The following is a 144,179-nucleotide window of genomic DNA, read 5'->3' as shown; positions in this document are numbered from 1 at the left end:
ATTAAGAAAATGGTAATTGGAACACACATGTCAATAATGACCATAAATATTAATGGATTAAATGTCCCAATCAAACGTCACAAACGAGCTGAATGGATACAAAAACAAGACCCTTCTATATGCTGCCTACAATAAAACCACTTCAGACCAAGGGACACATATAGACTCAAAGTAAAAGGATGGAAAAAGTTATTCCATGCATATGGAAGTCAAAACAAAGCTGAAGTAGCAATACTCATATCAGTCAAAATAGAATTTAAAGTAAAGACTATTACAAGAGACAAGGAAGGGCACTACATAATGATCAAAGGATCCAACCAAGAAGAACATATCACAATGGCAAATATCTATGCCCCAAACATAGGAGCACCTCAATACAAAAGGCAAATGCTAACAACCATAAAAGGGGAAATCGACTGTAACACAATAATCGTGGGAGACTTGAACATCCCACTTACATCAAAGGACAGATCATCCAAACAGAAAATAAATAAAGACACACAAGCCTTAAATGACACATTAGATCATCTCGAATCAATTGATATTTCTAAGACTTTCCATGCAAAAACTACAGAATACATTTTCTTCTCATGTGCACACGGGACATTTTCCAGGATAGATCACATCTTGGGTCACAAATAAAACCTCGGGAAATTCAAGAAAATTGAAATCATATTAAGCATCTTCTCAGACCACAGTGCCATGAAACTAGATATCAATTACAGGGAAAAAAAACTGTAAAAAACACAAACACATGGAGACTAAACAATTCACTATTAAAAAACCAAGAAATCATTAAAGAAATCAAAGAGGAAATCAAAAAATATCTAAAACTAAACAACAATGAAAACTCAACAACCCAAAACATGTGGGACACAGCAAAAGCAGTTCTAAGAGGGAAGTTTATAGCAATACAGTCCTACCTCAAGAAACAAGAAATAGTTCGAACAAGCAACATAACCTCTCACCTAAAATAATTAGAGAAAGAAGAAGAAAGAAACCCCAAAGTGAGCGGGGGGGGGGGGGAATCATAAAGATCAGAGTAGAAATAAAAGGAAAGGAAAGGAAGGATGCCATAGCAAAAATTAATAAAACTAAAAGCTGGTTCTTTGAGAAGATTAACAAAATTGATAAACCATTAGCCAGACTCATCAAGAAAAAAAGGGAGAAGATGCAAATCAACAGAATTAGAAATGAAAAAGGAGAAGTAACAATGGACACCACAGAAATACAAAAGATCATGAGTGACTACTACAAGCAACTATATGCCAATAAATTGGATAACCTGGAAGAAATGGATACCTTCTTAGAAAAATACAATCTTCCAAGACTGAACCAGGAAGAAACAGAAACTATGAACAGACCAATCACAACTATGGAAATTGAGGCAGTGATTAAAAACATCCCAACCAACAAAGCCCAGGGCCAGATGGATTCACAGGCAAATTCTATCAAACATTTTGAGAAGAGTTAACACCTATCCCTGTCAAACTATTTCAAAATATAGCAGAAGGAGCAACACTCCCAAACTCATTCTACGAGGCCACCATCAGCCTGATACCAAAACCAGGCAAAGATGTGACAAAAAAAAGAAAATTACAGACCAAAATCACTGATGAATATAGATGCAAAAATCCTCAACAAAATATTAGCTCACGGAGTCCAACAGCACATTACATAAATCATACAACATGACCAAGTGTGCTTTATTCCTGGGATGCAAGAATTCTTCAGTATATACAGATCAATCAATGTGATCCATCATATCAACAAATTAAAGGATAAAAACCACAAGATCATCTCAAGAGATGCAGAAAAAGCATTTGACAAAATTCAACATCCATTCATGATACAAGCTCTCCAGAAAATGGGCATAGAAGGAAATTACGTCAACATAATAAGAGCCATATATGAGAAACCAAATGCCAACATCATTCTAAATGGGGAAAAACTGAAAGAATTCCCTCTTAGAACAAGAACAAGACAAGGGTGTCTACTCTCCCCATTATTATTCAACATAATTTTGGAAGTTTTAGCCACAGAAATCAGAGAAAAAAAGAAATAAAAGGAATCCAAATTGGAAAAGAAAAAGTACAATTGTCACTCTTTGCAGATGACATGATATTATACATAGAAAACCCTAAAGACTCTACTAGAAAACCACTACACTAATTGATGAATTTAGTAAAATAGGCGAATACAAAACTAATGCACAGAAATCTCTTGCATTCCTATACACTAACAACGAAAGAGCAAAAAGAGAAATTAAGGAACCTCTCCCATTTACCGTTGCAACAAAAAGAATAAAATACCTAGGAATAAACCTGCCTAAGGAGGCAAAAGATCTGTATGCAGAAAACTTTAAGACACTGATGAAAGAAATCAAAGATGACGCAAACAGATGGAGGGACATACCATGTTCCTGGATTGGAAGAATCAACATCGTGAAAATGACTGTACTACCCAAAACAATTTACAGATTCAATGCAATCCCTAACAAATTACCAATGGCATTTTACACAGAACTAGAGCAAGAAATCTTACGATTTGTATGAAAATGCAGAAACCCCGAATAGCCAAAGCAATCTTGAGAAAGAAAGATGGAGTTGGTGGAATTAGGCTTCCTGACTTCAAACTATACTACAGGGCCACAGTGCTCAAGACAGTATGGTACTGGTGCAAAAAGAGAAAGGAAGATCAATGGAATAGAATAGAGAACTCAGAGGTAAGCCCAAACACATATGGGCACCTTATCTTTGACAAAGGAGGCAAAAATATACAATAGAAAAAAGACAGCCTCTTCAAAAAGTGCTGTTGGGAAAATTGGACAGCTGCATGTTAAGAATGAAATTAGAACACTTTCTACACAAAAATACACAAAAGTAAAATCAAAATGGATTAAAGATCTCAAGGTAAGGCCAGACACTATAAAACTCTTCGAGGAAAACATAGGAAGAACACTCTATGACATCCCTCAAAGCAAGATCCTTTTTGACCCACCTCCTAGAATCATGGAAATAAAATAAAGAATAAACACATGGGACCTCATGAAACTTAAAATCTTTTGCACAGTGAAAAAAACCATAAACAAGACAGCAAGGCAACCCTCAGGATAGGAAAAAATACTTGCCAATGAAACAATGGACAAAGGATTAACCTCCAAAATATACAAGCAGCACATGAAGCTTAATACCAAAAAAGCAAATAACCCAATCCACAAATGAGTGGAAGACCTAAATAGACATTTCTACAAGAAGACATACTGATGACCAACAAACACATGAAAAGATGTTCAACATCTCTAATCATTAGAGAAATGCAAGTCACAGCCACAATGAGGTATCTCCTCACAGCAAGCAGAATGGCCATCATCACCAAATCTGGAAACAACAAATGTTGGAGAGGGTGTGGAGAAAAGGGAACTCTCCTGCACTGTTGGTGGGAATGTAAGTTGGTACAGCCACTATGGAAAACGATTTGGAGGTTCTTTAAAAAACTACAAATAGAACTACCATATGATCCAGTAATTCCACTGCTGGGCATATGCCCAGAGAAAACCATAATCCAAAAACAAACATGTACCATAATGTTCATTGCAGCACTATTTACAATAGCCAGGACATGGAAGCAACCGAAATGCCTATCAACAAATGAATGGATAAAGAAGATGTGGCATATATACACAATGGAATATTACTCAGCTATAAAAAGGGATGAGATGGAGCTATATGTCATGAGGTGTATAGACCTAGAGTCTGTCACACAGAGTAAAGTAAGTCAGAAAGAGAAAGACAAATATTGTATGCTAACTCACATATACGGAATCTAAAAATGGTACTGATGAACTCAGTGACAAGACAAGAACAAGGACGCAGATGCAGAGAGTGGACTGGAGATCTTGAGGTATGGGGGGCAGGGGGTGAAGCCAAAGCTGAGAAAAAGTGAGAGAGTAGCCTAGACATATATATACTACTAACTGTAAATAGCCAGTGGGAAGTTGCTGTATAGCAAAGGGAGTTCATTTCAATGATTGATGATGCCTTAGAGCACTGGGATGGGGAGGGTGGGGGGGAGTTGAGGGAGAGAGGGAATACGGGGATATGTGTATAAATACAGATGATTGACCTTTGTGTTCCTCAAGAAATGGTACAAAAGTGTAAAGCAATCATATTCCTATAAAAAAAAGAAATCAATTACTGAAAACATACTATAAAAACACAAACACATGGAGGCTAAACAGTATGCTACTGAATAACCAAGAGAGCACTGAAGAAATCAAAGAGGAAATAAAAAAAAATACCTAGAGACAAATGATAATGAAAACACAATGATCCAAAAGCTATGGTATGCAGCAAAGGCAGTTCTTAGAGGGAAATTTATAGCAATGCAATCCTACCTAAAGAAACAAGAAAAATCCCAGATAAACAATCTAACCTTACACCTAAAGAAAGTAGAAAAAGAAGAGCAAACAAAACCCAAAGTTAGTCGACAAACTGGGACACTTGTGGAGACATGGATGGAATTAGAGACTGTCATACCAAGTGAAAAGAGTCAGAAAGAGAAAACAAATATTGTATATTAACAAATATATGTGGACCATAGAAAAATGGTACAAATTAACCAGTTTGTAAGGCAGAAATAGAGACACAGATGTAGAGAACAAACATATGGACACCAAGTGGGGAAAGAGGGAAGTGTTGGGGAGGAATGAATTGGGAGATTGGGATACCAAACTGTACACTGTAAAGATATGCAGTTTATTGTCTCTTAACTGTATCTCAATAAAAGTTCTTAAAAAAAACTCTCCAGAAAATGGGCATAGAAGGAAATTACCTCAACATAATAAAAGCCAAATGTGAGAAACCAAAAGCCAACATCATTCTAAATCATGAAAAACTGAAAGAATTCCCTCTAAGAACAGGAACAAGACAAGGGTGTCCTCTCTCACCATTATTATTCAACAGAATTTTGGAAGTTTTAGCCACAGCAATCAGAGAGCAAAATGAAATAAAAGGAATCGAAATTGGAAAAGAAGAAGTAAAATTGTCAGTCTTTGCAGATGACATATTATACATAGAAAACCCTAAAGACTCTACCAGAAAAATGTTAGGGCTATTCGGTGCATTCAGTAAAGTAGCAGGATACAAAATTATTGTGCGAAAATCTCTTGCATTCCAATAAACTAACAACGAAAAAGCAGAAAGAGAAATTAAGGAAAGTCTCCCATTTTCCACTGCAACAAAAAGTATAAAATAGGAATAAACCTGCCTAAGGAGGCAAAAGACTTGTATGCAGAAAACTATAAGACACTGATGAAAGAAATCAAATATGATAGAAACAGATGGAGAGACACACCATCTTCTTAGATCAGAAGAATGAACATTGTGAAAATGACTATACTACCCAAAGCAATTTACAGATTCAATGCAATCCCTATCAAATTACCAACAGCATTTTTCACAGAACTAGAACAATAAATTTTATGAAAAAAATTTTATGGAAACGCAAAAGACCCCAAATAGCCAAATCAATCTTGAGAAAGAAAGATGGAGCTGGTGGAATTAGGCTTCCTGACTTCAAACTATACTACAATGCCACAGTGATCAAGACAGTATGGTACTGGCACAAAAATAGAAAGGAAGATCAGTGGAACAGGATAGAGAGCACAGAGATGAACCCAAGCACATATGGGCACCTTATCTTTGACAAACGAGGCAAGAATACACAATGGAAAAAAGACAGCCTCTTAAATAAGTGGTGCTGGGAAAATTGGACAGCAACATGTAAAAGAATGAAATTAGAACACTTCCTAACACCATACAGAAAAATAAACTTGAAATGTGTTAATGACCTACATGTAAGGCTAGACACTATAAAACTCCTCGAGGAAAACATAGGCAGAACACTCTATGACATACATCAAAGCAAGATCCTTTTTGACCCACCTCCTAGAATCATGGAAATAAAATCAAGAATAAACACATGGGACCTCATGAAACTTAAAGTCTTTTGCACAGCGAAAGAAACCATAAACAAGACAGGAAGACAACCCTCATAATGGGACAAAATACCTGCCAATGAAGAAATGGACAAAGGTTTAACCTCCAAAATATACAAGCAGCTCATGCAGCTTAATACCACAAAAGCAAATAACCCAATCCACAAATGGGCAGAAGACCTAACCAGACATTTCTCCAAAGAAGACATACACATGGCAAATAAACACATACAATGATGCTCAACATCACCAATCATTAGAGAAATGCAAGTCAATGCCGCAATGAGGTATAACCTCATACCCATCAGAATGGCCATCATCAAAAAATCTAGAAACATTAAATGTTGGAGATGGTGTGGAGAAAAGGAACCTCTCCTGCACTGTTGGTGGGAATGTAAGTTGGTACAGCCACTATGGAAAACAGTTTGGAGATTCCTTAAAAAACTAAAAATGGAACTACCATATGATCCAGTAATCCCTTTCCTGGGCATATAGCCAGAGAAAACCATAATCCCAAAAGAAACATGTCCCATAATGTTTATTGCAGCACTATTTACAATAGCCAGGACATGGAAGCAACCTAAATGCCCATCAACAGATGAATGGATAAAGAAGGTTGGCATATATATACAATGGCATACTACTCAGCCATAAAAGGAATGAAATGGAGCTTTATGTAATGAGGTGGATAGACCTAGAGTCTGTCATACAGAATGAAGTAAACCAGAAAGAGAAAAACAAATACTGTATGCTAACTCATATATGTAGAATGTTAAATAAATAAATATATAAATAATGGTACTGATGAATCCAGTGACAGGGCAAGAATAAGGATGCAGATGCAGAGAATGGACTCAAGGACACAGGGTTGGGGGGGCAGGGCAAATGGGAAGCTGGGACGAAGTGAGAGAGTAGCATAGAAATATATACACTACCAAATGTAAGATAGATAGCTAGTTGGAAGTTGCTGTATATCAAAGGGAGATCAACTCGATGATGGGTGATTCCGTAGAGGGCCAGGACAGGGAGTGTGGTAGGGAGTCACAGGAGGGAGGGAATAAGGGGTTATATGTATAAATACAGCTGATTCACTTTTGTGTACCTCAAAAGCTGGTACAAGAGTGTAAAGCAATTATATTCCAATAAAGAACTTAAAACAAAAATGCAGGATGAATATTCTTTTCAATTACACATGGAACATACTGCAGAATAGATCATGCAATAGGTTGCAAAACAAGCCTCACCAAATTTAAGAGGACAAATATGTCAAACATTTTTTCAGACCACAATAATATGAACCTAGAAATCAACTGTAGAAAGAAACATGGGAAAAGAACAAACACATGGAGACTAAAAAACATGCTATTAAAAAGCCAACAGATCAACAGTGAAATCAAAGAGGAAACCAGAAAATAACTCCAGTCAAATGAAAATGAAAACACAAATTTCCAAAACCTCTGGGATGCAGCAAAAGCAATTCCAAGGGGGAAATTCATAGCAATACCAGCTTTCTGCATGAAACAAGAAAATCTCAAATAAACAACCTAACCTACTGCCTAAAAGAATTTTAAAAAAATAACAAAACTAAAAATTAGTAAAAGGAGAGTAATAATAAAGATCAAAGACAAAATAAAGTAGAAATTTAAAAAGTAGGAAAGTTCAAAGAAACCAAGAGCTGGTTTTTTGAAAAGATAAACAAAATTGATAAATCTTTAGCCAGGCTCATCAAGAAAAGAGAGAGAGAATCCAAATAAATAAAATAAGAAACAAAAGAGCAGAAATAATGTCTCATACCACAGAGATACAAAAAATAATGAGAGAAAAAAGATGGCGGCGAAGTAGAGGGACATGGAATGCATCCCTCGCCACAGAGGCATTGGGAATACACCAAAGGATGCAATAATTCCCACAGAGAACCAGCTGAAAACCAGCAGACGGCCTCGGACACCAGAAAGGACCGCAAGGAGCCCGACATGACCGGTAGGAAGGCATCTACGACGGCTCAAAGAGGGTGAGGCGGCGGAGTTGTGGCAGACGGGAGGGAGTGAGAAACATACGGAGGGTCTGCACCACAGCTCAGCGTTCCTGGACTGAGACATCGATCCACAGCTGAACAGAGGGTCTGGGAGCAGGAGCGTGGGAACTGGAGAGCCGGTTCAGGGTGAGAAACATTGTTGCCAGTAAGGTGACAGACCGAGAGATCAGGAGGAAAGAGGTCCACGGCGAGGAGTGCCTACCTGAGAGCTGCCCGGCCATGATGGCGGCTTGAGGCTGCAGGCTCCCGCGCAGGGGGGAGGAGCCACGGCATAGCCTCTCTCCCTTTTGGAGCCTCTGCAACAAGCAATGGAGAGACGTCCCATTGGCCACCTAAGGTGCTCAGGGATAACAAGCACCCTCAGGCACTTGGGCGGGGCTAGATTAAAACCCCTTGCAACGCCAGCAGCAGGGAGGCTGCAGAGAAAAAACAACAACAACAACAAAAACAAAAAAACCCAAGACAGGCCCAACTCTAAGACTTTCTGTTTACGCCTGAGCCACCAGCATGCCTCTGCAACAGGCACCTCCAAGCCCGACTGAAACAACAGTGCGCCACTGCTCACTCAATCCCAGGGGAAGGAGCCACTATTGTACCGTCTCCCTCCCCACACACCGACGCTTACAGACGAACAATAAAGGAAGCTCTGCTGGTCACAGAATAATACAAAAAAACCCATGGCGAGGACAATGACACTTACAACTGAGACTCGAAACAGAAATATTAGTATCAATCCTATTGAACTGGTCCATTCTGGGATAAGTTCTGGATTTTTTTTTTCTCCCCCTTTTTTTTTCTTTATTAAATACGATCTTAGCCCTAAGGGATCTACAAGTTTTATAACATAATTTTTAATGATATTTTTTATTCTTTTTTTTTTGCCTTTTTACATACTTCTATATCTAGCTAAGTTTTCCATAATACGGACAATATATCTCTCATAATTTCCTTTCATCCCTATCTTTTACAAATTTCTATTTCTTTCCTTTTATTTGCATATTTCCAACCACACTGCGCTTTTCTGTTCCCCTTTCTTCCAACCATTTTAAGTTTATTTTAACTTAACATACTTATAAGCAACCCTATCGATCTGCTCAGACTCCTTGCTCTATTCTCCAGATGACACACCACCTTGGTATTTAATATTAAGTTTTTCTCTTTCTCTTAGTTCTTAGTACAGTTGTCTAATTACATTCTGAGAATCTCCATTCTCTCTGGTGGTACTCTGGCTCTTTTCTATATTTGATCCTAGCTTACAAAATCTCCCAGGATTAATGTTTGTATGTGTAAGGTGTTATTTGTTTGTTAGTTTGCTTTTGCTTTTGTCTCTGATTTGTTCTGTTTCAGTTGTCAATTTCTACTGGCTTTCTCTCTGAATATCTGATAGCACACTGGGATGCTGTCAGGTATTTCTAGAGCCTTATGTCCTAATGGATTCAGTAATGTTGTCTCTTACACATGTATGTGTTTCCTAGACTTAATATTTGTTTAATCCAATACCTGGACATTAGGCTGAGACTTGGAGAGTCTTCTATAAAAACCTCTATCGCCAGGACAAGCAACCCCAAAACTGTGCACAACCATGAGGAAACAAAGAAACACCATGCAGGCAAAGGAGCAGGAAAAAAACCCACAAGACCAAATAAATGAGGAGGAAATAGGAAAAATGCCTGAAAAAGAATTTAGAGTCATGATAGTAAAAATGATACAAAATCTCGATAACAAAATAGAGAAAGTACAAGAAACAGTTCATAAGAACTCAGAAAAACAAACAGCAATGGATAACAAAATAACTGAAATTAAAAATACTCTAGATGCTATAACCAGCAGAATGACTGAGGCAGAAGAACGAATAAGTGAGTTGGAAGATAGAATGGGGGAGATAGCTGCCACAGAGCAGGAAAAAGAAAAAAGAATAAAAAGAATAGAAGACAGTCTCAGAGACCTCAGTGATAACATTAAGCATACCAACATTCGAATTATAGGCATCTCAGAAGAAGAAGAAAAAAAGAAAGGGTCTGAGAAAATACTTGAAGAGGTTATAGTGGAAAACTTCCCCAACATGGGAAAGGAAATAATTAACCAAATCCAAGAAGGACAGAGAGTCCCATAAAGAATAAACCCAAAGAGAAATACACCAAGGCACATATTAATCAAACTAATGACAATTAAACACAAAGAAAAAATATTAAAAGCAGCAAGAGAAAAGCAACAAATAACATATAAGGGAAAACCCATCAGGATAACAGCTGACCTTTCTACAGAAACTCTGCAGGCCAGAAGGGAATGGAAGGATATACTGAAAGTGCTGAAAGAGAGAAACCTACAGCCAAGAATACTCTACCCAGCAAGAATCTCATTCAGATTTGAGGGAGAAATCCAAAGCTTTCCAGACAAGCAAAAGTGAAGAGAATTCAGCACCACCAAACCAGCCTTACAACAAGTGCTAAAGGAACTTCTCTAAGGAGGAAACACAAGAAAAGGAAAACAACTACAAATACAAACCCAAAACAATTAAGAAAATGGTAACTGGAACACACATGTCAATAATCACTTTAAATGGAAATGGATTAAAAACTCCAACCAAAAGGCACAGAGTGGCTGAATGCATACAAAAACAAGACCCTTCTATATGCTGCCTACAAGAAACCCACTTCAGACCAAGGGATACATATAGGCTGAAAGGAAAGGGATGGAAAAAGATATTCCATGCAAATGGAAGTCAAAAGAAAGCTGGAGGAGCAATACTCATATCAGACAAATTAGACGTTAAAGTAAAGATTATTAAGAGAGACAGGAAGGACACTACATAATGATCAAGGGATCCATCCAAGAAGAACATATCACAATGGTATATATCTATGCCCCCAATATAGGAGCATCTCAATACATAAGGCAAATGCTAACAGCCTTAAAAGGGGAAATCGACAGTAACACGATAATAGTGGGAGACTTGAACACCCCACTTATATCAAAGGACAGATCATCCAAACAGAAAATAAGTAAAGACACACAAGCTTTAAATGACACATTAGACCATCTCGACTTAATTGATATTTATAGGACATTCCATCCAAAAACGACAGAATACACTTTCTTCTCAAGTGCACATAGAACATTTTCCAGGATAGATCACATCTTGGGTCACAAATCAAACCTCGGCAAATTCAAGAAAATTTAAATCATATCAAGCATCTTCTCAGACCACAATGCCATGAGACTAGATATCAATTACAGGAAAAAAACTGCAAAAAATACAAACACATGGAGGCTAAACAATTCATTCTTAAACAACCAAGAAATCACTAAAGAAATCAAAGAGGAAATCAAAAAATATATAGAAACAAACAACAATGAAAACACAACAAACCAAAACCTATGGGATGCAGCAAAAGCAGTTCTAAGAGGGAAGTTTATAGCAATACAGTCCTACCTTAAGAAACAAGAAAATTATCGAATAAACAACCTAACCTTATACCTCAAACAACTAGAGAAAGAAGAACAAAGAAACCCCAAAGTGAGCAGAAGGAAAGAAATCATAAAGATCAGAGCAGAAATAAAGGAAAAAGAAAGGAAGGAAGCCAGAGCAAAAATTAATAAAACTAAAAGCTGGTTCTTTGAGAAGATTAACAAAATTGATAAACCATTAGCCAGACTCATCAAGAAAAAAAGGGAGAAGATGCAAATCAACAGAATTAGAAATGAAAAAGGAGGAGTCACAACGGACACCTCAGAAATACAAAACATCATGAGAGACTACTACAAGCAACTATATGCCAATCAATTGGATAACCTGGAAGAAATGGATACCTTCTTAGAAAAATACAATCTTCCAAGACTGAACCACGAAGAAATAGAAACCATGAACAGAACAATCACATGTACGGAAGTTGAGGCAGTGATTAAAAATCTCCCAACACACAAAAGCCCAGGACCAGATGGGTTCACGGGTGAATTCTATCAAACATTTAGAGAAGAGCTAACATCTATCCTTCTCAAACTCTTCCAAAATATAGCAGAAGGCGGAATACACCCAAACTCATTCTACGAGGCTACCATCACCCTGATACCAAAACCAGGCAAAGATGTCACAAAAAAAGAAAATTACAGACAATATCACTGATGAATATAGATGCAAAAATCCTCAACAAAATACTAGCTAACAGACTCCAACAGCACATTAAAAAAATCATACACCATGATCAAGTGGGGTTTTATCCCTGGGATGCAAGGATTCTTCAATATACGCAAATCAATCAACGTGATACATCATATCAACAACTTGAAGGATAAAAACCATATGATCATCTCAATAGATGCAGAAAAAGCTTTTGACAAAGTTCAACATCCATTTATGATAAAAGCTCTCCAGAAAATGGGCACAGAAGGAAATTACCTCAACATAATAAAAGCCATATATGAGAAACCAAAAGCCAACATCGTTCTCAATGGGGAAAAACTGGAAGAATTCCCTCTAAGAACAGCAACAAGACAAGGGTGTCCACTCTCACCACTATTATTCAACATAGTTTTGGAAGTGTTAGCCACAGCAATCAGAGAAGAAAAAGAAATCAAAGGAATCCAAATTGGAAAAGAAGAAGTAAAATTGTCACTCTTTGCAGATGACATGATATTATATATAGAAAACCCTAAAGACTCTACCAGAAAACTGCTAGCACTAATTGATGAGTTTCGTAAAGTAGCAGGATACAAAATTAATGCACAGAAATCTCTTGCATTCCTATACACTAACAACGGAAGAGCAGAAAGAGACATTAAGGAAACTCTCCCATTCACCATTGCAACAAAAAGAATAAAATACCTAGGAATAAACCTGCCTAAGGAGGCAAAAGATCTGTATGCAGAAAACTTTAAGACATTGATGAAAGAAATCAAAGACGACACCAACAGATGAAGGGACCTACCATGTTCCTGGATTAGAAGAATCACATCGTGAAAATGACTGTACTACCCAAAGGAATTTACAGATTCAATGCAATCCCGATCAAATTACCAATGGCATTTTTCACAGAACTAGAGCAAGAAACCTTACGATTTGTATGGAAATGCAAAAGACCCCGAATAGCCAAATCAATCTTGAGAAGGAAAAATGGAGTTGGTGGAATCAGGCTTCCTGACTTCAAACTATACTACAAGGCCATAGTGATCAAGACAGTATGGTACTGGCACAAAAATAGAAAGGAAGATCAATGGAATAGAATAGACAACTCATGAGTAAGCCCAAACACATATGGACACCTTATCTTTGACAAAGGAGGCACAAATATACAATGGAAAAAAGACAGCCTCCTCAATAAGTGGTGCTGGGAAAATTGGACAGCAACATGTAAAAGAATGAAGTTAGAACACTTCCTAACACCATACACAAAAATAAACTCAAAATGGATTAAAGACCTACATGTAAGGCCAGACACTATAAAACTCCTAGAGGAAATCATAGGCAGAACACTCTATGACATCCATCAAAGCAACATCCTTTTGGACCCACCTCCTAGAATCATGGAAATAAAATCAAGAATAAACAAATGGGACCTCATGAAACGTAAAAGCTTTTGCACAGCAAAAGAAACCATAAACAAGACTAAAAGGCAACCCTCAGAAGGGGAAAAAATAATTGCCTATGAAACAATGGACAAAGGATTAACCTCCAAAATATACAAGCAGCTCATGCAGCTTAACACCAAAAAAAAGCAAATAACCCAATCCACAAATGGGCAGAAGACCTAAATAGACATTTCTCCAAAGAAGACATACAGATGGCCAACAAACACATGAAAAGATGGTCAACCTCACTCATCATCAGAGAAATGCAAGTCAAAGCCACAATGAGGTATCACCTCACACCGATCAGAACGGCCATCATCACAAAATCTGGAAACGACAAATATTGGAGAAGGTGTGGAGCAAAGGGAACTCTCTTGCACTGTTGGTGGGACTGTAAGTTGGTACAGCCACTATGGAAAACATTTTGGAGGTTTCTTAAAAAACTACAAATAGAACTACCATATGATCCAGTAATCCCACTCCTGGGCATATACCCAAAGAAAACCATAATCCCAAAGGAAACTTGTACCATAATGTTTATTGCAGCACTATTTACAATAGGCAGGACATGGAAGCAACTGAAATGCCCATCAAGAAATGAATGGATAAAGACGATGTGGCATATATATACAATGGAATATTACTCAGGTATAAAAAGGAATGAGATGGAGCTATATGTCATGAGGTGGATAGACCTAGAGTCTGTCATACGGAGTAAAGTAAGGCAGAAAGAAAAAGACAAATATTGTATGCTAACTCACATATACGGAATCTAAAAATGGTACTGATGAGCTCAGTGACAAGAACTAGAAAGCAGATACAGAGAATGGACTGGAGAACTCGAGGTTTGGAAGGGGGCGGGGGGTGATGGGGAAGCTGAAACGAAGCGAGAGAGTAGCACAGACATATATATACTACCAACTGTAAAATAGATAGCCAGTGGGAAGTTGTTGTATAACAAAGGGAGTCCAACTTGAGGATGGAAGCTGCCTTAGAGGACTGGGGCGGGAAGGGTGGGGGGGACTGGAGGGGGGGGGGAGTCAAGGAAGGGAGGGAATACGGGGATATGTGTATAAAAACAGTTGATTGAACTTGGTGTACCCCCCAAAAAATAAATAAATAATAAAATTAAAAAATAATAATAATAATAGGAGAACACTATTAACAAATATATGGCAACAAATTGGACACATAGAAGAAATGAATAAATTTCTAGAACCATACAACCTGCCACATCTCAGTCAAGAAGAAACAATTTGAACAGACTGATCACTAGAAGTGAAATTGAATTTGTAAAAAGAAACAAAAACAAAAAACAAAACAAAACTCACAGCAAACAAATTTCCAGGACCGGACAGCTTCACATGAGAATTCTAGCAAACATATAAAGAACTAATACCTATCCTTCTCAAACTATTCTAAAAAAAATGAAGAAGAGAGAACATTCCTAAATTCATTCTACAAGGCCAACATTACCCTGATACAAAACCCAGAAAAAGATACTACAAAAAAAGAAAATTAACGGTCAATATATTTGATGACTATAGGTGAAAAAATCCTCAACAAAATATTAGCAAACTGAATCCAAAAGTATATAAAAAGGATCATACACCATGATCAAGTGGGGTTTATCCCTGGAATGCAAGGATTCTTCAATATACACAAATCAAGCAATGTGATACAACACATTAATAAAAGGAAGAATAAAAATCACATGATCATCTCAATTGATGTGGAAAATGTATTTGACAGAATTCAGTATCTGTTCATGATAAAAGCACTCATCAAAGTGTGTATAGAGGGAATATATGTCAATGTAATAAAGGGCATTCAATACAAACCCACAGTTAATATAACACTTAATGGTAAAAGCTGAAAGCATTATCACTAAATTCAGGAACAAACAAGGATGCCCACTCTCACCACTTCTATTTAAGATATTATTGGAAGTCCTAGCTATTGCAATTAGACAGGAAAAAAGAAATAAAATACATCCAAATTGGAAGAAAGGAAGTAAAACTGTCACTATTTGCAGATGACATGATACTTCATATAGAGAACCCTAAACTCTCTGTGCAAAAACTATTAGAACTAATAAATGAATTAATCAAATTTTCAGGATTCATGATTAATATGCAGAAATCTGTTGGTTTCTATACACTAATAATCAGAAATATCAGAAAGAGAAAGTAAAAAAAAAGGAATACTGTTTAAAATCACATAAAAAATACCCAAGAGTAAACTTAACCAAGGAGTTGAAAGACCTACACTCTGAAAACTATAAAATATTCATGAATGAAATTGGAGATGATGAAAGGAATGGAAAGATATCCAGTGCTCTTGGATTGGAAGATTAATATTGTTTAAATGGCTATACTCCTCAAAGCAATCTACTGATTTAATGCAATCCCTATCAAAATACATGATATTTTTCACAGAACTAGGACAAATTATCCTAAATTTATATGGAACCACAAAAGATCCCAAAGTCATAAAAAAGAATGAAATATTGCCATTTGCAGCAACATGGATGGACCTAGAGAATTTTATGCTTAGTCAAATAGGTCAGAGAAAGAAAAGTACTGTATGCTACCACTTATATACAATTCTAAAAAATAATACAAGTAAACCTATATTCAGAACAGAGATAGACTCACAGATATAGAAAACAAACTTGTGGTTATCTACAGGGAGAGGGATAAGTTAGGAGTATGAGATTAATAGATACAAACTACTATATATAAAATAGGTAAGCAACAAGGATATACTGTATAGCATAGGTAATTATCCCATTATCTTATAATAACCTCTAATGGAATATAATCTGCAAAAATACTAAATCACTATACTGTACACCTGAAACTAACATAATACTGTAAATCAACTATACTTCAATTAAAAAGAAAAGAAACCCAGTAACAGAACTCAGGTCTTCTGACACCTGGCTCAATTATCAAATATGGCTAAATGATACTATCACCAGAGAAATACTCAAATAATGGGTAAAGATACACCAATTTGTTCTTACCTTCTCAGAGCCAGTGTCTTGCACAGGATTGCTTACAACTGCTCCAGGGCCATTCAGTTGAATGATGTTAGATTCTTCTTGTTGCACCCTCCAACACTCTAGATCAACACCAACCCAGAGCTACCCCTACTGGAAGGGATAAGTCCTCAGTGGGAAATGATCTGAATGTCACTGCCAAACAGGTCTCTGAGTCAGCCAAGCTTCAAGAGGTTTGAACACAGCTCAGCAAATATGCTGGGTGATATGCATAAGGGTAATGCTTACATGCGGTCTACTTCTGGGATTCTAGTCCTTTCAAGTAGGAACCCCCCCCCACTTCATTTAGAAAGTAAATCTTGACTTCTAATATTGCCATCAACAGATATATATGGACTATCAACTATGTAAGGGGCCTGCATAGGTATAAGACACAACTCCTATCTCTAACTTGTTTATTGTTATTGCTATTACTATCATTGCCATCTAGTTGTATAGCACCTCATAGCTTATAAAGCACTTTTATGTTTGTCATTCTTTTTGAGCCTTATAGCATTGCCTGCAAGGTTCAAATTATTATTCTAATATTACAGATAAGAAAACTAAGTCTCAAGTAATAAAGTGATTTATTCCAGGTCACACAGCTAATAAGTGACAGAGCCAAGACTCAAATCCTGGTATGCCTGACTTCAAAACTTTTGCCCTTTCCAGCACACCAGGCTATCAGCAGGCAAACTCCACTGACTTTGTAATTTTGTTCAACAAATATTTGTTGTGTGAGTCAGTGAGTGAGTGAGTGAATGAATGAGTGAATAATGAGAGGAAGTAGCTTGTGTACTAGGGCAAATTCAGGTTGGCCCCCACAGTGGTGTATGTGTATATGCATGTGGGGTAAGTCCTTGGACATATGGAATTGGTAGAGGGCAGTGGGGAGAAGGAAACTGCCATCACTGAGCACCCTACAAGCCAGAAACTGTGGCAGGGACATCTATAGATTCTGTTTTACTCAGCCTTCACAATGATCCTATGAATCAGTTGTTATCCAGCATCTCATTCCTCAGATGGTGAAACTGAGGTCCAGAGAGGTTATGCAACTTGCCCAAGGTGGTATAACAGAAATTTGAACATGGATCTGTTCAACTCCAAAGCTGATTCTCTTTCCACTATAATAGTCTGCCTTGGGATTAGAAGCTGAGAGGAAAGAGCTGGTAGGAGTGTTTATACAGAAAGATGGAAGGGCAGAGACTGAGCACTAAAAAACAAACTGAAGTCCTTCAGGCCCTGAGCAATATGGAAGTAAAACAGCTACTAAACATAATGGGAATGGGATCCTTGGATCTCATTGCCATCAGGGTCAGGATTGTAAGAGGAGCTGAATGACAACGGGCTTCCCAAATGGGATCCTGATGTCATCCTCCTTCCTAGGGATATTTTTAACCCAAGTGTCTGTTTGGGACCTTGAGAAGCAGAGCTGCAATGTGGGAGCCACTTATATCCCTGAGGTGAGAGTGGCTGCTGAGGTGATGGCAGGACCTGTGCCAAACTCAATGGTACATTTTCCCACCCATTTCTTATAAGTAAGCCCAGAGCAGTCCCCAAGGTAGCTATTAACCCTGACTTTGCCAGGCCCTCCCCTGAGGGACTGTTATTTGCTGTTAACAGTCAGGAGCATGGTGGGGCTGAGGCACTCTGATGCACTTGGCAGTAGAGTGGTAGCAGCTGCTAAAAAGCCTCTGAATTGCTGGGGAGTTGAGCTCATTTCCTAAGAGGGCGAGAGGAGGGAAACAGCTGTGACCAGATGCCCTGCCTCAGACCCCTTGGCCTGATCTCCCAGGAGATTGTGCAAGAGTGCCTTATTCTCAGGCAGCGGACTTAGAAAATATGGCAGGCATCTGCTGCTGCCTTGATGACTTGATTTGTGCCCACCACCTGCAGTCTTCTTAAAGGGGAAGGAAGTGGCTGGTAATTCCAGTACAGGTGAGCTTGAATGGAACCAAGGCTTGGAATTCTAATGTTTAAGACTTTGCTCTACAACTGGAGTAAAATCACATTCTGACATGTTTGAAAGTCAGGAGGTTGAAGCCCTCAGTCATAACTCTGTCATGAACTGACTTATGACCTGGAGCAGGTCCCTTCCCCTATCTGAGCCTACTTCCCCATTCATAAAACAAGAGGACTGAGCAACCTCTAAGGACCCTCCTAGCTTTGACAGTGGAGCATTATCTCCCTTCAGAATTCTTTACTCTTTCCATTTACCACCTCCCTGACTTCTGGGGATTTCTGAGGGAAATGATGCTACAAAAGACCCAAGCCTGCAATTTCTTTGGCTCCTACCTTCCTGGAATTCTGGCAAGGAGTTGTAGGGTTGGAAATAAGCTCCAAGTCAAAGCATTCCACATGTCCTCCACACATGGAATAAGGAGAATAAAAGAGAAGTGTCAGGTCCAGAGCAGCTACAGAGACTTTGGGGTTGAGGGAAACTTTGGGTCATGGAGAAGTGGGATCAAGGTTCCCAGAGCTTGTAGACACTATAGAAAACTTTGTAAAGGAATGTTTTGAGGTCTTGTGTTTCCTTAGCATTTGTGCAAATTATGTTGCTGTAAAAAGGACTGGGGGTGGGGCCTGTTAGGGGACTGTTAGGGTATGATCTAAAGCCAGTTGGTAAGAGAGCATGGATTCTCCCAGTTATAGTAGAAGATGAAGCTTTACTTGTGAGCAACAAAAGTCTGGCAGGCAGGGCCAGTGAGCTGAGTTAGAAAGGATATACTCTGAAGCTATGGGATGTAACTTAGATATTGGTTGGGGGAAATCTCTGGGTTTTGAGTGAGGTAAATGAAGCTGCCTTGAGCCTTAAGGGACTTTTTATGGTCAGTGGTCAGTGAAGGAGGGAAGGACCTAGGACAAACAGAGAGTAAGTTTAAGCAAGATGTAAGAGACATGGGGCTAGAATGACCCTATGGGAGGTGGGAACAATGGGACTGGTCCATTTGAGGCCAAGAGGAGGATATATATAAGAGCACTGTAAAAAGAGTGAAGAGAAGGAATTAAGAGTTTATGGGACCTGGAAAGTACTGGCTACAGAGGGCCTGGGGTAAAAATGAGGCTTTGGGAAGATAGGATATTTGAGTACATTGAGATTAAAGGCCCTCAAATAAGGATATTTGCATTTTATTGATAAAAGAAGAGCATGAAGAGGAAAAGTCTATACCTAGGCATTGCTAACAGTGAAATTTCAAGTGCCAATAAGGAAGAGTACTAGGGAAATGGGAAGGGTTGTGGGGGAAGTAGGATATATGTCAACATAGTCTGTCTATACATGAGGACTGCCAGGCATGTCCTGCCTCATAAACAAGGGCATAAAATGCATACCTGTGCAAAGCTTCCTGGGTCTCCTCCAGCCCACTTGACCCAGCTCCATGGGGATGCTCTGTGAGATGGGCAGAGAGTGGCATTTTTCCAGAAGGATTTTGATTGGTGGATTCCTTGGTGATGGTTCAGCTGGGGGAGAGAAAGCCTGCAAAGAAAACTAATAAGGATCATTTACTCATTGATGGGGGGGGGGGGAGTGGGCCAACCCTTGGCTTAAACAGCAGAACCTCCAATTTGAACTATCATCTGGTCCAGCCCCAAAATTCAGACAGGGTTACCATGTATCATCAATAAATGCAAGCAAAGATCCAACTACCAAGAGCCTAAAAGACATCAGGGAGTGGAGAAAAGGAAAATAAAGCAACTGATTTAAAAAAAAATAGTATCTATTTGTTTATACTTTCTTGGGCATTTGCTTATGTGTTTAGTAAGTATTGCTTGTGTGTTTAGTGAGTATTGGGATGGAGAAAGTGAGGATTCTGCATCTCCTATAGACTTTAACCTTTACTCAATGTGAGACCTAGGGCAAGTTAATTCATCTCTCTGAGTCTCAGTTTCCCCATCTGCATAAGAGGGATCATGATAACACCTACCTTGCAGAGTTACTAGAATCAATGAATGAGATAATGCACATAAAGCACATTACAAAGTACTTTAATACAAAGACTGTGTATGTGTGAAAAAACAAGAATGAGAGAGAGAGACTGATTGAGAGAGAGAGAGAAACATCCTCTTGTCAGAAGTACATCTTAGCTAAGGCCAAGTCTAAGTCCTCTCCTTTGGTATTAACATAACCAGTTGTTTTCATCCCTAATACTTTTTTTCTTTTCCAAAATCCTGATCTTCAAGTGGAAAAGAGGGACGTAACTAACATCTGTGAAGTATCTGTGAAGTAACATCTATTATATATCAGCTACCCTGCTGAGTATATTTATGCACGCTACCTCATTCAGTCTTCACAACTACTTTGTATGGTAGATAGTAGCCCATTTTATAGTAAGGAAACCAAAGGTCAGAAAGAATAAATGAGTTACCCAGGGTCACAACTAGTAAATTGTAGGTCTATCTAACTATAGACCAGAAAAGATAAAAAATATTTCCTGGGCCTACATTCTTCAAGTTCCTCCTCAATACTCCTAAGTCACAATGAACAGAGAGTACAGGTTTCTTCCACCTATATCATTCATCCCTAAGAGGATTGGATGTGGGGGGAAGTTAACAATTTGGATGACACAATTCTGAAAAACTAATAAACAAAACTTCAATTAAATAGATGTCAGAGATCAGAAGGGGGAGCTTGTAGGACCTGTGATGATAGCAGAGCCCAACAGGAAGAAAAGTCCTTTCCTAGCAGGGACTAAGCCAATGAAAAGCCATGTACTGTTTGTTTACTATAGCCCTCACAACTTCCTTTCCATCTCTATGAAAATGTTCTCCTTTCCTTGCTGTGCAGGGACTTGTACTTGGCTTGCCATTTTTATAAACCCCAAATTGCAATTCTTTGCTGATCCAGAATAAACCCATCTTTGATGGAGAAATATCCGGCAATATTTTTATTTCAGGACAACATTTCAATGGCCTAAACAGGGACCCGAGAAGACCCCCAATAGCAATGGGTTGGTAGGCAAACATGTGTGGTACCCACAACTAAGCCCATTGTCATTCACCACTTTCTCCCCAACCCTGGGAGAAAGTATGTCTTTCTCCTGGATCTGACCTATTTGTGCTTGAAGCTCTCCAGGCTTTATTTGGAATCTATTTTAAGATTTCATCTTTCCAGTTAAGACTTGGCTCTGTATGCAAGTATTTGTTTAGCAATTTGATCTGTTTTAAGATCAGACTGTTTCAACAGAAACTTGCTAAAAATACTTTAAGCCCAATTCCTCCAGAAATAAGGAGCTGTTTCTCCAAAACTGTGACTTTTTTTTTTAACCTTCAGCCTATTACTTTGGAATAGGAACTATTTTCTGGAAACTGGATGAAAACGCCTTTGGCCAGGCTCCTCTGGGACCAAGCTGTTTCCATAGTATTTGCTGGTATTCAAGCTTGCAAGCTGTTTGAACTGAGCTGTTGGTGATGTAAGCCATTTGAACTGTTTGAAAATTGTCCTTTACTCTAGAGAAAAACCTCTAATAAATGGGATCCTAAGTATTTAGAGGGCACCCCCCATTACAGAGACTCCAGCAATTTTATATTTTAAAACTGCAGTCCTTCCTCATGTGCATTTCTAACTAAATGGACCAACCTGACCAAAGGCAATTTAGAATACCAATGGCCATTATGGGAAGCTTTTGAAATCCCCAAACTTAATTTCCTTAAAACCAAATTGGACTACAATAGCCCCAAACTTTCCAGAACTGAGTAGAATGCTTATTTTGGTTGGTATTTTTAGGCTTACTAACATTATCAGAAATCTATAATTGCCTCTGCAGAAAATAATAATTTAAGATTAACTGAGGCAAAGAAATGATTAAAGAAAGATAAAATTGCTCCCAAAGCCTCAGGTTCTTCTTCCTTGACTTCTGATGCCATCTTGTCTCTGTCTCTACCTCAACTCCTCATGGCCAGACTCCATATCTGGCAACATCTTCCTCCTTCCTTCTGCAGAGTCCACACTTCCTCTATACCTTCAGTTCCTCCATAGTAATTCCCTCATAAAATTTCTTTTTTTCTCTGAAACTCTTCCCACATCCTTTTCCTCTGAACTTGTCAGAACCTGTCCCTTTAAGATTAAGCCTTCTGAGGATCCAGAAGCTAGAACTTTAATTCCTTATATTGCCTGGATTAAAGGTGAACTGCAATCCATAGTCATTTTCCCAAAATAACTGAAGAGCCTCACAGACTTGCTGAGGAATTTAATACACTCATTCAAACTTATCAACCTGGTTTTCCTAATTTCCATCAACTAGTTTATATGCTTGTCAGTGAAAGCCAGCCTGGAATTTGATGAAAACCACTAACTGGGAATATCCTGAAAGGTCTCTACACTTACAACTGGGAGACAAGCCCACTAACTTATATGATCAGGCTTGAATAATCACTAAGTAATCTCACTGGGCAATTCCTAGGGCTTTTCCAAAGCCTATTGATTAGAACACAGTTCAGGCTTGCACACAAACATCTGACGAACTTGTTCATGAGACTGTTTTTAAAGAAAATTCTGGTCTTCCTTCAGATGTTGAATTCACCAGGTAGTTTTTAACACCTTTTTAATGCACTGAACTGGGACCTTTCCCTTCTAGTAAAAAGGACCAGAATGGAATGGGAAGCTATGTCCACTCCAGATTTAGTTAATCTGGTAAACCAGCTCTCTCATCCTCTAGATGAGCCACCTCCAAGGAAGGCTGCCAAAATTCTTAATCATCAACACCAGCAAATGAAGAGTCCTAAATGAAACCTAAACCCTCCTAAACCTCTTCTTCTTAGTTCCTCCACCTCTACCCATTTATTAGGCTGAGAGTTCTTAGAGAAGCTTCAAGGTGGGATTTCTTTCTCCCAAAAGGGTGAAATGATTCTAGAATTTGACAATAGTCATAAAGTAACCAACAAGGTGAATTAAATGACACTTTGACATCTTTTGTTTGTTCCATTTTTTACTGTACTAGAACTGATTCTGGAAACACTGATTATTTGTCCCTCTTGAATCAGCCACTATATTCCTTATGTGCAAAATTTCCAACTGATAGGCAAAATTTGCAGCACATCTCCCATCAAGATTAAAATAGATGCCTCAAAATCTCTTCCCAGAGTTAATCAATAACCTATAAATAAAGAAGTCCTTGATGGCATAACACCCATAATGGAACATTATAAGGCTCAAGGCCTCATTATCCTTTGTACTAGCTCCTGTAACACTCCCATTTTACTGATGAGAAAAACCTAGGGCTAAGTGTGGAAGTTTGTCCAGCAATAAACAACACTTTTATTCCCTGACACCCTGGGGTTCCTAATCCTCATTGGTTACTAACACCCATTCCCACTGGAAGCTAATTCTTTTTTTTTTTTTTCCAAACACCAAATGTATCCAGATGGGTCATTCCCCAGTTCTTTTTTTTTTTTTTTTAAGAACTTTTATTGAGATACAGTTAACAGACAATGAACAGCATACATTTAGAGTGTACAATTTGGTATCCCAATCTCCCAATTTATTCCCCCCCAACCCTCCCCACTTTCCCCTCTTGCTGTCCATATGTTTGTTCTCTACATCTGTGTCTCTATTTCTGCCTTGCATTTCCTCTTTCATAGTTGTTAGCATTTGCCTTGTGTATTGAGGTGCTCCTATATTGGGTGCATATATACTTATAATTGTTATCTCCTCTTCTTGGATGGATCCCTTGATCTTTACATAATGTCCTTTCTCGTCTCTTGTAACATTTTTTATTTTAAAGTCTATTTTATCTCATGTGAGTATTGCTACTCCAGCTTTCTTTTGATTTCCATTTGCATGGAATATCTTTTTCCATCCCCTCACTTTCAGTCTCCACGTGTCCCTAGGTCTGAAGTGGGTCTCTTGTATACAGCATATATATGGATCTTGTTTTTGTATCCATTCAGCCAGTCTGTGTCTTTTGGTTGGTGCATTTAGTCCATTTACATTCAAGGTAATTATCGAGATGTATGTTCCTATTACCATTTTCTTAATTGTTTTGTTTTTGTTTTTGTAGGTCCTTTTTTTCTCTTAAGTTTCCCGTTTAGAGAAGTTCCTTTAGCATTTGTTGTAGGGCTGGTTTAGTGGTGCTTAGTTAGCTTAGCTGTTGCTTGTCTGTAAAGCTTTTGATTTCTCCCTCGAATCTGAATGAGATGCTTGCTGGGTAGAGTATTCTTGGTTGTAGGTTCTTCCCTTTCATCACTTTAAATATATCGTGCCACTCCCTTCTGGCTTGCAGAGTTTCTGCTGAGAAATCAGCTGTTAACCTTCTGGGAGTTCCCTTGTATGTTGCCATTTTTCCCTTGTTGCTTTTAATAACTTTTCTCTGTCTTTAATTTTTGTCAATTTGACTACTATGTATCTTGGCATGTTTCTCCTTGGATTTATCCTGCCTGGGACTCTCTGTGCTTCCTGGACTTGGTTGGCTATTTCCTTTCCCATGTTAGAGAAATTTTGCATTATAATCTCTTCCAGTATTTTCTCAGGTCCTTTTTCACTCTCTGCTCCTTCTAGGACCCCTATAATGCAAATATTTGTGTGTTTAACGCTGTCCCAGAGGTCTCTTCGGCTGTCTTCAGTTTTTTTCTTTCTTTTTTCTTTTCCACATCAGTGATTTTCACCATTCTGTCTTCCAGGTCACTTATTTGTCCTTCTGCCTCAGTTAACCTGCTATTGGTTCCTTCTAGTGTATTCTTCATTTCAGTTATTGTGTTGCATATCTCTGTTTGTTTCCTCTGTAATTCTTCTAGGTCTTTGTTAAACTTTTCTTGCAACTTTTTGATCTTTGCATCCAGTCTTTTTTCAAAGTCCTGGATCATCTTCACCATCACTATTCTGAATTCTTTTTCTGGAAGAGTGCCTATCTCCTCTTCATATAGTTGTTTTTCTGGGGTTTTATTTTGTCCCTTCATTTGGTACAAAGTCCTTTGCCCTTTCATTTTCTTTATCTTTCTGTGGCTGTGGTTTTCAGTTGTACAGAATGAAATACTGCTGATATTGCTTGCTACTGCTGTCTTCCCTCTTGTGGAAGAAGCTATCTAGGAGGCTAGTGGTGCTTCCTGATGGAAGAGCTGATGGTGGGTAGGGCTGGGTTGGCAGAGCTCAGTAAAACTTTAATCTGCTAGTCTGCCAATGGGTGGGGCTGTGTTCCCTCCTTGTTGGTTGTTTGGCCTGAGGCTACCCAGCACTGGGGCTTACAGGCTCTTTTGTGGGGCTAGTGGCAGACTCTGAGAGGGTTCACGCCAATGAACACTTCCCAGAACCCCTGCTGCCAGTGTCCCTGTCCCCGCTTCTGCAGGCAACCCTCCAACACCAGCAGGTAGGTCTGATTCAGTATCCTATGGGGTCACTGCTCCTTCCCCCTGAGTCCTGGTGAGCACACATTTTTTTGTGTGCCCTCCAGGAGCAGAGTCTCTGTTTCCCCCAGTCCTGTGGAGGTCTTGCAATCAAATCCTGCTGTCTTTCAAAGTCTGATTCTCTGGGGATTCCTCATCCTGTTGCTGGACCCCCAGGTTGGGAAGCCTGATGTGGGGCTCAGAACCCTCACTTTTGTGGGTGGACTTCTGTGGTATAACTGTTCTCCAGCTTGTGAGTCACCCACCCAGCATTTATTGGAGTTGATTTTAATGTAATTGCGCCCCTCCTACTGTCTCATTGCAGCTTCTTCTTTGTCTCTGGATGTGGGGTGTCTTTTTTGGTGAGTTCCAATGTCTTTCTGTCAATGATTGTTCAGCAGTTAGTTGTAACTCCAGTGCTCTTGCAAGAGGGAGTGAGGGCACATCTTCCTACTCTGCCACCTTGAACCATCCCTGGGCAGTAACTTTGACAAGTAGTGCTCTTTGGCCAATTTTATAACAGTTTCACTGTGCTTACCACCCTCAATCCTCTGGTTTAGTCAAAAGCACCAATAGCATTAGTAAGACTCACTTGGCAAAATATCTAGAGGCCTTCCTAATATAGTGGCCAAAAGGGTTGCCCTTGGTCTTTCTAAATCTCAAATCCACCACTTTTGGAGCTCATAAACTCTCACCCTTTGAGATAATCACAGGACACCAATGCACTTGGTTCCTACATCTTTTGAACTACAAGTGATAAACGGAAAGATACTCCAACATCGCAAAGGCCTAATTTATTCCATTAAAAATAACCATGTTCTGGCAGCACAATCTTTTCACAGTGTGCCCTTAGAAGATGAAGACATTAAGCATCACATCTTACAACCTGGAGATTGTCTATTGGAAAAGCCACCGCCAGAAGAACTCTCTTTAATCTCACTGGAGAGGCTCCTATCAGATATAACCCTCATGCCATCCTTGTGCCACCAAACTCCAAGGTATGGACTCTTGGATTCACATGACACACCTAAAGAAAGCCACAAACCCTGACTAGACCTTTTGACCTGAAAGTAAAGAATTCCTGGAATCGAAGCAGACGGCATCTGATGAGACAGCTTTCCCAAGATGTTCAGACCGGATTGTTGGAATTTTGTTGCCAAACCTTTGATAATAACATAAGGCTTCAGATGATCTCCAATGTCTGTGATCTTCATAATATATGAACTCTAGATAAACAGTGCCTGAGAGTCTTCCCTCCTACTTCTTGTTACTGGAATGTGACCATGATAGGTTTCCAGTCTGTGTACTTTCTCTCCAACGGAGAGACACTATACCCAGGAAAGGTACTTCCTGACATTGAGGGACGAAACGCCACTGACACTAGAAAACCCAATTTTTGATTAGTGATGCTTTCAGAGAAAGATTTTTATTAGAAGGGAAAAATGTAAAAAAATAAGTTAGTAAAGAGAAACCTCAGTTGAATAGAGTTGGGAGACCAGAAAGCGTAGCTCTCATGCCCTGTATTGATAGTGAAATTGAGCAAGCCCCTATAGGGCCCTAACCCTCTGTGTCCCTGCTTATTTTTTCTTTCAGTTTTTTTTTGGCCATGCAGCATGACATGTGAGATGTGGGATCTTAGTTCCCTGATCAGGGGTTGAACCCTGCAGCGGAAGTGCAGAGTCTTAACCACTGGACTGCCAGGGAAGTCTCCCTCCCTGCTTAGTTTTGACTGGGAAATGAGGCTATGTAAATACACTGTGACTTCCTAGGTCCTCCATGTGGAACAAAGCACAGACCCTAGAAGGTAAGTCTGGGGGAGGTAAAGAATAAAGAAACAAAGATAGGACAGTCAGCCAGGAAAGTAGCCATAACTTAAACAATAAATCAGTCACAAGGACTCCCAGTTCTGTTTCAAAGGTAAAGATAAGTCTGATGCACATTCATAAGTTGCTTTGCAGATATTAAAACCCTCACCAGGTGGAGGAAGTTAACTGCATGCTGATCACAAGTATGTAGCCCCCAGACCAGTTGAAACCAGAAAGTTGATGATGTTGACTCCTGAAATACGACCCTGTTACCTCACCACCAACCAATCAGAAGGCTGTCCACAAGTTGATCAATCACCCTGTGACCCCATTCCTCACATTGCTTTTAAAAACCCTTCCCTGAAAGCCATCAGGAGTTCAGGTCTTTTGAGCATGTGCTTCCAGTTCTCCTTGCTTGGCACCTGCAACAAATGCCATAGTTTCCTGCACCACAACCCAGTGTCAGTAGATTGGCTTTGCCGCCCGTCAGATGAGTGAGCCCAAGTTTGGTTTGGTAACAATAGCAAAACTCAAAAGGAAGAAAGACTCTTCTTCTTTCCTGGCAAGGTCTCAGCCAATGAAAAGCCATGGACTCTTTGTTTACTATAGCCCTCCCAACTTCCTTTTCTCCTGTATAAAAATGTTCTCTTTCCTTTTCCATGCAGAGACCTGCATGTGGCTTGCCAGGGTTACAGACCATGAATTACATTTCTCTGCTGATTTCAAATAAATCCATCTTTTCTGGAGAAATATCTGGCAGTGCATTTGTTTTAGGTTCTCTGCCAAATTGGTAGCCCAATTTCCGAGGGCTGAGACAAGTTACCAAAGTCAGTTCATTCTTATGCAAAGCAAAAGTCACTGGGTAGTACTGAAAATAGAGCAGTAGAAGGTACAAGTGACTGTACTGAATCTGTATGAATCCTGAGACACGGTCTCAAGGTTGCTTTTTACAATTCTCCACAATCTTAACTTACTAACTCTGTCTCCTAGATCCATAAACTGTTAAAGCTAGAAGCCTTCTTATGGTCATATAACCTAACTGCCTCATTAAACAGATGGGGAAAAAAACTGAGGCCCAGTAATGGAAGGGACTAGATCATTGAATTATTTTGATTCTGGATAGAGGGAAGGGGAGATACCTACAGAGCATGCATTCAAGCTCTACAGTAAGATTTTAGGGATACTTGCCCCTAAATCCTCTTTACTCTATATGATCTGAACATCTCCACCTCACTGGTCACAGTGACTGACAGTCCACTAATTTCAATATCATTGTGGGGATAGGGGTTCACCATTCTTTGTGAAGATTAAATCAGACCTCCATATGAGTTAACCTAATCAGATTGCTATCCGGATTGTACCTGGAGCCAGAGCTCTAGTTTGAGGGACAGGAGTTTTATTAGGGCTGCCACAACAAATCACCACAAACTGGGTGGCTTAAAACAACCAGAATTTCTTCTATCACAGCTCTGGTAGCTGGAAGTCTGAAATCAAGGTGTCAGCAGGGATGTGCTCTCTATGAAGTCTTTAGGGGAGAATATTTCCTTGCCTCCTAGCTCCCGGTAACTCCCAACAATCCTTGGCATTCCTTGACTTGCAGGTACATCACTCCAACCTCTGTCTCCATCATCCCATGGCCTTCTTCCCTGTGTCTTTGTGTTTGTGTTCGAATTTCTCTGTTCTCATAAAGATATCAGTCATTGGATTAGGGACCACACTAATCCAGTATGACCTCATTTTAACTTGATTACATCTACAAACACCCTATTCCCAAATAAGGTCACATTCACAAGAACAGAAGGTTAGGACTTGAAGATTTTGTGGGACATTATTCTACCCAATTCAGGAGGACACAGCCTTTTGGAAGCTGAGCTTGGGGGCATACCAGAACTAAGCAGCTTTAAGCTTCGAGGATAGGGGTAGGGGCCCCCAAGACCTGTAAGAGGGTAACAAAAGCAAGGTGGAAGGCAGGCAATTGTACTTTCACTAAGGTGCATCCTGAATTAAGGTTATGCTATCTATAGCCTATAATGTCTTTAAGGAAAATATACTACCTGGCTGCCAAATTGGAGCTCCTATAGCATCAACTTCACAATTTGATGTGTTCAGAAACACCTTGATGTGGTACTCATTTTGGACTTTCCTCTTCATTTTCAAGTGTCCTCTATATCTATATCTATATCTATATCTAATCTATCTATATGTAGATAGATACAAGTGGCTATATATATAGATATAAATGGCTAATCTAAGAACTTCCTTAGTTTAAAACAAACAAAATAAACCAGCTTAGGAAGCTTCACCACAATGGGTCTTGCACATGTAAATAAAAACATTACGAAAATTAATGTTAATTAGGTTGACTAACAGGAAAATAAGAAAAAACTGGGGAGAAAGTCCAGAGATTTCTTACAAACAAGGTGGAACTATTAAAAGGACTCACCCCAAAATGTTGAAAAAATCTTTAGATGCTCATTAAGAAAAGGGGTAAATAAAGCAGATATCAATGGGATTAAAACAAAAGGTTCTGAAGTTCTGATACAACACTACATAAGGTTGGAATGGCTAAAGGAACCCCCCCACTGGTCCCCAATATTAAAGGGCCTCAAAGAAGTCTGCTCTATTTACCTCAGTTTTATACAAATATAAATATAAGTATAAATATAAATGTAAATATAAATTTAATTTTCATCCAGCTTTTTAAACATATAAGTTTTAAAAGCTGGAAGAAAATAACACTGAGAAAACTGACCAACAATTGCATGGGGCAACAGGGCAATTAATCAAGTTAAAATATTGACAAAAGGGCCTGAGTCCCCTTGCCTCAAACCTTCACTGGGGACCCCAGAGCCTTTTATACAAAAATATATAAAATGGTCAGGGGATAAAAACAAAGATTTATGGACTCCTTGTAAAACCAAGGCTAGTTGATAGGATCCTAATGGCAACTAAAGTTAAAGGTATGGAAGTTAATAGACTTGAGGTGAAAGTTTATATAAATTGGTATATTTAAATAGGATTTAGGGACTTCCCTGGTGGTACAGTGGTTGAGAATCCGACTGCCAATGCAGGGGACATGGGTTCAATCCCTTGTCCGGGAAGATCCCACATACTGTGGGGCCCACATGCCACAGCTACTGAAGCCCACATGCTGCAACTATAAAGCCCAGTAACCTAGAGCCTGTGCTCCACAACAAGAGAAGCCACTGCAATGAGAAGCCCATGCACTGTAGCGAATAGTAGTCCCCGCTTACCACAACTAGAGAAAGCCCACATGAAGCAATGAAGACCCAATGCAGCCAAAAAAATTAAAAAATTAAAAAATAATAAATAAATGGGCCTTATATAAGAGGTTTACATCTCTTTTGCCTAACTATATTGTGGGATAGACATTATGTCTCACTGGGGAATGCCTCCCTGCCAAGTATTAACAAGACAGGGCATATAAATCTGCCCTTCCAACAATATTAATTAAACATACTAAAAGAAACCAACAGGGTTACCTGAGCCCACACAATATGAAATAAAAACTGGAAGCTAATATTCAGAAGCTAATAAAAATAATAATAGAGAAATAAAGATTCTTGCTCTGGGTTTAACCTGTGCACTCCGAAAGAGGGACTTTGTTGAATACCTTGTGCAAACTTCTGAAGGTATGATAAATTGAACCCTAAAGTTCCAGAACGTAGGATTCTTGATTTTCAGTTTAGTTGGAAATCTTCTCACTTATATAAAAAATAAGTTAAAGAAAATATAGTTGGGCAAATAAATCTTTTAATATTATTTAGGTGGCAGACCAGTTCTTTGGGGAATTAAAAGCAACTGTCTTTGTCTCACAAATCTCTACAAATCAGAAATGTAAATATAGTGCACAATAACCTGAGACTGAGCCTAATAAGCTCAATCAGGTAAAACCTGAAACCAAAGTGGAAAAAAGAAAGGAAGAAAGGCCTTTTAAAATCAAACCACTGGAAAGGCTCCCTTACCCAAAATCTAATTCACAGCTTCCCTAAGGGTTTATCAAGGACAAATACAAATCTAATAAACTTTTCCACAAATAGTAAAGCTTTAGTCATCTGAGCAAGCAAATTTAATTTATTCCAACTCTTATTTATAAGCTACAAAGTTTATATTCTAAGTTTATATTCTAATACATTATTCATAACTGAGTTAAAGCAAAACTATGAGTTCACTAGTTTTGTCTGTTTATACATCTATGTGTATATTATACATATGATATGTCTTCACCTCCAGATAATATTATCAAAATTAAATTTATAAAAGAGCTCTATTTAATTAACTTAAAAATAAGTGCTTGCAAATTAAATATTCCTAAATATAAAGAAAACTGATGAGAATGAATTTCAGGTTCACCTAATGTAGGAAATATTCAATCATTAAGTTAGTATGTGGTATTAAAGCTAGCTTAAGCTTGTTGGTTTATTCAATACAGACATGTCTTACTTTTATTGCACGCAGGTTTACTGAATGTCAAAAAGTTTATGTTATTTCTCTCACAGAGCTTGTCAGCAAGAAAAAAATAACTTGCTATGGTGATATTTTCATAAGTTTTAAAATAAAGGTAAATGAGATAAGAGTTTTCAGGTGAACTCTTTAAGAATAATTATGTTTTGGTTATGCCTATGTAAATAGTTCCTTCAGATTTTTGGCAACTTGAAACTTTTCAGTTTTGTTATGTTAAATTATAGAATTCATTTAATATCCAGGTCATTTCAAATAAGATAAAATACTGGAAGATTTAGTGCTAAACAAGTCTAAGTTTACCTACTTTTGTCTCCTTATGAGAGGGAAACTAGAGCTATTTGGGCTTATTAGACACGTCTTGTACCACATTGAGGAAAGAAATTATGCTATGAAAAGATGTATGTTTCTAGACTTTATGGAATATTCTTAAGTTTGGCAATCAGAAAATGTTGGTATGACAGAATCCACAACTACTTGCTCTCAGTTTTCACTAAAGATTAAGATATTAAAGGGTTAAAATTGTAATATATGTAATTAAAGCTACCTGGATAGTATGCAAGGAAAGTAGGATGTGTATTTTCAGCAAAAGATGGTACAAAGAATGGAAATTCATTTTGTTTAGGGGAAGAAAGTCATTTTTTTCCCCAAGCTAGCTTTTTTCTAGATGGGATAAACTAATATGTATACAAAAAGTTATGGGAGGTTTGTAAAAAGGGAGAAAAGAATTTTGTACAAAATCAGTCTGGGATTAGATTAAGTTTAATTAGGTGAGTAAATTTTGTTATTGAATATGGACTAGTGCAAGATTAGAGTTTGGTTTTCTCTGTTAAGAGAACGAAGTTGTTTTTTGGAATGTTGAACTACTTTTGATAACAGATTAGGAGTTTCCTTGCCTTCTAAATTATCTGTATCTGCATTAAAATCTTTTATTGTCACTTTAGTTGAATAAATAAATATTGTTTCATAGTGGCCTATGATCCTTTCTTTTTTTAAAATTTTTATTTGAGTATAGTTGATTTACAATGTTGTCTTAGTTTCATGTATACAGCAAAGTGAATCACTTATACATATACATATACATCCACTCTATTTTTAATTTAATTTAATTTATTCATTTATAATTTTTGGCTACGCCATGCCACATATGGGATCTTAGTTCCCTGACCAGGGATTGAATCTGCACCCTCTGCAGTGGAAGTGCATTCTTAACCCACTGGACCACCAGGGAATTTCCACCACTCCTTTTTGGATTCTTTACCCATATAGGTCATTACAGAGTATTAAGTAGAGTTCCCTGTGCTATACAGTAGGTCCTTATTAGTTATCTATTCTATGATCCTATTTGAACAAGTGTTTTAAAACCTTTTAATATCTTTGACAAACTTTCCCAAGTCAAACTCTAAATCAATTTCTTTTGACCTCCAGCTATCTTTGGGCTGCTTCAAAAGTCTCCTGAAACATCCCAAGGAGAGATACTAACCTAATTAGATTTGTTTCATATGTTAAATTACATAGGAAACATTAGCAAATAAGTGGTGATAAAATGTTCTTAGTTATATTGTATGGGTAAATGTCATTTCAAAAGTTATATGGAATTCCTAAAAATCTGATACATCCTGGTATAATGTTATCAGTCATAATTATAATTATTACCTTAAAATGTTTTATATCACATAAATATCCATGTTTCTTGTAAACTGCATTATAATCAGACCTTTAGCCATACCATTTTAAGTTTTTTGTCATTTATAGACAATCATTGTTTTACTCTGATGCTTTTACAAAATGAAGATCTTCAAGAAGATTCATGAAAAGGACTTTTTGACAAACATAGTTTCTGATGACTTTTACATCATACCATTAAGCTGGGTAAGAAATTACAAAACTCTAATGGAAAATCTGATGACTTCATCCAAATCAACATGAATTAATTACATGGGATTGAATGAACCAGTAAATATGATTTATAACTTATGACTCTTTTTTCTGAAATATACTGGCTTTTAATATTTGTTTTCCAGAAAACTTTTTCGCTTACACTATGACCTACAACAAACTGATAAAATATACTTTTGTAAATAAAGATGAAACATTTATCTTTTTCTCTCTACCAGATCCCTCTAGAATTTGACTTCTCCAGCTGGCTCCCCTGTGGACTTCATAGCTAACTGAGACCAGATTACAGCTAGATATGCTAATTATTGTTTAAATGTGTTCTTTCTTGATGTTTTCAAATTATTTATACCTTGCGCCTCTCTCTGCTGCACTATGACAGTTATTAGCTGTATTACTTATATCCTATTTCATAAGATTGTTGTCTCTTGAATTTCCCAATGTTTAAACAGATCTCTGACAAAATTAATGATGGCTAAACATCTTGAAGCAATTGATTATGTGTATAACTCTACATAAAATAATTGTAATAATGCAAATCCAGATATGGAAAGAAGCAACAAAGGAAAACATTTCCTGGATCATAACAGACTAATAAAACAGGCAATCCAGAGAATTTTAGATTATCAACAGGGCCTAATCCAAAATTGATAGGATTAGTGATAAGCATATTGAATAGCCTATCAACAGAATCCTTGCCTGCTCTAGGAATGAGCTTTCCTAGAGACCTGCAACAAAATTGGTCACAAGATGCCTCTCAAATGTTGGTTGAATTTATGACCAAAGAGTAGGTGCAGTGGACAAGGAATGTTGCCTGCCACTTCAGTAAACAAAGAATGTTGAGGCCATAAAGATATCAGCCACTTCAGCTGTCCCCAGTGGTAATTCACTGTGGAGAAAAATAGGATACCTGCCCTAGATAGTTAAGATGCATATTAAAGGAATGATTTCAATAAGCCTAGACTCTTGCATCTTCCCATACACAGAAAAGCACTAAAATCATTAACTTGAGATGTCTGTTTTTTTGTGATTAGCAGTAATCTTTTGATGTCCAACTACACGTTTCTTTTTTCAGCAAAATCTCCTATACATCCTGGCTACTTCCTTACCTGTTTTGAAGTTCCTCAGAGCTATCTGGGAGCTATAGTTATCCATAAGGCCACCAAATAAAACATAATTCTCAACTTTTAGGTTGTGTATTTTTTCAGTTGACAAGCCAGAACTTTGATAATAGTCATTCTGTCTCCAATATCAATATTTTGTTTCTTGTATATCATGCCTCAAGTTATTTGTCTGTCATATGAAAATAATGATAATAATAATGATAATTATAATTAGTTTTGCAATCAATTTATACATGGGAAAGCACTCTGTGAAGTATAAATTCCTGTACAAATCTAACGAATGTTTATCTTTCTTCCCCTTCCTCCTTCAATTTGTATTCTACTAGCCCTCACTAAGGTGTTAGCTTATGCCAAGCTTGAGGTACAGTCCCTTCCTGTTACATTTGTTTTTAATAACTAATGCAAATAGCTAACATTTATTGTGCAATGACTCTTGGCCAGACACTACTATAAACATTTATGTGTATTTACTCATTTCATCTTCACAAAACCCCTATAAATTTGATATTATTATCATCCTCATTTTAAAGACAGTCCCTGACTCAGAGGGCAGTTGTGTGATGAAATGAGTTCATACATGTGTCAACTACAATTAGTGTTCACCATTGGCATTGCCATCTACCTCTACAAAGTCATGTGCTACTGCAGCTGCTGACTGCCAACACCCCCCTGAGAGATGTTCAGGGTGGAGAGCTGAAATGAGGCACTCTGTGCTCTGTGAAAAACTGGCAGAACAGGTCATTAGATAGTTAGATATTTTCAGGAGCCAACTTTATGGACCCAATTCTTGTACCTCCTCATATCTAGAAAAACACTAAAATCCTTCATGGTGATGACTGCTCCTTGTGACTAGCAGTAACCTTTTGTAAAATATATGTGCTTGATTGCATGTTTTTCCCTTTCACCAAACCACGTATACACTGAGCATCCCCCCTGCCTCTCTGGAACAGTTTCTCAGAGCTATCTGGGATGCTGTCTTCCAGGCTGCAGCCCTAATTTTGCCCCAAATAAAACTTAACTCACAACTCTCACATTGTACAGTTTTAAGTTGACACATGTAAAATGCTGAGAACAGTGCCTGGGCACATAATAAACACTGTGTAATGTTAGCTATAATTATTAGCATTATTCTCCTCGGTTTCCTAATACAAGGAATGAAGCACAGAGAAGTTTCAGTCCCCTTGATAAATTCCCCAAATTAAGGACTCTGAAGAGATCCCATCCCCATATTCTGACATCATCCCGTTGAAGCTGCACCTCCTCATCCTGGGGTACAAGAGCAGCCCCAGGCTTGACCACAGCCAAATTTGGGCCAAAGCAGCTACAGTTGGCAGGAGTCACTTAGTTCTGTAAGGCTGGGTGAACAGACCTAAAAAATAAAACACCCTGGAGGAAGCCAGCCAAAGCCCAATTTCTCTGGGAAACACAAAAGGACCTAAGTCATTCTGCAAGCAGGGTTTTTCACCACTATTTGCATATAATGATCCACTGTAATCATGTGGTCTTTGCTACTTAAGAATGCATTGCTTTCACATCTATTATCTCAATTTAGCTTTATAGTGGGCCTGCAAGGTGCCTGAGGGAAGGATGAGGATTTGGCAGATGAGGCTGCTAAAACCCAGAGGGAGAAGGGGGTTTGTCAGTAGAATTTGTGGCAGATCCTAGCCTAGAACTTTCATATCCTACTTGCCAGTTTCTGTGAGTCAGGGGAAATCCTGTCCCTGTGGTGCTCAGTGTCCCCATCATCTGTAAAATAAAGTGATTGGATTAGATGGTCAACAGGACCCCTGATCTACATCAATGCTCCCTAGCTTTCAGCTTTTCCACTCCACTTTGCTTATTCCCTGGACCCCAGTGCCTGTCTGCGCTGGTGTTTACCACCCCAAGGAAAGACAGGCAGCATCTCTGAGCAACCAGCAGAGGGCACAGGAAGCCTGCCAAGGAGAGCCAATCTAAAACAAACCACTGGGCAGCAAGAAGTCTCCCACTGGACTCAGAGAAACAATGGCTGAGAGAAAAGAACTAAGGCCCAAAGAGGGGAAGGATCTGTCTCAAGGTCACAAGCAAATTCAAGAGTATGTATGACACTGGAAGCCAGTTTCCTGACCTTAGACACTTCCTTCAACTGCCTTAACCAGCTGCTGTTATAATACTGTCTTGAATTGTTTTTCTGGCTGAACATTGTTCACAATTATTAATAATTTAACAAATTTTAATAATGACAACAGCTACCACTCTGTGGAAACCTACAATGTGTCACAAATGGGTACTCTGTCCACATAACAACAGCCCCCTTAGGGAGGGAGTGTTTGGTCCCATTTCAAAGATAAGAGGGAAGATCCCACTCAAGCCTTTGTGACTCCAAAGCCTGCTCTTTTAAAGAACCTACAAGGCATCTCCATGTCCAGTCCACACAACCACATAGCAAGGTGCTGTACTCATCTGTGACCCTTTTCCTAGCCACTGGTAAAATTGGACATGCAGTTCCTAACTGCAATTATCAGCTAATGGAATCATTAGGTATGTTTGCTTGTTTGCTTGCTTGATTGTTGGTCTTAAAACCACTGCAATAAAATTTACTCCTAATAATATTATGCCAATTTTTATATCCTTAAAGCTTACCAAATATGATAAATATAGAAAGAGAATATTTGTAAACATCTTAATGTCCTTCTTGGAAAAAGCAGGCTTATTGCTTCTGTCCTGCTGGGACCCAAGTTCTCTCAAAGTAGGATGTGAGAGATGACAGGACAGGTTGAGAACTATCAAGCTAGACCACCCCCATCACCACCACTAAGAAGAATTTTAATTAACTACCCTTAGAAAATACTTTGCCCTAAAATTATCTGGAGAAACTATAGCATAGCCCCTTATGAAGACATTCTTAAATCTCAAAGCCGGATAGTCCCTTCTAGTACTTATCCAACATTCTTCCTACTACTTTTTAGCACATTTCTTTTTGTCCATGAATGAGGATGTGGTGACTACCTGCTTGTCATCATTCAAGTAAAATCCCCTGAATACTACAGACAGCTAGACAAAAGGACCAGACTTTGAGTCAAAAGTGAGATTTGAATCCAAATTCTGTCACAATCTGTATGAGTCTGGATACATCATTCAACCTCTCTCAGCTTGCTTCTTCACTGATAAAATGTGGATAATCACTCCTTCCTTATAAGGCTACTTTAAGAATTAAATGAAAACAGTGTATGTGACAGCACCCTGACAGATGCTGGATATAAAGCTATCACTCAATGAATGCTGGGAGAAGAATGCTACTGGGCTGTCCTCTATCTACATCCTTCAGGTAAAACAACAGAGTGTTGTAACCAGAAGGTGCCTAGAGATTTCCCAGACACCAAGAAAGCTTCCTCCCCTCCATAGGGAACTGAGGTCCAACAAGGTGAACTGAGACACAAACCCAGGTCTCCTGACACTCAGTCCCAGAAGCTTTGCTTGACACCAGTCTCTGAAGTCAGCTCCTGTTGTTTGGGGAGAAGAGGATGGCAAAACCAGGGAAATGTCCCACAGCTAAGGAAAATAGGAGACCATGGCTGTCTTAAGCATCATTAAATGACTCTGGTCACTCTGGTTTTGGTTCAAGGCTGAACTGAAGTGTGACTGAAGGCATTCAGCCCAAGGAAGAGGCAAAAATTGCCCAGGGTTTTAGGATGAGTCAATTCCCAGGCAACTGACTGGTGGGAGCATTCCTTCCAGGACATTCCCAGTGGACGATGGGGTTATGGGGAGGGCATGGCTTCTGGGGTCCTGAATGTTTTAAATAGTGATTTGGAAAAGTCAGCTCCCACCTTACCTGAGTAGCCAGGACTCCAGTACAGGCCTTCCTGGCTTCCCTCTCTGCATCTGCTGCTCTCATATTCAAGTCAGAATCCTGGAGCTGCCCTGCCTGGATGGATGCCTCGAGCCCCTTGCAGGCCTCTGGCACCTTCTTCTCATTGGGCTTCTCCATGACAGCTTTGGTGGTGACCTTCTTGGCACAGGTGCCCAGCTCAGGAGACTGTCTGGTTCTGTCATCATCCTTAAGGAAGCTGACCACAGTTGCAGGGTCTTCATCAAGCTTCTCTGAGGAGGAGCACTCCCTGGTGAAGGTATGGCTGCAATGGCAGCTGTGGCCATTCTGTGGAGTCGGGTCACTCTGGAGCTCAAAGACATGTGAGGGCGAGATTGAGACCAAGGCAGCAGCAGTGCAGGGACCTACAAGGGCCTGGCCCAAAGTCTTCTTGCCCTCAATGCTCATTTCAAAGGTGCAAGAGGCTTGTGAGGCCTTGTGGTGACGGTGCTGGTGCATCCCAATTACACTGCCCCACAGTGCAGCCTCGGGGGGCTGGCAGGGCAGGCTGAGTGGAAAGGAGGCCTGGGGGGCAGCACCCTCCATAATGAGGCCTTCACTGATACCACTGATGAAGTACGCCTCACTGCAGTGGTGGCCCATCTGCAGCTCTTCCCGGGAGAATGCACGCCACTTGCGGGCCACCTCGGCCATGTTGCTGAAGAACTTGACAACACTACCAAAAGGCACAGCCTTGTCTCGATGCAGGTGCCCAGGGCTCTCCTCATAGGCCCTTTCCAATTTGTCTTCCAAGGTGGAGGCCTTGATGGCAGCCTCAATCTCCTGGATTCTAGAGTCTCCAGTTGCTGTGTATGCGGCCTCACAGTCTCCAGGGAACATGTGTTTCAGGTAGCTTCTGCCCTGCCTGCCCCTACCGGGCTGCTCAGAGGACTCTTCTTCCCAGGGATCTTCCTCCACTTGAATGCCAAAGTCATCAAAGTGCAACACTTTCTGGTTCACCCTCTTGGGGGCATGCATCAGCCTTTGCACATCTGCAAGGAAGGGCTCCAGGCCCTCAGTCTGTCCCGAGTAGGAATAACGAAAAGGCTTTGGAGCCTCCTGGGCCTTTCTTATCTGGTAGATACCTGGAACTTCCTGGGGTTCCTGGGCCTTGCTGCTCCTAGGAGTAGTATTCTTGGAGGTCCCAGTAGAAGGCTTCAACCTCTTGAATGACTTCATTCGATCCATTAATGTGACTTTGGGTTTCAACTCTGATGGCCTAGAAGTGTCTGTCAGTAAAATCATGGACTGGGGTCTCTTCCTTTGACTGGAGGCCCCTTTTCTACGGATCACAAAATTCCAGATCTTATTGACTTTGGTTTTCTTCTTGTTCTGGCCATTCTCTTCCCTGGGACTCAAGTCACCTTGGTCACACTGCTCAAACTTCTCCAGCCCCACCTCCCTGGCCAGGCCTTCTACCTCAGGGTGGCCTGGGAAGACCGGAGCCAGGTAACCATTGGGCACCAGCTCAGAGGGGAAGGTAGTCTGACTGCTGCTGAATGTCTCCATGGTTACAGCAGGGGATGGGGCCACAAAGGCATAGAGGGAGGGCTGGCCAGTTATTTCCAGCTGAAGAGGAGAGAGAGAGAGAGAGAGAGAGGGAGAGAGGAGAAGAGAGGAGAGGAGAGAGAGAGAGCACTAGATTAGGCGAAACCACAAACAGGGTTCTTTACAGATTTGTCATGATCAAATACATAAAATATACTTTGTCACCACTGGGTCACCAAATCTTTAAGACCTTTACAAAGCACAAATGCATTAATTTGGACCCCACTAGTTTAGGATCTGGATTGGGGAAGATCACAACTTATCCTGTGCACCATAAAAAGCTTTGATTCTTATTTAAATGCAAATATACTTGAGAAGGACATAACAAAACTATTATTATCAGATCTTGATAACTGAGTAAATACCTTAAGAAAAAGCCAAAAAGAAAAAAAAAAGCTGAAAGTTACCTCAAGGCCCATCACTTTGAGCCTCTCATTTTACAGAGAGCCTCTAGAGATCCAGAGAAGATACTTATTTTGCCTAAGCTACAAAACCAAGGGAGCAGCAGGTAGGGATTCAGTCCATGCTTCCCTCTCTCATTTGCTCCTCCATTCACTCAGGAAACCAGCAGGTAGTGAGTCTGGCAGCCAGACACCCACTCAGCACTGACCCCTTTGCTAAGTGCTGGACACTGCTACGATGACGAACACATATAGTCAGTCATCTGAGCTCACAGGCTACTGAGAAAGACAGGTAGAGATAAACAATTATAATACAGCCTGATAAGTGTTCTGATAGAGGTATGCACAAAGGCAACAGAAGCTTAGAGGGAAGGAGGGAGGGGACAGTAGAGGGGGTGGGGGCTGGGAAGAGGCCAAAAAGGGATTTAGGGGCCCCCAAGAATGCCTCCCAGAACAGCTGCAACTAGAACTAGAAGCTCACTCATGATGCAGTCTTTCTCCATTCAGTGCATTTTGTCCCTCTGCCCTGCACAGCCTAGAGCAGGATTTGCTAAGAGAGAGAGGTAAGAAGGCAGATTAATATTCAGAGGCTGAAGGAAAAGGAAGGCAAGAGGGGAGAAAGTGGGCAGAGCCCAGAGCCCTAAAGACAGTTTCTGCCTTTTTGGTGGTTTTGCCAGGGGTCAGGTTACTAGCTCAGGGTCTGTTTGTTCCTTTTTCTCTGGACTGGTCTTCAGGGTTAACTTCACCTGACCTGGGTCATGCCTTTAATCTGTGTCTTTCCTATACTTATGTGCACAGCCAGTACAGAATCTGTTTGACTCAGGAAATGTTCATTTGATCAGAAAGATTTTCTATTTTGGGAAAATGAGACCAAAAAGAGGAAGAGACTTGACTCAGATCACAACACCAAGCCAGTGGCAGGTCAAGAACAGAAGTCTAGTCTTCCTGCCTCCTAGGCCAGGAAGTGCCCTTACCTCTGTCCCACACTTCTACCCTCATGCATGAATTCTGTTTCTCCAAGTAGGCTATCTGTACAACTTAGGATGATAATAATAATAGCTAACATTTATAAGTATGAGGCACTACATTAAATTCCTCTTTATTTACTTAGATCTCACAACAACCCTATGAGGTAGGTACTACTGTCATCTGCATTTTTAAAGATAGTTCAGCAGAAGTGCAGAAAGGTTAAATGATTTACCTAGGTTTTCCACAGCCATTACTAATAGATTTGGGATTTGAATCCAGGCAGTGTGACATCAGAGGCCATATCCTTAACCATTATACTACATGCTCTTTCTAGAACAAGGCTCTGCACACAGAGGATAGTGGTCCATAAACAAGTCTGCTTGCCTACCTATCTCCTGATTTCCTTTGGCAGTATCAGAACGGAATAAGCTTCCTAAAAGGCATTTGGATATATGGCCCAGAGTGGGGCAAGGTTGGGGAGGGCAGTTGGTGGGAGATGATCATTCTATGTGATAACCCTCCTACAGAAAGCCTTCCCAAATTAGGCAGGTGAACCCAGGACTCTCACTTTCCCAGTTTTCTATCTAGCCATAGCCCTTCCCCTTGGGCTTTGCTCCAAGTGTATCCCCAAAGAGAACACATCCAGAAAAGACCCAGTCTTAGCCTCTAAGTATAACTGAAATCAAAGAGAACTTTGAGATTCTCTAGTTCACCCACCCACCATTTCAAAGGATGAAACTGAGGCACAGAAAATTCAAGTGAAAATAGTGTCCTGGCACTATTTACAATAGCCAGGACATGGAAGCAACCTAAATGTCCTTCAACAAAGGAATGGATAAAGAGATGTGGTACATATATACAAAGGAATATTACTCAGCTGTAAAAGAGAATGAAATAATGTCATCTGCAGTGAAACAGATGGACCTAGAGATTGTCATACTGAGTAAAGTCAGTCAGACAGAGAAAGACAAATATGTGATATCGCTTATATGTGTAATCTAAAAAAATGGTACAAATAGACTTATTTACAAAACAGAAATAGAGTCACAGATGTAGAAAAGAGACTTATTCTTACCAAGGTGGAAAGGCGGGGAGGGATAAATTGGGAGATTGGTATTGACATATACACACTACTATGTATAAAATAGATAACTAATAAGGACCTACTATATAGCATAGGGAACTCTACTCAATACTCTGCAATGACCTACATGGGAAAAGAATCTAAAAAAAGTGGCTATATATATATATATATATATATATGAATAATATAACTGATTCACTTTCCTGTACAGCAGAAGCTAACACAACATTGTAAACCAACTATACTCCAATAAAAATTAGTTTAAAAATCTTTAAAAAAAAGAAAAAGAAAAACATGCCAGGTGCACATTGCATATTTATGCACCAACCACAGCTGCAGAGTGGGAAGGGATATTGGAAACCATTTAGCTGGGCCCCTCATACTGCAGCAGAGTAACTGAAAATGACAAAGGCCAGGGACCTACCCTCAGCACATAAGTAGTTAATGAAAGAGTAGGGTCAGGCTTCCCAGTATGCAGGCCAGGCCACTGTGCCCCTCTGGTTCTTTCATTGCTCTAGTGTTTGGAGGAAATCCTATGACAAAAGTGAAGACTATAAAGCTGTATTCCCCAAATGGGGGGGGGGGGTACTTAAGAATAGACACAAGAAAAATGTATTTTAAACAACCGCATTTGTTTGGGGCATTTGACTCTTTCTAAGGCAGAAGCACACAACAACAGGAGTCTCCTTTGTCACAAAGCAAACATGCTCCATTCACGCCATTATGGAGCACTTACCCTGCATTTTGATTACCTATTTCTGTGCCTGACTACCTCATAAAATAGGGAACTTTCCCAGGACAAATACTGGGTCTTGTTAACCTTGCTATCCTCAGTACTTACCAGGTGCCTGGCATACTGCTGGTGCTCAGTACTGAGGATCTAAATCATGCTGTCAGCAAAACAAGGCCTGCCACCTGCTCTTGTAAATAAAGTTTTATTGGAATACAGTCATACTCATTCATTTACATATTTTCTATGGAGGCTTTTGTGCTATAAAAGCAGAATGAGTAGTTTCAATTGAGATTGTATGGCCCTCAAAAGCCTAAAATATTTAGTATCTAACCCTTTACAAAGGAAGTTTGTTGACCCTGCTGTAAATAATATTTTGTATGTATAGTCTTCTATATAGTTCACTTTTACATTCCTCTAGAGTGGTTATCTATGGCTCAATTTTCAGATAGTCACAGTGGGACTCAAGGGAGTGAACTGATTTATATCACTCAGAAGTATTCCACACATCTGGGTAAGATTTAGCAATAGAAACATTTTTTTCATTTGCCTAGTCAAAGGCTCCTGGCCCCACAGGCAATGAGTAGCAGAACTAGGACAAGAACACCAGGCATCTGGTGCTAAGTCCAATGCTCTCTCTCCTTCACCTGACTACTTCCTTAAAAGCCTTAAGTTGTATAATGTAAGATGATCCATCGCTAATTCTTACCTAGGTGCCATTGCATGATACAAGAATTGCTTAGGTTAACAGTTACTCATTCCCAAGCTCACTTGGAATTTGAACACAGTTCTCCTAAATAGCAAGCAATCTGGCAATCAGTTTTCTGTGCCATATAAGTTTTGTGAGTGTTAAATGAGATAACAGCTAACATAATAAGAGTAATAATAACTAATACTAAGCCTTTAGCACGTACTCTGAACCAAGCACTGAGCTAAGCACTTTCTTCATGTGTATCATCTCACCAGTCCTCATCACACAGCTAATAAGTATTATGATCCCCATTTAAAATGCAGAAAAGAAGGCTCAGAGTAAAGAGATGGCTTGCCCAAGGTCACACTTAGAGCTAGGATTTGAACAAAGTCTGTTTGATGCCAGAGTCTGTGTTCCTTAATCATCACCCACACTGCTCCTTTAAGTATAACATAGTGTCTGGCACATGATATCACTCAATTAGCAATTCCTAGGATTACGTTTTATATCAGCAGTTACCATTTATTGAATGCTTGCTATATAGCACACATTGTACTATACATTTTATTAAGTATTAACTAGTTGAACCTTCACAACCACACAATGAGGTTGGTACTATTATTATTTCCATTTTGAAACTGAGGAAAAGGAGGTGCAGAAAGATTAAGAAGTTGGAACTACCAATGTATTTCATACTCTAGGGGAAGAGGGGATTGAGATTCAGGCCTGGAAAAAAACCCGTAAAACCACCTAATAATTCATGAGCCCCCCACCCCAGACAGAGTGGTATAAAGGAAAGTGAGTGGCCTTTGGGGTTAGTAGGACCTGAGGGAATAATGTCAACTTCCAAATGGTTCTGATTGAGGATGAACTGCCTTTTAGATGTTTCACTTTCTGTAGAAAGACAAACAGGGCAGTTCACTACATGAGGATGAGCCACAGGTAACTGACACTTTAAAGGCTCCCTAAGAAGAAGGAAATAATAGTGGTGATAAATTTCTTCCTTGGGACTCAGACCACTCACCTTTGTTTTTGCTCAGGAGAGAGGAACAACAGATTCCTCTACTTCTTACATTTCATTTAAAACCTTAGCATTACAGACAAAAGACAGGTTAGAACCCAGCCCTGTCACTTCTTCACTGGGAATGATCTTGGGCATGCCACTTTCTCTCTCCAAGCCTCAGTTTCTACATCTGTAAAATGGGGAGAAAGGCATCCCCCACATCAGGATGGTATGAGGACTCAAGGTGATAACATGCCAAAAGTCCCTAGCATAATGCCTATATTCAAAAGATATCAGGAAGGAAACTCCACCTCTCATAAACTGGAAGTGAATGGAGAACCTGGACCATTTTCAGAAATCCCAACAGCACTTTGATGCACAATCTCTGGGGTGCTTCCCTGATAAGTGGCATCTTCAGCAGCTGAACTGTCTTATCTTAAGAAAACTGGAGTCTGAAACCATGGGAGCACAGACAGCCTGACCCCTCAGCCTGAAGAATGGCTGAAAACATAGACCTACTGGGAAAACCAGGAGAAATATGGCCAAAAGTCTCCAACAGACACATCCCCAGAAAGGAGATAAAACTAAAAGGTTCTAGTTGCAGATGGCTGGCTTGCCCATCTTTTTTCAAATTCACTTCATTTAAACAAAAACCACAAAACAGTTCACCTTTCACCTATTTCTCCCACTCACCAACCCTACCTCTGGCAACCAACATGTTCCTTGTATATAGGAGGAGGATATATATACATAATGTTTTCTATTACTATCAATGTTTTCTTCTAGCAGTTTAATGATTTCAGGTCTTATGTTCAAGTCTTTGATCCATTTTGAATTAATTTTTCTATATGGTATAAGATAGTGGTCCAGTTTCATTCTTTTGCATGTGACTGTCCAATTTTCCCAACGTCATTTCCTGAAGAGACTGTCCTTTCTCCATTGTATAGTCTTGAGTTCTTTGTTGTAAATTAATTGACCATATATGCATGAGTTTATTTCTGGGCTCTCTATTCTGTTCCACAATCTATGTATCTGTTTTTATGCCAAAACATACTGTTTTCATTACTATATCTTTGTAATGCAGATTGAAATCAGGGAGTGTGATGTCTCCAGCCTTTTTCTTCTGTCTTAAGAATCCTTTGACTATTCAAGATCTATTACAGTTTCACATAAACTTTAGACTTTTTGTTCTATTTCTGTGAAATATGACAGTGAAAATTTTTATTGAAGTATAATTGATTTACAATGTTGTTTCAGGTGTACAGCAAAGTGATTCAAAGTGTATATACATATATATGTATATATATATATATATATATATATATATATATATATACTCTGTTTCAGATTCTTTTCCCTTAGTTATTGCAAAATATTAAGTATAGCTCCTTGTGCTATACTCCTTGTTGGTTATCTATTTTATATATAGTACTATGCATATAGTTAATCCCAAACTCCTATTTTATCCCTCCTCTATTTCCCCTTTGGCAACCATAAGTTTGTTTTCTATGTCTGTGGGTCTATTTCTGCTTTGTAATATAAGTTCATTTGTATCAATTTTTTTGGATTCCACATATAAGCAATACCATATGATATTTGCCTTTGTCTGGCTTAGTTCACTTAGTATGATAATCTCTAGGTTCATCCATGTTGCTGCAAATGGCATAATTTCATTCTTTTTATGGTTGAGTAATATTCCATTGTATATATATACCATCTCTTCTTTATCCATTCATCTGTAATGGATTTTGATAAAGAATGCATTGAATCTGTATATTGCTTTGGATAGTATGAACTTTTTCACAGTATTATATTTTTTTGAATCCATGAGCATGAAATATCTGTCTATTTATTTCTGTCTTTTTCATTTTTCTCATTAATGTCTTATAGTTTTCAATATATGGGTCTCTCACTTCCTTGGCTACATTTATCACTAGGTGTTTTATTCTTTTTGATGCAATTGTAAATGGGATTGTTTTCTTAATTTCTCTTTTTGACAGTTCATTAGTAGTCTTTGGAAACACACCAGTTTTTGCATATTGATACTGTATTCTGTAACTTTACTGAATTCATTTTCTAACAGCTTTTGGATGACATCTTTAGGATTTTCTATATATAATATCATGTTATCTACAAATAGTGACAGTTTTACTTCTTCCTTTCCAATCTGGACTCCTTTTGTTTCTTTTTCATGTCTAATTGCTCTGGCTAGGACTTATAATACTATATTGAATAAAAGTGGTCAGAGCAGGCATACTTCTTCCTTATCATAAAGAAAAGATTTCATCTGTTCCATATTGAGTACAACATTAACTGTGGGCTTGTCAAATATGATAAATTATGTTATTGTCAAATTATGTTGAGGTATATTTCCTCTATATCTTTGTTAAGAGTTTTTATCATAAATAGATGTTGACTTTTGTCAAATGCTTTTTCTGCACCTATTGATATGATCATATGATTTTTATCATTAATTCTGTTAATGTTATGTATCACATTGTCTTATTTGTTGATGTTGAAATATCATTGATGGAGAGATCAGACAAGATGGTGGAGTAGAAAGACCCTAAACTCAATTTCTCTCTCAAGCACACCAAAATCACAAAAATTTGCAGAACAATCATTGGTTAAAAAGACCAGAACCTACCAGAAAAGATCTTCTAGAATAAAAGATATAAAGGAGGAACCATCATGAGACAGGTAGGAGAGGAAGACTCATGATATAATCAAGTTGAATACTCCCAGGTAGGTTGCCCAGAAACTGAAAAATATTGCAGAGGTTCTTGCCAAGGAGTGAGAGCTCTGATCTCCACACCAGGCTCCCCAGCCTGGGGTCCTGCAGCAGGAAGGAATAAGATAAACCCCAGAACAAGAACTAAGTGAAGTGGAGATAGGTAATCTACCCAAGAAATAATTCAAAGTAATGACTGTAGAGGTGATTTAAAATCTAGGAAGAATAATGATGAACAGAGCAAGAAGTTAGAAGTTTTTAACAAAGAGTTAGGAAGTATAAAGAACAACCAAACAGAGATGAAGAAAACATTAAATGAAATTAAAAGTATAATAAAAGGAATTATAGTAGACTACAGTAGACTAAATAGTACAGGGGAATGGATGAGTGAGCTAGAAGACAGAGTAGTGGAGATCAATGGTGCTGAACAGGAAAAAGAAAAAAGAATGAAAAGAAATGAGGATTGTTTAAGAGACTTCTCAAACAACATCAAACTCAATAATATTCACATTATGTGGGTCCAAGAAGAAGAGGAAAGAAAGGTGCTGAGAACATATTTGAAGGCAAAGTAGATGAAAACTTTCACAGCCTGGGAAAGGAAACAGTGAAGTCCCAGAAGTGCAGAGTCCTCTACAGGATTAACCTAAAGAGCAACACAACAAGATACACTGTAATTGAAATGGCAAAAATTAAAGATAGAAAATATTAAAAGAAACAAGGGAAAAGCAACAAATAACATGCAAGGGAACTGCCATAAGTCTATCAGCTGATTTTACAGCAGAAACTCTGCAGGCCAGAAGGGGGTGGCACAATATATTGAAAGTGATGAAAGGGAAAAAATCTACAACCAAGAATACTCTATGTAGTAAGGCTCTCCTTCAAATTTGATGGAAAAACCAAAAGCTTTACAGAAAAACAAAAGTTAAAAGCATATAAAACCATTAAACTGGCTTTATGACAAATGTTAAGAGACACTCTCTAGGTGAAAAAGAAAAGGCCATAACTAGAAACAAGAAAATTACAAAAAAAAAAAAAAAGTTAAAGTGTAAGAGCAAACATACAGTAAAGACAGGAAATAATCCACACACAATGGTAGTAGGAAGTTTAAAAGACAGAAGTATTAAAATAATCTATATACACAATAAGCAGTTAAAAGATACAGAAAACAATTGTATGTAAAATATGGTATCAAAAACAGTAATTGTGAAAGGAGGACAGCACAAATGCAAGAGTTTTAAAATGCATTTGAAATTAAGAGATCTGCAACTTAAAACGTGTGTGTGTGTCTGTGTGTGTGTGTATAGCTATATAATACCTCATGATAAAAACAAACCAAAAATCTATCATAAATATACACACAAAAAACAAAAAGTAAAAGGAATCCAATCCTACCACTAAAGATATTCATCAAATCACAAGAAAAGAGAACAAAAGAAGAAAGAGAAAAAAATACCTACAAAACAATACAAAAAAATTAACAAAATGGTAATAAGAACATACATATCAGTAATTACCTTAAATGTAAATGTACTAAATGCTCCAATCAAAAGACATGTAATGGCTTAATGGATACAAAAGTAAGACCTGTATATATGCTGCCCACAAGAGACTCATTTCAATTCTAAGGACATAGACTGAAAATGAGGAGATGAAAAAGTCATTCCTTGCAAATGGAAATCAAAAGAAAGCTGGAGTAATCACTCTTAAATCAGACAAAATAGACTTTAAGATAAAGACTGTCACAAGACAAAGGACACTACACAATGATCAAGGGATCTATCCAGAAATATATAGCAATTGGAAAGATATATGCACCAACATAGGAGCACCTAAATATATAAGGCACATATTAACAGACATAAAGGGAAAAATCAAACATAACACAATGAAGGGGACTTTAACACCCCACTTATATCAATGGACAGATCATCCAGACAGAAAACTGAAGGTGAAACTCAGGCCTTAAATGACACAGTCCAGACGGACTTAATTTATATTAATAGAACATTCCATCTGAAAGCAGCAGAATACACATTTTTTTCAAGTTCACATCAAACATTCTCCAGGATTGATCACATGCTGGGCCACAAAGCAAGCCTTGGTAAGTTTAAGAAAATTGAAATCACATCAAACATCTTTTCCAACCACAATTCTATGAGACTAAAAATCAACTACAAAAAAGAAACTGCAAAAAAACGCAGGTACATGGAGGCTAAACAATATACTACTAAGCAACCAAACAATCACTGAAGAAACCAAAGATGAAACTAAAAAATACCTAGAGACAAATGAAAGAAGAAAACTTGATGATTTAAAACTTATGGTACACAGCAAAAGTAGTTCTAAGAGGAAAGTTTATGGCAGTAAAATCTTACCTCAGGAAACAGGAAAAATCTCAAATAAGCAACCTAAACTATACCTAAAAGAACTATAGAAAGAAGAAACAAAACCCAAAGTTACTAGAAGGAAAGAAATGATGAAGATCAGAGCAGAATTACATGATGTAGAGACAAAAAAATATAAAAGGTAAATGAAACTAAAACTGGTTATTTGAAAATATAAAAAAACATTGAAACCTTTAGCCAGACTTCTCAGGAAAATAGGGACAGAGCCAAAATCAATAAAATCAGAAATGGAAAAAGAAGTTACAACCAAGACCACAGAAATACAAAGGATCAAAAAAAGACTAATATCAACAATTATATTCCCAAAAGTGGACAACCTAGAAGAAATGGACAAATTCTCAGAAAGGTACAATCTCCCAGGACTGAACCAGAGAGAAATAGAAAATTTGGACAGACCAATTACCATTAATGAAATTGAATCAGAAATTTTAAAAATCTCAACAAACAAAAGTGCAGGACCAGATGGCTTCACAGTTGAATTCTACCAAAAATTTAGAATAAACACCTATACTTCTCAAACTATACCAAAATAACTGCAAAAGAATGTACACTTCCTAAACCATTCTTCAAGGCCAGTATCACCCTAATACTAAAACCAGACAAAATTATGACAAAACAAACAAACAAACAAAAAAACTACAGTCCACTGTAGTGTACTGTATCAATTATCACTGATAAACATAGAACACAGGGAGATCAACTTGATGATTGGTGATGACTTAGGGGGATGGGATAGGGAGGGTGGGATGGAGCTGCAGGAGGGAGGGGATATGGGGATATATGTATAAATACAGCTGATTCACTTTGTTGTACAGCAGAAACTAGCACAACAGTGTAAAGCAATTATACTCCAATAAAGAGCTTAAAGAAGACATAGATGCAAAAATCCTCAACAAATTATTAGAAAACAGAATTCAGCAATACATTAAAAGGATCATACACCATGATGAAGTGGGATTTATCCAAAGGATACAAGGATTTTTCAGTATGTACAAATCAATCCATGTGATGCACAACATTAACAAATTGAAAAATAAAAATTATATGATCATCTTGACAGACACAAGAAGGTTTTTGACAAACTATCACATCCATTTATGATTAGAAAAACTCTCCAGAAAGTGTGCCCAGAGGGAACACAACTCAACACAGGAAGTACATAACAAACCCACAGGTAACATCATAATCAATGGTGAAAAGCTGAAAGCATTTCCTCTAAGATCAGGAAAAAGACAAGGATTCCCACCCTTGCCACTTTTACTCAACATAGTACTGATGTCTTAGTCACAGCAATCAGACAGAAGAAAGAAATGAAAGGAATCCAGAATGGAAAATAAAAAGTAAAACTGTCACTGTTTGCAGATGACATAGGACTATAAACAAAAAATCTTAAAGATACCCCCAGAAAACTACTAGAGTTAATGAATGAATGTGGTAAAATTTCAGGATACAAAATTAAAATACTGTTGCATTTGCAACCACTAACAACAAACCGTCAGAAAGACAAATTAAGGAAACAATCCCATTTACCAATGTGTCAAAAAGAATAAATATATATAGGAATAAACCATAAGGAGGTAAAAGACCTGAACTCAGAAAACTATAAGACACTGATGAAAGAAATTGAAGATGACACAAACAGATGGAAAGATATGCTCTTGGATTGGAAGAATTAATGTTAAAATGACCATACTACCCAAGGAAGTCTACAGATTGAATGCAATTCCTATCAAAATACCAAGGGCATTTTTCACAGAACTAGAACAAATAATTTTTAAAAAATTATGGATACACAAAAGACCTCAATGAGCAAAATCAACCTTGAGAAATAAAGAAGAACAGACCTGGAGGAATCATGCTCCCTGGCTTCAGACTACACTACAAAGCTACGGTAATCAAAACAGTATGGTCCCAGCACAAATACAAACAATATGATCAATGGAGCAGGATAGAAAGTCCTAAGATAAACCCACACACTTATGGTCAATTAATCTACAACAAAAGAGGCAAGAATATACAATGGAGAAAAGACAGTCACATCAAAAATTGTTGTTGGGAAAATAGGACAGCTACATGTAAAAGAATGAAATTAGAACATTCTCTAACACCATATACAAAATAAACTCAAAAAGACCTAAATTGTAAGGCTGGAAACAATAAAATTACTAGAGGGAAACTGACAGAACACTCTTTGACATAAATCATAGCAATATTTTTTTGGATCTGTCTCCTAAAGCAAAGGAAATAAAAGCAAAAATAAAGAAATGGGACAATTAAAAACTTTACACAGCAAAAGATGTCATTGACAAAATGAAAAGAAAACCCACAGAATGGGAGAAAATATTTGAAAATGGTATGACCAATAAGGGGTTAATATCTAACACATATGAAAAGTGCATAGAACTCAGTATAAAAAAACAAACAAAAAAAATGGGCAGAAGACCTGAATAGACATTTTTCCAAAGAGGACATGCAGATGGCAAACAGGCACATGAAGTGATGCTCAACATCGGTAATCATCAGGGAAATGCAAATCAAAACCAGAACGTGATATCACCTCACACTTGTCAGAAAAGCTATCAACAGAAAGAACACAAATAACAAATGTCGACAAGGATGTGGAGAAAAGGGAACCATTGCACACTGTTGATGGGAATATAATTTGTTTCAGCTACTGTGGAAAACAGTAAGGAGGTTTCTCATAAAACTAAAACTAGATCTATCATATGACCCAACAATTCCATTCCTGGGTATATATCTGAAAAAAATCCCACTAATTTGAAAAACATACACTGCCTCAACATTCATAGCAGCATTACTTACAATTGCCAAGATATGAAAGCAACCTAAGTTTCCAAGATATGAATGAATAAAGAAGATGTGATACACACACACACACACACACACACACACACACACACACAGGAATACTACTCAGCCATAAAAAAGAACGAAATTTTACCATTTGCAGCAACATGGATGGATTTGGTGGGTATTATGCTAAGTGAAATAAGGCAGACAGAGAAAGACAAATACTGTATGATATCACTTATATGTGGAATCTAAAATATACAGCAGATGAGTGAATATAAAAAAAGAAGCAGAATCAGATATGGAGAACAAACTAGTGTTTACAAGTTGGGAGACAGAAGTGGGTAGGGGCAATATAGGCTTAAGAGGTAGAAACTATTATTTATAAAAAAAGTTACAAGGATCTATTGTACAAGACAGGGAATATAACCAATACTTTATAAAAACTTTAAAATTTGTGAATCACTATATTGTACACCTGTGACATATATTATACATCAAATACACTTCAATAAAACTTTTCCAATGATAAGAAAGAAATATTGCATCCCTGGAATATATCCCGCTTGTTCATAATGTATGATCCTTTTAATATATTGTTAAATTCAGTTTGCTAATATTTTGTTGAGAATTTTTGAATCTATATTCATCAGGGGTGTTGTCCAGCAATTTTATCTATTTTTAGCATCCTTGTCTGGTTTTGTTATCAGGATAATAATGTCCACACAAAATGAGTTTAGGAGTTCTCTCCTCTTAAATTTTTTAAAGAGTTTGAAAAGGATTAGTATTATTTCTTCTTTGAATGTTTGATAGAATTCACCAGAGAAGATGTCTGGTCCTGGACTTTTGTTTATTGAGAGGTTTGTTATTACTGATTCAATCTCATTACTAGTAATTGGCCTGTTCAGATTTTCTGTTTAATAATGATGCAGTCTTGGTAGGTTCTATGTTTCTTCGACTTTATCCATTTCTTCCAGATTGTCAATTTTTTTTAGCATAAAATTGCTTATAGTTGTCTCATGACTCTTTGTATTTCTGTACTATCAGTTGTAATATCTCTTGACTCATTTATGATTTTATTTATTTGAATCTTCTCTCTTACTTTCTTGGTGAATCTAGCTGTTTGGTAATTTATTTTTTCAAAGAACAAGTTCTTGGTTTCATTGACATTTTCTACTGTCTCTGCAGTCAATATTTCATTTATTTCTGCTCTAATCTTTGTTGTTTCCTTCCTTCTTTTAACTCTGGTCTTTATTCTTCTTCTAATTTATTTAGGTGTTAAGTTAGCTTGTATATTATCAACTTTTTTTTTTGAGGAAGGCATTTATTGCTAAGAACTTTCCTTTTAGAACTGCTTTTGCTACATCCCATAAATTTTGGTATGTTACATTTCCAATGTCATTTGTCTCAATGTATTTTTTTAAATTTCTGTTTGGATTTCTTCTTTGACCTACTGGTTTTTCAGTAGCATGCTGATTAATCGCCACATAATTGTGAATTTTCCAGTTTTCTTTGTGTAATTAATTTCTAGTTTCATAACATTGTGGTATGAAAAGGTATCTGATGTGATTTCAGTCCTCTTGCATTTATTAAAACTTATTTTGTGACCTAGCACATGTCTACCTTGAAAACTATTCCATATACACTTGAGAAGAATGAGGATTTTGGATGGAATGTTCTGTAAATATCCATTTAGTTCATCTGGTATAATGTGTTGGTTAAGGCCCATGCTTGCTGATTGATTTTCTGTCAATGATATATCCATTGATATCAGTGGAGTATTAAAGTCCTGTACTACTGTTGTAGTGCTATTTCTCCCTTTTCTTATGTTAATATTTTCTTATATATTTAGTTGCTTCTATGTTAGGTGCATAAACATTTACAGATGTTATATATCTCCTTGTTGGATTGGCCCCTTTATTATCATATAATGCCCTTCATTGTCTCATTGTCTCTTGTCTCTAGTTTTAAAGTCTATTTTGTATGATATAAATAGAGCTACTCCAGCTTTATTTTGGTTTCCATTTGCATAGAATATAATTTTCCATCACTTCACTTTCAGTCTGTGTCTGTCCTGTCCTTACATCCAAAGTTTCTCTCATAGGCAGCATATAGATAGATGGGTCTTTTTAATTTAACCCATTCAACCACTCTATGTGTTTCTATTGGAAAATTTAGTCAATTTACATTTAAAGTGATTGTTAGGCTTGAGCTTATTGCCAATTTGTTAACCACTCTTTGGCCATTTTTTTACTTCCTTTGTTTCTTTCTTCTTCTTTTGCTGTTTCCCTTGGTTTGATGATTTATATCCCTTTCTCTTTATGTTTACTAAAGGTTTTTGCTTTGTGGTTATGATGAGGATTACATATAACAACTTATATCTATAGTGGTGTATTTTAATTGATAACAACCTAAGTTTGATTTCATTGTAAAGTTCAACATTATTACTCCCCCCACGTTTTATGTCTTCAATGCCACACTTTATACATTTTATCTTGTATATTCCTTAACAATTATTGTAATCATAGTTGTTTTACTACTTTTGTGCTTTCATCTTCATACTAGCTTTATAAATGATTAATCCACTACCTTTACTGAATGTTTGCTTTTCTAGGGATATTAATTATTTCATATGTGTTCTTGTCACTAATTACTGCTCTTTCTTTTCGGCTTAACAATGTGCTTTTTACATTTCTTGTAAGGGCAGTTTAGTGGTGATGAACTCCTTTAACTTTTTCTTGTCTAGAAAACTCTAGCCCCCATTCACTTCTGAATGATAACTTTGCTGGGTAGAGTATTTTTGGTGAAAGTTTTCTTCTTTCAGCACTTTGAATATATTGTGCCACTCCCTTCAGTCCTGCAAAGTGTCTCCTGGAAAATATGCTGCTACACTTATGGGGGTTCCCTTGTACATAAGTTGTTTTTTCTTGCTGCTTTTAATATTCTCTCCTTTTCTTTAACTTTGGACATTTTAATTTTAATGTGTATTGGTGTGAGCCTCTTTGGGTTCCTCTTATTTGGAACTTTCTGGGATTCCTAGATCTAGGTGTCTGTTTCCTTACTCAGGTTAGGGAAATTTTTAGCCATTATTCCTCTGCCCATTTTACTCTCTCTTCTACTTCTGAGAGCCAAATGATGTGAATGTTAGTTTCTTTGATTTTTTCCCATAAGTCCCTTTAGATAATTCCACTTTTTTTCACTCCTTTTTTTCTTTTTGCTGTTCTGATTGGTTGAATTTCACTGCCTTGTCTTCGAGTTGACTGATCCTTCTCCTGCTTCATCTAGTTGACTACTAGTGTATTTTTCAGTTCAGCAATTTGTGTCCTTCAACTCTGTGACTTCTACTTGGTACTTTCTTATACTTTTCATCTCTTTGTTAAAGTTCTCACTGTGTTATTCCATTCTTCTCTCCAGTTCAGTGAGTATCTTTTTGACCATTACTTTGAACACTTTATCAGGTAAATTACTTATCTTCATGTAATTAAGGTGTTTTTTTTTCAGTTTTTTCTATGAATTATTCTGTTTTTTTTTTTAATTTTTTACCTCTTAAATTTACATTTTTAATCAATTTTTAGTTAATTTCTGTAAAAGATGTGAAGTAAGGTTTCAACTTCATTCTTTTGCAAATGTCTGTCCAAGCACCATTTGTTGAAAAGACTATTATTTCCCCATTGGATACTTTGATACACTTGTTGAGAATCTGTGGAATATAGATGCATGGTTTTATTTCTGGACTCTCAATTCTATTCTGTTGATCTTTATACCTATCCATGTATCAGTGGTACACTGTCTTGATTAGTGTTTCTTTGTAGTAAACTTAGCAATCAGGAATTGTGAGGTTTTCCATTAAAATAATTGGTTTGGTCATTCTGGGTCCTTGGACATCCATATAAATTTTAGAATCAGCCTGTCTAGTTCTTCCTACAAAAAAGTTAGCTGGTATTCTGATAGTGATTGTATTGAATCTAGAGATCATCTTGGGGAGTATTGTCAGATTAACAATGTTAAGACTTCCTGTCTATTATCATAGGATGTTTTCCCATTATGTGGATCTTCTTTAATTTCTTTAAATGATATTTTGTAGTTTTATATTAGTTTTGCACTTTTGTTAAAATTAATCCTAAATATTTTTTGATGTTATTGCAAATGGAATTTTCCTTAATTTCATTCATAAGTTTTCTCATTGCAAGTGTTGCAGAAAATACAACCTCTGTATATTGATCTTGTATCCTGTAACCCTGCTCAGCATGTTTTATTATTATTATTATTATTAACTTTTTTAGTGAGTTTCTCATGATTTTCTATATAGAAAGTCATGTCATCTCTGAATAGGGAGAAATTTATTTCTTCATTTCCAATCTGGGTGACTTTTTATTTTCTTGCCTAATTGCCCTGGTTAGAACTTCCAGTACAGTGTTGAATGGAAGTGGCAAGAACAGATTCTTGTCTTGGTCCTGATTTTAGGGGAAACCATCTAGTCTTTCTTCATTAAGTTATGTATGATGTTGCCTGTGGGTGTTTCATAGATGCAGTCTATCAGGTTAAGAAAGTTTTCTTCCATTCCTAGTTCCTTGAATGCTTTTATCATGAAAAGGTGCTGGATTTTCTCAAATTCTTTTTCTGTACTGATTGAGAAAATCACTTGAATTTGTTTTTTATTATATTGGCATATACTTAACTATTTGATTTCCAAATATGAAACTAACTTTGCATTCCTGAGATAAATCCTTTTTGGTTATGGTGCATAGTTGGTTTTTTTGTTTGTTTTTAATATGATGCTGCATTCAGTTTGCTAGTACTGTGTTGAGGATTTTTACATCCATATTTATGAGTCATTTGTTTATAGCTTTCTTTTCTTGTGATGTGTTTCCTGGTTTTGGTATCAAAGCAGTGCTGGTATCATAAATTGAGCTGGGAAGTGTTTCCTTCTCATATTTTGGATAAGATTTTGTAAATAAATTTTATTAATTCTTCTTTGGATGTTTGATATAATTCAGTGTTGAAGCCATCTGGATTTTCTTTTGTGGGTATTTTCTGAATTATTAATTCAGTACCTTCAATTTTTATGTCTAGTCAGATTGATTATCTCTTCTTGATACTGTTCCATTTGTTTTTGTCTCTTTAGGAAAGTGTCCATTTAATTTATCTAATTCACTACCTTACAATTGTTTATAGTAGTTCCTTATAATCCTATTTAATCTCTGTAAGGCTGGTAGTGATGTCCCCTCTTTCATTTATGATTCTAGTAATTTGAGTCTTCCCTTTATCTTGGTCACACTACCTAAAGGCTTATCGATTTGTTGATCTTTTCAAAGAATCAGTTCTTGGTTTCATTGACTTTCTCTATTGTTTTTCTATTCTCTTTTTCATTAATTTTGACTCTAATCTTTTTTAAGTTCTTTATTGGAATATAATTGCTCTACACTGTTGTGCCAGGGTTTGCTGTACACCAAAGTGAACCAGCTGTATTTATACATATATCCCTATATCCCCTCCCTCCAGCGCCTCCTTCCCACCCTCACTATCCCAGCCCTCTTAGGCATCACCCATCATTGAGTTGATCTCCCTGTGTTATGCAGCAGGTTAGCACTAGCTATCTATTTTAAATTTGGCAGTGTATATATGTCAATGCTACTCTCTCACTTCATCCCAGCTTCCCCTTTGCCCCCCACCCACTGTCTTCAAGCCGATTCTCTACATCTTCATTTTTATTCTTGCCCTGTCACTGGGTTCTTCAGAACAATTTTTTTTTTTTTAGATTCCATATATATGAGTTAGCATACGGTATTTGTTTTTTTCTCTTTCTGGCTTACTTCGCTCTGTATGACAGTCTCTAGGTCTATCCATCTCATTACATATAGCTCAATTTCATTCCTTTTTATGATGGAGTAATATTCCACTGTATATATGTGCCACATCTTCTTTATCCATTCATCTGTTGATGGGCATTTAGGTTTTTTCCATGTCCTGGCTATTGTAAATAGTGTTGCAATGAACATTGTGGTACATGTTTCTTTTGGGATTATGGTTTTCTCAGGGTATATGCCCAGCAGTGGGATTGCTGGGTCATATGTAGTCCTATTTTTAATTTTTTAAGGAACCTCAATACTGTTTTCCATAGGGGCTCTACCAATTTACATTCCCACCAAGAGTGCAGGAGGGTTCCCTTTTCTCCGCACCCTCTCCAGCATTTATTGTTTTTAGATTTTTTGGTGATGGCCATTCTGACCGATGTGAGGTGATGCTTCATTGTGACTTTGACTTGCATTTCTCTAATGATGAGTGATGTTGAGCATCTTTTCATGTGCTTGTTAGCCACCTGCATGTCTTCTTTGGAGAAATGTCTATTTAGATCTTCTACCCATTTGTGGATGGGGTTATTTGCTTTTTTGGTATTAAGCTGCATGCGCTGCTTGTATATTTTGGAGATTAATCCTTTGTCCGTTGCTTCATTGGCAAATATTTTCTCCCATTCTGAGGGTTGTCTTCTTGTCCTGTTTATGGTTTCTTTTGCCGTTCAAAAGCTTTTAAGTTTCATTAGGTCCCATTTGTTTACTTTGTATTTTATTTCCATTATTCTAGGAGGTGAGTCAAAAAGAATCTTGCTTTGATTTATGTTATAGAGTGTTCTGTCTATGTTTTCCTCTAAGAGTTTTATAGTGTCTGGCCTAACATTTAGTTCTTTAATCCATTTTGAGTTTATTTTTGTGTATGATGTTTGAAAATGTTCTAATTTCATTCTTTTACATCCACTCTAATCTTTATATTTTCTTCCTATTGGCTGCTTTAGGTTCAGTGTGTTTTTTTTTTATTTTTTTTTTACATCTTAAGTTGGAAAGTTAGATTTGTGATTTGAGATATTCTTTTTCAGGAGCTATTTATGATTGGCTTCTATCTCTGGCACTATCTCTGGGACAGAGCCCTGGAGCTGAGGTTAGGGTCCATGGTAAACTTCTGTCTGAAAGACACCTCCCCTCTAGGAGATAAGCACTTGATTGGGGAAGGGAAGCAGTCTATGGTCTTTCAACTTGGCACTCCTGGTGTGGAACCACAGCCTCAAGAGCTTGGCCTAGGTTAACTAGTTCCCCAGTCTTCTCAGCAGGTTGTGTCCATGGTTCAGCCTCCATTCTCCAAATGGAAGATGGGTGGCAAAATGAAGCCCCACTTCTCAACCATTCTTGCCTTGGGACTTGGCCTCTGTTATAAGTAGCTAGAGGCAGGATGAGAAATGCTGACATCTTGATCATCTTGAAAAGAAAGGCTTCCAACTGAGAGCTGGAGGGAGAGGAAACCTTTGTTTCTTGGATTCAGGAGTACTGAGTGAAGTCTTGCTTCTCTGACTTGAGACGGAGAAGGGAGGGAATGTCTTGGTTCATATGTCACATACTCTCACCTTTCCTACTGAATTTCATATTTTTAATAGATGTTTCTAATTTTCTGTTCGCCCTAGGACACTTTGCATCCTAGAACTTTTAATAACTCTGATACTTTTTTTTGCTACATTTATTAACTCCTGTTCATTCCTGTAGCCAAGAGGGTGTTAAGGGCAGCAGTGTCCAAAGGGTGGCTTAAGCCCCACTGGGGTATGATCAGCACCCACTGGATACTTTTCAAAGGTATACAAGTATGTGGATATGGCAACATTTTGAACATGTTTAAAAACTGACTGAAGTTTGGGAAACATCACCATAGGGGGAAGGATGTGGTCTACAAACATACCTTTTCATTCATTCATTAATTCAACAAATATGTATTAACCCACTAATAAGTCAAGCAACAGTCAAGGCTATGGAGCTATAATGGTGAAGAAAGTAGAAAAACATCCCTGGCCTCAAGGAGTTTACATTCTGTTAGGTTGAACCATATGACATTGTTAATATTGGACTATTGTTGAACAAAACCAGCAATTTCATATAGTTCAACCTCATAGTAGGGGAAAATTCCCAACTCTATCCCTTGTGAGCTATGTGACTCCAAGTAAATCACTTCATCTCTCTGAGCCTCAGTTTCACCATGTGGAAAATGAAGATAATGATTTTTGTGTGTGTGATGATTCTGTAAGGTGGTAAGTGGAGAAGTGTCTAGAACACTGCTTAACACAGAGTAAGCACTAGATACTGTGAAAATTAATAAAGGAAACCTTAACTAAAATTGGAGTTGGGAAGGCCTATACAGGGAGCTAATGCCCTATTACTCATAATCAATTACCCCAAACAGGAAGAGATGTACCTTTCATCTCCAAGAGGAAGAAGGTTGCTATATTACTAACCCAGCAAGAGGAAGGAAGATTTTCTTCTTGCCCAGCAACAAGCCCAGACAATGAAAAACACCACAGCTCAGCCAATGGGAAGGCTTCACCACCCTGAACTCTTACTTTCCTCCAATAAACTTTCATTTAGAACAGACCCTCCCAGCTCTCCCTTTTCCCTATAAAATCAAACTCCCCTCCTTTGTTCTTTGAATTTACTTATGGTCCACCATATATTGCATTTCCCCAGTTGCAATTCCTCTGGCTATTTCCCAATGAATTCATTTTGCTAGTGAGATAACTGGATGTTTTATTTTTAAATTTGACAGTTAAGATGTCAGAAGTGGGATTGGAAGGAAGCAACTCCTGGAATCATGCAAGGTACTTGCACTGAGCTCCTGTGCTCATGGCTTTCATGAGTTGCCACCTACTTTTGGTTTGGTGAGTCTCTCAGATCCTGGGCCCACTCTCTTTGCATTTTAAGTTCTTTAGCTTAATTCAGGATCATGAAAGGCCTTATCCTTTCTGGTTCATCTGTCCTTGCTCTACATATACACATTTTTAAATAGATGGGCAAACATGACCAAGAATAATCTAGAATTCCAGTGGCCATTATGGTGAACTTTCAATCTTCAAACTTGTTTTTCTCAGGACCAAATTAGAAAGTCACAGTTCTAAGATAAAACAAACTGAATTGTACCCATATTTTAATTGGCACATGGCATCTTCCAATTGTATCCCAAATCCCAAAATCACCTCTTTGCAAAATACAATTTATAAATTATTTGAGGTGAACAAACAATTGAAATAAGACAAAATGGCTTCTGAGACCTCCTTTTCCCCTCCCCCATCTTCTTTGTGGGGATAGCCATCTGTGCACATGTCCTGCCACCAGTGCCATCTTCCTGTCTCCTCCTCTGTGAAACCTGCCCCTTTAAGATCAGGCCCTCTGAGGACTCAACCGTTAAAGCTTAATCACTGTTTCTAAGTTAACTAGGGCAGATAAACAATTAGAAAGAAAAACGTAAGTAATTGTCACCCTAGATTTTTGATAACAGGCAAATATGCTCCAAAAGTCCCAGGAGAAAACTTGCTTTCTGCTTGTGTCTTTCTGTTTGTTAAAGAATTTTAGTAAGTTACCCATCCTGTTCAAAGGGAAAAACTTTGTTTTAAATAAGTCCACCTTAAGGGTCCCTTGAATAAGAGGATTTCAAACCTCTGAAGAGACAATGGAATGTATTCTTTGATTTGTATACAGAAGTTTCCAAAGGACAAATTGGCTCCAAAACAGCTCTAAGAGGACCCTTACACCTATAGCAAATAACGTTAACTTCTTTAGTTATTTTTATTTTTGGCTGTGTCTTCTTTGCTGTGTGTGGGCTTCCTCTAGTTATGGAGAGTGGGGGCTACTCTTCATTGCTGTGTGTGGGCTTCTCATTGCAGTGGCTTCTCTTGTTGCAGAGCACAGGCTCTAGGCATGTGGGCTTCAGTAGTTGTTGCACGTGGGATCAATAGTTCTGGCTCATGGGCTCTAGAGCACAGGCTCAGTAGTTGTGGTGCACGGGCTTAGTTGCTCTGCAGCATGTGGAATCTTCCCAGACCAGGGATCGAACCCATGTCCCTGGCATTGGCAGGTGGATTCTTAACCACTGCACCACCTGGGAAGTCCAAATAACCTTAACTTAGATCATCTGCCAGAAACATGACTCGGATCCATCTATTCTTTTAGCTTTTAGGTAGTTATTGTACCTGATACATGGCTAAAATTCAAAATAAAACTATAAGATATATGTTTGCATCTGTCTGTATGCTCATGTGTGTCTAAACATACATGTATATATGTGTTAGAGACATGTGGTATGTATTTTTTCTCTTCTAACTCTGTATGGCATTGCTAAAATTAATTTGCAAAAGAGCTCTATTTAATTGGCATAAAAACAAACAAGCACACATATAGATTAAAGAAATATAACAAAAAATAAACCAAATGTTTTTCAAGTTCACATGATCTAGAGTTAATTTTTAGTAAATAAAAGCTAGCTTAAGGTTGTTGGTTTAATTGAAACAGGCATGTCTTTGGAGTTATCAACATTAAAACTTTCATTCTCCCTGGATTTATTGGCCAGATAAGTTCATGTCATCTCTATTAAAAAATTTGTTAGGAAGAAAATAACTTGATATGATGAAATTCCCATAAGTAATCTAAACATAATTGTTGAAAACAAATTAAATGGATATAAATGAGTTTAAATGTTTTTAGGTGAACTTAAGTAGCTTGGCAAAGTCTTTTTGGTAACCTGAAACTTTACAGTTTTGTAAGGTTAAATTAAATTATAGGTAGTCATCAAATACCTAGATCATTTCCAAATAAAATAAAATACTGAAATGTTACTAAAAATATGTTCATCCACTTCTGTTTTCCTTTACAAAAACTCTAAAGATATTTGGGTTTATTGGTAAATATTCCATATTGGAAAATTTACTATGAGGAAAATATACTTTTATGAATCATGAAATGTGTTCATAAATTTGCCAGTAACAGACCATTCACTATTGTTTAAGGCCACTAGAAATAATAAGGGAAAATAAAGTAATTTTGTCCTAAAGTGAGGCAAATTGTTTGAGAATAGGGAAGAGTAAAGACAGGCTAAAAGTTGAGTGGAAATGGAAATGGTAAGTTGTATAAGGGTGATGGAAAAGGAATCTTTGAAAAATTAGTTTTATATGTGATCATACTGGTTAAGATTTAAATGAATTTGTTTTTAAATGTCTTTAATGTCAAAAATAAACTGGTGCAAAGGTGGAATTTGGTTTTCTTCTCTATTAAAAGGACAAGGTATTATTGAACTACTGGTATGCTCCTGATATGAGCTTGCAAAAGGTTTTTCCTTTTCCTCAAGTAATCTGCTTAGAAAATAAAGATGTGTGTTTTATCAAAATTATTTCCTGTGCTTCATGTTGTCTTCATCGTCTTTGATTACTTAAGAAAACTGAATCTTCTCAACTTTTAAAAGAGCTAAGTATTGCTTACAACTATGTAATCTTTTGTGTTGTATTTGAAATCTTTTATTGCTACTTTGGTCAAACAGATAATTAAGCATCAGTTCATAATAATCTGTTGTCCTGTTTGATCAAATGTCTAAAACTTTTGATATTATTCACAGACTTCCCCCAAATCCTGTTCTAAGTGAAGTTTCTTTTTTACCTTGAACTGACTTTGGGCTCCATCAGAGGGCCCCTGGAAAATCTCAAAGGATTTGTTTCTCACCTGGTAAGATCTTAAACTAATCAAGCGTGACATGTTAAATTACATGAGAAGTTATCAAATAAGAATGAATACTAAAGCTTTTTACCTTATATTTGCATAGGTACATGTTAATACAAGTGTTCCAAGATTATATGAAATTCCTGAAATTCTGAGATGCCCTGATATAATGTTACCAGCCATAATTTTAACACGTATGCCACCAAAATAAGCAGAGCCCCTTGTCAATTCCATTATAATGAACTCTCATCAAATCTTTGGTAATGAGCATTTTTCAAGTCTTTTTGACATTTATAGAGTTATTGCTTCACTGTTATGCTTTTTCAAATGTTTCACCTTCAGAGAAATTCATAGAAAGGACTCTGACAATTATTCTGAATACAGGTTTTTGATTTTAAGATCATAACAATGAATTGTGTAAGGATTTATACAATCCTAATGGGAAACCAATTGCTTTAATGTTTTGTTTTCCAGATATAAGGAACCCCTTCCCTTCTCCTTTAATCTATCTATAACTTAAAGCAATTTGGTAAATTGTATCTTTGCAACAAGGTTGGAGCATTTATCATTTTTCTTCTTACTTGATCCTTAAAAAGTTCTGAAACTCTTATTAAATATTCTTGTTTTTCATGCCAATATATGTATTAGCATAAGTTTAACAGGAGTAGGTTCTCCTTGTAACAGGATTCCCAATGCAACTGGCTGCTGCTGCTTTTGATTCACAGATAATAAAAGGGGAATACACTTCACTATTATAAAGGCTTAATTGCTTCTATTGAAATTATCCATGCTTTGCTACAGCAATCTTTTCACACCACACTCCCAGGAGACGAAGACTCTTAACACCACTCTTTGCAACTTGGAGATTTTCTTTACTAAAAAAGGCAACTTCAAAAGGGCCCTCTCCAACCTCACTGGAGGGGCCCCTGTCAGGTACTGATGACTAATCTTAGTGCCACCAAACTGAAGGGAATGGACTTTTGGATTCACATGTTGCACCTAAAGAAAATACCAAACACCCAACTGGACCTGCACATCAATTGGTGACCTGAAAGTAAAGATTTCCAGGAAATAAAGCAGACAACATCTGATGGAGACAGCTTTCTCAGGATGTCTGGACCAGGTTTGTATATCTTTTTACCTCTGATTGTTCTTGCTTTCCCTTTACTTTCTCTCTTTTACGTAAAGACAATGCTCTTACTCACATTTCTCAATCTATTATGGAAAGGGGAAACCACTCCAATTGTCATCAGAAACCTCAATCTGTCAAGACAGTAATATCTCTTTAGTTTATCCTGTAAGTAATTTCACTGGACTTCCAAATGCCACTCTGTGTTTAATTTGTCTTGTGGGCCCATTTAATAAGGTTAGGTCACTAAGCCCATTTAACCTCAATTCTTGCTTCAATCTAACCCAATCCTGGGAAGGGAAAATGAAATATCTTAAATATCTTTAAAAGAATCTCTGTGGGACAGTCAACATAAATGAGGCCATTTGTAAGCTTGCTGACATACCTATATGTTTAGACAGCTTAATCTTGATTTAATGATGCTAAAGCCTCTATACCAATGAATATGTCCATAGATACCATCCCTTATGTGGGAATAGATGTGCAGACCCTGACTCTTGATCAGCAATGCTGTCAGAGAAAAAGCTTGATCAAAAGGGGGAAATGTAAAAATTCACAAAGGAAACCTAAACTAAAATTGAAGTTGGAGAGTCCTATAGAAGGAGCTCTCATGCCCTACCACTCATTGTCAATTTCCCCAAACAGGAAGAAACGTATCTTGCATCTCCAACAGGAAGAGGTTGTTACTTTACTACCCCAGCAAAAGAATGGAAGATTTTCTTCTTGCCCAGAAACAATCCCAGCCAATGAAAAATGCCACAGCCCAAACAATGAGAAGCCATCATCATCATCTTATTTTCCTCCATTTAGAAGAGTACCTTAAACCCAAGGAGAAATACACCACGATACATATTAATCAAACTAACGACAATTAAACACAAAGAAAAAATATTAAAAGCAGCAAGAGAAAAGCAACAAACAACATATAAGGGAAAACCCATCAGGATAACAGCTGACCTTTCTACAGAAACTCTGCAGGCCAGAAGGGAATGGCAGGATATACTGAAAGTCCTGAAAGAGAGAAACCTACAGCCAAGAATACTCTACCCAGCAAGAATCTCATTCAGATTTGAGGGAGAATTCCAAAGCTTTCCAGACAAGCAAAAGTTAAGAGAATTCAGCACCACCACACCAGCCTTACAACAAGTGCTAAAGGAACTTCTCTAAGTAGGACACACAAGAAAAGGAAAACACCTACAAATACAAACCCAAAACAATTAAGAAAATGGTAATTGGAACACACATGTCAATAATCACTTTAAATGTCAATGGATTAAATGCTCCAACCAAAAGACACAGACGGGCTGAATGGATACAAAAACAAGACCCTTCTATATGCTGCCTACAAGAAACCCACTTCAGACCAAGGGATACATATAGACTGAAAGTGAAGGGATGGAAAAAGATATTCCATGCAAATGGAAGTCAAAAGAAAGCTGGAGTAGCAATACTCATATCAGACAAATTAGACTTGAAAGTAAAGACTATTAAAAGAGACAAGGAAGGACACTACATAATGATCAAGGGATCCATCCAAGAAGAACATATCACAATGGTAAATATCTATGCCCCCAATATAGGAGCACCTCAATACATAAGGCAAATGCTAACAGCTATAAAAGGGGACATCGACAGTAACACAATTATAGTGGGAGACTTGAACACCCCACTTACATCCATGGACAGATCATCCAAACAGAAAATAAATAAAGACACACAAGCTTTAAATGACACATTAGACCATCTCGACTTCATTGATATTTATAGGACATTCCATCCAAAAACGACAGACTACACTTTCTTCTCAAGTGCACATGGAACATTTTCCAGGATAGATCACATCTTGGGTCACAAATCAAACCTCAGCAAATTCAAGAAAATTGAAATCATATCAAGCATCTTCTCAGACCACAACGCCATGAGACTAGATATCAATTACAGGAAAAAAACTGCAAAAAATACAAACACATGGAGGCTAAACAATTCACTCTTAAACAACCAAGGAATCACTACAGAAATCAAAGAGGAAATCAAAAAATATCTAGAAACAAATGACAACGAAAACACAACAACCCAAAACCTATGGGACGCAGCAAAAGCAGTTCTAAGAGGGAAGTTTATGGCAATACAGTCCTACCTTAAGAAACAAGAAAATGATCGAATAAACAACCTAACAATACACCTCAAACAACTAGAGAAAGAAGAACAAAGAAACCCCAAAGTGAGCAGAAGGAAAGAAATCATAAAGATCAGAGCAGAAATAAATGAAAAAGAAAGGAAAGAAACCATAAGAAAAATAAATAAAACTAAAAGCTGGTTCTTTGAGAAGATTAACAAAATTGATAAACCATTAGCCAGACTCATCAAGAAAAAAAGGGAGAAGATGCAAATCAACAGAATTAGAAATGAAAAAGGAGAAGTCACAACGGACACCTCAGAAATACAAAAGATCATGAGAGACTACTACAAGCAACTATATGCCAATCAATTGGATAACCTGGAAGAAATGGATACATTCTTAGAAAAATACAATCTTCCAAGACTGAACCAGGAAGAAATAGAAACCATGAACAGACCAATCACAAGTACAGAAATTGAGGCAGTGATTAAAAATCTCCCAACACACAAAAGCCCAGGACCAGATGGATTCACAGGCGAATTCTATCAAACATTTCGAGAAGAGTTAACACCTATCCTTCTCAAACTCTTCCAAAATATTGCAGAAGGTGGAACACTCCCAAACTCATTCTACGAGGCTACCATCACCCTGATACCAAAACCAGGCAAAGATGTCACAAAAAAAGAAAACTACAGACCAATATCACTGATGAATATAGATGCAAAAATCCTCAACAAAATACTAGCTAACAGACTGCAACAGCACATTAAAAAAATCATACACCACGATCAAGTGGGGTTTATCCCTGGGATGCAAGGATTCTTCAATATACGCAAATCAATCAACGTGATACATCATATCAACAAATTGAAGGATAAAAACCATATGATCATTTCAATAGATGCAGAAAAAGCTTTTGACGAAGTTCAACATCCATTTATGATAAAAGCTCTCCAGAAAATGGGCATAGAAGGAAATTACCTCAACATCATAAAAGCCATATATGACAAACCAAAAGCCAACATTGTTCTCAATGGAGAAAAACTGGAAGAATTCCCTCTAAGAACAGGAACAAGACAAGGGTGTCCACTCTCACCACTGTTATTCAACATAGTTTTGGAAGTGTTAGCCACAGCAATCAGAGAAGAAAAAGAAATTAAAGGAATCCAAATTGGAAAAGAAGAAGTAAAATTGTCACTCTTTGCAGATGACATGATATTATATATATAAAACCCTAAAGACTCTACCAGAAAACTGCTAGCACTCATTGATGAGTTTAGTAAAGTAGCACGATACAAAATTAATGCACAGAAATCTCTTGCATTCCTATACACTAACAACGGAAGAGCAGAAAGAGAAATGAAGGAAACTCTCCCATTCACCATTGCAACAAAAAGAATAAAATACCTAGGAATAAACCTGCCTAAGGAGGCAAAAGATCTGTATGCAGAAAACTTTAAGACATTGATGAAAGAAATCAAAGATGACACAAACAGATGGAGGGACATACCATGTTCCTGGATTGGAAGAATCAACATCGTGAAAATGACTGTACTACCCAAAGCAATTTACAGATTTAATGCAATCCCGATCAAATTACCAATGGCATTTTTCACAGAACTAGAGCAAGAAATCTTACGATTTGTATGGAAATGCAAAAGACCCCGAATAGCCAAAGCAATCTTGAGAAGGAAAAATGGAGTTGGTAGAATCAGGCTTCCTGACTTCAAACTATACTGCAAGGCCATAGTGATCAAGACAGTATGGTACTGGCACAAAAATAGAAAGGAAGATCAATGGAATAGAATAGAGAACTCAGAAGTAAGCCCAAACACATATGGGCACCTTATCTTTGACAAAGGAGGCACGAGTATACAATGGAAAAAAGACAGCCTCTTCAATAAGTGGTGCTGGGAAAATTGGACAGCAACATGTAAAAGAATGAAATTAGAACACTTCCTAACACCATACACAAAAATAAACTCCAAATGGATTAAAGACCTACATGTAAGGCCAGACACTATAAAACTTCTAGAGGAAAACATAGGCAGAACACTCTATGACATACATCAAAGCAACATCCTTTTTGACCCACCTCCTAGAATCATGGAAATAAAATCAAGAATAAACGAATGGGACCTCATGAAACTTAAAAGCTTTTGCACAGCAAAAGAAACCATAAACAAGACTAAAAGGCAACCCTCAGAATGGGAAAAAATAATTGCCTATGAAACAACGGACAAAGGATTAACCTCCAAAATATACAAGCAGCTCAGGCAGCTTCATACCAAAAAAGCAAATAACCCAATCCACAAATGGGCAGAAGACCTAAATAGACATTTCTCCAAAGAAGACAGACAGATGGCCAACAAACACATGAAAAGATGCTCAACATCACTCATCATCAGAGAAATGCAAGTCAAAGCCACAATGAGGTATCACCTCACACCAATCAGAATGGCCATCATCACAAAGTCTGGAAACCACAAATGTTGGAGAGGGTGTGGAGAAAAGGGAACTCTCCTGCACTGTTGGTGGGACTGTAAGTTGGTACAGCCACTATGGAAAACAATTTGGAGGTTCCTTAAAAAACTACAAATAGAACTACCATATGATCCAGTAATCCCACTCCTGGGCATATACCCAAAGAAAACCATAATCCCAAAAGAAACGTGTACCATAATGTTTATTGCAGCACTATTTACAATAGCCAGGACATGGAAGCAACCTAAATGCCCATCAACAAATGAATGGATACAGAAGATGTGGCATATATATACAATGGAATATTACTCAGCTATAAAAAGGGATGAGATGGAGCTATATGTAATGAGGTGGATAGAACTACAATCTGTCATACATAGTGAAGTAAGTCAGAAAGAGAAGGACAAATATTGTATGCTAACTCACATATACGGAATCTAAAAATGGTACTGATGAACTCAGTGACAAGAACAAGGACACAGATACAGAGAATGGACTGGAGAACTCGAGGTATGGGAGGGGGCGGGGGGTGAAGGGGAAACTGAGAAGAAGCGAGAGAGTAGCACAGACATATATATACTACCAACTGTTAAATAGTCAGTGGGAAGTTGTTGTATAACAAAGGGAGTCCAACTCGAGGATGGAAGATGCCTTAGAGGACTGGGGCAGGGAGGGTGCGGGGGACTCGAGGGGGGGGCGTCAAGGAAGGGAGGGAATATGGGGATATGTGTATAAAAACAGTTGATTGAACCTGGTGTACCCCCAAAAAAATAAAATAAAAAAAAAAAAAAAAGAAGAGTACCTTAGAGTAGTAAAAAAAATTCTGGGAAATGGGCAAGAGCAGCAGGGGATGAGCATTTTGGAAAATAACAGCAACAGCAACAACAACAACAAATCTTTTAGAGAAAATTTTTTCCAAGGGTGAGTGGTCTTAAAATACACCAGTAGGGACAAAAGTTAGATGTTGAAGAGAATTTCTTGAATGTGAAGGTTGTTGAATACTGGATGGGAAGAATTCTCTACAGCAGGTGTTGATAAACTACCAAGTTTGGGCAAAATCCAGTCAGAGGCCTGTTTTTGAAAGGCCCATAACAAAGAATGATTTTCACTTTTTAAAGTGTTGATGGAGAAGGAGGAGAAGGAGGAGTCAGAGGAGGAAAAAGAGGAGGAGGAGGAGGAGAAATGACAGATACCATAGTGGCCCTGTAAGCCTAAAATATTTACAGTCCAGTCCTTTACAGAAAAAGTTTGCCAGTTCCCATTCTAGAGGAACTTGCTCACCCTACCTCCTTGGGGCCTCAGTTTCCCTATGTAAAATTTGGGAAGAATTCTTGACCTAATCACCTCAGGGCGGTGGTGTGAGGATACTAGGGGAGTCTGCAAGTCAAAGTGGAGGGCTGGGAGAAAGATGAGAATGTGCTAAACAGGAAATTACTATTTGGGAAAACTTGAGACCATGTTTTGGAGTTCCAGGATGGCTTGGGGAGGGGGTGGAGATAATTAGAGCTGGGGGTAATTCTGAGTCTGGTAAAGGGAACAGAGAGGAAGCAGCAGGAGGAGATGAGAACAATATTTTATACCAGACCAATTCCAAAGGAAAAGTCACAATGGGGATAAGCAGGAAAAAGGAAAACAAAGAAGGTGTCAGACAAGTGCTGTGGAACTCAGCCTATTGCTCCTAGAAGAGAGGCTGAGAGGAAACAGTTCAGCTTAGAGAAAAGGGCATAGACAACCACCCACTCATTTGCAGAGAAGTTAATTAGGTGGACTGAGATCAGGGAAACAGAGAAATGGCCTCTGTCCCTGAGGCACTTGAAGAACTGAGCAGGTATTTTAAGGACAGTCTTGCTCAGAAAAGGCCAATTATAAGAAGTGCTGAGAGACACAGAAGGCATCTATCCTCCATTCTCCTCCAGATTTGGATTCTTTCTTCAACATTCCCAGCAAGCAATCTTTAGTCTTTACTCCCTGGTGTTGAGGAGCTCACTCATTCTTAAAGCAGCCCTCTGTAGCCAATCCTTTAGCGAGGACCTTATTTTTGTTTGTAAATTGTCATCTGCCTTCCTATAGTTTCTGCTCTCTAGTCCTGATTCTTTGGATCAGCACTAAGTTGGTCAACTCCTTCACTTATACTCAGAGGGATGAATGACATATGTAAAGAAAAGAGCACTAGACTTGGAGTCAGTAAACCTGATTTGGAATCCTGGTTCTTGGACAGTATCCAATCCTGCTGAACCAAATTTACTTCATCTGGAAAATGGTCAAAATGATACCTTCCCTATGTACCTCCAAGCTTCATTTGTGCAGATCAAGTAACTATCGACATAATAAGAATAATACATAATGATTTTAATAGAACAATATGTAAACTTGTAAGAAAAACACAATTGTGAACTATTTTGACCATTGCTACTCCATGAACATAGACAAAGGATGGGCTTTGGAGACTGTCAGACTCAGGTTATGTTCCTAGGGCTGGCCTCAATCTGTTGACCGCATATGACTGCTTCCTATTTGCCATTCCCTGAATGGCTAAATCAGAGTTGATTTCTGTTTGTTGTAGCTCAGAACATTGCCTGCTATGCTGAACTGTCCCTCTTGAGACATACTCCCATGGAGGGACTCTCCTGGAGGCCAGGAATAAGACTTTTTTCTTATTAATCTATTATGCCCAGAAGAGGACTGGGAATGCTAGTTGATCCATAGCATTGTGTCTAAAACTATTTTCATGCTGCTCACTTCCTCCCACTCCCAGATTTAAGATGCATCAGCAACATAACCAAGTATACCAAGGCTCAATTAATACTTCTGCCACTGCTCCCTCTTATTTCTGATGGCCTGGGAATATCCAATAGCATCAGGGGTCTGCATGTCAGCATGCTAATGGTAGTGATAGAAGTCTATATTTGTTAGGTAGGCTCAGAATGTGATAGGGAAGGACTCTAGATCATACCTCTCAAATACAGGAGCTTTGGGGTGAGCTCTAAAGATGTGTGTCCTTCAAAATTGCTTCCCACCTCATTCCTCCCTCCTTTTCTTCATCCTTTTACAAGGATGTTGACAGCACAATCAGACAGTCCTTAATAGCTGGTAACTTGAGTTTACACTATGGTTGCCACAGACGTTTGGTGACTTGATGTGGCAGCATGTCTCTGGGCTGAAGCAGGGATCCATGTGTCAGTCAAAAATTTGCAAACCTTTGGGCATGTGCCAGACCTGGTACATGAGCCTACTATCAGTCCCTATAGACAAGTTCCATCTGCCACACCTCTCTTTGCCACAGCCTAGCAGTCAGCAAAAGTGCATCTCTGTGGGTGCTGGAAGCTGGCAGCACAGCTTCTCCCCTCCTCACCCTGATCCCCAGCCCACTAAGCTTGGGAGAATCCCCTTTACCTCTACCCCCAAGGAGAATGCAAGCTCCACCTTCTGCTTCTCATCTCAGCTCTGGTGATTGGTTCATAGCCACCCATCGCCTGTACATACGTATCACTAGAAATGGGAGCAGAACCTTCTCTTGCCCCTTTTGAAAGTCTGCCAATCTTTTATCTACCCTGCAATGACTTTCCCTAACCCTAATGAACAGACTGCTGAAGTCTTAGAGTGCTTAACAGATTCACAACCATTCTTTTGATGCTCACAACAAGCCTCTGATGTACATAATATTTGTCATCATTCTAACAGATGAGAAACTGAGGCATAGAGTAGTCAGTGTGTCATGGCTAACCTGGATAGGGAATAAGTCCTTTCTGAAGGTTTCAAGCAGAGTTTGACTGTCCTTCACTAGCAGGCAGGAAGAGACTACGTATTACATGGCAGGAGGAGGACAATGTTAAACCAGATGACCTCCATTTCAACCTACTACTCTAGAATCCTAGGGAGTAGAGCGAGGTCTCAAACCCAGGTCTTCTGCCTCATAATTCAAAGCTCCTTGCATAACACTACTAGATATGAGGTCTTTGAGAGCAGGTGCCACATCCTATACATCACTTTTATGTTATCTACCCAGTATGGCACAGAGTAGGAATTGATTGTTGACTACTCTTGATTTAACTACTTGTTAACTTAATGACAATAATAAACACTTGTGGAGTGATTACTGTGTGTCAGGCACTGTTCTAAGCACTTTTCACCTGTTAACTCAATGCTCAGAACAAGCCTATGAGATAGGTACTATTATTTGCATTTTACAGATGAGGAAACTGAGGCACAAAGAAGTAAAATAATACAACTGATAAGTTTTGGAGTAAGAGTTCAAACCCAGACAGTCTAGCTGCAGAGTCTGGCCCCTAACCATTCCACTACATTGTCGCTCAGTATGTAGTGAATGCATGCATGCATGTTCTCCATAATCACAGTTCGCTGACCTGCCAAGAAGCACTATTTTCAAATACATACAGGAGACCGGTGTGTTAGTTCAGAAGACATTTGCCTAAAACTAGAATGTGTCCCAAATAGGGCAGGTATGGCCCTGAAGCTTCATGGAGTTTTGTTAGTTTATCTTTCTTCTCTTTTTTCTCCATTCAGAAATCCCAGCTAGGGCCCTCTCCTATTGTTCCTGCTCACCAGCTAGAAAGACTGACCCCACTCTAGTTGGATTTCCTCTGTTCCCTGGCCAAATTCCCAGCCAGAGGAAAATAGCCCACTACCCCTGGTTCACATTCTCTAAACCAGCAGGAGCACAACACTGCTGTAGGCATGAGTAGTGGGGGACCCAGCCTTGCAGGTGTGCCCAGTCCAACAGAAAGCATAAGCCCCAACTAAGAGCCCACAGGAACAGAAGGTACCACCCCAAGTGTCTCACTCTCGAAGGATGGCAGAGGAAGAGGCAGCTTCTGCTTGCAGTAACAGTCATAATTTTCAAATGTGTCCCACTTAAGCAACACAGCTCCTGTCCACAGTGTGATGTCAATGAAAGCCCATGGCACCAGGAGTGGGGATGGGATAATGATAACAATAACAGCTACCATTTATTCAGCCCTTACTCTGTGGCATAAATTTCTGAGTACTACTAATCATTGTTTCACTTGATCTTTCCTAAAATCCTGTAAGGCAGGTGCTATTAGGCTCTCATTTTGCAGATGGAAAAACTGAGGAATTAAGTGACTTGCTCAAGGCCACATAGCTCCTAGATGGAAGAGTCAACAGTACTATCCAGGACCACCCAAAGCTTGAGCTTTGCTCTTAATCAATACCCTCTGCTGCCTTTCTAATGGTCTTTTAGGGCCATCCTAGCCCTGCCACGTGAGTATTTTGAGAATTGGAGGTATGACTAATGAGAGTGTTATCATTTTATATGACCATGAGGCAGTAGGTGCTGGTTCAGCTTCTCTTGCCATGTCTCGTTGAGCCAACACGTTCACATTATAGACAGTAGTACAGAGGACCATAGAAAGAAGCCAGCTTGCCCGAGGTCCTTAGTGGCAGGGCCACTCCCATCCCAGCATGCCTTCTAGTGCTCCACAAGCTTTCCTTCCCTCATACCTTCCGCTTTCAGCAATCCACACAGAATCAAAGTCAGACAGTCCCCAGATGAGGCTTTTTGAGTGCTTCAGCCCTTTTGCTTAAAATTCAAGCCAATTTTACATTTTTAACATCTGTACTATTGTCTTATTGTTATTCATTCTCTCTCTCCCTCTCTCTCTTTCATGCACACACACACACACACACACACACACACAATGACGTTATAAAACTGCATCCTTTCTACATGCCAGAAAACACAGAGTTGGGAATCCTCAGACAGGATACTGGTGATTGTTTAGGATTTCCTAGATTTTTTTAGAAGTCAGAGGGGTGCAAAACCTGAGGTAAGATAATACCAACAGGTAGATAAGGCCACAGATTCCAGGGCTCTATACATAGGCTCTCTGCCCTACTGAGCAACCTTATGTGTAGGAATAGTGTGAACAGAAGCCTCTGCATCAAAGATTAAGGCCACCCACATCCAAGTGGCTGACGCCTGAAATGCTACAATTAGGTTCAGTATTACCACTTATGCTGGACCTAATTTCAAAATGCCAATACCTCTGGAGAAGGAAGAGGGTTGCCCAGGTCCCTGAAGCCTTATTTTATGCCCCTAATAGGCTAGGCAGGTAGCAGCACAAGGTGTCTGGGGCTGAGGGCACAGATAAGTGAAGCAGGTTTGCCAAAGGCTAACTATACTGGCTCTTACTGCTTTGATAAAAGACGTTAAAGGCTGTCTCATCCAAACCTCTCCTCCCCTCACTCCTCAACCACTATTGCCAGCATCTATCATTATTTAACATTTAAATCTTCCCTATGGCACTCCCATAAAGCAAAGGTTAGCTTGCACCCCTCCAGTGATGGAGAGCTCATTAACCCTATGACAGAATATTTCATCATTGTCTTTGTGTGAGGCTGAAATATGTAGCTTTCAGTAAGTATGTAAATTACTCACTAAATATTAATATCATCCAAGTTCCTCTTCTATGCATGAATGGGTAGAGCCACACAGACCCTATCTGCTCTTTCTTCTCTATATTAGGGCTCCTGAATCCAAAGACCTTATCTCCCTGAGTTTCTTCTGTTGAAGCTATCCATATAAAGCCCCAGCTCCTTCAACCCCTCTCCAGTTTACTCACCTGACCACATTCCTGATTTGTTGGGGCTTCTTTTATATGTGGACCCAGTCATTTTTTGTTTGTTTGTTTTTAGCTTTCATGGACCTGCCTTCTTCTTCATAGGGTACACACTGACTAATTTGCATATACATAACCATGGGCTAATAAAATTAGAAAACACCATGGGAAACATCTAGCCCAGCCAACCCTAAATGGTAAGTACTGATTTACCATTGAGGCCCACAGAAGGGAAGAAACATTGTTCATTAGAAACCTTTCTTTAATATGGTTGGAAAATGGCAGAGGAGTAAGACCCACTGATCACCTTCCTCCCCACAAATACATCAAGAAAACATCTACATGTGGAAAAGCTCCTACAGAACACCTTCTGAATGCTAGCAAGGGGCCTTAGATATCCAGAAAGAGAAGAAAATCCCCATGTAACAGGGTAGCGCAAAAGAAAAAAAAGAGACAAAGGAATCAAAGGGAGAGGTGCCCCTCTGGGAGGGAGCTGTGAAGGGGGAAAAGCTTCCACACAAGGAAGCCCCCTCACTAGTGGGGATGGATGGGGAGAGCTTCACAGCCCCCAGAGGAGAGAGCAACAACAGGTGCATGGAGGGCAGAGTGGAAAGTTTCCCACACAGAGGATTCAAGTAGCACTCCCCAGCCTGAGATGCTAGTCTGCTCACCCACAATGGCAGGTGGGGGCTGGGCACTGAGGCTTAGGGTTCTGAGAACTGACATCGAGGAGAGAACTGGGGTTGGCTGTGTGAAAAGAGCCTGGGGGGCTAGGGCACCACAGGTAGCTGGGAGGGAGTCTGGGGAAAAGCCTGGGCCTGACGGAGAGGCAGAAGACCTTTTTTTCAGAGTGCCAGAGAGAAGCTTCCTGCTCCAGGAGCTCACGGCTGCAGAGCAGTGCCTGCATGAACAACACCATGAGTTGCAGCTACTAAATCTGAATACAGAGCATACCATCATGACCACCAAGGGTCCTGTGTGCAAGGCAGATCATTGGCCACACCCTCCCAGCAGCAGGTGTAAGCTGCCACAGTCAAGGGTCCCACGTTCAAGACCAACTTCCTTGAGAGAATGCATGACACAGCACAGGCTCATGCTGACCTCCACTTCTGCAAGCACTCATGCAAATTTCAATTAGACTGTCATATCCTTCCCTCTCCCTAACCTGTATTTGCAAGTGAGCACCAATCAACCTCTTTCACCCCCTCTTGCCTGGGCAGGGAACCAACTCCTCAGAGCAGTCCACACACAGATAAGGGACCAAAACAAAAACTGATTCCCAGGGAATGTAGGGTCAAAGAAGAGAAAGGGAAACAGCTATAGGAGGAGCATATTTAATACCCACAATGGGCTTGACAGACCCTGCATCTGTGGATTACCTGAAGATGAGTGTTTCTACAATAGACGCTGTAGACTTAGGGGACATCTGTGGACTGTGGGGGCAAATACACACAGGACTAAGACCAGATCACAGTCTGAGCTCTCCACAGTCCCTGCAGCAGGTGCAAAGACCTACCTAGAAGTATTGGAGGACTTCTTGGTTTGTTGGATTTGTTCTTGGTTTTATGTATTTGTTAGTTTAATCTTTACCTTATATACTTGCATGTGAGCTTGTTTATTAGTCTGATTACTCTATTCATTGTTTTCTCAATTTTTGTCCTCTCTTTTCTTCTCTTTTTTGGGAGTGCAAGTGTGTAAATCTCTTTGTGTGATGTTGACTGTTTAGTGTTGGTTTACCACCTCTCTTGAGGTTTTGTCTGTTCTCCTTTCTCCCTTTTTTTTCTTTTCTTTTCTCTTCTTCTTCCTCCTTTTTCTCCATGCTGTGCAGCTTCCAGGGACTTGGTGCACTGGCCAGGGGCCGGACCTGGACATCCAAGGCAGGAGAACTGATTGCAGGACATTGCACCACCAGAGAACTCCTGACCCCATGGAACAGTAATCAGCAAGTGCTCTCCCAGAGGCCTCATTCTCAACACTATAGTCCAACTCCACCCAAAGGCTAACAAGGTCCTGTGTGGGATACCTCAAGCAAAACAACTAGCAAGACAGAAACCTAAGCCCAACCATTAGCAGACAGACTGCCTATAGACATACTAAGCTCACAGACACACCAAAACACACCAAGAGATGTGGCCCTGCACATCAGAAGGATAAGATCCAGCTCCACACACAAGAACATAGGCACCAGTGCCCCCTCCCCCACCAGGAAGCCTACCCAACCCACTGGACCAACCTCCCCACTGGGGACAGACAACAGAGTTAAGAAGAACTATGAACCTGCAGCCTGAGGAAAGAAGACCCCAAACGCAGTAAGTTAAACAAAATGAGAAAACACAGAAAGATGCAGCAGATGAAGGAACATGTAAAAACCCAGATGACCAAACAAATGAAGAAAAAATAGGCAGTCTACCTGGAAAATAATTCAGAATAATGCTAGTAAATATGACCCAAGATTTCAGAAATAGTATGGAGGCACAGCTAGAGGAACTAAAGAGCAAACAATCAGTGATGAACAACACAATAACTGAAATTAAAAATCCTCTAGAAGGAATGCAGTGAAGAATAACTGAGATAGAAGAATGGATAAGTGACCTGGAAGAAAGAATGAAGCAAATAATGGGCATGGGGAAAAATAAAGAGAAAAGAATGAAAAGAACTGAGGACAGGCTCAGAGACCTCTGAGACAACAGTAAACACACCAACATGTGAATTATAGGGGTCCCAGAAGAAGAAGAGAAAATGAAAGGGTCTGAGAAAATGATATAGTCAATTAAGTCTAGGAAGCACAGAAAGTCCCATAAAGGATAAACCCAAGGAGAAACATGCCAAAACACATATTAATCAAACTATCAAAACTTAAATACAAAGAAAAAACATTAAAAGCAGCAAGGGAAAAGCAACAAATAACATGCAAGGGAACCCCCATAAGGCTAACAGCTGATCTTTCAGCAGAAACTCTACAGGACAGAAGGGAGTGGCAAGATTTATTTAGAGTGATGAAAGGGAAAAACCTACAACCAAGATTAGTCTACCCAGCAAGGACTTCATTCAGATTTGAAGGAGAAATTAAAAGCTTTATAGACAAGCAAAATCTAAGAGAATTCAGCATCACCAGACCAGCTTTACAACAAATGCTAAAGGAACTTCTCTAGGCAGGAAACACAAGAGAAGGAAAAGATCTACAAAAACAAACCCAAAGCAATTAAGAAAATGGTAATAGGAATATACATATCGATAATTTCCTTAACTGTGAATGGATTAAATGATCAAAGCAAGAGACACAGACTGGCTGAATGGATACAAAAGCAAGACCTATATATGCTGTCTACAAGAAACACATTTTAGAACTATGGACACATACAGACTGAGAGTGAGGGGATGGAGAAAGATATTCCATGCAAATGGAAGTGAAAAGAAGGCTGGAGTAGCAATACTCATATCAGACAAATTAGACTTTAAAGTAAAGACTATTACAGGAGAAAAGGAAAGACACCACATAATGATCAAGGGATCAGTCCAAGAAGAAGATATAACAATTGTAAATATCTGTGCATCCAACATAGGAACTCCTCAATACATAAGGCAAATGCTAACAACCATAAGACGGGAAATGAACAGTAATACAATAGTGAGAGACTTTAACACTCCAATTACACCAATGGACAGATCATCCAAACAGAAAATAAAGAAGCAAACTCAAGCCTTAAATGACACATTAGACCATCTCAACTTAATTGATGTTCACAGGACATTCCATTAAAAACTACAGAATACACTTTCTTCTCAAGTGGACACAGAACATTCTCCAGGATAGATCATGTCCTGGGTCACAAATCAAGCCTGGGCAAATTCAAGGAAATTGAAATTGTATCAAGCATCTTCTCTGACCAGAACGCAATGAGACTACATATAAATTACAGGGAAAAAATGTAAAAAATACAAACACATGGAGGCTAAACAATATGCTATTACACAACAAAGAAATCAAAGTAGAAATCACAAAATACCTAGAAAAAAATGAAAATGAAAAAACAACAATCCAAAACCCAGGGGACGCAGCAAAAGCAGTTGTTAAGGGTTAAGTTGATGGCAATAGAATCCTACCTACAATAAGAAGAAAAATCTCGAATAAACAACTTAAACTTACACCTAAAACAATTAGAGAAAGAAGAATAAAAAACCTGAAAGTGAGCAAAAGGAAAGAAATCATAAAGGTCAGATGAGAAACAAATGAAAAAGAAATGAAGGAAAGAATAGCAGATTGATGAAACTGAAAGCTGTTTCTTTGAGAAGATAAACCAAATTGATATACCATTAGTCAGACTTATCAGGAAAAAAACAAAGACAAAAATCAACAGAATTAGAAATGAAAAAGGAGAAATAACAACCGACAACACAGCAATACAAAAGATAATGAAAGATAATGTAGTAACAAGGAACTGTATGATAATAAAATGGATAACTTGGAAAATGGATAAATTCTTAGATAAATACAATCTTTCAACACTGAACCAGGAAGAAATAGAAAATATTAACAGACCAAACACAAGCACTGAAATTGAGACTATGATTAAAAATCTCCCAACAAACAAAAGCCCAGGGCCAGAGGGCTTCACAGGAGAATTTTATTAAACAATTAGAAAAGAGCTAACACCTATCCTTCTCAAACTCTTCCAAAACAGAGCAGAGGGAGGTAAACTCCAATATTCATTCTATGATGCCACAACCACCCTGATACCAAAACCAGAAAAAGATGTCACAAAAAAAGAAAATTACACACCAATCTCACTGATGAATATAGATGCAAAAATCCTCAACAAAATGCTAGCTAACAGAATCCAACAGCACATTAAAAAGTTCATAAATGATAATCAAGTGGGGTTTATTCCTGGAATACAAGGATTCTTCAATATACACAAATGAATCAATGTGACACATGATATTAACAAACTGAAGGATAAAAAACATATGATAATCTCCATAGATGCAGAAAAAGCTTTTGACAATATCAAACATCTATTTGTGATAAAAACTCTCCAGAAAGTGGACATAGAAGAAAATTACCTCAACATAATGAAAGCCATATATGACAAACCAACAGCCAACATATTTCTAAATACTGAACAACTGAAAGCATTCCCTCTAAGAACAGGAACAAGACAAGGCTGCTCACCCTCACCACTAGTATTCAACATAGTATTGGAAATTTTAGCCACAGCAGTCAGAGAAGAAAAATAAATAAAGGATCCCAAACTGGTAAACAAGAAGTAAAATTGTCACTCTTTGCAAATGACACGATATTATACAAAAAAACCCTAAAGATGTTATCAGAAAATGGCTAACACTAATCAATGAAATTAGTTATATGGCAGGATACAAAATTAATGCACAGAAATTTCTTGTATTCCTATACACTAACAAGGAAAAATCAGAAAGAGAAATGAAGGAAATACTCCCATTCACCATTGAAATGAAAAGCATAAAATACAGAGGAATAAACCTGCCTAAAGAGGCAAACAACCTGTATACAGAAGACTCTAAAACACTAATGAAAGAAACCAAAGATGAAACAAACAGATGGAGGGACATACCATGTTCTTGGATTGGAAGAACCAACATTGTGAAAATTACTATACAACCCAAAGTAATTTACATGTTCAATGCAATCCCTATCAAATTACCTATGGCATTTTTTCACAGAATAAGAACAAGAAATTTTATGATTTGTATGGAAACAACAAAAGACCCCAAATAGCCAAAGCAAGCTTGAGAAGGAAAGAAGGATGTGGTGGAATTAGGCTTCCTAACTTCAAACTATGCTACAAGGCTACAGTGATCAAGACAGTAAGGTACTGGCACAAAAACAGAAATATAGATAAATGGAACAGAACAGAGAGCCCAGAGATAAACCCATGCACATATGGGCACCTTAGTTTTGACAAAGGAGGCAACAATATACAATGGAAAAGAGACAGCCTCTTCAATAAGTGGTGCTGGGAACGTTGGACAGCAACATGTAAAAGAATGAAATTAGAACACTTCCTAACACCATACACAAAAATAAACTAAAAATGGATTAAAGACCTACATGTAAGGCCAGACACTATAAAACTCCTAGAGGAAAACATAGGCAGAATACTCTATGACATACATCAAAGGAAGATCCTTTTTGACCCACCTCCCAGAATAATGGAAATAACATCAAAAAAAACCAAAAAACAAATACAAATGGGACCTAATGAAACTTAAAAGTGTCTACGAATTGAAAGAAACCATAAACAAGACAAGACAACCCTCAGAATAGAAGAAAATATTTGCCAACAAAGCAACGGACAAAGGATTAATCTCCAAAATATACAAGCAGCTCACGTAGCTGAATACCAAAAGAGCAAATAACCCAATCCAAAAATGGGCAGAAGACCTAAATAGCCAGTTCTCCAAAGAAGACATGCAGATGGATAATAAACACATGAAAAGATGCTCAACATCACTAATCATTAGAGAAATGCAAGTCAAAGCCACAATTGGGTATGATCTCCCAGCAGTCAGAATGGCCATTATCAGAATATCTAGAAACAATAAATGCTGGAGAAGGTGTGGAGAAAAGGGAACCCTCCTGCACTGTTTGTGGGAATGTAAGTTGGTAGAGCCACTATGGAAAACAGTTTGGAGGTTCCTTAAAACACTAAAAATAGAACTACCATATGATCCAGCCATCCCACTACTGGGCATATATCCTGAGAAAACCATAATCCAAAAAGAAACATGTACCATAATGTTCATTGCAGCACTATTTACAATAGCCAGGACCTGGAAGCAACCTAAATGTCCATCAACAGATGAATGGATAAAGAAGATGTGGCACATATATACAATGGGATCTTACTCGGCCATAAAAAGGAATGTAATTGAGTTATCTGTAGTGAGGTGGATGGACCTAGAGTATGCCATACAGAGCGAAGTAAGCCAGAAAGAGAAAAACAATTACCGTATGCTAACTCATATATATGGAATCTAAAAAGAATGGTACTGAAGAACCCAGTGACAGGGCAAAACTAAAAATGCAGATGTAGAAAATGGACTTGAGAACACAGTGCTTGGAGGGGGGCGAAGGGGAAGTTGAGACAAAGTAAAAGAATGGCATTGACATATACATACTTCCAAATGTAAAATAGATGGCTAGTGGGAAGCTGCTGCATAACACAGGGAGATCAACTTGATGATGTGTGATGACTTAGAAGGCTGGGATAGGGAAGGTGGAAGGAGTCGCAGGAGGTAGGGTATGTGGGGATATGTGTATAGATACAGCTGATTCACTTTGTTGTACAGCAAAACCCGGCACAACAGTGTAAAGCAATTATATTCTAAGTTATATTCTAATAAAGGGCTCTAAAAAAAAAAAAGAAGAAAGAAAGAAGGAAGGAATCAAAAAAAAAAGATTCACAATGGCACTGGAATGCAAGTGAAACCTCAGTGGACCAAGAGACATCAGAGGATTCCCTGAGAAATAGCACAGGCAATCACCATGAAGGTAAAATTCACACACCCAAGGCCAAGGTTACTGCCAAGGTTTGAAGTAACTCTTGGGGAGCTGCCTGAAGAGCAGATAAAATGGGGACAGAAAATCAACATGTTTCTTTTCAGAATGAAAAGGCACTAAGAATCCAGGATTCAATAAGGATTTACCTGCCACTCCATAGGCTCAGTCTCGAAGAACAGCAAAGGAGTTCTGAGACCAGCATGTTTGAGAACCACTACCAAAAAATATATTTCTCATTTATACTGCATCTTTGACACAAGAAGTTTAATAAGAACTTGCAGTGGACCAAAAATAGATGGTGGAGGAGTGAAACGTGGAGATCACCTTCCTCCCCAGAAATACATGAAGAATACATCTACTTGTGGAAAAGCCGCTAGGGAACACCTTCCTAATGTTGGCACAGGACCTTGGACCTCCAGAAAGGCAAGCAAATTCCCACATAACTGGGTAGCGCAAAAGAAAAAAGGGAAAAAAAAGAGATAAAGGAATCCCAAGGAGATGTGCCCCTCTAGGAGGAAGCTGTGAAGGGGCAAAAGCTTCCACACACTGGGGCGCCCCCTTGATGGTGGGGATGGACAGGGGGAGCTTTGGAGCCCACAGAGGACAGAGCAACAACAGGTATGTGGAGGGCAGAGCGAAACATTCCCACACTGAGGATTCAGGCAGCATTCCCCAGCCAGAGACACTGGTCTGCTCACCCTCAGCAGGTGGTGTGGGCTGGGCATGGAGGATTGGGCTTCTGAGAACAGACACCAGGGAGAGAACTCAGGCTGGCTGTGAGAAAACAGCCTGGAGGAAAAGTGCACCAAAGCTAGATGAGAGGGAGTTGGGGGAAAGCCTGGGCCTGATGGAGAGGCAGAAGACCTTTGTTTTGGGGTGCTCGAGAGGAGCTTAATGCTCTGCTAACTCACAGGCAGCAAACCACCACCTGTGCGAGCACCATCTGTGACCCACTGCTGCTAAACTGAAAGATACAGACTGTTGCCACTGCTGCACCCACTGCCATGCCAGCTGCCATCACTGCTAAGTGTCCTGTGTGTAGGGCAGGTCACTGGTCACATTCTCCTAGCAGTGGATGCAGCCCACCAGCAGTGGGGGTTCTGCTTTCAGGAACAGTTTCCCTGGAAGAGTGCATGGCACACCTCAGGCTCATGCTGACCTCTGCTGCTGCAAGCACTCCCACAAATTTCAATTAGAATGCCATACACCTTCCTCCCCCAACCTAAATTTGCAGGTGCGCTCCAATCACACTCTGTCGCCCCCTCTTGCTTGGGCAGGGAACCAACTCCTGAAAGCAGCACATGCACAAAGAAGGGACTAAAACAAAAACTGATCCCCAAGGATTGTTGGATCAAAGAAGAGAAAGGGAAATGGGGGCAGGAGGAGCAAATTTAATACCCAAATAGGTTTGATAGACTCTGCATCTGTGGATCACCTGAATAAATGAGTGTTTCTACAATAGAGGCTGTAGACTTAGGGGGCAACTGTGGACTGTGGGGACAAATACACACAGGACTAATACCAGATTACAGTCTGAGCTCTCCACAGTTCTCCCCACAGAAGGTGCAGGAACCTGCCTAAAAGTATTGGAGGGCTTCTGGTGCAAGTGTGCACATCTTCTATTGTGATTTTGACTGTTTAGAGTCACTTTTACCACCTGTGTTGGGGATTTGTCTGTCCTTTCCCTTTCTTCCTTTTTTTTTCTTCTTTTTTTATATTGTCTCTTTTTATATCTTTTTCCTCCATGTTCTGCAGCTTCAAGGGGCTTGGTGTCTAAGCTGGGAGTCAGATATGGACTTCTGAGGCAGCAGAGCTGAGGCCAGGATGTTGCACCAGCAGAGAACTCCTAACCCCGTGGAATATTCATCAGCAAGTGCTCTATCAGAGGTCACATTCTCAACACTAAGATCCAACTCCACCTAAATGCCAGCAATCTTCTGTGCTGGATACCTCAAGCCAAACAACCAGCAAGACAGGAACATAACCCACCCATTAGCAGACAGACAGCCTACTGTCATACTAAGCTCACAGACACACCCAAACACTCCAACAGATGTGGTCCTGCACATCAGAAGCATAAGATCCAGCTCCACAAGCAAGAATATAGGCATCACTTCCCCCCACCAAGAAGCCTACAAAACACCCTGGACCAACGTCCCTGCCAGGGACAGACAACAGAGTTTAAAAGAACTATGACCCTGTAGCCAAAGGAAAGAAGACCCCAAAAACAGTAAGTTAAACAAAACGAGAAAACATAAAAAGATGCAACTGATGAAGCAACAAGGTAAAACCCCACAAGACCAGCCAAATGAAGATGAGATAGACATTTGAGCTGAAAAAAAATTCAGAATAATGATAGTAAAGATGAACCAAGATTTCAGAAATAGTACTGAGGCACAAATGGAGCAAATAAAGAAATGTTTAACAAGGAGCTGGAAGAACTAAAGAGCAAATAAACAGTGATGAACAGCACAAAAACTGAACTTAAATATACTCTAAAAGGAATGCAGAGCGGAATAACTGAGATAGAAGAACAGATAAGTTACCTGGAACATAGAATGGAGGAAATAACAGCACAGAATAAAGAAAAGAGAATGACAAGAATTGTGTACAGTCTCAGAGACCTCTGGGACAATATTAAACATACCAACATTCGAATTATAGGCGTTCCAGAAGAAGAAGAGAAAAAGAAAGCATCTGAGAAAATATTTGAGGAGATTATAGTGGAAAACCTCCCCAAATGGGAAAGGAAATAGTTAATCAAGTCCAAGAAGTACAGAGAGTACCATACAGAATAAACCCAAGGAGAAACACACATAATACTCAAACTAATGAAAATTAAACACAAAGAAAAAATATTAAAAGCAGCAAGAGAAAAACAACAAATAATATATAAAGGAAAATACATAAGGATAACAGCTCATCTCTCTGCAGAAACTCTGAACAGCAGAAGGGAGTGGCAAGATATACTTAAAGTGTTGAAAAAGAAAATCCTACAGCCAAGAATACTCTACCTAGCAAGAATCTCATTCAGATTTGATGGAGAAATCAAAACATTTACAGACAAGCAAAACTTAAGAGAATTCAGCACCATCAAACCAGCCTCACAAAAACTACTAAAGAAACATCTCTAGCCAGGAAACACAAGAAAAGAAAAAGACCTACAAAAACAAACCCAAAACAATTAAGAAAATGGTAATAGGAACATAAAAGTCAATGATTACCTTAAATGTAAATGGATGAAATGCTCCAACCAAGAGATACAGACTGGCTGAATGGATACAAAAACAAGACCTTTATATATGCTGTCTACAAGAAACCTACTTCAGACCTAGGGACACATACAGACTGAAAGTAAGGGGATGCAAAAAATATTCCCTGCAAATGGAAGTCAAAAGAAAGCTGGAGTAGCAATATTCATATCACACAAATTAGAGTTTAAAATAAAGATTATTACAAGACACAAGGAAGGACACTACATAATGGTCAAGGGAACAATCCAAGAAAAACATATAACAATTGTAAATATCTATGCACCCAACATAGGAGCACCTCCATATATAACACCAAATGCTAACAGCCATAAAAGTGGAAATCAACAGTAACACAATACTAGTAGGAGACTTTAACTTCTGACTTATACCAATGTACAGATCATCCAAATAAAAAATAAATAAGGAAACACAGCTTTACATGATACATTAGACCTTCTCCACTTAATTGATATTTACAGGACATTCCATCCAAAAACTACAGAACAAACTTTCCAGTGCACATGGAACATTCTCCAGAATAGATCACATCTTGGGTAACAAATCAAGCCTCGGTAAATTCAAGAAAATTGAAATTGTATCAAGCATTTTCTCCCACAATGCCATGAGAGAGATATAAAATATAGGAGAAAAAACTGTAAAAAATACAAACACATGGAGGTTAAGCAATACGCTATTAAACAACCAAGAAATCACTGAAAAAAATCACAGAGGAAATCAAAAAAGATCTAGAAACAAATGGCAATGAAAACACGATGACCCAAAACCTATGGCACACAGCAAAAGAAGTTCTAAGAGAGAAGTTTATAACAATACAATCCTACCCCAGGAAACAAGAAAAATCTCCAACAAACAACCTAACCTTACACCTAAAACAATTAGAGAAAAAAATAATAAGAAAACACCAAAGTGAGCAGAAGGAAAGAATTCATAAAGATTTTATCAGAAATAAAAGAAAAACAAATCAATGAAACAATAGCAAAGATCAATAAAACTAAAAACTGGTTTTTTGAGAAGATAAGCAAAATTGATAAACCATTAGCCAGACTCATCAGGAATAAAAGGAAGAAGACACAAATCAACTGAATTAGAAATGAAAAAAGAGAAGTAACAACTGACATTGCAGAAATACAAAATATCATGAGAGACTAGTATAAGCAACTCTATATTAATAAATTAGATAACCTGTGAGAAATGGATAAATGCTTAGGAAAGTACAATCTTCCAAGACTGAACGAGGAAGAAATAGAAACTGTGAACAGACCAATGACAAGCACTGAAATTGAGACTCTGCCTAAAAATCTCCCAACAAAGAAAAGTCCAGGGCCAGATGGCTTCACAGGCAAATTCTATCAAACATTTAGAGGAAAGCTAACACCTATCTTTCTCAAACTCTTCCAAAATAGAGCAGAAGGGGGAACAGTCCCAGACTCATTCTATGAGGTCACCATCACCTTGATAGCAAAACCAGAAAAAGATGTCACAAAAAAAGAAAATCATGGGTCAAAATCACTGATGAATATAGATGCAAAAATCCTCAAGAAAATATTAGCAAACAAAATCTAACAGCACATTAAAAAGATCATACACCATGATCAACTAGTGTTTATCTGTGGAATGCAAGGATTTTTCAATATATGCAAATCAATCAATGTGATCCATCATATTAACAAATTGAAGGATAAAAACCATATGATCATCTCAATAGATGCAGAAAAAGTTTTGACAAAATTTAACATCCATTTATGATAAAAACTCTCCAGAAAGTGGGCATAGAATGAAGTTACCGTAACATAATAACAGCCATATATGACAAACCGAAGGCAACATCATTCTAAATGGTGAACAACTGAAAGCATTCCCAGTAAGAACAGGAACAAGACAAGGGTGCTCATTCTCACCACTATTATTCAGCATAATTTTGGCAGTTTTAGCCACAGTAATCAGAGAAGAAAACAAAATAAAAGGAATCCAAATTGGAAAAGAAGTAAAATTGTCACTTTTTGCAGATGACATGATATTATACATAGAAAGCCCTAAAGATGCTACCGGAAAACTGCTAGCACCAATCAATGAGTACAAAAGTAGCAGGATACAAAATTAATGTGCATAAATATCTAGCAGTCCTATACACTAACAACAAAGGATCAGAAAGAGAAATTAAGGAAACACCCCCATTTACCATTGCAACAAAAAGAATAAATTACCTAGGAATAAACCTGCCTAAGGAGGCAAAAGACCTGCATGCAGAAAACTATAAGACACTGATGCAAGAAATCAAAGATGATACAAACAGATGCAGGGACATACCATGTTCTTCGATTGTAAGAATCGATATTGTGAAAGTGACTATATGGCCCAAAGCAATTTACAGAGTCAAAGCAATCCCGATCAAATTACCAATGGCATTTTTCACAGAAGTAGAATAAGAAATTTTACGATTTGTATGGAAATGCAAAAGACCCCGAATAGCCAAAGCAATCTTGAGAAGGAAAAATGGAGCTGGAGGAATCAGGCTCCTTGACTTCAACCTATACTACAAGGATACAGTGACCAAGACAGTATGGTACTGGCACCAAAATAGAAATATAGATCAATGGAACAGAATAGCTAGCCCAGAGATAAATAAATCCCCGCACATATGGGCACCTTACCTTTGACACAGGAGAGAAAAATACACAATGGAAAAAAGACAGCCTCTTCAATAAATGGTGCTGAGAAAATTGGAAAGCTACATGTAAAAGAGTGAAATTAGAACACTTCCTAACACCATCCACAAAAATAAATGAAACTGGATTAAAGAGCTAAATGTACGGCGACACACTATAAAACTATAAAACTCTTAGAGGAAAACAGGCAGAGCACTCTATGACATAAATCAAAGCAAGATCCTTTTTGACCCCCCTCCCAGAGTAATGGAATAAAATCAAGAATAAACAAATGGGACCTAATGAAACGTAAAAGCTTTTGCACACTAAAAGAAACCATAAACAAGACAAGAAGACAACCCACAGAATGGGAGAAAATATTTGCCAATGAAGCAATGGACAAAGGATTAATCTCCAAAATATACAAGCAGCTCATGTATCTTAATAGCAAAAAAGCAAATAACTGAATCCAATAATGGGTAGAAGACCTAAATAGACCTCTCTCCAAAGAAGACATGCAGGTGGGTAACAAACACATGGAAAGATGCTCACAAGCACTAATCATTAGAGAAACGCAAGTCAAAGCTTCAATGAGTTATCACCTCACTCTTTTCAGAATGGCCATCATCAAAAAATCTAGAAACAGTAAATGCTGGAGAGGGTGTGGAGAAAAGGGAAACCTCCTGCACTGTTGGTAGGAGTGTAAATTAGTACAGTCACTCTGGAAAACAGTATGGAGGCTCCTTAAGAAACTAAAAACAGAATTACCATATGATGGGGCAATCCCACTCCTGGGCATATACCCTGAGAAAACCATAATCCCAAATGAAATATATACCACAATGTTCATTGCGTCACTATTTACAATAGCCAGGACATGGAAGCAACCTAAATGCCCATCAACATATGAATGGATAAAGAAGATGTGGCACATATATACAATGGAATATTACTCAGCCATAAAAGGAATAAAGTTGAGATATTTGTAGTGAGGTGGATGGCCCTAGAGTCTGTCATACAGAGCAAACTAAGCCAGAAAGGCAAAAACAAATACAGTATTCTAACTCATATATACGGAATCTAAACTAATGGTACTGATGAACCCAGTGACAGGGCAAGATTAAAGATGCAGATGCAGAGAACAGACTTGAGAACACAGGGTGTGGTCATGAAGGGGAAGTTGGGAAGAAGTGAGAGAGTAGCATTGACATATATACACTACCAGATGTAAAATAGATTGCTAGTGGGAAACTGATGCATAATACAGGGAAATCAACTCCATCATGGGTGAGGACTTAGAGGGGTGGGATACAGAGGGTGGGAGATAGTCACGGGAGGGAGGGGATATGGGGATATATGTATAAATACAGCTGATTCACTTTGGTGTACCTTAAAAATTGGCACAACCATGTAAAGCAATTATATTCCAATAAAGAGCTTTAAAAAATTAAATTCTCATTTATTATAACTTCAGGATACTATATATAATCCACATGATGACCACAAAGAAAATACCTATAAAATGCAAAAGGAAATGAAAAGTAATCAAAGAATGTCACTACAAAAACCAATTAAACATGAAATCAGATAGTAATGGAGAAAATGAGAGTCAAAAAAGCTACAAGAAAATCCGAGAACAAATAATACATTTCAGAAGTAAGTCCTTCAATAAGTGGTGCTGGGAAAATTGGACAGCAACATGTAAAAGAATGAAATGAGAACACTTCCTAACACCATACACAAAAATGAACTCCAAATGGATTAAAGACCTACATGTAAGGCCAGACACTATAAAACTCCTAGAGGAAAACAAAGGCAGAACAGTCTATGACATACATCAATGCAAGATCGTTTTTGACCCACCTTCTAGAATCATGGAAATAAAATCAAGAATAAACAAATGGGACCTCATGAAACTTAAAAGCTTTTGCACAGTGAAAGAAACCATAAACAAGACTAGAAGGCAACCCTCAGAATGGGAAAAAATAGTTGCCTCTGAAACAATGGACAAAGGATTAACCTCCAAAATATACAAGCAGCTCATGCAGCTTAATACCAAAAAAGCAAATAACCCAATCCACAAATGGGCAGAAGACCTAAATAGACATTTCTCCAAAGAAGACATACAGGTGGCCAACAAACACATGAAAAGATGCTCAACCTCACTCATCATCAGAGAAATGCAAGTCAAAGCCACAATGAGGTATCACCTCACACCGATCAGAATGGCCATCATCACAAAATCTGGAAACAACAAATGTTGGAGAGGGTGTGGAGAAAAGGGAACTCTCCTGCACTATTGGTGGGAATGTAAGTTGGTACAGCCACTATGGAAAACAATTTGGAGGTTCCTTCAAAATCTACAAATTGAACTACCATATGATCCAGTAATCCCACTACTGGGCATATACCCAAAGAAAACCATAATCCCAAAAGAAACATGTACCATAATGTTTATTGCAGCACTATTTACAATAGCCAGGACATGGAAGCAACCTAAATGCCCATCAACAAATGAATGGAAAAAGATGTGGCATATATATATACAATGGAATATTACTCAGCTATAAAAAGGAATGAGATGGAGCTATATGTAATGAGGTGGATAGACCTAGAGTCTGTCATACAGAGTGAAGTAAGTTAGAAAGAGAAAGACAAATATTGTATGCTAACTCACATATACGGAATCTAAAAATGGTACTGATGAACTCAGTGACAAGACAAGAAAGAACAAGGACGCAGATACAGAGAATGGACTGGAGAACTCAAGGATTGGGAGGGGGCGGGGGGTGAAGGGGAAGCTGAGATGAAGCAAGAGAGTAGCACAGACATATATATACTACCAACTGTAAAATAGATAGCCAGTTGGAAGTTGTAGTATAACAAAGGTAGTTCAACTCGAGGATGGAAGATGCCTTAGAGGACTGGGACGGGGAGGGTGGGGGGGACTCGAGGGAGGGTGGTGGGGAGTCGAGGGAGGGAGGGAATACAGGGATATGTGTATAAAAACAGATGACTGAACTTGGTGTACACCCAAACAATAATATATAAATAAAAATAAAATAAAATAAAATAAAAAGAAAACAAGCATGCCTTTCTTACCACTTCTATTTAACATAGTATTGGAAGTCTTAGCCACACAATTAGAAAAGAAAAAGAAATAAAAGGCTTCCAATTTGGAAGGGAAGAAGTGAAATGGTCACTGTTTGAATATGACATGATACCTCATATATAAAACCTTAAAATCTCCAAGCAAAAATTATTAGAAATAATAAACTAATTCAGTAAAGCTGCAGGATATAAGATTAATATACAGAAATCTGTTGCTTTTCTCTACACTAATAATGAAATATCAGAAAGAGAAAGCAAGAAGACAACCCCATTTAAAATCTCATCAAAATGATACAATATTTATGAATAAATGTAACCAAAAAGGGGAAAGTCCTATACTCTGAAAACTATAAAACATTTATGAAGGAAACTGAAGATGATTCAAATAAATTGAAAGATATCACATATTCATGGCTTGGAAGAATTAATAGTATTAAAAATATCTGTACTGCCAAAGCAATCTACATATTTAATGTAATCCCTATCACAGAACTAGATCCAATAATCCTAAAATTTCTATGAAAGTGCTAAAGACCCTGAATAGCCAATGCAATCTTGAAAGAAAAGAACAAATCTGGGGGTACCATATTCTCTTGTTTTCAGACTATATGACTAAGTTACAGTAATCAAAACTGTATGGTACTGACACAAACACAGACACATAAATGAATGGAAGAGAATAGAAAGCCCAGAGATAAACTTACAGTCAATTAATCTACAACAATGGATTCAAGAACATACAATGCAGAAAAGACAATGTCTTCAATAAGTGGTGCTGGAAAAAGTGGACAGCTACATGTAAAGCAATGAAATTAGAACATTTTCTCACAACATATATGAAAATAAACTCAAAATGGATTAAAAATATAACCCCAGAAACCATAAAACTCCCAGAAGAAAACATAGAACAGTCTTTGACATAAATCGTAGCTCTGTCTCTAAGATAAAGGAAACAAACGCAAAAATACACAAATGTGACCTAATTAATCTCAAAAGCTTTTGCACAGTAAAGGAAACCACTGACAAAACAAAAATACAACCTAATGAATGGGAGAAAATATTCTCAAATGATATGACCAATAAGGAGTTAATATTCAAAACATATAAGCAGCTCACAGAACTCAATATCAAATAAAACCCCCAAGCAACCAATTAATAAATTAGCAGATAACCTGAATAGACACATTTCCAAAGAAGATATACAGACTGGCAACAGACACGTGAAAAGGTGCTCTATATTGCTAATCATAAGAGAAATTCAAATCAAATTTTGACTTTCAGCTCACATATGTCAGCATAGCTATCATCAAAAAGTCTACAAATAACACATGTTGGTGAGAATGGGAGAAAATGGGACCCTAGTACACTGTTGGTGGGAATGTTAACTGGGACAGCCACTATGGAAAACAGTAAGGAGGTTCCTCAAAAAACTAAAAGTATAACTTCCATATGGCCCAGAAATTCCACTCCTGGTTATATATTTGAAGAAAACAAAAACACTAGTTTGGAAAGATACATGCATCCCAATTGCATAGGAATGTTATTTACAATAGTCAAGCTATGGTGTCTGGCCTTACATTTAGCTCTGTAATCCATTTTGATTTTTTGTGTATGGTGTTTGGAAGTATTCTAATTTCATTTTTTCACATGTAGCTGTCCAATTTTCCCAGCACCACTTATTGAAGAGGCTGTCTTTTTTCCATTGTATATTCTTGCCTCCTTTGTCAAAGATAAGGTGCCAATGTGTGCACGGGTTGATCTCTGGGCTCCCTATTCTGTTCCATTCATCTATATTTCTGTTTTTGTGCCAGTACCATAGTGTCTTCATTACTGTAGCTTTGTAGTATAGTCTGAAGTTGGGGAGCCTGATTCCTCCAGCTCCATTTTTTCTTCTCAAGATTGCTTTAGCTATTCAGGGTCTTTTGTGTTTCCATATAAATTGTATAATTTTTTCCCTCTAGTTCTGTGAAAAATGTCATTGGTAATTTGATAGGGATTGCACTTAATCTGTAGATTGCTTTGTGTAGTGTTGTCATTTTCACAATGTTGATTCTTCCAATCCAAGACCATGGTATATCTCTCAATCTCTTTGTGTTGTCTTTGGTTTCCTTCATCAGTGTCTTACAATTTCCTGCATACAGGTCTTTTGCCTCCTTAGGTAGGTTTATGCCCAGGTATTTTATTCTTTTTATTGCAATGGTAAATGGGCATGTTTCCTTAATTTTGCCTTCTGATTTTTCATTGTTGGTGTGTAGGAATGCAAGAGATTTCTGTGCATTAATTTTGTATCCTGCAACTTTACCAAATTCTGTGGTTAACTCTAGTAGTTTGCTGGAAGCATCTTTAGGGTTTCCTATATACAGTATCATGTCATCTGCAAACAGTGACATTTTTACTTCTTCATTTCCAATTTGGATTCCTTTTTTTTTCTTTTTTATCTCTGGATGCTGTGGCTAAAACTTCCAAAACTATGTTGAATAATAGTGGTGAGAGTGGGCACCTTTGTTTTATTCCTGATCTTAGAGGAAATGCTTCCAGTTTTGCACCATTGAGGATGATGTTGGCTATGGGTTTATCATATATGGGCTTTATTATGTTGAGGTATGTTCCTTCTATGCCCACTTTCTGGAGAGTTTTTATCATAAATGGGTGCTGAATTTTGTCAAAAGATTTTTCTGCACCTATTGAGATTATCATATGGTTTTTATCCCCAATGTTTATTGCAGCACTGTTTACAATATCCAAGACATGGAAGCAACCTAAATATCCATCGACAGAGGAATGGATAAAGAAGATTTGGTATATATATATATATACAATGGATTATTTCTCAGCCATAAAAAAAAGAACAAAACAATGCCATTCGCAGCAACATGGATGGACCAAGGAATTGTCATATTTTGTGAAGTCAGACAGAGCAAGACAAATATCATATCATATTGCTTATATGTGGAATCTATAAAAAAGGTACAAATGAGCTTATCTACAAAATGGAAATAGAGTTCCAGATATATAAAATAAACCATGGTTAGCAGGGCTAAAGGTGGAGGGATAAATTGGTAGATAGTGATTGACATATACACAGTACTGTATATAAAAGATAACTAATAAGGATCTACTGTAGCACAGGGAATCCCACTCAATACTCAGTTATGGTCTATATGGAACAAGAATCTAAAAATGAGTGAATATAGGTATATGTATAACTGATTCACTTTCCTGTACACCTGAAACGAATATAACATTTTAAATAAAATATACTCCAATAAAAATTTTAAAAAAAGTAAAGTACAAAAGAATGTAAAAAAAAAAATAGTCAAGCTATGGAAGCAACCTACGTGTCCATCAACACATAAATGGACAAATAAAGATTGTTATATATACAATGGATTGTTAGCCATAAAATGAATGCAATTCTGCCACTTACAATAATGTAGATGTTTCTAGAGAGGACTATGTTTTGTGAAATGTCAGATACAGGAAGACAAATACTGTATGTTATCACTTATATGTGAAATATAAAAAATGAAACACATGAATAAATAAAACAAAACAGACACAGATTCACAAATATAGAGAACAAACCAGTGTTTACTGGTGGGGAGAGGGAATGGGAGAGATTCAAGATAAGGGCAGAGGATTAAGAGGTACAAACTACTATGTATAAAATGGATATGCTACTAATAAGAGATATATTGTACATCACAGAGAATACAGCCAATATTTTATAACTTTAAATGGATGATAATCCATAAAAAATTAAATCACTATGTTATATACCCTGAAACCAATATAACACTGTAGATCAACTTTACTTCAATAAAAAATAGAAAAAATAGGATATAAGACAATTTACAAACATTGGAAAAAATGAGAATATTATCACTAATTTTAGAAGAATAAAAAGGGATTATCAGAGAATGGTATGAACATTGGATACTAACAAACTTGATAACCAAGGTGAAATAGACAAAATTCTGTAAAAGTAGAAATTATCTAAACTGACTCGCCATTTTTGAAAACATGGCTGGACCTAGAGGGTATTATGTTAAATGAAATGTCAGAGAAAGCAAGTATTGTATGATTCCACTTATATGTGAAATCTAAAAATAAGCAAAACAAAACAAAAAACAAATGAACAACCATAAAAAAACAGAAACAGAGTTAAAGATACAGAAAACAAACTTGTGTGATTGCCAGAGTGAACAGGGTTGTAGGAGGAAAGAAATAGTGACAGATATTAGATGTAAAATAAATGAGTCATGGGTATAAAATGTAGTGTGGGAAATATAGGAAATAGCTATGTAATATCTTAGTATGGTGACAGATTGTAAGTAGATTTTTTGTGGTCATCATTTTGAAATATATAGGTATATCAAATAACTATGTTGTGTAACAGGAACTAACATAGTGTTCTAGGTCAACTATACTTCCCAAAACAAACAAACAAAGAAGCTCATAGAAAAATAGATTATATTTGTGGCTACCAGCATCAAGGGGTGGGGAGAGGGGGAATTGAATGAAGGCAGTCAAAATGTTCAAACTTCCAATTATAAGACAAATAAGTACTAGTGACATAATATAGAACATAAGAAACATAATTAACACTTCTGTATGTTATATATGAAAGCTGTTAAGAGAGCAAATCCTAAGAGTTCTATCACAAGGAAAACTTTCTTCTATTTCTTTAATTTTGTATTTATATGATATGATGGATGTTCACCAAATTTATTATGATAATCAATTATATATGTAAGTCAAATCATTATGCTATACACCTTAAACTTTTTTTCACTTTTTAAAATTGAAGTATAGTTAATTTACAATGTTGTATTAGTTTCAGGTATACAGCAAAGTGATTCAGTTGTACATATATTATACACACATATATATATTCCTTTTCAGATTCTTTTCCATTATAGGTTATTACAAGATATTGAATATTGTTCCCTGTACTATACAGTAGATCCTTGTGGTTTACTTTATATGCAGTAATGTGTATATGTTAATCCCAAACACCTAATTTATCCCTCCCCACTCCCTTTCCCCTTTGGTAACCATAAGTTTGTTTTCTATGTCTGTTAGTCTATTTCTGTTTTGTAAATAAGTTCATTTGTATCATTTTTATATTCCACATATAAGTGATATCATATGATATTTGTCTTTGTCTGAATTACTTCACTTAGTATGATAATCTCTAGGTCCATCCATATTGCTGCAAATGGCATTATTTCATTCTTTTTTATGGCTCAGTAATATTCCAGTGTGTGTGTGTGTGTGTGTGTGTGTGTGTGTATTACATCTTCTTTATCCATTCATCTGCTGATGCACATTTTGGTTGCTTCCATGTTTCCATGTCCTAGCTATTGTAAAAGCTGCTATAAACATTGGGGTGGATGTACCTTTTCTCTCTTTTTTAAAATTTATTTACTTTTATTATTTTATTTTCTTATTTTTATTTGGATGTATCTTTTTGAATTAGAGCTTTCATCTTTTCTGGATATATGCCCAGGAGTGGGATTGATGGATCATATAGTAGCTCTATTTTCAGTTTTTTAAGGAACCTCCATACTATTCTCCATAGTTGTGCACAAATTTACATTCCCACCAACAGTGTAGGAGGGTTCCCTTTTCTCCACACCCTCTCCAGCATTTATTATTTGCAGACTTTTTGATGATGGCCATTCTGACTGGTGTGAAGTGATACATTGCAGTAGTTTTGATTTGTATTTATCTAATAGTGATGTTGAGCATCTTTTCATATGCCAGTTGGCCATTTGTTTGTCTTCTTTGGAGACATGTCTATTTACGTCTTCTGCCCATTATTCAATTGGTTTTTTTTTAATATATTGAGTTGTATGAGCTGTTCGTATATTTTGGAAATTAATCCCTTGTTGGTCACATCCTTTGCAAATATTTTCTCCCATTCAATAGGTTGTCTTTTCATTTTGTTTATGTTTTCCTTTACTGTGCAAAAGCTTTTAAGTTTAATTAGGTCCCATTTGTCTATTTTTGCTTTTATTTCCATTACTTTGGAGACAGATCCAAAAAAAAATATTGCTGTGATTTATGTCAAAGAATGTTCTGCTTATGTTTTCCTCTAGGAGTTTTATAGTAGCTGGTCTTATATTTAGGTCTTTAATCGATTTTGAGTTTATTTTTGTATATGGTGTTAGAGAATGTTGTAATTTATTTCTTTTACATGTAGCTGTCCAGTTTTCCCAGCACCATTTATTGAAAAGACTGTCTTTTCTCCATTATACAGTCTTGCCTCCTTTGTCATAGATTAATTGACCATCTTAAACTTATATAGTGCTGTGTGTCAATTATATGTCAGTAAACCTGGAAGAATAAAATATATTGAAATTTTTTAAAAAAGAATAAATGCTTAGAAATAAATTATTCAAGGAGCTAAATGACTTGTTCACTGAAAACTACAAAAGGAATTTTTTAAAAAAACATAAATAAATGGAAAAGTCCGTATTCATGGATTGGAAGACTTTATATTGTTAAGATGACAATACTACCCAAACCGAAAAACAGATTCAGCATCACTCCTACCAAAATCTCAATGTCACCTTTTACAGAAATAGAAATACATATCCTAATATTTATATATCAAGGGACTCTGAATAGGCAAAACAATCTTGAAAAAGAACAGATCTGGAGGATTCACATTTCCTGATTTCAAAATGTATTATAAAGCTACAGTACCAAAACAGTGTGGTACTGGTATAAGGACAAACACATAGACCAATGAAATAGAACAGAAAGGCCAGAAACAAACTCTTGCATGTATGGTTAACTGCCTTTCAACAAGGATGCCAAGACCATTCAGTGGTGGAAATGACAGTTTTTTCAACCAATGATGCTAGGAAAACTGGATGTCCACATGTCAAAGAATGAAACTGGGCCCTTATCTTACACCATATACCAAAAGTTCATCTAAATGGGTTAAAGACCTAAATTTAAAAGTTAGAATTATAAAACACTTAGAAGAATATACTGAGGAAATCTTCATGGCATAGAATTTGGTTAGTATTTCTTGGATATGACACCAAAAGCACAGGTAACACAAGAGAAAAATAGATAAATTGGAGTTCATCAAAATAAAAACTTTTGTGCATGAAAAGACACTAATAAAAGAGTGAAGGATAATGCATAATATGAGAGAAAATATTTGCAAATCACATATCTGATAAGGGATTAATATCCAGAATATGTAAAGAACTCCTACAACTCAACAACAAAAACAACAAACAACCCCCCCCAAATAAAAACAATTTTAAAATGGTCAAAGGACTTGAATAGACATTTCTCCAAAGACGATATGCAAATGGCCACTAAGCATATGAAGATGCTCAACAGCACTAGTTATTAGGGAAATCAAAATCAAAATCACAACAAGATACCACTTCTCACCCACTAGGATGTTTAAATTAAAAAAAAATACAGAAAATAGAAAGTGTTCATGAGGATGTGGAGAAACTGGAACTTTCAATGCATTGCTGGGAATGTAAAATGGTGCAGCTGCTATGGAAAACAGTTTGGTGATTCCTAAAAAGTTAAACACCACATGATCCAGCAATTCTACTTCTAGGTATATACTCAAAAGAATGGAAACCAAATACTCAGATGAATGCTTGTACATGAATGTTTACAACATTGTTCACAGTAAACAAAAGGTGACCCAAATGCCCATCAACAGATGAATGGATAAAATGGTAGTATATCCATATGATGGAATATCAGTCAGCCTTAAAAAAGGAATGAAATTCTGCAACATGCTACAACAATGGATGAACCTTGAAAATATTATGTTAAATAAAGTGGGTCTGTTACAGTAGGACACATATGATATGATTCTACTTATGTAAGGAACCTCAACTAGGCAAATTCATAGAGGAAGAAGATAGACTAGAGATTAGCAAAGGATTGGGAGCCAGGAAGAGGGAGTTATTGTAATGGATACAGAGTTTACATTGGGTATGATGAAAAACTTTTGGAAGAGGATGTTGGTGACTGTTGTACAACATTGCAAATGTACTTAATGTCATTGAAAATGGTTAATTGGTTAATTTTGTGTTATGGATATTTTACCACAATAAAAAAATTATGTGGAATAAAAATGAAGAGAATTGAGTTCTATAAAATGATTCTAATTAGGCAGGAGAAGGTCTCTGAAGTTGGGATCAATCCTTCTATATTACTTCCTGATGCTCACAGCCACTTCTTCACAGGAGTTAAAATGTGGATCAATGGTGGGAAAAGAGTAGGGGCACGAAGTCAGTCTGGCATTACCATGAAGAACAGTTTCCCCTTTTTAAATAATCTGCCTCAGACCAGCAATCAACCTGAGGCTCACCTAGAAAAGGTGCTAGCTTCATATAGATTCAGAGACCCAGGTCCCCCCAAAAAATTTTTGCCTGTTCACTAATGCCTAAAATCTGAGGACACAAAACCTTGTATTCATAGGGTAGCAGAGCTGCAGAAGGCCTTCAAATTCAGTCAATTCCATTCCAACACTCCTTTGCAGATGAAGAAACTAAGGTACAGATATGGAAAAGCTCTTTCTCAGTCTCACAGGCAATGAATTGGTAGAGCCAAAACTCAAACACAAACTGGATTTTGCCTCAGGACTGAGCCCTCTGGGCCTCTGACAAGGGCCCCTTCTCCTACATGGCATATCAGCTTCATATTACAAAGAAGAGAGGTTTTATTCTTTTTTTTACAGAGCTTTGGGAGGTTTCTCCTATGCATATTGTCTTCTCTCTTCCCAGCTTGACTTCCAACTTCTTGAAAAGCTTAGGGTACTCCTTCCCTCTCCCTCTGCTTGACAGAGGCTGTGGGAAACTACTCCATAAAATATTTTGTAACTTAAATCTGCTCAATCATTGACTGCCTGAAGTTGGGTTTCAGGTTTTAGGCTTCAGGCTCAGGGTTTCTTTCACCCCTTTCTTCTGGGCCTTTATCAGTAGTATCCTGGCAACTGTGGAGGAGAGTTTAGGACAGAGAACTACCGAGTTCTCTAGCTATACAAGAGCAAATTCTTCATGGGATCTAGTAAAGAATCCTTTGTGCCTCAGAATTAATTGTCTGCCTGCACCCAGATAATAGGATAACAACTGAAGGGCATTCAGAACCAGAGAGACCATCTCTGAGATAAGAAAATAATCATAATCATAATCATAATACCATCTTTTACAAAGCCTCTCCTAAATGACAGATAATTTCCAGTATATTACCTTATATAATTCTCATGTCAACCCTGTGAAATTGATACCTTTAATACCCAAGTGTCCCTGACTAGGAAACTGAGGTTCAGAGTAGTTAGCCTACTGAGCTGGTAAAAGTGCAGAGCTGGGATGAGAGCTGAGTCTTTTTCTGATCCCCGACACAGTGTTTCTTGTTCTTTTTGTTTGTTCTTGTATTTGTTTTTACTCCCATGACAGAGAGGGCTGGATGGAGGCTACTTTGGGTATTCCAGTAAGGTAGAGACAAAATCCTGCGGGACTCCAATTTTTAGCTTCTGGATGTGTCATCACCTTTCCAGTCCTGTTCCCACATAACAAAAGAACCTTAGATAGCCCCGTCTCTGCTCTGAGCCTCTCCAATTCTGAAATATGAGAACTGTCACTGCTAAAAATGTGGAATTGGCATTAAGAACACATGAATAGGATCAGTCCCTGGGCCAGATGGCAGGTGAACATTTCTCAAACTTGAGTGGACATCAGAACCCCTAGGGGGCTGATGCACATGCATATATCTGGGCCTCACCCCGAAATTCTGATCTAGGAGTTTGGGCATGGGACCCAAGTATCTGCATGTGTAATATGCTCCCCCAAATGATTCTTATGCAGGTTGTCTAGGGATTGCACTTATTTCTCTACATTTTATTGTAAAAAAAAATCAACTATATTAAAAGTAGAGTATTATAACTACTCACATATATATCACCTAGATTTAACAATTATTAACATTTTACTGTATTTGCTTCAGCTATTTTTTTCTGAAGTATTCTAAATTACAGATATCATGAAGTTTCATCTTATATGTTCAGCATGCATCTTTTAAAAGTAAGGACTTCTTCCTACATAGCCACAGTATCATTATCACAACTAACAGAATTAACAGAAATTCCTTAATATCCAGACTGCACTACTAAGAAATCTGCTCTAGAATTTCTTTTGGGAATTATTTATTTCCTCTGCCTTTATAAGCAGCAACAGAAGAAGGAGGTGGAATAACCCTTCTCAGAAAATGAGGATTCACCATACTTTCTAAGTATCTCTTCCATTCATCCTTGTGTCTGCAATCCTGCTGCCACCACCTTGGTTCAGACCTAGTGTCTCACTTACCTGGATTGTTGCAATAGCTTCCTATCAGTTTCCCTGCATCCTGATCCCTCCTCTTCCAAACTTCACACAGCTGCCTTCTGAATCAAATAAAATTCCCCGCTTTGCATTCCTGGCCTTCCCCAATCTGCCTCCAGCCTACTGATCTACCTTCATCTCCCACCTCTCTCCCCCTCGGGCCCAATCTGCCCACTTTGGAGTATCATATTCTTCATGAAGTATTCCTTGATTAATCTCTCCCTCCTTTACTTCACCAGAGCACTAGGTCCATATCTTTCTTCCCCCATAGCTTTTTCATAGTTATTTCTATACTTGTCTTATTCCCCTATCCACCAAACTGAGGCACAGGAGCCCTGCCTCATTGATCTTTGCACCTCCCACATGAGAGGCATAGCCCAGCCCTGTGCCACCTCCAAAACTGATTTACTGAATGGTATAGGACAGTGGAATATCATGACTAAGAGACACAGGGACTACTTCACAAAGCTGCAGGGCTACCCGACCCCCAAAGAGGCAGCTCCAAGTGCTGGCTGCAGTTTTGTTCAGTCAAAGCACAAGAAGCAGGGGCAGTAAGATGTGTGGGGAGAAAAATGAACTAACTGCCCCAGGTGGTGAATGGGAAGAAGAGGATCAACATTTATTCACAGTTCAGCTATAATCCCCCAAACCCTGACTAGAATATCATCTTTGCTTCTCCTCATACACCCTCCAAAGATTAGCACTGGCCCACCTCAGTGGGAAGTGGCTTCCACTTTCTCTGAGATTCTAAGTATTAGGATCACACAGGTTATAACTTAATTATTTGCTGCTCCAAAAGTACAGTGAGGAAGCCTTAGATGTGAAGATTTCTGGGCTAGGGTCCTTGCCCTCTGACCTTCTCTACAATCTCTCTCCACCAATCCACAGCCTCTCTTCCCCTCTACAGCATTGCCTGGTCCTAGGCTAAGCACATAGTTGACCCTCAATAAATGCTGACTGTCTAAAAGTTAGTCCTACTGTTTCTCATCCTGTTCTCCTCCTCACCCACCACCCTCTCACAAATAAACTCCAACATTTAACCTCCACAGGCTCATCTCTGGGTAAGGAAAGGGGGCTGAGTAGCTCATTCCCACTGTTGCAGGATAACTGGAATTTGCAGGCTTCTGTCATGGGAACAGCATGGGCTCATGTTTATCAGCCCCTTCTCTGCCACAGAGCCTTCAGATTGGCCAAACCTGCCTGTACTATTTTGATAGATAAGATTTAGGAAAAAAATTAAAAGACAGTGGCAGGAAAAATTGTATTTCTCTGATTCTAAGCTGAAATATATCATGAGCCCAGGCTATAACTATTCATCTAGCTATTCTTGGCTCAGCCAAGAGGAAGTTGGCACCCCAAGTTCTGCCTATAGGCAAGGGAAGATTAGTGCAGAAAACTCTGGTCCATTCATTCCCATAGGTCAAGGCAAAGGTTCAGCAAAACTCTCCACAGCCTCTTAGACTCACTACTAGTTTAGGGATCTCTCTCACTTCTGAAGCCTAGGAAGGTAAAGAGCTCCAGGGTTTGGGGGAGGGAGGTATAATGAGAGGTGAGGAGAAGATCTTAACCCAGGGAAAAATCAGTCTGTATTTCACATACATAACCCAATGTGTGTCTCTGGGGAACAGTGAATGGCCAAGCCAACTTTGTACAGAACTAGGGGACAGGTAAGGCAGCTTGAGGTGAGAATGGACATGGAAAGAGGGTAGCGCTATATTCTGGATGATAGCTCCCATGCACCCCTAGGGTAGTAGGAATCTTGTGAATTTGCCTATATATAAGGATTTTTAAGGCTTTATGTAACTAAATGCAGAAGCCTTCTGGAGGCACTGCAGCTCCTCGGCCTACAGCCAGAGCTCTCTGGCTTATATCTCAACTTATAACAGCCTAGGGGTACATAGGCTGTCTTATGCCAGCACCAAGAATATACCTTTACCCTGTGGAGTGTTTAGTAACCAGACATATCTTCTTTTATATATCCTGCTCTTACCCCACCCTCTTGACCAGGTATCTGCTGTCCTTAGGGAATTAGAATTCCATAACTAGGAATGGCAGAGCTATGAGGGCCCTTACAAATAACTTGGTTCCATTCTCATGGCACAGTAGGGAAACCAAAGTCCAGAGGGGTCAGGGACTTGTCCATGTAGACACAGAAAGACAGAGGAGTAACCAGTACTAGAACCCAAAACTCTTGACTCCTAATCCAGTGCTCCTTACACACTACCACACTGCTTCTTCCATGGCAGAATCAATAATAGTTAACATTTATTGTGGGCTTACTATGTGTAAGGCCCTGTTACAAGTGCTTTACTGCATTAACTCATTTAATCCTCATAATAAGCTCTATTTAAGTCCCTACCTGTGAAGTGAGAATGTGGGCCAGAAGCCACAAAGGTCTACCAATGAAAGCCAAACATTACTGTCAAAGGGGCAGAACTATTCTGTGAGAGAACGGGGTAGGGGAAGATGGCTGTAAATCACACCTTAGTTTGAATCAGTCGTAGGATATTTCCTAAAATCTAGCTGAGATCAAACTGCATGGAAGAAATGGAGCTTTAACTGAGGGATGTGGCAGAAGGGAAGAGAAGAGAGAAAAGACAGGGAACTGTGGAGCAGGGGCCCTTTGGAGCTGAGGGCAGAGGGATAGAGCAAATGAAGTGGCCAATGAGAAGACCCTAGAGCTGGGCACTATGCCCCACACTTACCCATCTTCACCCCCTATTTCATGGGGTCAGACTCTCAGAACTCTTGAGGCCTACTACTTTCCAAACCAGGAGGAAAGAAAAAAAAGGAGACCAGACCATCAGGGTTGGGGATGCGAAGAGCAAAGACCACAGGCACAGGACCCAGTGCTTTCCCATCAGCCCTTTGCCTACTTTTGCAGACTCAGGAGGCCACCAGGTACCTGTCCTCCAAGCCTGGAGAACAATCTGATTACAGCCTGTTTTCTCCTCAGGATTCTGTCAGAAGCCAGGATAGATAAGCAGGGAGCCTCTGCCCACTAGCCCCTGTTCTGCTCCAGAAACCCATTCCCACTGTCCTTACTGCCAGCTTTTCTCTGAAACCCTAGTTGACTCTTACTTCACCCCATCCCACTCCCAAGTCTTGGCCCCCTGGCTCTTCCTCATTCTGTTCCACAGGAGTAAAGATAGGAAGAGATGCCTTCATCACTGGTTTGGGGCTAGGAAAAAATGATGGAAGCTGTTGGCTAAAATCAGGCTTCAAGATTATCTGATTTTGACAATGCTCATGACCCAGTCTCTGCAGCCTACATTCTCTTGCCCTCTAGCCCTCCAACTCTCAACAACCTCCCATCAGCAGGGCCATGAAGAACAAAGTACTGACTATACAAACTCTCCTACCTCTAGCTTCAAGGTCCTCAGCCTGAGGGACTAAACTTCCCTACCTATCTTCATCTTCCAACAGCCCAGTCCCTGATCCCCTGAACCCAAGTCTAGCTTGCAGAATGGTAGTTACGAAAGCACCAAGATATCAACAAGCAGGTTGGGCGATGGGTAAGCAAGGAAAAAGTGAACAAATTGCTTGTTTGATGGTGCCTACTTCTGGGAGACCAGAGACAGTCTGGGGTAATGGTACCCTGATCACTGCTTCTGATGAGCTATTATGAATAATTTCCCTCTCATTCAGATGGGAGCCCTCAATCCACAAGGATAAAGAGCAATGTAACAATTTCATAGCTTTTCCTTTTGTGAGTCCCTGTGTCACTCACTGATTTTCATCCCACCTCCCCTCACCCATCTCTCCCTTTCTCCCTTTCTCCCCCTTTGTTTCTCTCCTTAGCTTTTAACTGGCCAATACTTGGATTGAAGTATAGTTGGAAAGAATTTCAAACTGTTAAATACAGTGTTTCCCTCCTTGTTCTTTTTTAAACCAGGAAAATTTCTTTCTGAAATGGAACAAACTGTGTTGTTTTATCTTCATATGGTCCTTAATAAGATTTTCTGGAGCTCAGTTACTTTCTACTTGAGGGTGGTCTTCAATTAGGTTTCTTAGGATTCAGTTGCCTAATAAAGGGATGAAGAAATGGGAGAGAGAGGCTAGTTTACAATGCCTTGGGGGCCAGACTGAAAGTTTGGTTTCGGGTGCTAGGCAAGGACTAGTACCATCTGCTTATGTGTCCAAAAACCAGGAGTGACTTCAGATAGTAACTGTAAGCTAGTTGAAGCTGGTTGTAAGCTCTGAGAATCAAACCAGAGGAATGGGTAGTGAACTCTTATGGGCTTCTTGTTTCACTGATGCTGCTCTTCCTCCTCATAACCCAAAATGCCATGGTCCATGGGCCTTCCACAAAGCACTGCAGGAACTCAGGCTGTGCCTTCCTTCCTTATTCCATTGGTCCCTGCCCCCACAGCCCTCAATTGTGGCATTAACAATGGCCTTGCTGTCTGAGAACAAGCTCCAAAAATAGCCAGTCCTGGAAGACAGGCCACAGACCCTGGCAGAAAACTGGCACAGTAAAGGTACTGGGAGAGATGTGTCACAGAGGTCCTAAGAATAGACAGGAAGGAAGGAAGAGCCATGTTTTGTGGTGATGGTAGAGCTACTAGAGAGACAGACTCAGGAAAGTCAGAACTCGAAGGATTCTTAGAGATTATTTAACTTTGTCTAGACCATCTCTTGGGTACAAACCCAGAAGATAATCTAAGAGTACAAGGATTCCACTGGGAGCATATTGAGCTTCCATGGAAGATGTCTTTGTTGAAAATCACAAATCTAGTCTAACTGAGCATTACAGATGGCAAACCAAAGGCAAGAAAGAGCAAGGTACTTGTCAAAAGTCATGACTGGAACTCAGGTTTCCTGACTCAACACCACAGGAATTAGAAATACTTCAAACTTATGTAGTATTTTAATTCTTTTTATATTGTGTGTTTCCACAGATCACCTAATTTCCTACTTCCTCTGGCAAAATAGGTATTACTTTTCTGTTGTTTGACCAATGAGAACCTGAAGGTCAGTGTGAAAGCAGTTTGTACAAGATGACATAACAAGGTGGCTTTACCCATATTACATTCAGAATGACTTTGGCAATCAGCAGCACTCAAAGCACCAATAGCTCAGAAATAGCTCTGTGGTTCCCACCCATAGCCTCATTCACTAAGCTGTACTTTTTATATCATCTGCCTTAGAGAAAGCATGTCAATCAGCACTAAAAACATCCCAAGTTGTTCCACCGTTCCCTATGCCTCTATTGTACTCCACTCAAAAATCTTCAGATAAACCAGGGATTCCAAAACAGATATGGAAATTCCATTCCTTAGGTATGTGGGTCTGCACTTATTTTCAGGTTAAGTTCATGTATATCTTAATTTGTTGAGCACCTAATGCCTAAGGCCCTTAGAGAATTAGAAAACAGAAAAATGTAATACTTACATGCACATAAGTAGACAGTGTAATAAATAGTACAAGTGTGGGGCATGCGAAAGGGGAGGGAAAGAGTGAGAGAGGCTGAAACTTCAGAGAAGAGTGTACATTTCCTCTGAAGTATATCTCTTTTTCAAAATAAATTTATTTATTTATTTATTTATTTATTTATTTATTTATTTATTTATTTATTTATTTTTCGCTGCATTGGGTCTTTGGTGCTGTGTGCGGAGTTTCTCTAGCTGTGGCAAGTGGGGGCTACTCTTTGTTGCAGTGCACAGGCTTATTGCAGTGGCTTTTCTTGTTGCAGAGCATGGGCTCTAGGTGCGCAGGCTTCAGTAGTTGTGACACACAGGCTCAGTAGTTGTGGTTCGAGGGCTCTAGAGCACAGGCTCGGTAGTTGTGGCACACAGGTTTAGTTGCTCTGTGGCATGTGGGATCTTCCAAGACCAGGGCTCAAACCTGTGTCTCCTACATTGGCAGGCGAATTCTTAACCTCTGTGCCACCAGGGATATCCAGAAGTATATGCTTTTTGAAGGAACGGGCTCTGGGGTGACCATAAGGAAGAGGCAGCATTTGATCTAGGCCTTAAAGGATGAACAAAATTTATCCATGTAGAGATGGGAGGAGCAAAGAACATTTTAAATGGAAGGCCTGAGAAAAAGCAAAGAGGAAGAAGTTTTTGGTGTGCATATGAAGAAAAGCAAGTTGCTAAATTTGGCTGAATTCAGGAGTTTTAAACTAGAGTAGAAGGAATAGCAACACAAAGGTAGCTGGTGTCAGAAAGAGTTAGACTTAAGGCTAAAGAGCTTGGACTACATTCTGTAAGCAATGTGGGACTGGTGAGACCATCAGATTTATTTTTAAAAGATAACTCTGGTAATTGTCCAGGTGAGAAATAGTGACAGCCTGAGGTAGGAAATGGTGAGAAGGGTTAAAAGGGAGCAATTTTCAATCAGCAATAATAATGTTTTTGGAAAAAACTCAAGAGCTCTGCAAGATCATCACTGCATAAGACATATCATAAAATAAAGAGCTCTCACAGATCCGCAAACAAAATACAAACAAGCCACAGACAAATGGGCAAAAATATGAAGAGAGAATTTATAGAAAAAGAAATATAAATGGCCAATAAATGTATTTGTATATGTTCAACCTCTGCAGTAGTAAGGAAAATGCAAATGACTCAAAATATCATATTTCATTCATAAAATGTGCATAATTTAAAAGATGACTTAATGAATGTCTAGAAAGATGAACAGAGGGATATGTGATAAAGCAAATGTAGTTAAATATTAATGGTAGAATTTAGGTAGTAGATTGGATATATGGGTGTTCACTATGCAATTCTTTCAACTTTTCTGTATGTTTGAAAATGTCCATAATGAAATGTAATGGGGAAGGGGCAGAATTTTAAAGCATAACTCTTTTGGCACAAAAATTCCATTTCTAGGAATCTACCTTACAGAAATAGATGCTCACACGTGCATAGGTAATAAATAACCAAGGAGGTACCTTGCAGCCCTGTATGTCATAGGGAAGAATTCAAAATCACTTAGCTGTCCATCAAGAAGGAAAATTTAAAAACATTATGGTGTACCCATCCTATGAAATATTATGCAGCTGTTTTTAAAAATAAGGTAGATCCATATACTGACATGAAAAGATTCCCAAAATATACTGTGAAGTGAAAAAAAAGATTACAGACTCAACTGTAAAGTGTGATCCACGTAAAGTTAAAAGCAAAACTATTAAGTTGATATGGAAGTTGATATGGATGTATATAATTTTGGACAGACATGGAAAAAAAGGGCTAGAAGAATACACAGCAAACTGTGAACTATATTCACCTCTGGGGAGGAGAATTTGGATGAAGGGAGCTTTCCCTTTTTATTCTGTGTACTTTTATATAGTTTGAATTGTTTGCAATATAAATGTATATTGCTTATCTCCCTCATATTTTATCTATCTGTTTGCCATTCATTCATCTATTCATTTATTTTTCATCCATTTATGAATTGTTATTCATTTTTCTTTTCATTAATCCATCTATCCATCTTATTTTTTGATGCATTTCAAAGTAAGTTGCAGGATTACTCATGTTTTAAAATGCAATAAAAGACAATAAAAGATATTATCAACATTGATTATAGAGACTTAGAAGTTAAGTAAATTTGGGATGGGGTGGTGTATGTTGGATGTTAGGAAAAAGAAGATGAAGATGGTTCTGAGATTCACTGGAAAACCACAAGGCAAAGAGCCCAAAAGCTGCCCTCTGTAGGTAGAAAAAGAAAAAACACCCAACGTGCCAGGTGTTAAGGGCAGAGCAATGGTCACTGGAAATCTGAGAAAGAAGTGTTGGTAGAAGGTGGAAAGGAAGGAAAGAGAAAAAGGGACTTGAGAAAGGAAATATCCAAAGAATTCAGCTCAGTGACACTCCTTCTGACCTTCCTGTACCACTCGCCAATACAAAGATTTTTTTTTAAGCCCTCAGTTCAAAAAATATCCCAGCTTTATTACTTCAATTCTGGACAAAGTCTCTCTGGATTCATCCATGGAGGATCAAAATCATATACCTTTTCTAGATCGTTAGAGCTAGAAAGGGCCTAAAGAATTACTGAGACCAACCTCCCCCACTCCCATACTAACAGTAGAAAAACTAAGGCTCAGAGAGGGAAATGGACTTGATAAAACTAAAGTCTCCTGACTCCCAGGCAAAAGTTCTTTCCATCTCTGTAGCAGGGTTGGCTAGGCTTCTTCAATATCATCAGACCATATCAGAAACCTGGATCCACTCTTGATCCCACTGGTGGTTTCCAAACTCTTTTACTGAACAGGGTACACCATTAAGTCAAGTCACATGATAGGGAAGAATCTGCCTTCCCCTGCCCTTTCCCAAGCCCCCACTATGTCCTCTGTCCTTCAGCTTCAGTCAGACAGTGAGGATTACACTCAATCCACTAGTGACCTCCTCCACCATCCCTCAGCAGCCAACAAGGCTGGCCACCCTCACTCCTAGCAAATAGCCAGACCCATGCAGTTCGTTGACAACTATCTCAAGGCCACTCCAGCCCTATAGTGTTTCTTCTCCATTGGTATTAGGAGGTACTGTCTACCATCACAGGCCATTTGCTCAAGTTCCCACAAGAGAGAGATACTGCCATTCCTTGAATTTCTGGGCAGAATGAAGATTGGGCAAGGCATAGTTTGTTACAGGAGGCTCTACTTAGTGTCATGGCTATTTGCTCACTGTCACTGCCCAGCTCAAAAACCAAGCATGGCTGCTACTGACTTTCCAGGAACAGGTCCAAACTGCCTGGGTCTAGTTTTCAAGGGCTCGCATTGCAACCTCAATTTCTATTTCCTTTTTTTGGCATAGCAGTAACACTAGCCATTAGCTGTCCCCTGCCTATCCAGCACTTCCTTGCCTCCATGAAGGCACACATGTTTTTTATGCGCCCAGAAAAGCTTTGTCCCAGCCTCTGCTATCTTCCTCTGTTAGTGTAAACCCTACCCAGAGCACTTCAAGGCCCACCACAAATGCCTCTTGAGGACCCACCCAAACCAGAAATTCTCATCTAATATTAGAAAGTCTTAAAGTTGCAGGCCTCAGGAGGTGGGCTGACCTGCCCTAGGTGACCAGCCAAGATTAGAATCTAAGGCTCCCAAATTTCTAATCTAGTATATTCTTATGGCTCCAATGGCTTCTGCCTTTTCTGTGTCTCCCTTCCCCAATAGAGCACCTTTCTGCCTTACAATATAGTCTACGGTCTTTGTATCCACCTTTCCCACAACTGACTTGAAGCTCCCTACGGGCAGGAGCCTATTTCATCCATTCCTCTCTGCCCTCATCTCCAGTTGTTCAGCACAATGCACCACACCAGCAGATGCTCTGTATTTTTGCATAACAGGCCAGAACAATTGCTTTGGCAATGACCAGAAAGCAATGCAGTTGTCACAGGACAATCCAAGCAACATCAAAGGAGGCCCTGAGTTTTTACTCCTCAGAGACCTTGGCAGTTTGGAAACACTGCAGCCATTGAAAGCTTATCTTAGTTGAATGGACATCAGAGTCACACCTCAGCCAATGAAAGAAGGGAGAGGCATTTTGGTTCCCTGCAGGGGTCCATTTTCAAAATGTTATGGAGCTCCAATTCTACAACTCCTATAAATACAAGTGTGCAAGAAACTAAAGCCTAGGGGGGTTTTTTTGTTTGTTTGTTTTAACTATTATTTTTACTGATCAAAGGGATTTTTTTCAGGTAACCCAGTAAGTCTAATTCTCTGACTTTACAGATGAGGGACTTGAGGTCCAGAGAGATGCTGGAACTTCTCTAAAGTCACAACATGAGTGGGTAATAGAATCTCCCAATTCCTTGTACAAGCCTTTTTCAACTCCACCAAATGAACAGGTGGTTGTCACCAACCTCATCTTAACCTGGGAACAGAAAGAGCTGCAGCCTAGATGAGCACAGAGACCCCACTGCCTCCTGGCACTCCATTTTATCATTGGACATATCCAAACCTTGCTAAGTGTTAAGTGGGATAATTTATGTAAAGTAAAATGCCTGATACACAATAAAAACACTCCTCCCTCCCTATTAGAAAGGGGTTCCTTATAGTAAGCTTAATTCTGCCTCCTGGTGGTTTCCACTCTGTTGAATTCTGACCCATCCTGGCTTCTCCTTTCTGGGGCCACACAAGACAAACAATCCTTTTCCATATGACAGCTTACAAGGTATTTGAAGAGAGCACCCCTGCCCTGCCTCCCTTCCCTCACCATGTTTCACTGAAAGACTACCCTCCACCCACCCACATTTCATCTTCCTGCAAATAGGGGGCCTAAGGTTGGCCTCATTTTCCAGAAAATCATGACATTTGTCACCAGAGGCTGTCACTCGGTCTCTGCCTGGAAAGTTAGGCCAACAGAAGTGCACTTACCCTGTGGCCTCAAGCCCCTTACACCACAAGCAAAGGGTGAACCAAGCACAACACCCCAAGGTGGCCAAGTGTTGAAGTGTGGGGGCCCTCAGGGGAGCCAACAGATTGACTGCCTTTGATAGCTTCCCCACCCCCTGTCTTTGACTCCTTACCTCCCCCACCTCTCTTCCCCATTTCCCCATCCCATCCCCATGGGAGAACTATTCAGGAGTGGGTAAGGTTCTCCCTTACATCCCTAAACCTGTAAGCTCAATTGTTGACCCATGTAAACTGACTGTTAGGACTTGAGCCTTCCCCAGGCGAGCGCTCCTGCTCAACTCCCTATTCTGGGATGCCCCAGTGGTCTCTGCAGGCTCCCCAGGGAACTCTTGTCTCGGACACTTTCCCCAAGCTGGTGGCAAAATTGCACCTTTGCCCTGGCTACTCAAGGCATTAGTTCCCCTGGGAGCCTCTTACAGAGGGAGTTACCTTGCAAGCATCCAGTAGTGAAACCGCTCCGTCTGACGACTTGACCTACGAGGGAGTGGGTCCGCACCAAAGCTGTGCTCCTTCGGCCACTGTCAGGCCCCGGGCAGGCTGGATGGAGGGTCCCTGTCCCTCGTAGCTAGGAGTTGGACGGACCCACTGAAGAGTGCCTGGGCTAGCGAGAGGGCGGCGGCTTGCACAGACGCAGCTTCGGAGGGGGTGCCACTGCGGCGGAGCGCTGCTGGCCGCTGCCTCGCGAGCCCAAAGGAGAGAACCAGCCGCACCCTTGCTCTCACCGCCCCGGCCCCAAGCTGAGCCTCGCCTGGGAACCACAGTCGCCCTCAGCAGGTTACAGACACGCCCGAGAGCTCTGGCGGAGGTGCACGCGGCGCCAGCTAGGGATCAAGGAGGCCTGCATTCAACAGAGCCTCTCCAGCCGCTACCCCTCGCCAGCTACTGGGCGTTGGGGCGGCGGGTTCTTCGGGTCACAATTGGCGGAAGATGGAGCCTTAGAGGAGAGCAAAGTGGGTGGGGGTGGGGTGGGGGGAGGGGCCCCGACTCTGAAGTTCAGATCGGAACTCTGCTGCCTGCACGGAGAAGGCTGGCGGAAGGCCAAGGCACACTCCCTTCCAGAGGCGGACGTGGGCGACCTAGCTACTCCGGGGGTGAAGATGGAGGTGTCTGAGCTATGGTGCGCGGTGGGTCGAATCCACTGCCCGCTAATGCCACCCCCCTCCCCACCCAGCTGTCTGCTCAGGTCAGTAAGACTGGCTTGGTCCGCCAAGCTCTGACTAGTAACCCAAACTTTTCATTAGCCTAATTGCTGACTTCCTGAGAGCCAAAGGCCAGGAGGGCGGGGTAAAAGGTCCTCTCCTTTGCAGGCCTCTCTGAGAGGCCACCTGCACCAGCCACCGGAAAGCCCTGCGGAGCACCACACCCTGGTCTCTAGAGCCCCCATCTCACAACCCCGGGAGGCCCGGCCAACTTGTGAGGAAAGGGGAGGTCGGGGGCGGGGGGGGGGCAGGGAGGGCGCGCCGGACTGTCGGCAACCTTTTCCTGTATCCATTCAATCCACTCGTAGAAGTTTCCTGGCAATTGAAACAGCCCCAGGAGGGCAGATTCCTCGCTTGTTAATCACAGTGTGAATTTTTAACATTTCCGCCCTCCCCCCATCTTTTTGAAAATTAGCTCACATGTTTCCAGGTGATAAGCATGGGGTGGTTGGGAAAAGATACAGCTCCACATCTCAAGTGCGGTGGGCAGGAGGACTTGAATGTTGCTTTCCGTCAGCTCTCACCAGTTGTGTACTAGAACACAAAGGAGCATTGCCTCCTGGAGATTCCACCTCCTAGCTGAGGAAGTCTACACTTGGGCCCTTGCTTGCTAGGTGGAAGGGACTGACTTCAGAATTTTTCATGAGGATTTAATAGACACACCTCTGTTTTTAAATAGAGAAATTAGGCTAATCAACCTGGCAATTATACTAATAAATCTGTATAACATGATGGGGTGGGAGGTGGGGGGGGAGGGGAACTCACATAAATCACTTCAGCACTTTAAAAACATCAGTGTGCAATGGAGGGAATTGTGTGAGGCAATACTCCCCTTGTAAAGATTTCCTGGAAATTCTTCCAGTAGGCTGAAAAGCAACAATCCTTGACAAATGAATGGACTGAACAGGTTTATCTTGTAAGGTTGCTGCGGAGATGTCAAGTGGGTCCTGACTTCCAGGATAGCCTGTCAACTCCATACAGAAGCCAGATCTGGGGTTTCCCTTATATCTCACTCCACCTACTCCTTTCCTACCTCTCGCTGCCTCCTCTTGCTCCTAGTCTTCCTGCAAGGGTGAGTAGTAGCTGATGGGAGTCTGAGAGGGCTTTTCCACCTCCAAACTGAGAGGAAAACCTTGAGTAAAGCACTTTAACCACCTTAGAGCTTCAATATTCTACATCTATTAAATGACCCTAATAAGAGGACCTTCTTCACAGTATTTCAGAAAGGATTCAATGGGTTGATCTGTTCCTGGCCCAAAATCAGAGCTCTGTGTTTCCCTTACCCTTCCAAAATGAAAGAAAGATAGTGAGTCCCAGATTGCCCTTTTTTTTCCCATTGTCATACATGGCCCATTACCTTTGATGAAGGCAGAACCAGATCACCAATGGTTAACCATACTCTGAGGGAAAGGGCCTAGCCTCCTGCATTAAAAGCAGACCCCTTTACCCTTTCCAAAGGGCCTGTATTTTTTTTTTTTTTGGCTGCGCATTCCTGGGTCTTAGTTCTGACCATGCACTGAACCCTGTACTGGAAGCATGGAGTCTTAACCCCTGGACCGCTAGGGAAGTCCCTATAGGGCCTATCTTGATGAGCTCAGATCAGAAGCTTTCAAAACAAGGGTCAGCTCTTTCTACATGCTATTTGTAGTGGCAGGCACACTTTTGAAAATATAAACAAGAATACATATTTTTGATTGCCATAATTATTATTTATACTCACTGTGATAATAACAATAGTAATAATGTCTGTGCTAGGTAACAGCTTCTGTAATGGGGAAGGAGACAGAGACAGATGCAGGAGGATTACTTTTTTTTGAGATAGGCGCTTCTAGATTCTGAAAACATAATCCCAGAACCTTTGATCACGAGAACAGCTCAAGAGGTTATCTCATCTAGCTGCATGCCTCCCAAGAGGCCCTCACCATAAGAATTACTTCTGTGTTTCAAGCTTCCCAGAGAAAGACAGCCATTCAAGGAGTAAAATAATATTCACTAGACACCTATGCTAGTAAGCAACGTGGCTAGTTCCCATGGGTGACACAGGTCCCATTATCTGGACAAGGCCCAGGACTTGCTCTCAAGCAATCCTTGTTGTTCCAGGAGATAAGGTAAATAAGCATACAACAGTTCCCCTACCTAGCATCTTCTGCTTCTCATTGTCCCTGAGACTATAGAAAATTGGACTAAACATTTTGGAAGCAAATTGCCACTACACACTCTTCCTATCAAAAGTCAAGTAGTGTATATATTCTGTATTCCCACACCTGGTTAATGCTTGACAGGAGTCCATTGGACATGGACTTTCTGGCTATATTCAATAGAAAGGACTAGTGTTTCTAATAAGCTGTTAAGCATGGTGCTAAACAGGGCTTGGTCCTATTTTTTAACTGCATGTGGGCTAATTGGTGATAACAAGAGAAAAGCCCTTGCCCCAGCCCTTACCTCTCATCCCGCCAGCTTCCTCTCAAGTCCATACCTGTGTCTTATGCCTTCTATCAGCCTTAAAATGTATACCTTTTGTGGTAGACTGAATAATGACTTCACAAAGATATCTATATCCTAATTCCTGGGATTTGTAAAATGTTACCTTATATGACAAAAGGAACTTTGCAATTGTAATTAAGTTAAAGATCTTGAGGTGGGGAGACTATCCTGGATTATCCAGGTGGGCCTTAAGTGCAATCACATGTATCCTTATAAGAGGGAGACAGAGATTTACACACTCAAAAGAAAGTAGTGTGAAGACAGAGCAAAGTGAGTTTTGAAGCTGCTGACCTTGGCGATTGTACTGATGAGGCCACAAGCCACAGAATGCCAACTACCACCAGAAGCTGGAAGAGGCAAGGAAATGATTCTCCCCTAGAGCCTTTAGAAGAAACAGCCCGCCAACAACTTGATTTTTGCCCCGTAAAACTAATTTGGGGCTTTTGACCTCTAGGACAATAAGAGAATAAATTTAAGTCACTAACTTTGTGGTAATTTGTTACAGCAGCCATGGAAAATGAATATACTATTATTGCAGTCATATTTAATTCTGTCTCATCTTATTTGTTGTTTGTGTGCTTGCTGCAACTCCCTACCAGACTGTAAGCTATAATGTCCACCAGAGGGCATTCAACAAATTCCTACTTACTGGACAACTAACTAACTGAGTGAATGAGTTAATGAATTGAAGCCACTCATCAGCAAAGTGGTCAGAGGGATGGTGGGGAGAGAGTGCCTAGCTCATTATAACCCATATCTATTGCTTTTATACCTTAATGGTGTGCTGGGTCCGGTTGGTGTATTTCTTCCTAAACAAAGAACAATACATTATGTAGTTTCTAAACATCCTACGCAATGTTAATTAGGCTGTATTGGTATGCTGAAGTAGTTACCTAGAGATTTGGGTTTTAAATCCCAGCTCTGCTGTCTGTTCACGTGTGACCTTGGGTAGGTAATACTCAGAGCTTCAGTTTCCCCATCTGTAATGTGAAGAGATTTCTAGACTATCTGGAAGATCCCTTCTTACATTGTTCTTCAATAGTTCTTAGAATTACACCACTGTTCTGCAACTGTTTCTACCCCCTTTACTTTTACACTTTGGTGGGGAGGAGCTGAATCAGTGATGGTAAGGGTGTAAGCAGGAAGAGAAAAAAGAAAATCAAGAAACAATGGCACTGGGAGTAAATCATCAGAACTTTTTAATCTTCTTGAAAGGAGATGACATATTCCCATGCACATGCAGACATATGTATTTCTGTACCTCAGCTTTGGCCTATTTCAATCACCATAGAGTACTTCACAGAATATGTTCTCACAGCACTAAAATTCTCTGGTTTCATTTTCTAGCTAATGTCACAGTAGTCCTAAGGAAAGAAAAATGGTGCACCAGCACTAGGTTTCCTAAAACACTATCCTCAAAATGTCACTTGTATCAACAAAAATCTACAATGGCTTTTCATTGCTTTAGAAATAAAGTCTCAAATTCTTTGTATGAAATTTGAGGCTTTCTATGATCTAGCCCTACCTTCCTTTACTAATCAACCCATCATTCTCTGAAACCTGTGCTTCAGTTGACATTGGCATATCCTTTCCAAAATTGCTGCTTTTGCTATACTGCTCCTGCTGCTTGGAAAACTCTCTCACCTCTATTCCACTCCCTTTCACCTGCCTAAGGAAATCTTATTCATCCTTCAAGGCTTAACTCAAATGTCACTTCTTCCATGAAGGCCTCCCTGACCCCATCAGCAAAAATGAAGCATCTCTTCCCTTCCACCTTACTTGAACCCTATACATTTGATATATTACATCTCCATACACACAGAGTAAATTCTTGGTAGATACTCACCAAATCAATCCACAAAATGAACCCAAAACTTTCCATACTTAAAAATGCCCCTTATACTGTTTGGTAGTTCCTCACAAAGTTACATATAGAGTCACCATATGACCTGCAATTCCTCTCCTAGGTTCATAGGAGCATTATTTATAATAGCTAAAAAGTGGAAGCAAAAGCTGAAACAAACTAATGTTATCAATTGATGAATGGATAAGTAAGATGTGAGGCTGAAAGACATGCTGACCCCTGCCAACACAATGCAGAGAAGGGCTTTACTGCAGTCTGGAGCAGGGGGATGGAGATAGAGGACTAACTGGGGAGAGAGCTCCACAGGAGAAGTGGAGAGAAATCCTTGTCAGTTTGGGACCCCTAGTCTGAGAAGGAGGGAGGGAGATAGCAAATGAGGCAGTAAACATGCCATACCTCCCTTTGTTGGTGGTAGAAGAGCCATGGTGCTTACAGATCATTGGGCTAGGCCCAATACCTCAGCCAAACTTACCCACCAAATAGAAATACCTACCAAATGCCTTTGATAATAGAACAATTCCAGGAGCCACTGCCATCTCCTTAGGCCTGAGAAGACTATGTAATTGGCATTTGGGAAATGAGTAACATACTAGTTACCTAAGGGATAAATTTCTACGTGTATCTTTCCTCACAGGCTGACACTTTTTAAAACAGATACCTGGTATACTGGGCTCCTTGGTTAACCACAGTAGGCTAACAGCCACCATTCAATATCACATCCTCATCAACACTTGTTATTTGTAGACTTTTTTAAAACCATTTTAATTGAAGTTTAGTTAATTTACAATATTGTGTTAGATTTGAGTACACAGCAAAATGATTCAGATATATAGATATAGATATACATACATACATATATATATTCTTTTTCAGATTCTTTTCCATTATAGGTTGTTATAAGATATTGAACATAGTTCTCTGTGCTATACAGTAGGTCCTTGTTGTTTATATATTTTATATATAGTAGTGTATATCTGTTAATCCCAAACTCTTAATTTATCCCTTCCTCCCTATTCCCCTTTGGTAACCATAAGTTTATTTTCTGTCTGCGAGTCTATTTCTGTTCTGTAAATAACTTCATTTCTATCTTTTTTTTAGATTCCACATCATATAAGTGGTATCATATGATATTTATCTTTCTCTGTATGACTTGCTTCACTTAATATGATAATCTCTAGGTCCATCCATCTTGCTCAAAAGGCATTATTTCATCCTTTTTCATGACTAATATTCCATTGTGTGTGTGTGTGTGTGTGTGTGTGTATACACACACACATATATATCCATCCATTATATATATATATATATATATATATATATATATATATCAACAGATGAATGGATAAAGAAGATATGTTTTATATATATATACACATTTATATCCATTCATCTGTTGATGGACATTTGGGCTGCTTTCATATCTTGGCTATTATGAATAGTGCTGCTATGAACACTGGAGTGCATATATCTTTTTGAATTAGAGTTTTCTACAGATGTATACCCTGGACTTGGATTGCAGGATCATATGATAACTCTATTTTTAAATTTTTAAGGAACCTCCGTACTGTTCTCCATAGTGCATGAACCAATTTGCATTCCCACTAACTGTGTAGGAGGGTTCCTTTTACTCCACACCCTCTCCAGCATTTATTACTTGTAGACATTTTAATGATGGCCATTTGACCAGTGTGTGGTGATACCACATTGTAGTTTACATTTGGATTTCTCTAATAATTAGTGATGTTGAACATCTTTTCATATGCTGTTGGCCATGTCTTCTTAGGAGAAATGTCTATTTAGATCATCTGCCCATTTTTTTGACTGATTGAAGAGATAGTCTTGCCTCCAATGTATATTCTTGACTGCTTTGCCAAAGATTAATTTTTTCTTATATTCTTCTAGCACATATTATTATTTTAAGTTTTTCAGATCTTTATTGGAGTATAGTAGCTTTACCCTATTGTGCCAGTTTCTGCTGTACAGCAAAATGAATCAGCGGTATTTATACATATATCCCCATATCCCCTCCCTCTTGAGCATCCCTCCCACCCTCCCTATCCTGCCCCTCTAGGTCATCACCAGTCATTGAGTTGATCTCCCTGTGTGTGTGTTCCACCAGCTATCTATTGTATATTTGGTACATTATGTATGTTAATACTACACTCGCACTTCATCTCAGCTTCCCCTTCCCTCCCCCGCACACCCATGTTCTCAAGTACATGCTCTATATCTGCATCTTTATTCTTGCCCTGCCACTGCGTTCACCAGTACCAGGTTTTTAGATTCCATATATATGCATTAGCATGCAGTATTTGTTTTTCTCTTTCCGGCTTACTTCACTCTATGACAGACTGTAGGTCCATCCACCTCACTAGATATAAATTAATTTCATTCCTTTTTCATGGCTGAGTAATATTCTGTTGCATATATGTGCCACATCTTCTTTATCCATTTATCTGTGGGTGGACACTTAGGTTGCTTTCATGTCCTGGCTATTGTAAATAATGCTACAATGAACATTGTGGTATATGTATCTTTTTGAATTATGGTTTTCTCAGAGTATACGCCCAGTAGTGGGATTGCTGGGTTATATGGTAGTTCTATTTTAAGGTTTCTAAGGGATCTGCATACTGTTTTGCATATTGGCTGTACCAATTTACATTCCCACCAACAGTGCAGGAGGGTACCCTTTTCTGCACACCCTCTCTAGCATTTATTGTTTCTAGATTTTTTTGTTGATGGCCTTTCTGACTGGTGTGAGGTAATGCCTCATTTTGGCTTTGATTTGCATTTCTCTAATGATTACTAATGTTGAGCATCTTTTCATATGTTTATTAGCCATCGACATGTATTCCTTGGAGATATGTCTATTTAGGCCTTCCATCCATTTTTGGATTGGGCTCTTTATTTCTTTAATATTGAACTGCAAGAGCTGCTTGTATATTTTGGAGATTAATCCTTTGTCAGTTGCTTCGTTGGAGAATATTTTATCCCATTCTGAGGGTTGCCTTCTTGTCTTCTTTATGGTTTCTTTTGCTCTGTAAGAGCTTTTAAGTTTCATTAAGTCACATTTGTTTATTTTTGTTTTTATTTCCATTATTCTAGGAGGTGGGTCAAAAAGGATCTTGCTTTGATGGATGTCATAGAGTGTTCTGCCTATGTTTTCCTCTAAGAGTTTTACAGTGTCTGGCCCTATATTCAGATCTTTAATCGATTTTTAGTTTATTTTTGTGCATGGTGTTAGGAAGTGTTCTGATTTCATTCTTTTACGTATAGTGTCAAATTTTGCCAGAACCACTTATTGAAGAGGCTGTCATTATTCCAGCGTATATTCTTGCTTCCTTTGTAAAAGATAAGGTCTCTATCCTGTTCCATTGATCTATATTTCTGTGTTTATGCCAGTACCATACTGTCTTCATCACTGTAGCCTTGTAGTATAGTCTGAAGTCAGGGAGCCTAATTCTTCCAGCTCCATCTTTCCTTCTCAAGAGTGTGTTGGCTATGTGCGATCTTTTGAGTTTCCATATAAATTTTAAAGTTTCTTATTCTAGTTCTGTGGAAAATGCTATTGGTAATTTGATAGAGATTGTATTTAATGTGTAGCTTGCTTTGGGTAGTGTAGTCATTTTCACAATGTTGATTCTTCCAATCCAAGAACATGGTATATGTTTCCATCTGTTCGTATCATCTTCAATTTTTTTAATCATTGTCTTATAGTTTTCTGTATACAGGTCTTTTGCCTCCTTAGGTAGGTTTATTCCTAGATATTTTAATATTTTTGTTGCGATGGTAATTGGAAGTGTTTCCTTAATTTATCTTTCTGACTTTTCATTGTTACTGTATAGGAATGCAAGAGATTTCTCTGCATTAATTTTTTATCCTGCCACATTACTAAATTCATTGATTAGCACTAGCAGTTTTCTGGTAGCATCTTTAGGATTTTCTTTGTATCATGTCATCTGCAAAGAGCGACACTTTTACTTCTTCTTTTCCAATTTGGATTCATTTCCCTTCGTTTTCTTATCTGATTGCTGTGGCTGAAACGTCCAAAACTATGTTAAATAATAGTGATGATAGTGGGCACCCTTGTCTTGTTCCTGTTCTTAGAGTTTACACTCATGTTTTCACGATTTAGAATGATGCTGGCTATTGGTTTGTCATACATGGCTATAATTATGTTGAGGTAGTTTCATTCTATGCCCACTTTATGGAGAGTTTTTATCATAAATGGATGTTGAATTTTGCCAAAAGATTTTTCTGTATCTATTGAGATCATCATATGGTTTTTATCCTTCAATTTGTTAACATGGTGTATCACATTGACTGATTTGGGTATACTGAAGAATTCTTGCATTCCAGGGATAAACCCCACTTGATCATAGTGTATGATCTTTTTAATGTGCTGTTGGGTTCTCTTTGCTACTATTTTGTTGAGGAGTTTTGCATCTATATTCATCAGTGATACTGGCCTGTAAATTTCTTTTCTTGTGACATCTTTGTCTGTTTTTGGTATCACGGTGATGGTGGCCTTGTACAATGAGTTTGGGAGTGTTCCTCTTTCTGCTATATTTTGGAAGAGTTTGAGAAAAATCGGTGTTAGCTCTTCTCTAAATGCGTGATAGAATACGCCCTGAAGCCATCTTGCCCTGGAAGTTTGTTGGTTGGAAGATTTTTTTTTAAAGTGTACAATTTTGGTATTTATTTTCTTATTGGTAACGTATATATGGCAATCCCAATCTCCCAATTCAATCCCCCCCCAACCCTCCGCACTTTCCCCACTTGATGACAACATGTTTGTTCTCTACATCTGTGTCTCTATTTCTGCCTTGCAAATCGGTTGATTTGTACCATTTTTCTATAGTCCACATATATGTGTTAATATATGATATTTGTTTTTTTCTCTCTGACTCATTTAGGTCTGATGACAGTGTCTAGGTCCATCAATGTCTCTACAATGTCCCAGTTTCATTCATTTTTACAGCTGATTAATATTCCATTGTATATATGTACCACATCTTTTTTATCCATTCATCTGTTGATGGACATCTAGGTTGCTTCCATGTCCTGGCTAGTGTAAATAGTGCTGCAGTGAACACTGGAGTGCATATCTCTTTTTAAGTAATGGTGTTCTCTGGGTGCATGCCCAGTAGTGAAATTGCTAGGTCATATGGTAACTCTATTTTCAGTTTTGCAAGGAACCTCCATACTGTTCTCCATAGTGGCTGTGTCAATTTACATTCCCACCAACAGTGCAAGATGTTCCCTTTTCTCCACACCCTCTCCAGCATTTACTGTTTCTAGATTTTCTGATGATGCCCATTCTCACTGGTGTGAGGTGATACCTCATTGTCATTTTGATTTGCATTTCTCTAATAATTAGTGATGTTGAGCAGCTTTTCAAGTAACTCTTGGCCATCCATATATCTTCTTTGGAGAAATGCCCACTTAGGTCTTCTGCTCATTTTTTGATTGGGTTTTTTGCTGCTTTGATATTGAGGTGATGAACTGTTTATATATTTTGGAGATTAATCCTTTGTCTGTTGATTCGTTTACAAATATTTTCTGCCATTCTGAGGGTTGTCTTTTCATCTTTGCTGTGCAGAAGCTTTGAAGTTTCATTAGGTCCTACTTATTTATTTTTGTTTTTATTTCCATTACTCTTGGGGGTGGATCAAAGAAGAGCTCGCTGTGATGTATGTTGAAGAATGTTCTTCCTATGTTTTCCTCTAGGAGTTTTATACTGTCTGGCCTTACATTTAGGTCTTTAATCCATGTTGAGTTTATTTTTGTGTATGGTGTTTGGGAGTGTTCTAATTTCATTCTTTTCCATGTAGCTGTCCAATTTTCCCAGCACCACTTATTGAAGAGGCTGCCTTTTCTCCATTGTATATCCTTGCCTCCTTTGTCATAGATTAGTTGACCATAGTTTATCTCTGGGCTTTCTATCCTGTTCCATTGATCTATATTTCTGTTTTTTGTGCCAGTACCATACTGTCTGGATCACTGTAGCCTTGTAGTATAGTTTGAAGTCAGGAAGCCTGATTCCACCAACTCCGTCTTTCCTTCTCAAGATTGCTTTGGCTATTCGGGGTCTTTTGCATGTCCATACAAATTGTAAAATTTCTTGTTCTAGTTCTGTGAAAAATGCCAATGGTAATTTGATCGGGATTGCATTGAATCTGTAAATTGCTTTGGGTAGTATAGTCATTTTCATGATGTTGATTCTTCCAATCCAGGAACATGGTATATTTCTCTATCTGTTTGTGTCATCTCTGATTTCTTTCATTAGTGTCTTATAGTTTTCTGAGTACAGGTCTTTTACCTCCTTGGTTAGGTTTATTCCTAGGTATTTTATTCTTTTTGTTGCAATAGTGAATGGGATTGTTTCCTTATTTTCTCTTTCTGATCTTTCATTCTTAGTGTATAGGAATGCAAGAGATTTCTGTGTGTTCATTTTGTATCCTGCAACTTTACCAAATTCATTGATTAGCTCAAGTAGTTTTCTGGTGGCATCTTTAGGATTTTCTATGTATAGTATCATGTCATCTGCAAACAGTGACAGTTTTACTTCTTTTCCAATTTGGATTTCTTTTATTTCTTTTTCTTCTCTGATTGCTGTGGTAATTTTTTTTTTGCTTTTTCTGCTCCATATCAAGTATTTCCACAATCCTATCTTCCAGGTAACTTATCCATTCTTCTGTCTCAGTTTTTCTGCTCTGCACTCCTTCTAGAGAATTTTTAAGTTCAGTTATTTTGTTGTTCATCACTCTTTGTTTGCTCTTTAGTTCTTCAAGCTCCTTGTTTAACATTTCGTTGATTTACTCCCTCTGTGCCTCAATACTATTTCTGAAGTCTTGGATCATCTTTAATATCATCATTCTGAATTCTTTTTCAGGTCAACTGCCTATCTCATCTTCATTTGCCTGATCTTATAGGGTTTTACCTTGTTCCTTCATCAGCTGCATCTATCTCTGTTATTTTAAAAGAGAATTCATGCTGGAATACCATTGTTGTTGTTTTTTTTTTTAAAAGGAAGATAAGTTTGATAAAGATGGTCAACCAACATATAGATTTGTACAAAATCCTAAATTTAATAAATTAGAAATGCCTTTTAAAAAATATGAAACTATGGTTTTATTCTCTTTTGACCACAGAGAATGTAGATTTGGTCACTGTTGACTGCCTAAAGTCTTTTACCCTTTATTGTAAGTGCCCCTTTAAAAGTATCTTTTGTTCTGAGGGCTGTAAGCTCTACCCAAGACTGATTAGAAGCCAAGCAATTTGAATCAATCCCCAAGCTAATCTGTAGAAAAGATCTAACCATCTCTGATTGTATGCCCCCAGTCAAGCCAGCAAGATACTGAAAGATGATTTGGCTTCTTGCCATTCCCTAGCTAAGTCAGTTTCCCCATGCCTATGCTTCTGTGCTGAATTGCACCCGTGTGCACTTCAGATGTTTGTGTGTTGGGCGGGGGGGATAGACTGGGAAGGGCTGCTATATTTTGTTGCATCCTGGTTTTCTTGCCTACAGAACTCTTAACTAATATATTGACAATTTCATCTATTGCAATTAAACACAGTGCTAAAATGGAACAGACCACTCTGCCCAGTGCGTCAGCTAGAGGAACTACTGAATATTAAATAAGTGAAAAGGTAAAGAAAATATTGCCTTCTGAATCACCCAGTAGGTAGATAGAGGAGGGTAAGAAGAGGAGGGGGAGTAGTTTACTGGCTCGTGGGCAGAGAAAAATGACCTCACAGCTCTTTCCAGTCTTGGATTCTTCTGATGCACCTGATGTAGCTGAGTCTTGTCCTGAGGCCCAAGCCCTGTGACTCTGGGTTGTGCCCATACCATTGCTGAGGCAATCCTTTTTCTCACAACTCTGAGGGTGAGTCACACAAGAAAACAAACAAGTATTTCCTCATATAAAGTAAGCCTGTAGTCTGGTGCTGGGACCCCAGTAAGTAGGCTCCTGCCAGCAAGATTTGCTACAAAGTGGTCACTCCCTTCTTAAGCAAGCACAGATGTTAGCTTCAAAAGTTCTGACATTAGCTAATCAGTGGTTAGATATTTGATTACCCATCCCGGGGAAGTTATCCATGGCTTCTCTTTCCCCTCTATTTAAAAATCTTGATCATTTAAGAAGAACCTGGAGGGTTCCTCTGATAGTAGGGCCTCCTCTGATTGGCTAAATTTTCCAACTGCATTTCACAATCACATCCTTCGATTCTGAAAGAATTATATTCTAAATCAGCAGAATTATTCATTTCCAGGGAAAGCCTCTTAGAGATGTGGAAAGTAAAGACTCTTATTAACCATGGGATGGTAAAAGGTTGACCTTGAAGGAATTAAAATATTAGTGGATAGATCTAGGATGTTATATTATTAAACACTTCTGTTTTATCCACAACCAAAACGTCAGCCAAGAAAATGTTATCTCTATTGCTTCTGGAAAAGCCATGTCATGTGCAGAGGAAATCTAAAGATACTTGTTAGGGACATTACCTTGATTAAGAAATGAAAATGTTCCAGCTCAACAGAGCCAAAGAAGAAGATAAAAGAGGTATTCCCTCTCTTGCATATTCTTTAGTCTTGTGTAGGGACTGCTAGTGAAGGCTGAGGCTGCAAGAGGAAAGGGAAGTTGAGGTATATCCATTACTACTGTTGTTCCTGGACAAAGGGGATGTGGAGGTTGTCTCATTTCCTCCCCATCTGCTTTCAGCATAGTGGAAGTGCATTAGAAAAATACAGAGGCTTTACTTGCTATAGAAACCAGTTGGGCTCCCTTGGGCCTTTCTGCTCTCAAAGCTCTCAGAAGGCCAATAAGTTGCTCAATTCCAGTGGGCACCATTCACATTGAAGTCTAGGTGACTGGTTCTCCCTGGGGTTGTACAGGGAATGGGCTTTGTAACCCTATATTCAGCAACTCTAATTATGTTAAGGGAACCTTAAGGACAACAGAGGGGAAAGAGGGAGATAGGGGTGATCATGGGCTGCTGATACTGATTCCCCAACAGCCAGGCAAGACAGAAATGATGCCAAGAGCAACAGTTCAGCTTCTAGGTAGGCATTATTAAACACTTCCTGACTGTGAGACACAAAGAGATGTGATCCAGAAATGTTACAGAATAATTTCTTTAGGAGATCTAAGGAAAGGATCCATTGCAGGAAACAACAAAACAAAACAAAAAGCAGCAATCCATACATTACTGTTTGAAAACTACTGTAACCATTGTGAACAACAAAAAAAGTCTCCTACCATATCAATAAACAAAGGATGTGGCAGCCATTGAGCCATCAGCCAGCGCAGCAGCCCCTGACTGTGCACCCTGAGGAGATTCATGATGGAGGAAAAACAGGATACTGGCCCTGTGCATATCAAAGTAATGATTTAAATAAGCCCAGACTCTTGTAACTTCCCATACAGAAAAAAATGTGCAAAATTCATCAAGCTACGATTTCTGTTTTGTTCTTAAATTAACAGTAATCTTTTAATGTTCCAACTACTTGGTTTTAATTGCAAAAACTCCTATATATCCTGGCTCCTCTGTTAACTATTTGAAGCAGTCCCTCAGAGCTATCTGAGAGGCTGCCTTCCAAGCTTATCAGCAAGTCTGCCGAATAAAACATAATTCTCAACTTTTAGGTTGTGCATTTTTTTTCAGTTGACTGCTTTGGTGAACAAAAAAGGGGCCCAGAGCAGACTTTTCTCCTTTGCCTGAACTCTACAAGGATATGGAGCCTGGTATCAGCAGAGGCCTCTTGGGCCTGCCTACCTCCTTGCAGAGTCCAGATGCATTTTTGTGAGTCTCTCCTGGTTCTTGGATCTCCTGTTATTGGCTGATAATTGTAAGTTTTATTTGGTGGTGTTAAACTCTCTGGAGGAGAAAGTTATCCTTGGAACTTGGTTTCAGGAAAATATACCTGGGTTATATTCAGTAGGAGGGACACCAGGAAGAGTTTTACTCAATTTAGATATTGAGCATGTTATCCTCAGTTGAAAGACACTGGGAAGATTTTGCTCAGTTTAAACACTGAGTGAGTTATCCTCAGTTGAAAGACAGAAACCTTTGCTCAGTTGAAAGATAATGACGTTGGACTGGGTAATTAGGTACAAGACTGGCTTGCTTTTTCTTGAATTGGCTACTTTAAGAGAGTGTCAAAACAAATGTGAAGATATCTCATGAGAATGTTCAACTCCAAAGAAGGGACATCTCCTCCCAGTCAGCAATGACTTTCTTAGGCAACTGAGAAACTTATAGGAGTAGTGGAGAGAAGTTCTCATACCGTGCAGCCATCCCTATAGGGAAACACATTCATTTTGATTATCTTGACAAAGTGACCTCAGAATGGGCACAAAACTTTCAAACTGAAAGAAAAAAGAATGACAGATTACAAGTCTCCAACTAATACCCCAATCAGGCTTATGTATGTACAAAACTTATACTTAAAATACTTATTTAATTGCAAATTAAAGGCAGTCTCACCCTAAAAATAACTAAAATGCATGCTGTTTTATTGCATATGCAGCTGTTAGAGAAAGCCAACTTGATAAAACATCTTTTAAGAATTTTGACCTTAAAGAAACAAAAGCCCTTTGATGGAGAACTTGTATCTCTCTTTCTGTGTCTTTGAGATGTAAATGTTCTACATGATCTTCTTCTGTGTTTGTGTGTGTGTGTGTGTATTTGTTTTGAGAACATGGTCTCTGCCATCTGGAAGGTACACATAGGGTGTACCTTTGGTAATCAATCAAATAGACTGGGATACCAAGCAGTCTTGTCTGATTGTGCCAACTCTCAGGGTCTTTTTGCCATCTTAACCTTTGTTGCGTCAGCCTGTACAATGAAGGCCTTTACTTTCTTAGAGTAATTTTGGGAGTAAACTTTCTGGGTCTTGTTTAGGCAGCATCCTTTGCACTCTCTTGTGGGGATGCCTCTTGTATCTTATTGGTTTGAGTCACTATTAAGATATATCTCCTTAGTGGGCAGGTGATAAATCCCTTAAATTGGAAAAACTTCTAAATTGACAAATTTTTAAAGAGAACTCATTATAAACAGCTGTTTTATTAGTGCCTATATAAATACAAACAAATTAGAAGGTGGAAAATATATGTATAGTAGTTAACCTCAGATATCCTTTAAGTTAAGACAGACAAAAACAAGCAAACAAAAACAGTTTGGGCAGACATTTCTGGTCTCTGCTTCCACTCAATGGATCCTAGAGATACAAATAAGAACATTAGAATAATTAGTGTTAATTGGGTTGACTGACAGGGAAATAAGAAAAAAACTGAAGAGGAGAGAGGACAAGATGGCAGAGGTGTAGGAGGGCATGGAGTTCACCTCTCCCCACAAAGACATCAAGAATACATCTACAAATGGAACAATTCTCAGAGAGCAGAGGACCTCAGACACTTTAAAGGACATGAAAAATCCCTGCATAACTGGGTAGGGTGAAAGAAAGAAGAAGGGAAAAAGACAAGGAGAGGAAGCAGGAAAGGAGTGGTGCCCAGGGATGGGGGAAGCTGAAGGAGAAGAAAGGTTCCCACATTCAGGCAAGCCTCCTCACCAGCAGGGAGATCAGTTGGAACAGAAGGGGAGCTGCAGGGGCTATTGAAGGAGAGTACAGCAACCAGTCTGTGGCAGGCAGGACAGAGTGAGACTTACACAGATGGTCCATATAACAGCCCTGTGCACCCCAGCCTGCAACATGTGTCTGCCAAGGCAGATGGGGGCTGGGGGCTGGAACCTGGGGTTTGGAGAGAAAACCCTGGGAGAGGACTGTTGTTGGCTGCAAGGAGAAGGCCTGAGGGGATAGCAGTGAGGAACTCTGCAACTAGGAATGCTTGTGGAGGAAACTTGGACTACTATAGAAGCAAAACGCCATTGTTAAGTGATGTGCAAGTGGCAGAGCTGGCACTGCAACCTCTTTCCTCATGCACTGGCTTCTGTCTCCCCAGGCACTGGGAGGGGTCCCCACCATGGCTGGCTCTCTCACACTTGTGACCTCTGGGCCTCTCAGGAGTTGTCACTTCAGCTGTCATCTCACACCTGCAGTTGCTGGCCTCTTTGTGCACCTTGTCACTGCTGGGCCAGGCTCTCTCATGCCCATTGCCTAGCACTGGGAAAGGCCCTGCCCAGGCTGACCATCTTGCTCATACAGCTGCCAGTTCCCCCACACACCCATCACTGCTGGGGCTTCCACAACCCTGGCCACCATGCTGCCTCTGTGCCCCATCCTTGTGGGGGTGGAATTGTGTGCTGCAGGGCACCCTCAGGAGCAGGCACCTGTGGGTGGCCCACATGCAGAGGTGGGGCTGAAACCATAGCTGAGCCTCAGGGGTTGTGCAACTAAGGAAGAAAAGCTGAAATCTCTCCTTACAGCTGCACAAGCCATGTATTGACACCCCCACAACCAGCTTTGTAAACTCAATGCCTACAGAACATCTGAATGGACAACGATTGATCCAGCAGCCAAGATGGGTCTAGCTCTAGCAGCTGTAGACTTTTTGGGCATATACACATGGGGCTTGGGCCAGGCTAGTCGGAGCTCCCTTGATAGGACCCACAGGGAGTCCAGATCCATGATTACTGCAATACTGGGACCTGACTTCAGTGACTCTACACTGGTGACCTGGTGAAAACAATATCTCAGAGAAACCAGGGCCAAATGCCAGCATACCAACAGTTAAGGTGGGGCTGAGAGCAGCGCCAACGACAGTGTAATCTGAAAGCTCATGCAAAGAGTGAAAGGTGACACAACAGAGCACACCTGCAGATGAACAGCTCCAGAGAAGGAATACTCATTCACTTCCTTCCCAGTGGGGGTGCTCCAATTCCAACTACATTGCACTGCTGATCAGAAACACAGTGAAGAAACAGATCTGGGAGCCTCTACTGCAACACCTAGAGAGAAGACCCCATCCCTGACAGGGTAGTGACAACCACAGAACAAAGAAGAGGACTCACTCAATATCCAGGGCAGGCTCTGGTCATCACACACCAGTAAAACCCCCTATAAAGGGGATAATGGCACAAACCTCTGGACCAACCTCACCCACCAGGAGGCAGATACTAGAAGCAAGATTAACTATAATCCTTCAGTCTGTGGAAAGGAGATGACAAACAAAGTAAGTTAGACAAAATGAAATGACAAAGAAACATGTTGCAGATGAAGGAGCAAGATGAAAACTTACAAGAACAACTAAATGAAGAGGAGATAGGCAATCTACCTGAAAATGAATTCAGAATGATGATAGTAAAGATGATCTAAGATCTCAAAAAAAGAATGGAGGCACCAATCAAGAAGATACAGTAAATGTTTAACAAAGACCTAGAAGAACTAAAGAAAAAACAGAGGTGAACTATACAATAACTGAAATTTAAAAATACACTAGAAGGAATGAATACTAGAAAAACTGAGGCAGGAGAATGAATAAGCAACTTGGAAGATAGAATGGTGGAACACCTCCTAACAGAAGAAAGAAAAAAAGAATGAAAGAAATGAGGACAGTCTCAGAGATGTCTGAGACAACATTAAATATTCAAGTTATAAGGGTCTGAGAAAAAGTAGAAAAATAGAAAGGGCCTGAGAAAAATATTTGAAGAGATAAATAGTTGAAAAATTCCCTCACATGGGAAAGGAAATAGTCACCCAAGTCCAGGAAGTGCAGAGAGTCCCATTCAGGATAAACCCAAGGAGAAACATGTCAAGACACACATTAATCAAACTAAAAAGATTAAATACACAGACAAAAATATTAAAAGCAACAAGGGAAAAGCAACAAATAACATAAGAGGGAATTCCCATAAGGCTATCAGCTGATTTTTCAGCAGAAACTCTGCAGGCCAAAAGGGAGGGACATGATATATTTAAAGTGATAAAAGAGATAAACCTACACCCAAGACTACGGTGCCCAGCAAGGCACTCATTCAAATTTGATAGAGAAATCAAAAGCATCTCAGACAAGCAAAAGCTAAGAGAATTCCGAATCAACAAACCAGCTTTACAGGAAATGCCAAAGGAACTTCTCCAGGTGGGACAGAGACCAGCAACTTAAAACAACTTTATACATATATAGACTGTAAAATCAAAAACCTCATGGGAACAGAAAATCCCAAAACTACAATTGACACACACAGAAAAGAAAAAGCAGCACAAACACAGCACTAAAGATGGTCATTAAACCAAAGGAGAAGAGAACAAAAAGGGAAGGGAAGAAAAAAAAGACATACAAAAAACAAACCCAAACAACTAAGAAAATGGCAATAGGAACATACATATAGAAAATTACCTTAAATGTAAATGAATTAAATATTCAACCAAAAGACTGGCTGAATGGATACAAAAACAAGACTAATATCTATGTTCTCTACAAGAAACCCACTTCAGACCTAGGGACACATAAAGAATGAAAGTGAGGGAATGAAAAAAGATATTCCATGCATATGGAAATCAAAACAAAGCTGGAGTAGCAATACTCACGTTGGAAAAAATAGACTTTAAAATACCGACAAGAGACAAGGAATGATCAAGGGGTCAGTCCAAGAAGAAGATGTAACAACTGGAAATATATATGCACCCAACATAGGAACACTTCAATACATAAGGCAAATGCTAACAGCCAGAAGAGGGGAAATCAACAGTAATGCAATGATAGTGGGGGAGTTTAACACCCCACTTACACCAATGGAAAGATCATCCAGACAGGAAATTAATAAAGAAATACAAGTATTAAATGACACATTAGATGAGACAGACTTAATTGATATTTATAGGACATTCCATCTAAAAGCAGCAGAATACACTTTCTTCTCAAGTATACAAGGAATACTCTCCAGGATAGATCACATCTTGGGTTGCAAATCAAGCCTCAGTAAATTTAAGAAAATTGAAATTGTATCAAGTATCTTTTCCAACCACAACACTATGAGATTTGAAATCAATTACAAGAAAAACAAAACAGTAAAAACACAAACACATGGAGGCTAAACAATATGTTAATAAATAACCAATGGATCACTGAAGAAATCAAAGAGGAAATCAAAAAATACCCAGAGACAAAAGACAATGTAAACATGATGATCCAAAACCTATGGGACACAGCAAAGCATTTCTAAGAGGAAAGATTATAACAATATAATCTTACCTTAAGAAGCAAGAAAAATCTCAAATAAACAACCTAACCTTACACCTAAAGTAACTAGAGAAAGAAGAACAGACAAAACCCAAAGTTAGTAGAAGGAAAGAAGTCATAAAGATCAGAGTGCAAATAAATGAAATAGAGACAGAGAAAACAATAGCAAAGGTCAGTGAAACAAAAAGCTCATTCTTTGAGAAGAAAACAAAATTGATAAACTTTTAGTCAGTCTCATCAAGAAAAAAAGATGACTCAAATTAATAAAACTAGAAACGAAAAAGAAGAAATTACAAGTGACACCACAGAAAGAAAAAGGATCATGAGACTAGTATCAGTAACTATGTGACAATAAAATGGACAACCTAGAGGAAATGGAAAAATACTTAGAAAAGTACAACCTTCCAGAACTGAACCAGGAAGAAATAGAAAATATGAGCAGAGTAATCACAAGTAGTGAAATTGAAACTGTGACTAAATATCTTCCAATAAACAAAAGTCCAGGACCATATGGCTTCACAGGTGAATTCTATCAAACATTTAGAGAAGAGTTAACAGCTATCCTTCTCAAACTCTTCCAAAAAATTGCAGAGGGAGGGGCACTCCTAAGCTCATTCTAAAAGTGTACCATCACCCTGATACTGAAATCAGACAAAGATATCAAAACAAAAGAAAATTGCAGGCCAATATCACTGATGAACATAGATGCAAAACTCATCAACAAAATACTTGAAAACTGAATCCAACAACACATTGAAAGGATCATACACCATGATCAAGTGGGATTTATCCCAGGGATGCAAGGATTTTTCAACACACGTAGATCAATCAATGTGATAAACCACATTAACAAACTGATGAATAAAAACCATATGATCATCTCAATAGATAGAGAAAAATCTTTTGACAAAATTCAACACCCATTTATGATAAAAACTCTCTGGAAAGTGGGCATAGAGGGAGCCTGCCTCAACATAATAAAGGTCATATGTGAAAAACCTACAGTTAACATCACACTCAACATTGAAAAGCTGAAAGCATTTCCTCTAAGATTAAGAACAAGATAAAAATGTCCACACTTTTCACTATTATTCAAGATAATTTTGGAAGTCCTAGCCAGAGCAATCACAGAAGCAAAAGAAACAAAGGGAATCCAAATTGGAAAAGAAGAAAAATGTCACTGTTTGCAGATTACATGATACTATACATATAAAATCCTAAAGATGCTACCAGAAAACTACTGGAGCTCATCAATGAATTTTGAAGTTGTAAGATACAAACAATACACAGAAATCTCTTGTATTCCTATACAGTAACAATGAAAGTTCTGGAAGAGAAATTAAGGAAACAATCCCATTTACCATCACATCACAGAAAATACCTGGGAATAAGCCTACCTAAGGAGGCAAAAGACCTGTATTCAGAAAACAATAAGATACCAATGAAAGAAAGTAAAGATGATGGAATCAGATGTAAAGATATACAATTTCCTTGGATTGGAAGAATCAATAATGTCAAAATGACTATACTACCCAATGTAATCTACAGATTCAATGCACTCTCTATCAAATTGCCAATAGCTTACCAATAATTTCACAGAATTACAAAAAAAAATTTAATTTGTATGGAAACACAAAAGACCCCAAATAGCCAAGGCAATCTTCAGGAAAAAAAAAAAAAAAAAGAATGGAGCTGGAGGATCAGGATCCCTGATTTCTGACTATTCTACAAAGCTACAGTCATCTAAACAGTATGGTACTGGTACAAAAACAGAAATATAGATCAATAGAACAGGATAGAAAGTCCAGAGATTACCCCATGAACCTATGGTCACCTGTTCTGTAACAAAGGAGGCAATAATATATACAATTGAGAAAAGATAATCTCTTCTATGAGTGGTGGTGGGAAAACTGGACAGCTACATGTAAAACAATGAAATTAGAACATTCTCTAACACAAAAAAAAAGTCAAAATGGATTACAGACCTAAATGTAGGACCGGGCACTATGAAACTCTTAGAGGAAAACATAGGCAGAAACTTCTCTGACATAAATCCTAGTAAGATCTTTTATGATTCACCTCAGAGTAATAAAAATAGAAACGAAAATAAATAAATGGGACCTAATTAACCTTAAAAGCTTTTGCACAGAAAAGGAAACCATAAACAAAATGAAAAGAAGCCCACATAATGGGAGAAAATATTTGCAAATGAAGCAACTGACAAGGGATTAATCTCCAGAATACACAAACAGCACAGGCAGCTCAATATCAAAACAAAAAAACAAAAACAAACAACCCAATCAAAAAATGTGAAGAAGACCTAAAAAGACCCTTCTCCAAAGAAGACATTCAGATGGCCAAGAGGCACATGGAAACATGTTCAACATTACTAATTATTAGAGAAATGCAAATCAAAACTACAATAAGTTATGACTTCACACCGGTTAGAATGGCCATCATCAAGCAATCTACAAACAAAAATTGCTGGAGAGGGTGTGTAGAAAAGGTAGCCTTCCTACACTGTTGGATGGAATGTAAATTGGTACAGCCACTATGGGGAACAGTATTGAGATTCCTTAAAAAAATAAAAATAGAGCTACAATATGATCCAATAGTCCCAATCTTGGGCATATATCCAGAGAAAACCATAATTCAGAAGGATACATGCACCCCAATGTTCATTGCAGCATTATTTACAATAGCTAGAACATGGAAGCAATGTCAATGTCCATCAATGGAGGAATGGATAAAGAAGATCTGGTACATACATACCATGGACTATTGCTTGGCCATATAAAAGAATGAAATAATGCAATTTGCAGCAACATGGATAGACCTAGAAATTGTCATAGTGAGTGAAATAAGTCATACAGAGAAAGACATACAAAATTGCTTGTATGTCGAATCAAAAAAAATGGTACAAATGAACTTATTTACAGAACAGAAATTGAGTCACAGATGAAGGGAACAAAAACTTATGGTTACCAAGGGGGAAAGGCAAGGGAGAATAAATTGAGAGATTGGAATTGACATATACACACTAGTGTATATAAGTGATAGCTGATAAGAACCTGTATAGCACAGGGAACTCTATTCAGTGCTCCGTAATGACCTATATGGGAATGGAGTCTAGAAATGAGTTGATATATGTATACGTGTAGCTGATTCACTTTGCCATACAGCAGAAACTAATGCAACATTGTAAATCAACTATACTCCAATAAAAATTAATTTAAAAAAAGATGAATGATAAACCATCCCAATAAACACATTTTTAGATTTAAAAGAAAGAACTAGATGGGAGGAATCTTTTCAAAATGTATATGTATATCAAATCTTCATAATGTACACTTTTAATATGTTACAATTTTGTCAGTTATACCTCAATAAAGCTGAATGAATGAATGAATCAGAAAGAAAGAAAGAGGAAAGAAGGATGGAAGGAAGGAAGGAAGGAAGATAGAAAAGAAAAAACTGAAGACAAAATTGAGAAATCTAGTGTTTTTTTCCCCCACAAGGTGGAAATTTTAAAGAGACTCATCCCAAATGAATAATGAAATCTTTAGGTGATTGTTTAAAAGTGGGATAAATAAAACAGACATTAATGAGTTTAAATCAAAGGTTTGATACAAGAGTATCTAAGTTTGGATGGGCCAAAGGGACCTTGTATTGATCTCCAACATTAAAGTGCCTCAAACAAGTATGATCCACCAGTTTAAAAAACATATATTTAAAAGGCTGGAAGAAAATTACACTGACATACCTGACCAAACTTGGGCAACAGTTAGGCCAATTCATCAAGTTAAGAAATTGACAAAAGGGCCTGAGTTCCTCGGCTCAACCCCTCACTGGGGACTCTAGAGCCTTTTATACAAAATAGATAAAATAGTTGGGTGATAAAAAGTAAAAAACTTCTAGGTAAGACCAAAACTTGTTGAATGGGTTTTAATGGAAACTGAAGTTAAAGGTATACATGTTGACAGAATTGAGATGAATGTTTATAAAAAATGTTATATTTAAATTTGCATTATATATTTAAGATGGTTACATCTCTTTTGCTTAATTATATTGTTTTAATTACATTTTACAAGGGAATGATTCCCGTGCTTTGTATAAGACATGGCCTATAGATCTGCCCCTCAGGAAATATTAATTAAACATACTAAAGGAAACCAATAGGGTTACCTGAGCTCATACAATGTAAAGTAAAAACTGGGAGCAACATTCAGGCACTAATAAAAATAATAGAGATTTTGCTTTGGGTCTAACCTGTGCCCTCCGAAAGACAGCCTTGTCTGAATGCCTTACACAAGCCTTTGTAGATATGAAAAATTAAACCCTAAATTTCTAGAACATAGAACTCTTGACTTTCACTTCAGTTGGAAATCTTCTCACTGACATAAAAAAAAAAAGAAAATAGAGTTGGGCAAATCAATTTTTAAATATCATTTAGATGACAGGCTTGTTCTTTGGATAATTAAAGGCAACTGTCTTTCTCTTGCAAATCTTGACAAATCAGAAATGTAAATACAGCCCACAGTGACCTGAGACTGAGCCTAATTAGCTCAATCAGGTAAGACTTGAAACTAAGAAAAAAAAGGTGGGGGAGGCCTTTTTAAACTCTAACTGCTGGAAAGGTTCCCTCACCCCAAATCTAATCTGTAGCGTCCTTAAGTGTTTATCAAGGACAAATTCATATCTTAATGTCTTTTTCAAAAATAGTAAATTCTTAGTCATCTGAGCAAAAATTTTTAATTTATTCCAACTGTTATTTATATTATAATACTTTGTATCAGGAAAGAGCCAAATCTGAATACATATCATTGGATCTCTTTCTTTTACTTTAACCTCTGCTTCCCATTGCTTTTGTTCACTAAAAGGATACTGTCTATACATAATAGCTGCCTTGGGGAGCTCTGCCTCTGCTTGAATGTCAAACCAAAGTGCCTTTGTTCAGAGAAAGGCACTTTGGATGGCTGTGTGTTCTGTCCACCTGTGGATGGCTGCAAGAAAGAAGAAATTAATACATACCCTCCCTGAGGCTGGCCATTCCAGGAGATGTTTACAAAACTTATGGCTTTTTTTTTTTTTTTTACTGTACTTCCTCATCTCCTCCCCCATTCTGTGGTATAAAAGAAACTGGCATCCAACCCCCAATAAGATGGTTATTTTGAGATATTAGTCTGCCATCTTCTCAGTGTACCAGCTTTCTGAATAAAGTCACACTCCTTGCCTCAACACCTCATCTCTGATTTATTGGCATGTCGTGCAGTGAGCAGAGCAAGCTTGGATTTGATAACAAATTTGGCTTAGGCAGCCAGGAGCCTTGCTGCTCATGGCTAGCCGGCCCTGGTCAGGGAACATTAGGACAAGGTCCTAGCAGCTGCCACGACCATTTGTCCTGAGGATCTTCCTTCAAAATTCCCTGAAGCAGCACTGGCTACCCCAGAACTTGGCAGTTGAAGCAAGGAACCAACTGACTTCTGCGAGTTGACAGACTCGATTTTGTAGGGTAAGTCTACCCAATTTGGTAACCAGTTCATTGGTTTTGGTCTTGATCTTGTTTTGGTTTTGTGTATCCTTTTTTGTTGCAAGTTGACAGACTAGAGTTTGTAGGTTAAGTTGCTCTGGTGTGCACACTGGGAACATATCCCTCTCCCAATTTGGGCTTTTCCTATACAGGGTAAGCCAATTTGTTTCATTGGAGTACACTGTTGGAGCGGGGAATTGTTGTTAGGCTCTGTTTTTGAACTGATTCATTTGGAACGAGTTCTTTTTCTTTGTAGGGTAAGTCTATCCATTTTGGGAACCAGTTCATTGGTTTTGGTCTTGGTCTTCTTTTTGGTTTTGTGTGCATTGATGCTACAATTTGTTTGGGCCTTTTGTGTTGGAATTTGTTTTTGTCTTTTGTGTTTTGGTGTTATCAAACTTATAAAAATGGGAAATACTCCATCTATCCTGAAGGAGAGCCCTTTGGGGCATATATTAGATAAGTGGGTGAAACATACCCATGCGCCTATGACTAAGAAAGACATGATGTGCTATTGTAATAGGGTGTGGACACAATATTTAAGATCAGAAGAGCAATGGCCCCGAATGGCTCCCTCAAATATTATACAATCTCACAGTTTTACAAAAGAACAGGCTGCACTGGCTGTTGTTGCAACTGCCTCCTCTTCCATGCTGCCATCATATTCACTGCCTCCTGTTTCCCCTACCCATATGGGTCAAATAGAAGTTTTTATGTTAACCTCTGGGGCACAGTAGCCTGATTTAGTATCACCATGTAAGACCCGACAGGGCACCCAATTTGGACCAGGAGCCACTTCAACAGCAGGGCAATTTCCCTTGTGCCAACATCTTATAAGAGGCCAGGGGACTCCCTTGGATTTGAGGTGTCTGATTCTAATTTCCCCACAGGGGACCCAGGTAACACTGACAGTGGGGAACAAGTTGATTGACTCTCTAATAGATACCACTCACAAAACCTTCCCTATTTATCTTAAGAGGCTTGTAAATATTAAACAAAAGAGAAACAAAGTCATCCTAGGAAAAACTTGCCTGTATTTTGGGTTGCAAAAGTCCTATCTGGTTTTCTCAGGAACCCTCATCTCTGCCATCTTTTGAAAATGCAAACTTGGAATAGAGAGTAAAATAATTTAGAAATTGATTAGTCAAGGACAAATAAAAAAACCTAAGTGTCTTTTCTGTAAAGATTCAGCCATCTAGACAGGTGAGCTTGATTTATTCCATCTGCCAGAAACCTAATTTTAATCCAACCTCTTTTTGTAAACTTATGGGTTTTACATTGCTGTACCTGACTCAGGGCTGAAAGTTTGAAATGAGAGCTATGATCTCTCTCTGTTTGTGTCCTTGTATGTGTCTTTCTCTTTGCACAATATTGTTGAGGTTGATTTGTGGATAAGCTCTACTTAATTGGCTTAAAGTAAGCACTTACAAACCAAACAATTCTAAATACAAGAAAAATTAAGCTAAATGAGTTTCAGGTTCACATGAACTGAAAAATATTCAGTATTATATTATTACCTAGTATTAATGTTTGTTTGTTGATCTAATTAATATAGACATGTCATTAGAGTCATCAACATTAAGTACAATAATTTTATAGTGCCTGGGTTTAATATAAGCTAAAAAAAATCTTGTTATATCTGTTGCAAATTTGTCACCAAGGAAAGTAACTTTTTTTGTTCCCTAACAGAATGACACTTTTAACAAGTGTCTAAGCCAAAAACTTGGAGCTATACCTGTCTCCTTTCTCCTCACTCAACTTCATCTCTCTTTTTTTTCTTTTAAAAAGTTTTATTAAGATATATTTGACATACAATAAACTGCATATAAAGGAAAGTAACTTGATGTGAAGAAACTTTTAAGGAAAGAAAATGCAAATGAGATAAGAGCTTTAGATGAACTTTTAAAAATAATTATCTTTTAGGAATGTCTATCTAAAATTAACCTCTCCAGATTTTTGACAACTTGAAAGTTAGAATTGTACTAAAATAAGTTAAGTGATAGAAGATTTATGGAAAGTGGACCCCTCAAAAAGAGTTTTGTACATGGTAAGGAATGACTAAGTTTAAAATAAGTTTAATTAAGTAAATGAATTTTAAAAGTAAGCTGGTGCAAAACTTGAATTTGGTTTTTCTCTCTGTTAAGAAAAGATTTCTTAAAATTATGAACTGTCTTTGATAACAGATTTTAAGTTTCTTTACCTTTTAAGTTATCTCTTCTGTATTTGCCTTAGATATATTTTATTGTTACTTCAGCTAATGAATAACTATTGTTTCACAGTGACCTGTGATCTTATCTGTTTTAAACCCCTTTAATAATTTTTGACAAAACTTCCCAAATCAAATTATAATGAAGTTCCTTTGATCTCTAGCTAACTTTAGGATGCTTTGAAGGGCCTCCTGAAAAACCCCCAAAGATAGAGATTAACTGATTAGGTTCACTTGGTATGTTAAATTACATGGGGATTGTGGTCAAATAGGTAATAAATCTGCTTAGGTTATATTGTATGGCAAATGATACAGGTATTCTAGAGATTATATGGAGTTCCTAAAATTTGATATGTCCTGGTAAATGTTATCAGTCATAATTCCAGTTATTATCTGAAAGTGTTTCATGTCACAGCAGTAAACAGTTTACATTGTCAATTGCATTGTAAATGTGCCTTCTTAAGTCTTTTGCCATTATAGACAGTTATGATTTCACTCTGAGGCCTTTGCAAAAATGCTTCCTCCTCAAGAAGATTTATAGAGAGAATCTTTGGATAAATACAAATTTCTGGCTTTCAGACCATAATGCTGTTGTGGGTAAGAATTCTAATGGGAAACTTGATGGCTTCATAAAGCTGTTAACAAAAAGGATTAGTTATATAGGACTGAGTAAACTGGTGAATATGGTTATAAATTTTATGGTTTCTATCTGAAAAATGACTGGTTTAAATCTGTGTTTTCCAAGTGCGAAGAAAACCTTCCCCTGAAACTAATTATGACTTACAGTGATTTTGTAAATTATATCATTTTAAGCAGAACTGAAACATTTATCTTTTTCTCTCTATCTGGTTGATCCTGCTGGTGGCATATGCTTCTCTCAAAGATTAAGCCATGCATGTCTAAGTACACACGGCCGGTACAGTGAAACTGTGGATGGCTCATTAAATCAGTTATGGTACTTTTCGTCTCTTGCTATTGCAACTGGATTATAAGTAATTATACTCATCATTGGTCTTTGTTTCCAAATTGTTTGTGCTTTGTGTCTCCCTGCTGCACTATGTCTTTGTCAATGTTACTAGCTACATTACTTATAACCTGTCTATTTAATGATTGTTGCCT

Source organism: Hippopotamus amphibius, chromosome X (assembly GCF_030028045.1).
Source record: "Hippopotamus amphibius kiboko isolate mHipAmp2 chromosome X, mHipAmp2.hap2, whole genome shotgun sequence".
In the NCBI taxonomy this organism is placed as follows: domain Eukaryota; kingdom Metazoa; phylum Chordata; class Mammalia; order Artiodactyla; family Hippopotamidae; genus Hippopotamus; species Hippopotamus amphibius.
This window is presented reverse-complemented; position numbering follows the sequence as displayed.